Raw genomic sequence first — 134,127 nt, forward strand, 5'->3', positions numbered from 1 at the left:
ATTTATTTATTTTTTGAAAATGGAAATAACGTTTTTATTTTTTTTTAACTTTTTATTTTGTGCTGGAGTATGGCTGATTAGGGCTTCCAAAGTGGCACAGGTGGTAAAGAACACGCCTACCAAGCCAGGAGATGTAAGAGACTAAGGTTCCATCCCTGGGTCGGGAAGATCTCTAGAGGAGGGCATGGTAGCCCACTCCAGTATTCTTGCCTGGAGAATCCTATGGACCGAGGAGCCTGGCAGGCTACAGTCTGCAGCATAGCACAGAGTTGGACATGACTGAGGTGACTTAGCATACACACATAGCCAATTAACAATGATGCATTTTGTATTGGGGTATAACCAATTAACAATTTCGTGATAGTTTCAGGTGAACAGTGAAGGGACTCAGTCATACACATACATGTATCCATTCTCCCCCAAACTCCCCTCGCATCCAAGCTGCCACATAACATTGAGCAGAGTTCCCTGTGCTGTACAGTAGGTCCTTGTTGGTTATGCATTTTAAACATAGCAGTGTGTATGTATCCATCCCAAACTCCCTAACTCTCCCTTTCCCCCATCCTCCCCCCTTAGTTCAGTTCAGTTCAGTTGCTCAGTCATGTCCAACTCTTTGCGACCCCATGGACTGTAGCACAGCAGACTTCCCTGTCCATCACCAACTCCCGGAACTTGCTCACAGTCATGTTCATCCAGTCAGTGATGCCACCCAGCCGTCTCATCCTCTGTCATCCCCTTCTCCTCCTGGCTTCAATCTTTCCCAGCATCAGGGCCTTTTCCAATGAATTGGTTCTTTGCATCGGGTGGCCGAAGTATTGGAATTTCCGCTTCAGCATCAGTCCTTCCAATGAATATTCAGGACTGATTTCATTTAGGATGGACTAGTTGGATCTCCTTGCAGTCCAAGGGACTGTCAAGAGTCTTCTCCAACACCACAGTTCAAAAGCATCAAAAGCATCCTTCCCCCTAGGCAACCATAACTTCATTCAGAGTAATTTGAGACTCTAAAGCAGAGCATTTCTCCCTACTACCGAACAGTTTAATTTGGAATAATAACATTTTGATATCAGATCATTGGGCTGAAATTAGTCTGTGGGTGTAAAAACCACTTTATCCTTATTCAGTCTATTTGTTTGTTATAGAATATTTGCAATCTTGCTGATCTTTCTGGACATGGCCCTCATCATCAAAGACGTAATTTTCCTTAGTGGCACGACACAGATTTCTTTGGAATCTCGTTCAGTTTCTTTTGTTATTGCTTTTTTTTTTTTCATGGATGTTTCTCTTCGAGTGTTTATAGAAGGGTAAGTTTTATTCATTTTTTAAAAAACACATAAAACTATTTTGTGCTATAAGAGGCATCCCCAAGTAATTAGCAAGTCAATGCAACCAAATATGCCCCTCTTTGTCAAACTAAATCTCTCTGAAGCATTGAGAAACAAGAGAAACAATAGTCCAAATCCCAATTTCTACTATATTTTGCTTTAATATTATGGTTGCAACTGGCACTCTAGTCTCTAAACCATGTATTCTAGATGGTTCCTTTAACAGATAAAGCTAAAGGGTTTGAAGAACGGGGCCAAGCAGCTAGTATGTCTACATGGATATTATTAAGAGGAATATATATATGTGAAGCATAAATATTGGTAGTTTCATGAAGAGTTGAGTGTAAATAAAACCTGTCGTTGTTTAGTCGTGTCTGACTCTTTGGGACTCCATGGACTTCAGTACGCCACGCTTCCCTGTCTTTCACTATATCCCGGAATTTGCTCAGATTCATGGCCATCGAGGCAGTGATGCTATCTAATTCTCATCCCATGCCACCCCCTTCTCCTTTTAGCCTTCAATCTTTCCCAGCATCAGCTGACAGTGTATTAAATACCAGGTAATAGATCACGAATAGTTCCCTACCTCAGCTGAAATAGAAACTTGTGGGAAGGTCCCCAAAGAGCTGAGGGACACACATCCCAGTGCGGGGCGGCGCTCAGGAGAGAGGCAGCAACTAGCTTTCTTGGCCTCTGGCTTCCTGAGAAGGTGGGAATGCAGCCTCGGAGCCCCAGCCTCACTTCACCAGAACATTTGGAACACACTTGTCTCCTCTCTAGCTGAACCCTCTGCCCTCAAATCTCTGGTCTTAGGACAGTTGCCCACTCCCAGGTTACCCCAGCCTAAAAGAGGCTACCCCAGCATTGCAAGAGGCTTTCTCTGGAGCCTCATTGCCTGTGGCTGAAGGAGCCAGTGTTGGGGAGGAGGTGCAGACACCAGAAGATCCCCTCTGCACAGAGGAAGCCACACCAGCCCACTGGGACCCCACTGTGGGTACAAAGCCAGGGATGAGTCTGCTGGCCAAAGCAGTGGATGTGTCTTCCTCTCACAGGCTCCTCTTGTGCCCTCTTCACAGTCTGTTTTTCTAGGGCTGTGACATGGTCAGCTTTCATTGCCTGATATCTCAACCCACCATCTCATCTTTCTCTCCCACCTGTTGTGAAGATAGGGCTTGCCTCTTGTTCAGTGGTTTGGTTATACCTCTTACTGTACTTATGTTGCAATATGGATGCTTTTGTCATATGTAAATCTAAAATAATGAGTATGAATGTTTTTTCTCTTAGTCTGGTAAATGTACTTTCAGTCATTCATTAAAGCAGAATTAAGGCAGGGGGAATGAGTCAAATAAATTTATCCTCTTAAAATATCCTGATTTCTTTGGGGAAGCATCAGCTTGTATTTTTTGTTTGTTTGTTTTTATTATAGGATACGACCATATTTTTCTGATATATTTAACTCCTTAGATGCTGCCATTATTATTGTGACTCTACTGGTTGATATCACTTATCTTTTGTATGACTCTATACTTGCTAAAATTTTCCCCAGGTAAGAAACATATGCTTTGTCTCTCAAAGTTTTTCTTTTTAAAAAACTAGTATCTGTGACTTTCATTTTATGTAATCTTTTTTAAACTCTAAATGTGCTGATTCTGTTCTAAATATGCTGGCAAATGAAATGTTTAGATAAATTTCCACACACTTGTAAACAAAAGGATGGTGGTGTTTAGGGCCCAGCAAAAGGTGGTACCTTCCACTGAATGAAGAAGATGGTGCCTCCAAAAAAAGAAACTGGGGACTTGCCTCTTGTCTTAACTTGAACTTTCCACTAAGTTTCCACTTGTGCCTCAACCACAGATTTCTCACATGTGAAATTCCTGGGTTTTTCCTATAACCTAGAGAGGACTGGTTTGAGTTGATGCAAAATTTGAGTGACTTCTATGATGATTCTCTAAAAAGGAACAAGTGGAACAGAAAACCAGGTGACTTGGGTAGCAGCACAGACGTGGGATTTTTGCAGTATAGTCGACATGATGTGAACTTCCAGAAGTTCAAGCTGGTTTTAGAAAAGGCAGAGGAACCAGGGATCAAATTGCCAACATCCGCTGGATCATCGAAAAAGCAAGAGAGCTCCAGAAAAACATCTATTTCTGCTTTATTGACTATGCCAAAGCCTTTGACTGTGTGGATCACAATAAACTATGGAAAATTCTGAAAGAGATGGGCATACCAGACCACCTGACCTGCCTCTTGAGAAACCCATATGCAGGTCAGGAAGCAACAGTTAGAACTGGACATGAAACAACAGACTGGCTCCAGATAGGAAAAGGAGTACGTCAAGGCTGTATATTGTCACCCTGCTTATTTAACTTCTATGCAGAGTACATCATGAGAATCGCTGGGCTGGATGAAGCACAAGCTGGAATCAAGATTGCCGGGAGAAATATCAATAACCTCAGATATACAGAAGACACCACCCTTATGGCAGAAAGTGAAGAGGAACTAAAAAGCCTCTTGATGAAAGTCAAAGAGGAGAGTGAAAAAGTTGGCTTAAAGCTCAATATTCGGAAAACTAAGATCATGGCATCTGGTCCCATCACTTCATGGGAAATAGATGGGGAAACAATGGAAACAGTGTCAGACTTTATTTTTTGGGGCTCCAAAATCACTGCAGATGGTGATTACAGCCATGAAATTAAAAGACTCTTACTCCTTGGAAGGAAAGTTATGTCCAACCTAGATAGCATATTGAAAAGCAGAGACATTACTTTGCCAACAAAGGTCCGTCTAGTCAAGGCTATGGTTTTTCCAGTGGTCATGTAAGGATGTGAGAGTTGGACAGTGAAGAAAGCTGAGTGCCAAAGAATTGATGCTTTTGAACTGTGGTGTTGGAGAAGACTCTTGCAAGTCCCTTGGACTGCAAGGAGATCCAACCAGTCCATCCTAAAGGAGATCGGTCCTGGGTGTTCATTGGAAGAACTGATGCTGAAGCTGAAACTCCAATCCTTTGTCCACCTCATGCAAAGAGTTGACTCATTGGAAAAGACCCTGATGCTGGGAGGGGCAGGAGGAGAAGGGGACGACAGAGGATGAGATGGCTGGATGGCATCACCGACTCGATGCACATGAGTTTGAGTGAACTCTGGGAGTTGGTGATGGACAGGGAGGCCTGGCGTGCTGTGATTCATGGGGTCACAAAGAGTCAGACACGACTGAACTGAACTGAACTGACATGATGTAAGCTGAGGCGAAGTTAGAACTGTTAGAGATCAAACAAAAATGTGTGAGAGACCAATGGCTTTTTTCTTTTTCCTCCTCTTTCTACTGTGGCAGCGAGAAAAAGAATAAAAGTGTTCTGGGATGTGGCTGTTGGGTGATTCACTGGGCTTATTCCTGAGTCAAATAGTATACTGCTTTTTTTTGTACTCTGGCATCTAAGGACTTTCATTCAGGTCCCAACAAAATTTAATAAGCTTTTGGAGATTTTCTTAAAATAGCCAAAGCCAGTGTAGTCCTTAGACAGGCAATGTCAGGATCAGTGAAGAGTTTATCAGAAATACAAGAACAATACCACCTCAGGGCCCACTCTCGACCTACTGAATCAGTGTGCATGCTCAAGTTAGAGAAGCGCTAGCCCAAACCATTACTTCTCTGCCATCATGTTTTCTCCTGACGGTAGGAGACACACTTGGAAAGTAATCTGCTGCCTGTGTGATGTATGTTCACAGCTCTAGTGAGCCCCTGTTACTCATGGGAGTGACAGAGATGAACAGGAATTCTCTTTCAATGGGAAAAAGATGGAAAAATACTTGTCTTAAATCTACTGAAGTTAAACCTACACATTCTGAGAGTCTATCATGTGACTTTTTCTTTAAACCAGAGTTTCCTCAACCCAGCACTATTGATATTTTGAATTTTGAATTAAAAATTAAAAAAAAATTTTTTTTGACTGTGTAGGTTAGTTCTCTAACCAGAAGTTGAACCTAAGCTGCCCTGCAGTGAAAGCACAGTCTTAACCACTGAACTGCCAGGGAAGTCCCAGTATTGGGAGCTGTCCTGTGCATTGGTGCTGACCAGCATCCTTAGCCTCTACCCACTAGATGCAAGTAGCAACACCCCCCACCTCCCCACCCACAGGCTGTTGTGACAACTAGAAATGTCTCTGAACATTGCCGAATATGCCTTGGGTGGGCAGGAGGGAAGCTGGGATGGGGTGGAGGGCGTATGCAAAATTGCCCTTGGTTAAGAGCTGCTGCTCTAGACTTAGTCTATATTGACAAAATCCTCTGTTTCTAAAGCAAAACTGAATCTTTTAAATTTATTGTTAGGTTGAGAATTGTTTTACGACCTGTAAGACTTGTCATTCTGATAAGAGTTTTTCATCTGGCTTATCAAAAAAGACATCTTGAAATGCTAACCAGAAGGATGGTAAGTGGGCGAAATATGCTTACTTTTCAGAAAAAATGTTTGTATTTTGGGGACTACTGTCTAAGGTTTTAGATATCTATATATTGTTCTTTTTTTTAATGTTGGTTTATGTATTACAAGTGAATGACTGTTATAAACTCTTAGGTTTCAGGAAACAAACGGCGGTACAAGAAGGATGGATTTGACTTAGACCTCACTTATGTTACTGGTTTGTGAAGTTTATCTGTTGATTGCCTATATTAACACCACATTTTTCGTGTGTGTGAGTAATTATATGTTTAGTTTTTGCCCTAAGCCGTGTTCTTGCAAAGCATTCTTTGTCCATAAAGACTTCTGCCACTATGGTAGTGACATACTTGGAGTGTAACCCTGACAATGGAAAAATCTCAATTTTCATCTCAAATCAGGGCTACTTGGTTATAGTATGAAAGTTGCATGGGTTTTCAGCTGAAGTCATTTGTTTGGTTTAGAACTTATTAAGTTTTAGGAGTTATCCTTGGTCTTGAGGTTTTCAGAGAAACCTCTTCTCTTGCTGGAACCCTAGGATGAGGTCATTGCTTTTGGGTCTCAGGTTTCTGAGTCAAGGGAACACTGGAAAACATCCCAGGAGTTCCTAACGTTGTTGGAGCCCAGATCTCTCATTTTCCTTTGGTGTTTAAGAAACCAATTCCGACCACAGAGGGTGCTCCAGACTAAAGTTATTGCTTAATTCTTCAACCATTTGAACAGACAAATCTGTTGCTTAAGTCTTGAACCATTTGAGTCTTGGGAACATTAAGTGTAATGATCAAAATAGTGAATACTTTCATATGTTATGCTGATTATGCTGAGGGTTAGTTAGCTTTTTCTTTGGTCATTCTCAATCCTGAAAATTCTTTTCTATGGAGAAGGAGTCTGATTACATGTAAATTGAGTTCTCATGTGTTGCTTCACATCTATAAGATTTGTAATAGTGACTGTTTTGACTTCCAGAGCGTATTATTGCCATGTCATTCCCATCTTCTGGAAAGCAGTCTTTCTACAGGAATCCCATTAAGGTAAAGGTTTTTATCTAACAGAAGCTCACATTTCTCAGCAAACACAGACTCTGGAGTCATAAGATAACCTTGGCCCAGAGACAGCAGTACTCTCCTGAAAATGTACTCTTTCAGATAAAAAAAAAATTATCATGGGTTGTTATCTGTTAGCTTTTGCTGTGTTATGAATTGCCCCAAAACTTCAGTGACTTCCAATAGCAAACAGCTCGTGATAATGTGGTTGGTAAATGTGAGTTGGGCTTAACTGGCTGGCTCTGCCAATCAGGAATTGGCTTCACTAATCTTGGCAGAGCTAACTTACGCATCTGTGGGCAGCACCTGGGCATCTGAGGACTGGCTAGTCTAAGATGGCATGCCCGGAAGCTCCATGTGATTCTCATTCTCCAACAGGTTAGCTCAGGCTTGTTCGCATAAAGCAGTGGCAAGGACCTCGTTATTATCCAGCCAAAGAATGCTGAACCTCCAAAGGCCCAGGCACCAAACTAGTGTAATGTGGCTTCTACCTTATTCTATCAGACGAGCCAACTACAAACCCAGTTCAGATTCAGACAGACAACAGATACCATCTCTGTTGTATCTGTGGGGAATTGTGGCCATTTTTCATGGTCTGTCATAGAGGGAAAGATGGAGAATTCTTTAAAAATATCTGTTCTTAGGTTGAGATCCTAAATTACAGTGGATACATACTGCTTCAGGTTCTATAGGTTAAATAAGTTCAAACATCAAATGATGTTTACTATGAAATTCTAGTTAAAAGTAATTGTTTAAGAAGTTTTCATATGTGTGTGGATGTGTATGCGCGCATGCTCAGTTGCTTCAGTCGTGTCCAACTCTTTGCAACCCCATGGAGTATAGCCCATTGGGCTCCTCTGTCCTTGGGATTCTCCAGACAAGAATACTAGAGTGGGTTGCCATGCCTTCCTCCAGGGGATCTTCTTGACCCAGGGACTGAACCTGTGTCTCCTGTGCTGCAGGCAGATTCTTTACCCTCTGAGCCACCTGGGAAGCCCTGTGCATGTGTATACATTACTGTATATCCATTTGTTATATCTCAGTAAAATGTAATTATGTATGTAAATGTGTGTATGTCTATATATCAGTGTACCTATATACATGTGGGTATGTTATTATACTTTGAGGCAAACAAATACTGTAAATTGCACTTGCCTTAAATGTGTATCTTGATTAAAATTATATATAGGTATATATGCATGTAACCAACACCCCTATCAAAATGTGGAACACTTGTTGCTCTTTTTCAGTCAATACCCTGACATACTGGAGGTAATTACTGTTCTCACTTCTGTCACAACAGATTAGTTCTACTTTTTTTTTAAATTTCACATAAATGAAATCATATACTGTAGCTTTTTATGCTTACAATAAATTCTGTGAGATTTGTCCAGTATTATTGTGGGTACAGTAATATAATAGTTGTACATATAATTATATAAAGTACAGTTCTTTCTAAATAGCATAACATTAATATTTATTGCTTCTGGAATATTGATTGGAAGCCCAAGCATTCAGTTTACTTACAGAAATTATACAATTATACATTGCTTCACAAAAGCAGCCAACACATCACATTCTAAAAATTCAGAAAATTAAAAATTCTAAATACCAAGAGGTGCATCTGAAGAAGCAGCTATAAATTTGGCAGCCATTTGTACACATCTCATGACTTTAAATCTGTGAATATGATATTCAGTCATTTAGGTTGAGTCCATCATTAAAGTAATTTATTAATTTTTCCTGTATACCTGTGTTTCATACATCAATATTTGCATACTCTGGAATATGTTAGAAAGAAATGTATAATATTTACAAATGTGCAGAAAAGCAAGCAAAAACTAAACTGCCCAGTTCGTCTGAGACAATCTTGTGTCAGCTTCATAAGCATATTCCTTCTGCAAAACAGTAAGCTAATGTTTGAACACTATTTCTAAGGTAAAGCACATTTTCTTACAAATAATGAAGTCTTTTTCTCACCACAAAAGTGTGCAAAAAGAATTTTAGTTTGAATAGATCTCTCAGAATGTGTTTAACTTCATAATTTCAACAGGCTTAAGGTTTCCAAGCATTAACAAGGATCAGATTTTAAATTACTTAGAGGAGAATCTGTCTTGAAAAATGTGACTCCTTTGTTACCAACTAGAAAAAGTATCCAATTCATATCTTATCAGTTCAACTCAGTTGCTCAGTCATGTCTGACTCTTGTGACCCCATGGACGGCGGCACACTAGACCTCCCTGTCCATCACCAACTCCCGGAGCTTGCTCAAACTCATGTCCATTGAGTCGGTGATGCCATCCAACCATCTAGTTCTCTGTCATCCCCTTCTCCTCCTGCCTTCAATCTTTGCTAGCATCAGCGTCTTTTCCAACGAGTCAACTCTTTGCATCAGGTGGCGAAAGTATTGGAGTTTAAGCTTCAGCGTGGTATCTTATAGAAACAGAAAATACAGCATTTCCCCCTCAGAATAATGTGTGTAAATTATATATAATATATATTATATATACTGTATATAATAAATTAGATAATATACAGTTGTATATTTAATTATATACTGATATATTAAAATATTTATCTTAAAATAGTATCTATTTAAATAAAATATACATTATAGTATATATTCAGTTCAGTTTGGGTGCTCAGTCGTGTCCAACTCTTTGCAACCTCATGGACTGCAGCACGCCAGGCCTCCCTGTCCATCACCAACTCCCAGAGTTTACTCAAACTCATGTCCATTGAGTCAGTGAAGACATCCAAGCATCTCATCCTCTCTCATCCCCTTCTCCTCCCGCCTTCAGTCTTTCTCAAAATCAGGGTGTTTTCCAATGAGTGAGTTTTTTGCATCAGGTGGCCAAAGTATTGGAGTTTCAGCTTCAGCATCAGTCCTTCCAATGAACACTCAGGACTGATCTCCTTTAGGATGGACTGGTTGGATCTCCTAAATATATGTTAACATGATATATAAAATTAATATATTAAATATATATCATGTTATATAGTATATAATTATATATCATATATAAATGCATATCAGTTTTATGTAACATTAATATTCCATCTATAAATATTTACTACATATATAGTATACATTTCAACTCTTATAGAAACAGAAAAATATAACAGTTCCCCCTTTATTATAATATATGTATATTTACATATGATTTATTATGTATACTATATAATATAAAATTATAAAACATAATAGTTTTTATATTACATGACATAATTATGTCATTTATATAATATACAAATATACATATATTCTGAATATATTATATGTAATACTATCAGTATATACAAATTTATAATTTATATATTATATAATCACAAAATTATTAATAAAATAATTATACATATTATTTCTTTGCAATGTTCTGTTATATATTATATATATCATATTTATTTTATATAATATGCATGATCGTACATATATATATAACATATAATATGTTACACGTAAATATGGGCTTCCCTGGTGGTTCAAATGGTAAAGAATCTGCCTGCAATGCAGGAGACCTGGGTTTGATCCCCAGTTCAGGAAGATTCCCTGGAGAGAAGGGCATGACAATCCATTCCAGTATTCTTGCCTGGAGAATTCCATGGACAGAGGAGTCTGGCAGGCTGTAGTCCATGAGGTCCCAAAGAGTTGGACATGACTGAACAGCTAACACTTATACTTTTCCACACATAATATACATATATTATTCTAAGGGAGAAAATGTTTTATTTTTGTGTTTCTATAAGAGATGAACATATATGTAATTTATATTTATAGATAAAAACTGTATATAACTACCATGAAGCACTTTAACTCAAATGGTAACTGTGACTATATGGTAACTATGACCAAAATATAAAAACTGCCAGAGCTGTCAGAAGAAGACTGGAAGCTTTTTTGGATACGTATTATCTGAACACAATACTCTCCAAAAGAATTAAGGACTGTAATTATTACTTTCCAGTTAAACACTTTAATTCTAAACTTAAAAAAATCTAAAAATGAGTCGCTGATTTAACCAGATCCTTTCCCACCTTCCAAAAAGTATTTAGTAAACAGGACCCAGTAAAGCTGATATTCATAGTTTTCTACATGAATAACTCTTTCAGAATTTATCCCATGAAGTACTTTATGACCTCCTTTTCTTGTAAAACTAAAACTCCATTTGTTTACATAAAAATTTCAAAGACTGTAAAACTAGAACTCAGTGTGAACTACTGCAAGACTCTAAAGAGTCTTGTTCCTTCGGTTCATCAGTGACTTCTGTGACTTTACAATGATTTCCTGTGGATGATTCTGAGAGAACCTCTCCAGTTCTGCTGGTTTTGGATCCTCCTAGTTCTTCTATTTCATGACAGTTGGAATCCTACTTGCAGGGCCTCTATTTTCACTATCTGCAGAATCTAAGTCTTTCTCATCCTGAGACAGAGGAGATTCTTCTATTGATTATTTTCCACAGAAGTCTCTTCATTTATAGTTAGTTCAGTTCAGTTGCTCAGTCGTGTCCAACTCTTCGAGACCCCATGAATCGCAGCACGCCAGGCCTCCCTGTTCATCACCAACTCCTGGAGTTTACTCAAACTCATGTGCATCAAGTCGGTGATGCCATCCAGCCATCTCATCCTCTGTTGTCCCCTTCTCCTGCCCCCAATCCCTCCCAGCATCAGGGTCTTTTCTAATGAGTCAACTCTTTGCATGAGGTGGCCAAAGGATTGGAGTTTCAGCTTCAACATCAGTCCTTCCAATGAACACTCAGGACTGATCTCCTTCAGAATGGACTGGTTGGATCTCCTTGCAGTCCAAGGAACTCTCAAGAGTCTCCTGCAACACCACAGTTCAAAAGCATCAAGTCTTTGGCACTCAACTTTCTTCACAGTCCAACTCTCACATCCATACATGACCACTGGAAAAACCATAGCCTTCACTAGACGGACCTTTGTTGGCAAAGTAATGTCTCTGCTTTTGAATATGCTATCTAGGTTGGTCATAACTTTCCTTCCAAGGAGTAAGTGTCTTTCAATTTCATGGCTGCCATCACCATCTGCAGTGATTTTGGAGCCCCAAAAAATAAAGTCTGACACTGTTTCCACTGTTTCTCCATCTGTTTCCCATGGAGTGATGGGACCGGATGCCATAATCTTAGTTTTCTGACTGTTGAGCTTTAAGCCAACTTTTTCACTCCCCTCTTTCACTTTCATCAAGAGGCTTTTTAGTTCCTCTTCACTTTCTGCCATAAGGGTTGTGTCATCTTCATATCTGAGGTTATTGATATTTTTCCTGGCAATCTTGATTCCAGCTTGTGCTTCTTCCAGCCCAGTGTTTCTCATGATGTACTCTGCATAGAAGTTAAATAAGTAGGGTGACAATATACAGCCTTGACATACTCCTTTTCCTATTTGTAACCAGTGTCTTATTCCATATCCAGTTCTAACTGTTGCTTCCTGACCTGCATATAGGTTTCTCAAGAGGCAGGTCAGGTGGTCTGGTATGCCCATCTCTTTCAGAATTTTCCACAGTTTATTGTGATCCACACAGCCAAAGGCTTTGGCATAGTCAATAAAGCAGAAATAGATGTTTTTCTGGAACTCTCTTGCTTTTTCGATGATCCAGCGGATGTTGGCAATTTGATTTCTGGTTCCTCTGCCTTTTCTAAAACTAGCTTGAACATTTGAAAGTTCACTGTTCACGTATTGCTGAAGTCTGGCTTGGAGAATTTTGAGTATTACTAGCGTGTGAGATGAGTGCAATTATGTGGTAGTTTGAGCATTCTTTGGCATTGCCTTTCTTTGGCATCGGAATGAAAACTGACCTTTTCCAGTCCTCTTGGGTTTCTCTTACCTTGGACGTGGGTCATCTCTTCATGGCTGCTCCAGCAAAGCGCAGCTGCTGCTCCTTACCTTGGATGAGGGGTATCTCCTCACGGCCGCCCCTCCTGACCTTGAACGTGGAGTAGCTCCTCTCGGCCCTCCTGCGCCCGTGCAGCCGCCGCTCCTTGGACGTGGGGTTGCTCCTCTCGGGTGCCGCCCCTGACCTCAGGTGTGGGGTAGCTCCTCTTGGCCGCTGCCCCTGATGTCGGACATGAGGTAGCTCCTCTCGGCTGCGGCTGCGCGGTTACACCCCTGACCTTGGGCGAGGGGTAGCTCCTCTTGGCCACACTTCTGCACGGTCCATCACAGCCGGTGAGCTTCTGCGGGGTCTGACGCTCATTTATAGTTAAGGGATCATCAGATTCTTTTTCTTGATATTTTTTTTTTCTGTTGTTAAAGACTCTCTTCCTCTTCATCCTCTTTGTCTTTATTCTTAGATGAAGCTGGTTCTTCTGTTTCTTCTGCCATAACATGTCCCTAGAAGTTGCTTGGCCATCTCTGACATCGTTTTCTTTGTCATACTTGAGTATTTTTTTAACCTCATGCCCCTCAGCTTCCAGACCATCTTCATTTGGAAGTTTATTTTCTATACGGCTTACTGAGGAATCCTTTGATCCAGATGTCAATCACTGTGGTTTTTGTCTTCATCATGCTATAAGTTGGTCAAAACGTTTGCTGACTGTGCTCTCAGGCAAACCCTTACTACTTCCTCCCTCCCTCTGTTCCACTCCTATTCTTTCTCTTCTCTCTCTCTCTTTCTAATAAGTTTCAGGAGTACAACATTATAATTCAACATCTGTATACACTACAAAGTGATCACTGCCACAAGTCTAGTTGCTATCTATCGCCGTAACAGTTGACCCTCGTTACTTATTTCAGGCACACCCCAAACCCCTTCCCCTCTGGTAACCAGGTAATCTGTTCTCTGTATCTGTGCTTGGTTTCGTTCTCTTTTGTTTGTTCACTTTATTTTTTTAGATTTCACATATGAATGTAATCATACGCCGTTTGTCTTTCTCTGCCTGACAATTTCACTTAGCATAATGCTTGCAGGGCCCATCCATGTTGCAGCAAATGATGGACTTCATTTATGATTGAATAGGAGTGTGTGTGTGTGTGTGTGTGTGTGTGTGTACACATGTGCTTGTGTGTATCACATCTTTATTCATCCATCGATGGACATTTTTGTTGTTTCCATATCTTGGTTATTGTTAATAATGCTGCAGTGAATGGGGCATGTATCTTTTGGAATTAGTGTTTTTTGTGTTCTTTGGGTATATACCCATAAATAGAATAGCTGGGATCATACGGTAGTTCTAGTCTTAATTTTGGGGGGAATCTCTATGCTTTTTCCATAGAAGTTACTTCAGTTTACAGTCCTACCAATAGTGTTGAAGGATTCCCTTTTCTCTACATCCTCTCTTAACATTTTTTTATTTCTTATTTTTGATAATAGCTATTCTAACAGGTGTTAGGTTATATCTTGATGTGCATTTTCCTATGGATTAGTGATGTTGAACATTTTTTCATGTGCTTGATGGTCATCTGTATATCTTCTTTGGAAAACTGTTCAGATCCTCTACCCATTTTTTATTGTTTTATTTTTTTTTTCCTTTTATTTTTTTTTTCACTTAACTGACTTTATTTTTTTTTTTTTTTTACAGTGTTGTATTGGTTTTGCCATACCTTGACATGAATCTGCCACGGATGTACATGTGTTCCTCATCCTGAACCCCCCTCCCACCTCCCTCCCCATCCCATCCCTCTGGGTCATCCCAGTGCACCAGCCCCGAGCATCCTGTATCATGCATCGAACCTGGACTGGTGATTCATTTCACATATGATAATATACATGTTTCAATTCCATTCTCCCAAATCATCCCACCCTCGCTCTCTCCCACAGAGTCCAAAAGACTGTTCTACACACCTGTGCCTCTTTTGCTGTCGCGCATACAGGGTTATTGTTACCATCTTTCTAAATTCCATATATATGCGTTAGTATACTGCATTGGTGTTTTTCTTTCTGGCTTACTTCACCCTGTATAATCAGCTCCAGTTTCATCCACCTCATTAGAACTGATTCAAATGTATTCTTTTTAATGGCTGAGTAATACTCCATTCTGTATATGCACCACAGTTTTCTTATCCATTCATCTGCTGATGGACATCTAGGTTGCTTCCATGTCCTGGCTATTACAAACAGTGCTGCGATGAACATTGGGGTACACGTGTCTCTTTCCCTTCTGGTTTCCTCGGTGTGTATGCCCAGCAGTGGGATTGCTGGGTCATAAGGCAGTTCTATTTCCAGTTTTTTTAAGGAATCTCCATGCTGTTCTCCATAGTGGCTGTACTACTTTGCATTCCCACCAACAGTGTAAGAGGGTTCCTTTTTCTCCACACCCTCTCCAGCATGTATTGCTTATAGATTTTGTTTATTTTTAAATTGTATAGTTCTTAAATTTTGTATATTAACCCTTTACTGGGTATGTGAATTGCAGATGTCTTCACCCATTCAGTTAGGTCGCCTTTTTGTTTTGATAATAGTCTCCATCACTGCACAGGGGTTTTTTCGTTTGACGTAGCCCCATTTGTTTATATTGGCTCGTTTCCCTTGCCTTTGGGGTCAGATCCACAAAAACATTGCTAAGACCAATGTCAGTGAAGTTACCAGCCATGTGTTCTTCTAGGAATTTTATGTTTTCGCATCTTACATTCAAGTCTTTAATCCTTTTTGAGTTACTTTTTGTGTGTAATGTGAGATAATGGCTGCATGTGGCTGTCTAGTTTTCTCAGCACTGTATGTTAAAGAGACCATCCTCTCTGTATATTCTTTGCTCCTTTATCAAAAGTTAATCATCCATATGGGGCTTCCCAGGTGGTGCTAGTGGTAAAGAACCACCTGCCAATGCACGAGACTTAAGAGATGATGCCGGTTTGATCCCTGGTTCAGGAAGACCCCCTAGAGAAGATCCTCTACCCATTTTTAATTGGTTTTCTTTGTTTTTAAGTTGCATAGTTATCCATATATGTGTGGATTTATTTCTGGGCCCTCATCTGTTCCATTGATCTATTGTCTGTTTTTGTGCCAGTACCACACTGTTCTGATGACTACAACTTTGTATTAATAGTCTAAAATCGGGAAGCATGATAAAATCAGCGAGCAATAAAGCTCTCTAGCTTTGTTCTTCTTCCTGACAATTGGCTTTTTAGGATCTTTTGTGGTTCCGTACAAAGTTTAGGCGTACCTGGTGGCTCGGAGGTTAAAGCATCTGCCTGCAATGCAGGTTTGATCCCTGGGTCGGGAAGATCCTCTGGAGAAGGAAATGGCACCCCACTCTAGTACTCTTGCCTGGAGAATCCCATGGACGGAGGAGCCTGGTGGGCTACAGTCCACGGGGTTGCGAAGAGTCAGACACTACTGAGTGACTTCACTTACTTACAAAGTTTAGAACAAATTACAATTCCTTAAAGCTCATTAACCATCTAATGTCCTTATCTGGTAGCTTTAAACAATGTGTATTTATAGTAAAGGCTAATGTGAGTATAAAAGTACAACTTTGTGGGCTATTTGAAAACTCACAAAGGGTTTAGGTATAACTTGGAATGCATTTTATTCATTGAATCTTCCCTGAAAGGTGCTAAGTGAGGGACAAGTGAATAAAAGGTAATAATCACTCTAGGTTAGTGGTAGGGAAGGGTTTATGTTGGTGCACCATGGGCATATATAAGATGTGTGTCCATCTTTTTTAGGAAGTTGTGCGGTTCCTGGATACCAAGCACCCAAACCACTATCAAGTTTACAATCTCTGCAGTATGTACATGACTCCATGTTTTGCTCCTATGATAGAAAATAGGTCACTGCGTGCAAGATGATTTAGTTTTTACATTTCATTTAATCATAAGTATTTGGTGGTAGGAAGTGAATTTAAAAAATCTCCATCTTATGCTGGCCCTATTTGGTAGGAAAAGAAAGCTCAACAGCACAACGTACCCTGTGAGGGAGGCAGGAGACTGGAGGCAGGGACATTTTAGAAAGAGTCAGCTCTTGTGGTTTAGGAAAGTTTTTCTGTTTTTCCTGCCAGCTTGTGTTTGGAAGACAATTCAACAAATGCATGCTCTAACCCACTAGGGATGAGATATGAGGAGACCAGGGCCCTGCATGGAAAAAATAAATCCAAATTCTTGTAGAAAACATTATATCCCAGTTTCGCCTCTTCCTATATAGTAAATGGATATTTTTCAGGAGGCAAATGTTTATTCTGGTGGCCACATTTGCTTCTGCTCTGTGTAACCCTATGATAAAGTAATGAGTAGCCTGCTAGAAAATTACAAGTAAGAAGGACCTATATAGAACATGGAACTCTGCTCAACATTATACAGCAGCCTGGATAGAGGGGAGTTTGGGGGAGAATGGATACATGTGTATGTATGGCTGAGTCCCTTCCCTATTCACCTGAAACTATCAGAGGATTGTTAATTGGCTATACCACAATACAAAATAAAAAGGTGCTTTTAAAAAGAAAATTAAAAGTAAAGCAAACCAAATAATTTGGGCTTATGTTACTCAAGATGGAGAAAGCACTACTATACTTATGTTTCTGAGACCCTTTTGGAGCAGCAGGAGCCAGTCAGAAAGTTCTTTTTAAAAGTAGATAAGGAGTCTCTAAAAAGTATAACTTATTCACACCTTGCTCATTGCTATGGTAATTACAGTTAGTGATATGACTATGCATCATTTATTTCAGGTGAAAGAGCTTATGATCCTAAGTACTTCCATCATAGGGTCCATCGATACTTGATTGATGATCACAACGTCCCCTCTCTGAGGTATGTTTGACGCCAAATTGACTAACAGAAGAGGGTCAAATACATGGGGCTTGGTTTTCTTTGGAAGTATTTTAATTGAACCCAAAATATTTCGTTTGAAATCAGTGAGATGCTGGCGTTCTCCATGGAAGTGAAAGAGTGGATGGCTCAAGACAAGGACAATATCATAGTGGTTCACTGTAAGGGAGGCAAAGGTAAAAACGTTCTTCTTTTTATTTCTCTTTTTCTAAAGAAATTTGAAAATTTTAATAAGGGACATCAACAAGATATGTCCTGCTATGAACCAGTAATAATCACTGTTGACATTTTAAAAAACTAGCTTCAAGACTGAAGGAAGAATGTATAATTATGGCTGATTTGGGTTGTTGCACTACAGAAACCAGTACAACCCTGTAAAGCAATTTTCCTCCAATTAAAAAATACAGTAGATTAAAAAATAAAAAGGCTGCAGGAAGAGAAGGAAAGAGGAAGGAGAGGAAAGAAGGGAAGAGAGAGGAACGAAGTCAACTTACACAAATTCATCCAAAGACTTAAAAAAAGAGTAAGTGCAACTTAATTTTAGTTTATGAAGCCAAAGTTTGAAAACTAAAAGCTGTTCTTTCCCATGACATGGATAGAAAAATTCTTAAGAAAATATTAAGAAACCAGCAATTTATTAAAAAATACTACAGCACAACAAAATTGTGTCTATTCCAGGAATTCAAGGTTAGTTTACTATCAATCCATGTAATCAACCAGATTAATAAAGCTAAAAAATCATATTATTTTAAAGATACAGAAAAAGTTTCTGATAAAATTCAACATTCATTCATTATAAAAACTCTTAGCAGATTAAAGGAATGTCTTAATGTGATAAAAACCACATACCCGCTAAAGTAATTGGTGAGCTATTGAAAGCTTTTCCTTTGAGAGTAGGAGAACAAGGGTGCCTATGATCATCACTACTAATTCAACGCCACATCAAAGGTTCTGGCCAGTGCTAAGGAAAGAAAGGATTGAAAAGGAAAAAATATAGTTCCTTATTTTCATACAATATAATCTTGTGCAATAAAATGTGAAAGAATTTACAGATAAGTTAACAGAATTAATGAAAGATTTTAGTGAAGCTTCATCACACAAGTTTTTGTATGTGTTCATTATTATTTAGTTCAGAATATTTTCTAATTTCCATTGTGTTTATTTCTTAGCCTCATGGGTTATATAGAAATATACTATATTTTCAAACATGAGGATTTTGTAATTGTCTTCTAGTTACTGATTTCTGGTTGTATGTCATTGTGGTCAGAGAACATATGTATTCTTTTTCTTTGAAATTTGTTTCAGTTCAGTTCAGTTGCTCAGTCGTGTCTTACCCCATGAACCATAGCACGCCAGGCCTCCCTGTCCATCACCAACTCCCAGAGTCCACCCAAACCCATGTCCATTGAGTCGGTGATGCCTGTGTCAGTCATCCGGTGTCGTCCCCTTCTCCTCTGCCCTCAATCTTTCCCAGCATCAGGGTCTTTTCCAATGAGTCAACTCTTCGCATCAGGTGGCCAAAGTATTGGAGTTTCAGCTTCAACATCAGTCCTTCCAATGAACACTCAGGACTGATCTCCTTTAGGATGGACTAGTTGGATCTCCTTGCAGTCCAAGGAGTTCAAAAGTCCAACCTCAGTTCAAAAGCATCAATTCTTTGGTGTTCAGCCTTCTTCACAGTCCAACTCTCACATCCATACATGACCACTGGAAAAACCATAGCCTTGACTAGACGGACCTTTGTTGACAAAGTGATGTCTCTGCTTTTTAATATGCTGTCTAGGTTGGTCATAACTTTCCTTCCAAGGAGTAAGCATCTTTAATTTCATGGCTGCAATCACCATCTGCAGTGATTTGGAGCCCAGAAAAATAAAGTCTGACACTGTTTCCACTGTTTCCCCATCTATTTCCCATGAAGTGATGGGACCGGATGCCATGATCTTAGTTTTCTGAATGTTGAGCTTTAAGCCAACTTTTTCACTCTCTTCTTTCACTTTCAGCAAGAGGCTCTTTAGTTCCTCTTCACTTTCTGCCGTAAGGGTGGTGTCATCTTCATATCTGAGGTTTTTGATATTTCTCCTGGCAATCTTGATTCCAGCTTGTGCTTCTTCCAGCCCAGCATTTCTCATGATGTACTCTGCATATAAGTTAAATAAGCAGGGTGACAATATACAGCCTTGACATACTCCTTTTCCTATTTGGAACCAGTGTCTTATTCCATATCCAGTTCTAACTGTTGCTTCCTGACCTGCATACAGGTTTCTCAATAGGCAGGTCAGGTGGTCTGGTATTCCCATCTCTTTCAGAATTTTCTACAGTTTATTGTGATCCACACGGTCAAAGGCTTTGGCATAGTCAATAAAACAAATAGATGTTTTTCTGGAGCTCTCTTGCTTTTTCGATGATCCAGCGGATGTTGGCAATTTGATCTCTGGTTCCTCTGCCTTTTCTAAAACCTGCTTTATGGCCCAGAATTTGGTCAATTTTATCAAATGTTTTCTCTGCACTTGAAAAATAAGTGTATTATGCACTGTTCAGGGTTCTATATGTACCCATTAGGTTGTCTGTTCATTGTTTTATTCACATATTCTATATCTTTACTGATATTTTGATTGAATTTTTTGCTTCTTTCCACCCCCACCATTTGCTTGGAAGTCATTTTATATTCCTTAGTAATTACTCTAAAGATTTCAACCTACATCCTTTATTTAGCCATGAGTTTGTTGGGGGTTTTTGTTTGTTTGTTCTTTTAGCATTGACCTTGTATCTTCCTGAACTCTTGTCATCAGTTTTAGGAGTTAGCCTGTAGAGTTACCTGGATTTTTCTAGTCTTCAAATAGTTTGTTCCCTTTTTTTTTTTTTTTTTTTTATCCATATACAGTTTGTTTCTTTTTCTTACAACACTGGCTAAGCCGTGTAGTTCAGTGTTAAAGAGAAACAGCCAATAGTGGACATTTTGTTTAGTTCCTGGCTTTAGAAGGAATGTTATCATCATTTCATCATTAATATGATAAACCTGGTACATATTTTGGTAGATTCTTTTCATCATACTTAAAACTTTTATCCAATAGCAAAAGCTTAGTGAGTGAATATACACCTGTGTTTTAAGTTAAAATACTGAAAACAAATGTAAACCATTTTAATGATTCCTTGCATACCTGAGTTGACTGGATAAGAGGGCGGCTACTCTGTCTATGGCAGCGTGTGTGTGCTTATCCACAGCCACCGGGACATGCATCTACAAAAGTTGTTTTTTGTTTTTTTTTTTTCAAATGGGAATATATAAGGGCTGTGGAGACTCATAGATGTCCAACAAATGTGAAATGTTAACCTAGAGACAGCCAGGTTGTTAACGGTCAGTAGCCTTCTTTCGAAGTTATTGGCTTAGAGTAGTGTTTTTCAAACTATGGATTGAAAAATAAATTTAAACATTCATTTTTTTGAAGGACAGAATAGAAAATAAAGTCTATCTCAAGGTAAAAGGTTAAGTTTGGAATTACATAAAACAAGTTCAGCGTACGCTAGCTAAGACAAAGTCATAGGTCATTGTAGAAATAATAGAAGCAATGTACTTTTTAACTCACACTTTGTGTGCCTGGACAAAAATATAAATTAGGAAAAAAGCATGAGACTTTGAGCTTGAAATGACATGAAATCAAGTTTTCTTTAAAATGCTACAGGGGTGAAAGCATATATGTGGAATCTAGAAATGGTATAGATGAAGTTATTTGCAAAGCAAAAATAGAGGCACGGACCTAGAGAATAAATGTGTGGACACAAGGTGGGTAAGGGTGGGTAGAATTGGGAGGAATTGGGAGATTGGGATTGACATATACACAGTATTGATACTATGTGTAAAATAGACAACTGATGGGAACCTACTACATAGCACAAGCAACTCTCTCTAATGCTCTGTGATGACCTAAATGGGAGGGAAATCCAAAGGGGGGGGATATATGTGTACATTTCGCTGATTCACTTTGCTGGGCAGTAGAAGCTAACACTACATTGTAAAGCAACTATATGCCAATAAAAATTAATTAATAATAAAGTAAGATGCTACAGGAAGGGCATAGAAAGAAGGAGGGGGAGAAGGATGAGGGAAGAAAAGAAACAAGTAAAACAATCAATAGTTATGGAATCTGGGGCATGGGTGTATGCAGGCTTATTACGCTGTTCTTCCTATTTTAATGTATACTTTACAACACAATAACTAGATAAATAAATAGAAGGAATGGGTATTGCAAATGCTAGGTGGTGGTTTGTGTTCTGTCCATCTTTTTTTTTTTTATAGCTTCTTTTATTTACATTAGTAGAGAAACAGGGTGTATAATTAGCTCTTAATCGGTGAGCATCACTTTAGCTTTAGAGTCCTAGAGCAGAGCCTGTTACTGCAGTCCCCAGGGGGTCGTGATTCAAGAACAGCATACACGTACACATGTGTGCACACAGTTAACACAGAACTCTAGGCAGACCTTCAGAACAAGCAGTTGTACCGGCTTTGGCTATCTCTGAATTGAAATATTTTGAACCTGTACTTTTGGCATGAAAGAAAATCAATCCACAATGAGCTCTTTAAATACTTTGCAGAGTAGTTTTATATCAAGTGCCCTCAGGAACAACGGTTCATGGACTAACTTCTTTTCTAGGAAGAACTGGAACTATGGTCTGTGCCTACCTTCTTGCCAGTGAGATATTTGCCACTGCGGAGGTATGAAAGATGCTCCTATAAACTCTGTCGTAGGCTTATTGAGTTTGCTAGCTTTAATAGCTCATGGGTAGGATGTTAGGATGATTCCTTAAGTCATGGGTGTGTGTGTTGTTCAGTCGCTATGTTGTATATGACTCTTTGCAACCCCATGAACTGCATCACTCCAGTCTTCACTGTCCCTCACTATCTCCCGGAGTTTGCTCAAACTCATGTCCATTGAGTCATTGTTCATTGTATTTCATGGAATTATTGGAGAGGTGGTTTTAGAACACCTGGCTTGGATACTTTCTTGTTTAATTGGCACTGGTTGGTAACTGACCTCAGTGCCTCTTCCTCTGGCCTGGGATGAGGGTAAAGTTGCTGAGACGCTCACCCTGGGCACAAAATTTAAGGGAATGCCAAAAATCTCAGTAATTAGGATCAATAATCTTCTAATGCAATATTTTTCAAAAAATCAAAATTAATGCACCCACATTCATCATGAGTACAATGTTAATATTTTGATTAAAGACAGGACACAGTAGAAGAAGGGTTAATGTGAAGTGAGTAAGGTTGAGTTATGCAAGTACAAAAAACCTCAGCAATCCAGAAACTTGACTTGCCACCCCCAGACCCAGCCCTGCTCTGATAGAATCCCACCAACTCCTGGCTTTCTGCTTTCCTCACGAGAATAAGAAGATGGGTTAGGGAAATTTTCTAAAGGACCTTGAATATCCTTGGAAGTGCTCAGTAGGTAAAAGTCATCATTTTCCAACCCAGAACAAAAGCTCCCCTGGACATTACTATCTTTGCACAATCAATAGCTGTGGGGTCTGTGCCCTCTGGGAATTTCTGAGAAGACAGGATGGGCTGCTGCTGTGTCTTAAAGCAGGGTTCTCATTCTCTTTTCTGCCGTGATCTTACGGAGAAGGGCATGCTCCCAGCATCTCTGGGCCTCTGTTAGTCTGCTGCGCAGATAAGAGAAGCTGAGGGTTATGCGCTGGGTTCAGGGCTCTGATTCCACCCTCCTCTTTGCTTCTAATTTGAGATGCACAGGTTAGGATGATGGATGCTCTAGGACAGTGTTTTCCACACTGTGGGTCAGAGTTTATCAGTGAGTTGTGAAATCAACTCATTGGGTTGTGACTTGCAACCAAATCTACCTATAAGATGGGATAGATTAGAAAAGGTGAGTATTGTTTTGTGAAGCTTTTGTTTCAGTCGTGTGTTCATGAGAGAGAGTGTGTGTGCATCTCCCAGGCTTATGGATGTGGATTGTAGCTTTGAAAGTGAAAAGTCTGAGGACTTTCCTAATGGTCCAGTGGCTAAGATGCCACACTTCCAACACGGACAGCACAGGTTCAATCCCTGGTCAGGGAACTAAGATCCCACATGGTGCGCAGCCGAAAAAAGAAAAAAGAGTTTGAAAGCCATTGGTCTGAAGCCCTGGATAGAGCCAGAGGCCAGTGTTCAGGCCTGTGCTGTCTTTGACTGACCAGTTACATACATCTCCACGGCAGGTCACTTGATTTTCTTTTGGTCCTAGTCTTTTCGTTGTAAAATAGTAAGAAAGGAAGAAGGACCAGATTATCTCTGAAGTTTTCCAGCTCTAAAATTCCCTGTCTTTATGAATCTTTGAATGAGAGTAGGCCTTGATGTGTCTTTCTTAGTTCTGTTATTTTGGGTGGCCTCTGCCGGGAGACTGCTGACCTTAGGAAATCACATGTCCTTAGAAACTTTCTAATGCCTTCTACAGAAAAGGAAAGCGCAGATGACCCATGACTGGACTGTCCCCTCTTTTATAGGACAGCCTGTATTATTTTGGAGAACGGCGAACAGATAAATCCACTAGCAGTAAATTTCAGGGAATAGAGACTCCTTCTCAGGTAAGTGTTCTTTCTTTAAAAGGGGTCACTCTGGGTAATTAGATTAAGACTGGCACCTATTTCCTGGTTTTGTTTTCTTTAAATAATTTTTGGCTGTGTCAGGTCGTTGCTACGTGCAGACTTTCTCTAGCTGCATTGCATGGGCTTCTTACTGTGATGGTTTCTTTTATTGCAAAGCATAGGCTCTAGGCCCTTGGGGTTCAGTAGTTGTGGCTCTCAGGCGTGTGTGTGGCAGTAGTTCTCAGACACCATCCCCTCCTGGCCCTGCTTTGTGCGTCATTCCATGCACTACACACATTTCATCCGTCCCTGACTAAAGAGCTTGACTGGCCCTTTCCAAAGAAGAGCATGGTGGTTAATTTTACTAATATTTCCCAATGAGTGGGGAAGAGCCTGTGAACTTTTCAGTCCAGCTGACTCCATACAGAACTCTTCAACTTCTAGAAGAAAAGTTCAAGCAGAGCCCTTGTGAGCAACTTGCCATAGGAGGAGGACTAGGCTAAGAGAATCCACAGGGCTTTGCTGCAAAAATGGGATTGGGGAAATGGACAGTGGGGAACTGCTTGCTGACTGGGACTAGAGAAGAATGCGTATGTGCTGCTCGTCTGGGGGGGTCTCCCCCTGAGTTTTTACGTCTTCCCTTCTCTTATCCGAAGAGCTACTCCTTCTCCCTGCAAAGCACAAACCTTCCTTTAACTCAGCCACCACAAAGCTCCTACCCTCTACCGGTCTCTTACATTTGCGGTTAATTGCATCTTGCTGTGATGCTGTCATAGCTATTTTGTTGGTTCTGGTTAGTTGCTCTTGGTCCCAGCTGCCTCTCAGAACACTGGGCCCCTTTCTTGTTCCTTCCCCATTGCTTTTAGTTCAGTATTTTTCCCGCTAAGGTCGATGAGACAACAGTGCCTTATCTAATGGCCCACAGTCAATGTTTCCTTCATCCATTACTTTCCTTAAAAAAATCGGGGATACTGACTTTAGAATTTTCACCTGCATTGAAATTGAGACCTCTGTTGTTTTGCAGAATAGATTCGTTGGATATTTTGCAATGGTGAAAAATACCTACAATTTGACTCTTCCTCCAATAAAAAAACTCACGATCAAAAAAATCGTGATTTATTCAATTCATGGTAAGTGCTCTATGTATAATTGGAGAAATGGGCAGGAGGGCCAGTGTTCTTATTATTTGGGAGGGTTTTCTCACCGTTATATACACAGGCAGTCCCAACTGATAGCTGTTAGTGGAGCCTCAGGTACAGGTTCCTCCCCTTGGAATTGCCCGTTAGCCCTGTACTGTTATGGCCACCTTGTCGCTATCGTTCAGTTGCTGAGTCATGTCTGACTCTTTTGTGGCCCCATGGACTGTAGCCTGCCAGGCTCCTCTGTCCGTGGGATTTCCCAGGCAAGAATACTGGAGTGGGTTGCCATTTCCTTCTCCAGGGGATCTTCCTAACCCAGGGATCAAACTCATGTCTTCTGCATTGGCAGGAAGGTTCTTTACCCTTGAGCCACCTGGGAAGCCCTGTGGACACATTACCACCACTCAGATGTCCTCTCCTTTCTTTCCCAGCTTGAGGGGCTCCATCCACCCCCTTCCCTTTCTCCTATTCTCATTGCGGCTCTGGGCTCAGCCTAGGGTGTCCTTTTCAGAGTAGGACCTCTGAGATTAAAGGGATTATGGGCCCGTGAGGCTGGAGACCACTTCTTTCTCATACCTCATCTCTGGCTCAGGGTTTGTCTTGGCAGAGACATCCCCAGATCGTTCTCTCCTTTTCCGTTCAGAGATCCTTTTTTTTTCCCTCATCACCTGGTTTTCTTTGATTTTCTGCTTACCATCAAAAGTTTCTCCCTTTACCCACCCTCCTCTCCTATAGCCCTCTCTCCCCAGAAACTCCATCAAGGATGTCTTAAATACCTGAACAGCAGATGCATTTTGTTGCCACAATTCTTTTTTCACAAATAACTCCCAAGAACTACTTTGGGTCAGGCCCCTAGCTTGTGTTTCTCTGGAGCCCATGAGTGGTAAACAAAGGAGAGGAATGTACATGAATGGAGAGCTGACGGCAGTGTTGGAAAGTTTCCTGCGGGGACAGCACTTGGGTCTTCCTTCCCTGAACCTACGGGAACACAGAAAAGGGTTGGGACACACCTGGTCTCTGGGGGCCTGTCTCTCAGTACCCTAGCTCTTACCAGTTCTCACTGGGAGTAAAAATCCTTTTAAATTTCAAAAGAGCTGACTGTACCTGCTTCACAAATGTAAGGAGAAAGACAGGGACCTGCCATTGCCCTGGGAGACTGGTCGGATCATTCATCTCTGGGATTTGAAGGAGGGCGAGAGGAATAGAGGTCAAGCCCCGTGTTTTATTTCTCTCTCACCTGCCTGGCTTCCCTGCACTGCTCAGTCTCAGGGAGGCAGGAGACGGGGACCCCTCAGTGGAAGGGACGGGGCTCTCCCACTGCCAGAGGTGTGACAGGAGGGGACGTTTCTGGCTCTGATCCCCGAAAGCATCACCAGCTTGAGCACCCAGTGGTGCTAGACTCTTCCGGGTGGTGTGGGGCTAGGGTGCTAGTCTCCACTCAGACAGCCCAGTGTTTTTAGTCCTCTGAGGAGTCACACAAAATCCTCTCTGTTGTTGCTGTTCATTCTCTATGTCATGTCCAATTCTTTGCGACCCCATAGACTGCAGCACATTGGGCTCCCCTGTCCTTCACTATCTCCCAGAGTTCACTCAAATTCATGCCCATTGAGTTGATGATGCTATCCAACCATCTCATCCTCTGCCACACTCGTCTCCTTTTGCCTGCAATTTCCCCCAGTATCAGGGCTTCCTTGGATACTCAGATGGTAAAGTATCTGCCTGCAGTGCAGGAGACCCAGGTTTGATCCCTGGGTTGGGAAGATCCTCTGGAAGAGGAAATGGCAACCCACTCCAGTATTCTTGCCTGGGAAATCCCATGGAAAGAGGAGCCTGGTGGGCTATAGTCCATGGGGTCACAAAGAGTTGGACACGACCGAGCGACTAACACTTCACTAAAATACTCTCTAGACATTTTGTTAATGCTTCATCCAATTCTTCAGAAATAAGAGACTCCTTCAAAATATATGTAAAAATTGTATAGTTAAAAAAATTACAATTATTTAAATAGAAAAAGCTTTTTCTCAGATTATTTATATATTCCTCCCTCCCTACCCACACACCCCTGCGTCACCACCACCACCTCCTAATGGTGGTGAGGAGCTGTGAGGGCCAACCACAAGCAGGTCACGTGGGTTTCTGGCTTCTGGAAACAAACTTCAACCCAGCAGCAGGGGTTCTGTGGGCAATTTTGGTCTAGATTTCCAAACAAGCACTGCACAGGCAGACCTTGGAAACCCAGCCTGTTCCAGCACAAGCCTGCCTCTGTGTATAAAGGAGTAACTGTTTGTGAGGAGGCTCTGTGGGCTACAGAGTTCTTTACAGGTCCATTCTGACCATCTCATGTGTGTGTGATGAATGAGGGACAGGGTTGGAGTGGAGTCTCACTCGGAATGCCAGCTGTCCTCAGACCTCCCTGGGGTAAAGCCAGGCTTGCGGGCAGGAGGGGACAGGGGTGGCTCACTCCCCATCGTTCCCTGCAGAAAGAGCCACACTGCTGTCCTCTGCAGTGTGAGAGGCAACCCAGGGGCTGGTGGAGCAATTGCTTTCTCTCGGAATTTTAAACTCAGCCGTAAAACCAAGTTGGCGGCGTGAGAGCCTGGTTTGTACCTGCATGTCTCGTCTCCCTCAGGGCCCTCTTGGTTCATAATGAGAATCCGGGAAGACCTCATTTTATTGTGCTTTCCTTTATCACACTTCACAGATGTTGCCTTTTTTTTTTTACAAATTAAAGGTTTGTGACAATTCTGCATTGTCAGATGCTGGTTACCATTTTTTAGCAATTTGGCAATCAAGTCTTTTTTTAATGAATGTAGTTTTTTTTAGACATAAATAGACTACAGTACAGTGTAAATATACATTTTTATATACACTGGAAAACAGAAAAAAAAATTCACGTGATTTGCTTTATTGCAATATTCACTTTGTTGTAGTGGTCTGGAAACAAACCCACAGTATCCCTGAGGTATGCCTATAACAGTATCTATACACACCTCTGTGAGTATGAAGCTATTCCAAAGAGGCAAATAGGCGTTAGTCTGATGGAGTTTTGATGCATTGCTCGAACATGAACCAGAGAAGAGGAATCATTTCTCAAAATGCTAAGCTTGAAAATGGTTTTAATAAGTTCTAGCATTTCATAGATTGTCTCAGTCTGATATCATATCCTAAGACTGTGGACGGCTCTTAATATTTTGAGTTTTACTTAACCTCTGTGGAGATACTGTTAAAACTGTCAAGTGTAGATCTGGAACTAATGCAAACATATAAGCACTGCAGGGCAAAAACCGGTAGAGAGATTTATGGGTTTAGTTTCCTCATCTAGGGCTTCCCAGGTGGCTCAGTGGTAAAGAATCTGCATGCCATACAGAGACCTGGGTTCGATCCCTGGGTTGGGAAGATTCCCTGAAGAAGGGAAAAGCTACCCACTCCAGTGTTCTGGCCCGGAGAATTCCATGGCCTGTATGGTCCATGGGGTCACAAAGAGTTGGGCAAGACTAAGCGACTTTCACTTCACTTCTCAGGCTAACATAAAGTAGTGGATTTTAAAAGTCTACTTTGAGACCCCTCACAGAGGCTTCCAGACAGAAGCTTGTGCCCTTTACAGCTGTTCTTATAGTGTGGGACTTGGTTGGCAGTGCTGACTTAAGGCATGCCTGGCATGCTAAAATTCTTGCTGTGCCCACGTAAATAAGCAGGCCAAACCCGGGGACACCAGCCCTCGTTTGGAATAAGAATTCTTTCCTTTGAGGGAGATCAAGATGGCAGAGTAGGAGGGTGCTGAGTTTACCTGCCCCCACACCCCGCCAAGAACACGTCAAAAATACAACTCCTTGTGGAGCAACCGGGGTAGATAAGCTCTTCTACAGCCAAGTCTGTAAAGAAAACAATTCTGGAGTCTAGCAGGAAGGGAGGAGAAGCAATCTGATTGAGACCTGCACCCTTGGTGGGAGACCCAGAAGAGGAGGGGGCTGGTGTCATGGGCTTGGGAATTCTCCTGGAGGAGTGAGGGATTTGAGCTGCACCCCAGGTCATGGTCTGACACCAGGAAAATGGGTCCCCTTGGCTGGTTGGGATTTTTTTTTAATATTTTATTTTTATTAGTGGTTTTATTGATTTGCAATTTACCATTCTATGCAAAATTCAATACTAACTTAATTATCTTTAGTCATTACCTGGGAATCAGATTTTTAAAAAACTACTAAATCCTATTAAAGCAACGCTAATGACATTCTGTCAGCTTCAAATTGACTGACTCACCACATCATTCCACACAGTCATCCTGCATCTGTTTGTGGAATGGTATAGCTTGAAAATAACAGATCACTGTGGTCTCTGGAATTGAAAATGTTAGTACAGAGGTAACTCACATACCAGAACACAAATGATGCTGGAACGCTTAGATGCGTCTGATTCTATATTAGCTAAGTGTCAGTCACACTTTTGTATCCCCTTAGTAGGCCTGAAAGCCAGAGGGGCTGAGGGGAGGCTGTGAATGAAACACTGAGACCCCTGCTCTTAAAGAGCAAAGTGGTGGCTAATACACCATCCCAACCGAGGCAGCAGCCTGAAAACTCTGACCAGGGAGAAGGCAACCTTGGCCAGTACTCTGTTGATACCCACATTTAGGAGGAGCAAAGCTACTCCAGGGCAGTGACTGGCATTGCTGGTGAGAGGGAAACCAGCCCAGAAGTGAGGCACCAACCTCTCTAGCCCAACCCAGCCTCTCACCAGGGAAAAAAGGTGAAACCAGCGTAGAATTGTGGCCCCCAGCCCGTGGGGCACTAGTGGTAAAGAACTCCTCCAGTGCAGGAGACATGAGAGACATGGGTTTGATCCCTGGGTTGGGAAGATCCCCTGGAGAAGGGAAACAACCCACTCCCGTGTTCTGGCCTGGAGAATCCCATGGACAGAGGAGCCTGATGGACTACAGTCCATGGAGTCGCAAGGAGTTGGACACGACTGAAGAGACTTAGCATGCATGCACCCTTGAGCCCCTGATGTGTCCCAAACCAAGGCGAAGACTGCCATCTCACTCATTCACACACACACAGGGTCGTGCCTGGCTCTGGCTGTAGCCTCTCCATCTCCAGCCCCACCTCCCACCAAGGTGGTGACTCCCAGAGCATCTCAGGGGGAGATGGGACCTACACTTGCTTCAGGTCCAGCTATCCCACCAAAGCCACTGGGCACACCTAGACTGGGTAGGGATGCTTCCACACAAGGACATGCCTTCAAGACCAGGATAGGTAACTGATTCACCTGATTTCATAGAGACAGAGCAAGTTAAACACAATGAGGAGGTAGAGGAGTATCAAATGAAAGAACAAGGAAAAAAATCCTGTAAAAACTCTAAAGAATAATCTTCCTTTGAGATTATGATCATAACAGAGAGAGAGTGGGGAGATTGTCAGGAAAAAGTGACAGAGGGTATCTTCTCCAGGGTTGTGTCTTCTCAAGGTTGTCTTCACCGCTCATGGTCTTTAAGCTATTTTACAGCTCTAAGTCATAGAAAACTGATAATAATGCAAATTATTTTGGGAATAGAAATGCAAATTAGTTGTGTCTAGTAGAATGAAATTGCTTATTGACCTGTTTTGATTCTATTTGTAAATTAATTTCATCATTCCTTATCTGCCCATGAATGCAGTACATTGAACCAACTACAACATTTGACTGTTTTCTTTTTTTAATAAGTTAAATAAGATTTTTGATGTGTTAAAAAAGTGCAAGTACAGGACAGTGCTATGGTATGCAACAATTTCTGTAAAACAATATATATATATATTTATGTTTGTATGCATGATGCTTAGTTGCTCGGTCATGTCCAACTCATTGTGATACTTTGGACTGTAGCCCACCAGACTCCTCTAAGGGATTTTTCAGGCAAGAATCCTTGAGCGGGTTGCCCTTTTCCTCCTCTCAGGGATCTTCCCAACACAGGGATCAAATCCACATCTCCTGCGTCTCCTGCATTGGATTCTTTAACGCACTGAGCCATTGGGGAAGCCCTGTTTGTACGTATATACACGTAGAAAACATATAAAACTTGAAGAAAATATATTTGATTATACATAAAAATAGAAACTAATAGTTATCTATTGGAGCCAGCAAACTAAACAGGTGGGGGATAGGTGAAATGGAGACTCTTCATCTTCTTTATATTTTATTTTTAAATCATGTGATATACTTAAAGTATTTTTAAACTTTTTAATGTGTGGGAATTCAAGCTCATAAAACAATGCCCTTGTCGCTTGATAAATGTCTTAACGTTTAGCTCTGCATTTCCTGAATTCTAGTTAATATTAGTTGAAACAAATTCTGCAACTGGATATGACAGAGAGAACTGAGGCAAAGCCATGACTCCTAATGACAAATGAATATTTCAGTGTTAGAACAAAATTAAAGGAACATGAAACAATATGAGAAAATAATCAAGAATGATCGATAAATGACTTTGTTAGAATATTTGTTTTAGTTCTGTACCTTTGGTTCTGTGCTTCTTTAAGTGAAATATGCAGGATTGAAACAAAAGCAAGAAAAGTTCATTGGAGGCTTGAGAAACCAACTCTTTGAGGAAATACTAAAATAAGTGGGTCAATTAAATTGGAAAAAAAAACAAGAGTGGGGCAAAAAGCCATTTGTCTCTAAATATATAGTGAACACAGCAGGAATGTTTGGATACAGCTATCCTGTGTTTTGTATAAACTGGACTTAAATTAAGGCAAGAGGAATTTTAGTTTATTATTAAGAAACATCATGATTGGAAGTCTGAACAAAGCTACACATTGGTAAGAAAGGTTTCAAGTCCCATTCCCTATTTTTTTTTTTTTTTTTTGCTAGATAGGTGAGCAGTAAGATTCTAAGTCTTAGAAGCTGAACTGTGTCCTTTTTGTTTTTCGGGTTTTTTTCCCTCCAGCCTTATAAACTCTGCCTTAGGGGACAGAATTGGATTGAAGCTTTGTCTTTCAAAGACAAAATCCAGGCAAGATCCAAATGATTCAATATTAATGCATTGTTAGCTGGGTTCATTTTTTCTCTTTCTAATCCATATTGTTGATTTTTAGACATTCTGATCTTTGCTCTAACCGGTCTAAATTTTAATTTCATTCAGGTGTTGGAAAAGGCAATGGACGTGATCTAAAAGTACAAATAATAATGCAACGAAAGACTGTCTTTTTCTGTTCTGCTTCCAAAAACTGTAGGGTAAGAGAAAGCACGTGAACTGAAAAGTCTGGTGTTTGTTTTAAATCTCAAATCAGCACATCGACCTCCCCGAACCATTTATCACCACAGGAAAAGGCCATGTTGCTTTCTGGTTGCCATCCAACTTGGTGTCCCTGGGTTTGGATGTGAGTCAGGAGTTAAACTGATTGTTCAAAATTGTTTTCAGGGTGTTTTCCAGAACACACTTTTGGTTCAGAGTGGTGCTTTGCCCTTCACTTTTCCATAGATGCTAAGCATGTTCCTAGAAACCTATCAGAGTTTTAAATTCATGCCTCTGGTCACTTTTAGCCATGTCCTGTTCTTCTTGGTCATTGTATTACATGGCACTGATTCTGAAATTTCAATGCCCATAAAAATCACCTGTTTCCATATCTTGGCAATTGTAAATAATGCTGCTGTGAACATTGGGGTTGCGTGTATCTTTTTTAATTAATGGTTTTTTTTTTTTTTCCCAAGAAGTAGATTGCTGGGTCATAGTTTTTATATTTTTGGTTTTTTGAGAAACCTCCATACTGTTTGCACAGTGGCTGCATCAATTTACTTTTCCACCAACAGTGTTTGAAGGTTCACTTTTCCACGTCCTCACCAACATTTGTTATTTGTCATCTTGATGACAGCCATTCTGATGGGTTTGAGATGACAGCTTGTTGTGGTTTTAGTTTGTATTTATCTGGTAGTTAACAATGTTGAGCATCTTTTCATGTGCCTGTTGGTCATCTGGATGTCCCCTGGAAAAATGTCTATTCAGGTCTTCTGCCCACTTTTTAATTAGGTTGCTTGTTTTGGTTTTTTTGTTTTTGTTTAATGTTGCAGAAGCTGCTTATATAGTTTGCATATTAACCCTTTATCAGTCAAATCATTTGCAAATATTTCCTCCATTTTGGTTGTCTCCATATTCTCGATAGTGTGCTTTGCTGTGCAAGAGCATGTATGTTTGGAGAAGGCAATGGCACCCCACTCCAGTGCTCTTGCCTGGAAAATCCCACAGATGGAGGAGCCTGGTAGGCTGCAGTCCATGGGGGTCACGAAGAGTCGGACACGACTGAGCGACTTCACTTTCACTTTTCACTTTCATGCATTGGAGAAGGAAATGGCAACCCACTCCAGTGTTCTTGCCTGGAGAATCCCAGGGATGGGGGAGCCTGGTGGGCTGCCGTCTCTGGGGTCGCACAGAGTCGGACACGACTGAAACGACTTAGCAGCAGCACCAGCAGCAGCAGCAGCAGCAGCATGTATGTTTAATTAGGTCCCATTCATTTCTTTTTGCTTGTTTCCTTTCATTTAAGAGACAGATCCAAGGAATCCAAAGAATTATTGCCACAATTTACATCAAAGAGTGTTCAGCCTGTGTTTTCCTCTAGGAATTTTATAGTATCAGGTCTTACATTTAGATTTTAATCCATTTGAGTTTATTTTTGTACAGGGTGTTAGAAAATGTTCTTTTACACATAGCTGTTCTACTGCCTTTGTTTTGAAGTCTATTTTGTCTGATATAAGTATTGCTACTTCCAGTGATTGTATTTAGCTCTGATTGGCTCTTTTTAATATCCCTTTGTTGAAGTTCTTACTGCGTTCATTCTTATTCCAAGTCTGAGTTTCCTTACGGGCATGACTTTGAATACTTTATCAGGTTGACTCTTTATGTCCATTTTGTTGGTTCTTTTTCTGAGGTCTTGTCTTTTTCTCTCATTTGGGACATTCCCATCTCCTCATTTTCCCTGACTCTGAGTTTGTTTCTATGTGTTAGGTGGATCACCGACATCTGGTTTTGAAGAAATGGCCTTAGGTAGAAGGTTTCCTATGGGACCCAGAAGAGCAATCCCGGCTCGTCACCAGAGCCAGGGATGTTTTTAGTGGGCTGTATGTGCCCATCTGTTGTGTGGCGCCACTGTTGCTGCAGACACACGAGTGGATGGCGCTGGCCCCGAGGCCGGCTGCCTATGAGGCCTGGCCACGGCTGCTGCAGGTTCACTGGTGGGCAGGGCGGGCTCAGTGTGGCTGGCTTGGCTCCCAGCCACATCAGTTGCAGATATGGTCATGATGGGATGAGCGTGGTCCCTTAGGGTGGGAGGTGCTTTGGAGGACTGGCCACTGGGGTGAGCATGTGGGGCAGGGTGGGTCTGCAAGAGAACACTGGGGCGGGGCGCGTGGTGCTAGCCAGGTAGATGGCAGACGTTTGAAGTGGCACCCGCCATGCTGGGCCAGCTAGGCGGAGGGGGAATTTTTCACACGATGCCTGCCAGCACTTTGTTCTCCAGGGGAAGTTTCTGCCCCTGTGGCACTCACCCTGCAGCTTATACACGTACTTCACATTTGGCCAGGGCACCTTTCGAAGTACAGCCTCTGCACTGGGGCTCCTTGTGAGGGAGTTTGTGCTCATGGCCTTTGACATGTTATCGACTGGGGGATTTCTGCAGATAACTAATGCCTGTGGCCGGTGATTTATCGTGTAAGTGAATATTGAAACGTCTCTGATCAATAACATCTGGGTAGCAGAAGACTTATTAATATGTCTCTGGTCAGAAGAGCAGGAGTTTCACTTCCCACTGCCCTCCTGCTCTCCTGGATATAAGCCCTGCTGGTCTTTGGAACCAGATGCTCTGGGGGCTCATCTTCCCCAGAGCTGGGGTGCCTGATGAGAGGGGCTCGAACCCCTCCTTTCCACAGGGAGAACTTCCACGTTGGTGAGCCCCCTCCCGCTTGTGGGTAGTAGTCAAGCCGGGCGTACAGGTCTTCTAAGACCACCCATCTCTGCCGTCCTGTCTCAGAGTGGTTTTCTCTTCATATCCTCAGTTGTAGCAGAGTTGTCCTGCTAGTCTTCAGGCCATTCATAGAGTTGTCCCATAGGTAGTTGTAGTTTTGGTGTGTCTGTGGGGGCTGGTGAGCTGGGCACCCTCCTCCTCCATCATCTTGATCCTGCCTCGGTGCTCCTCTTCACCAACACACATCCTTCTGTGCCCAGCTCAGCGTCTGCCTCCTCAGGGAAGCGCTCTCATTCTTCACCTCGTGTTAACCTCCCTGAGCCCATAACGGCACCCTCAGTCTTTATCATCCAGCTTGACACGTGATTGCCTGCCATTCTGCTATTGTTCCTTGCATGCTTAACTCCCGGAAGCATCATCGGAGTCTGCACCTCCTTTTGTATTTTTTTTCACAGGACCAAGCACAGACCCTTCCCACTGTGGGTGCCACCCTCACCCAAGGGTGTATCAGGAACAAAGAAATAGTATAGCGTCCAAGTTGTTCATTCCAGAAACTTGGCCTATCCTTGGTCCTTCCATCCAGCTGTCTGCTACAGACAAGGCCAATAATCCCATCAGCAAATACATCTGTTGTAAAATGCGACCCATTAGGCATTGCTTTTTGAATGTGCATACTAGCTTTAAAATTGAACTTCTAATGTATTCTCAGTATTTGAAAATCAGATGATAGACATTCAGCAGTATTGTTAACATAGTTGAAGTCTAATGGGAAACTGGATACTTTACTTTTCAACAGTGCTACCCCGTAACCTTCAACCACATTGGCCTATTAAAAACGTAAACAATAGTATTGCAACTTTAAAGATTAATATTTATACATGTAGTCACTGAGCTGTGAGACCAAGAGTACTTGATTAAATATTAGAAGCTGCAATAAGCGAACATGAACTTCACTGTTGTCTCATTATCAGGTTGATAATTCTGAATTCTGTGTGTTCATCCAGATATTTCATGATGCTGAAACAGACAGAGTAATAATCTTGCTCTCTAAGTGCCCACCTCTGTATGATGAGGTAAAAGTGAAATTTTTCTCTTCTTCGGTGAGTAATCAAGAACAACCTATGCTGTTCATCTCATCTAGTCTTGTGAATGCTTCTGATTTGGGATCTCCTTGACTATAATTCCCAATAAGCGAGATGACAGGCAATGTCAACCCCAAGACGGGGAGGGGAAGAAAACAAGTCAGATTACTATAAAGAATTTTTTAAAATAAGAAAATATGTAAGGAAACCCTTTTTCGTTGTTTTCTAAATTCTATACAATTTGCATGTGTTCATTTTTGAGTAAGAAAAAAAAACAAAAACCAGGATGTTAAAAACAATGTATGTCTTACTACATAGCAGTGATCATATTTTTGCTTTGTATCTTTGAAACACATTTCTCCCCATAACTTATAAAATACTTTAAAGGGAGGGAGGTTTAACTTTCCTCGTAATTGATGTATAATTCATTTAAAATAGTATATTTAATCCAATATTTATGAAATACGTCTGCCGCTGTCAGTACATTATCATGAGGGTATAATTATGTTGACCAGTTAGCAAATGTCTGATTATTCTGTATATGGCAGTATTCTGTACATAGTAAACTTCTAAGCCTCAATTGCTAGTTCATTTTCCTATAACATCATCAACCAGAACTGCCAACACATAACTGTGTTGCTCAATTGAAAGCTTATTTCCTTCATCCCCCGCTTGCTCCCTGTTGGGGAGAACTTACTAAGTTTGAAGTGGTAAATGTGTTGAAGCAGGTGACCTGGAAAGTTCCCCTCGAGTAATGGAGCCAGTCTGAGTTCTCTTAATCAGTGGTCTCTAAGCAGAAGCGCTAATGTGGGGATGCTGGTTTTATCTGGCCTTTGTGATTTTCAGGCCCATGAGATGAAAGCCCTTTTGGAAATTTTAGCTATTTCTATCATCATTATCGATAGTGGTTAATTATCTAATGTAGCTGTTCTTTGTAAAAATGGATGATACACTGGGGCAGAAATCGGCATAGTCCTTAGTAGATTCTGTTTAGCGCTATCCAAACCTGATTAAAATACCAGTGTCTAAATTTATAAATATCTATCATAGAGAAAATACATTTCCTTGAAAATTTTGCTGGAAAAGGCAAGAGAAAGGAACGGTAATCTCTTAAAGTCTCCTCGTAGGTGACTTGAATATAATGTTGACTAGAAGTGCTGCATTTTAATAACTACAACTATTTGATGAACACACAAGTGAATAAAGGAAGGAATTTTAATCCCTCTGAAATGACTATTTTTCACAGTTACATGGATACCAAGAACTAATTGTTGTTTAAAACCATGTCTTTTTAGGCTCTTCCTAAATACTACGAAAACTGTGCATTCTTCTTCTGGTTCCATATGTCTTTTATACGAAATAACAGGTATGGCTGTGGCATAATCCAGTAGAAACAGCTTAGTCTCCAATGACTACGTAAGGGGTAATGACAAGCCTTTATTTTAAAGTTATTTTACTTGGCTGTGTTGGGTCTTAATTGTGGCACACAGGCTTAGTTGCCAACCTGTGGGACTGCTCCATGGCATGTGGGATCTTAGTTCCCTGACCAGAGATCGAACCTGCATTTTAAGGCAGGTTCTTAACCACTGGGCCACCAGGGAAGTCCCTGACAAGTCTTTTGCTAATTACCCAAACCCAATTTATAGATACCAACCAAAAATTCTTTTGAGTCCCTGTTTTCACTGCCTTATTTATTGTGATCTAGTTGTTTTAAAAATATGGCTATTCTTGAGATCCATTGTTGCATTATTCTCAAGACCCATGCCGTAGGACTGTCATAAAACATCCTGTAACCAGATCTTGACTGGTAACAAGTCCTTCCCGTGAAAGTTCAATATGAGTCTGTTTAGCACCTCAAATATGGCAGGTCCCCAGTACGTGCTGATTTACTGATGACCAACCGATACCATATTCTACACCACAGTAAGGCATCACCCAGGGAGCCTTCGGCTAGTTTAAAAGCTGGCTGACACACTTCTATTTTACACTTCTATATTTAGGGCAGAAGTTATAATCCACAGTAAGTACTGATGAAGACAGCTTAAAAAAATTATGAATAGTCTCCCATAAAAAATGTTCTAATAACTATAAATTGGATAATCTATTGATTTGAAGATTATGCCAAAGAACCTCTATCATATCTGAACCTCATTCCTACATCTAGAAGTCCCCCACTTCTCTTGTCCTGTGGTGCTGAAAGTTTGAGATTGATATCACCATCCCATCCCATCCAGGGAAAAACAATATACAAAAAATCGTACAGGAGTTTTGAAGAAGTGGTTGTGATTATATATGGCCTGAGTTGATAGTTCTCCTGACATACAATTCTAGCTTTTTCTTCAAATGTGGATGCCCTCTCGTCCCACCTCAAGTTCCAGGAAGGCAACAATATACCTACAACGCACACACACACTTGGTGGATTTCGATAGAATGAACTTTAGATGTGATGGAACTTTACCAGATTTTTTCCCCTTGGATGTGCTTGTGATCAGTTGTGTCTAACTTTTTGCAACCCCATGGACTGTGTAACCCACCAGGCTCCTCTGTCCATGGAATTCTCTAGGCACGAATACTGGAGTGGGTTGCCATTCCCTTCTCCAGGGAATCTTCCCAACCCAGGGATCGAAGTGCCTTTTAAATTATGAAGTGGGTATTTTGGATGAATTAAGTCTCAAATACAAACAGCTTCACCCAGTAGTAAGGAAATCTAAATGTTAAATTTCCTGGCTGGCCAAGTCTCCTGCACTGGCCAGCAGATTCTTTACTACTGAGCCACCAGGGAAGCCCCCCTGGATGTTTACAGATGGAAAACTTTGACTCATAACATGAGCAAAATCCCTCAGAATTGACATCTAGGTGGAACTTCATTTGGTGCTACTTCTGCAAAGCGGTTCTTGCTGAGGGAGTTTTTTCCTTTAAAACACCATAGCTGTATTAGAGAGGCAACAAGTTCCATCACTTTTTCTCCTCACTTTTATATAGTTCCTCAAGATTTAACATTTAGATTTCCATACTACTGGGTGAAGCTCTTTGTACTACAAGACTTAATTCATCCAAAACGCCCACTTCATAATTTAAAAAGACACTTGTTTATCCTGGGTTTTAATACACATCCAGTCTGATTTGTCACACAGCAATTTATTAAATATGGATGTTAATTCCAAAGGCAATATTAAAAGAATCAGTGGCATGTTGTTACTCAAGGTTATGATATTTTTCTCTCTTAATAGAGAGTTGAGCTTAGAAAGCTAACTAGATGCAGAGGAACTGAGACTGATGGTAGCCAGCGAGGCTTTAAAACAAGGGTGCCCCTCAGCATGGCTTTTCTGTTAGCCCTAAAATAAAATGTAAAAAAAATTTTTTTTTCTATTCTAGGCTTTATCTTTCAAGAAGTGAATTGGATAATCCCCATAAAATAAAAGCATGGAAAGCTTACAGTCCACAGTTTGCAGTCGAGGTATATTTTGATGACATTTAAGTTGTTCCTGGTATCTGATTAAGTATAGTTCCCCTTCTAGGCTAGAATCATGTTCTTCCCAATCCTTGCTACATATTTATATCTTTTAAACCTATGTCCTTGCTGATATGCTTATATTTACATACATGTACATATGTTATTGAGAAATCTATTAAATATATACAAGGGAGAATGTCAATGGCAGTATTTTTTTTTGGAAGGACTATACATCACACAGAGTTTTCGTATATATTAAGTTTGAAACAGTACACAGAACATTAGTTATCACTTTTAAGAACTTACAAATAAAACTTTCCTACCAAAATAAGATTTAAAGACTGCAGTTTTCCCTAATACTGTGGGTTTGTTTCATTTACTTATATATTTCTGGACAAGTATTTATTCCCTGCTTTATTTTACATCTAACTTCAGATGTTAGAAAGTAAGAATTATAAGTCAAATAGAGGAAAGAACTGAAGGTAATTTCTTTCCTCTATTTGACTTACAAACTATTAACAATGATCAGAATGGCAGTAAAAACAATTTTAAAACCCAGAGAAATGTTCACACCAGCAGCCTCCCACCCCCAACATGGGCTTTTTTTTTTTTTTTTTACTCCAAGCACCACACGGAGCTCATTAATTATACACAGGGCATCGGGGGAGGGTAAAAGAATCTTCAGTAACCTCTGCTTTTGTCCATCATTACAGAAGTCAAAGGGAACGTTTGCCTAGAGCAATCCAGATTTTAAAATCCACCACCCCTGCCCCCAACCAGCTTCACCCAAGCTTGGAGAACTTTGAAGTAAGGTCAAGTTTTCATTATAGACACAGGTTAACCCTGTGTCCACAGGGAATCACTGTTTTCTCTTTGGTTCAGTTCAGTTGCTCAGTCGTGTCCGACTCTTTGCAACGCCATGAACCACAGCACGCCAGGCCTCCCTGTTCATCACCAACTCCCGGAGTTCACTCAGACTCATGTCCATTGAGCCGGTGATGGCATCCAACCATCTCATCCTCTGTCGTCCCCTTCTCCTCCTGCCCCCAATCCCTCCCAGCATCAGAGTCTTTTCCAATGAGTCAACTCTTCGCATGAGGTGGCCAAAGTACTGGAGTTTCAGCTTCAGCATCATTCCTTCCAATGAACACCCAGGACTGATCTTTTTGCAACCCCTGCCAGATTCCTCTGTCCATGGGGATTCTTAGGCAGGAATACTGGAGTGGGTTGCCATGCCTTCCTCCAGGGGATCTTCCCGACCCAGGGTTGGAACCCAGGTCTCCCATGTTGCAGGCAGATTCTTTACCATCTGAGCCACAAATAAGGTTTGGGAGGCTGAGGCAGACCACTCCGATGAAGCAGTGCTAGAACAGCACACTGACCACTCAGGCTGGCAGCCCCAGTCAGTATTTGAGGGAGACTAGACCATCAGTTTACAGACGAGGGCTGGTGGGTGCCAACCAAGCAGAGAAGGGAGGAGACTCTCCGAGCTGCCACGTGGTGGCAGGGAAGGCCCTGCAGGTGCTTCTTTTCCCCAAAAAACAGCCCACAAAGGGTCCCAGCTGCCACTGCAGCTGCCCAGCCAGAAAAATGATCATCCTTCCCTCTCCCTCCCCCCAATGCCCTGCCCCCTTGGAGGAACCGATCTTGGAGGAAAAGGCTTTCAAATTCCTCCTACATTATGTCTCCACTATTCCCTGTAGTTTGGGTTACAGAAACGTGTCAGGACAGGTTATTTCCTTTGAAATTCCTGCAGCCGTCATCTGCGGAGGACCATCAGCTGGCAGGCTTAGGTGGATGAGGTAAAAAGTGAGGAGAGTAAGATCTAGCTTTAATACTGGCAAAAGTTGGGAAACCCCAATTTTTCAGAATCTTGAGTTTTGAAATAGAGGAGATTACAGTTGGGGGTTTTTCTTCCCTAATCCTCCAAAGTGCATCAAAATTTCTGGCAACTATGAGTGGTCACCTAATACTGCTTTTGCTCATAAAGAGAACTTGCTCACAGCCACCTGCAGGCCTGCTTTTCTAGAATCCAGTGCGAATAGTTAAACAACTTGAGAAATTTATAGAATATCAGAACGATATTGGTTTTCTTGAATAGGATTTACTGACCTGGAGGGACTTCCCTGGCAGTCCAGTGGTTTAGACTCCACGCTTCCAATGCAAGGGACGCATGTTCAATCCCTGGTCAGGGAACTAAAAGCCAACGAGCTGCGCAGTGTGGCCAAAAAGAATTTACTGACCTGGAATAGAACTACCCAAACTTGTATCGAGAAGTTTATTTTAAAAAATAGCATGGCATCCTGGCAAATCAATCACATCACATCCACAGCCTGGTGGAGGGAAAGTAACTTTTGTGGGCCAAGTTTCATCACTGCAGTGTACAGATAACATGGATTTTTATCAGTAGTTGTTTTACATCAGGAATTTTGTTGACAAAGAACAATGCTAATTGCAATAAAACCACCACCTTGAAATATCACCATACATGACTCCAGCATTCCTGACAGTTGGTTCTTTGAATGTATGCACTTAAATCATATAGTCACCTATTAGGCAAATAATTTAATGACAGAACTCAAGAATTTCTTTAAACACAGTATTTCAAGCTACTATATTTTTGTCTGGAGTACACACCTGAAATGGTACAAATTGTACCTAAATACTGAACCATGAGTTAAGCGAATAGAATGAAACAAACAATAACACAATTCTGACTTAAGTTCCCAATCCTTACTCCCATTCACTCTTAACTTGCCTCAGACGGTTTCTGTTGAAGAAATTCAGTTACATCTTTGCAGGACAACACAGGTAGTAGTACTGCCAGTGGGCTCTGGAGGAAGCCTCTTCCTGGGGGAACCAGTCCCGTTTGTTATTTTGGCTTCAGTCCGGCCTGTCTAGATGAAGCACTACTCGGTAGCTACTGACCATTTAAACATGGAGAAAAGGTAGGTAGAAAAATGCTTTTCAAGAAAAGGCAAATGCTTTTCAAGACCAGGCATAACACGAACCCATTGGGCACAACGCTGAGCATCCTGCCTTCCTGACCTCCTGGCTTCTGGCAGGTGGCTAGAGTCACCACGAGGCTTCAGGGAGAACAAAAAGCTTGCAGAAACTAGAGGTTTCGCCAGGGACAGACATACGGCTGAGGACTGTTACTAACAACACATCAGCCGCTGAGGCCGATTAAGACCTTTTTATCAGAGCCCTGGGTGGTCCTGGGACCGGGACGGTGCAACTCCCTTACACCAGAGGACAGAGAATAGCTGACCCTCCCACGTCTGTAGAAACCCAAAAAACTAGGGTTTGTGAGTAGTGCAGACAAACGGCATAGTTTAATAAAATGACTTGTTTCATTGATCAAGTCACACCCGAGACCACGTCGCTGAAATTCACGACGGCCAGAGGCCCAAGTCAAAAGGCTCTCATGCTGGAAAAGCCCGACCAGGAGTGAGGGATCCTGAGACAAAAATTCAGCCCAGCTCACCTAACACCCCTACGGAGAGGGCAAGTCCTAAGAATGGTTGAGAGGAGAGCGCTTCGCCCAGAAGCATCCTATTCCCAGATGCAGAGCCAGGGCCTCTCTGGGCTTCCGCAGTCGGCTCCCTGGAAGGGCTTCTGATTGGCGGAGGCAAAGGAGGGCGTGGCCCAAAACGGATAGAGAGTCCAATAAAATCCCTGGAACCCCACCCAGGCCAGGACCCAGAGACAGAAAGCAGCTCAGGGAAGCTGTCAGCCACCAGCTTTACCGAGCACCACGGCCGCCGCCGTCGTCCCCTCAGCCCCTTCCTCTAGCTCAAGCCCAGCAGAGGGGAGTCCCTTGCGAGAGAAGGGAAGAGAAGCCGGCCCTGGGCTGCTTCTCAAAGGCTCCAGGCCACACCTAGCCCTATGTCAGGGCGCAGAATGTGGTCCTACCTGGAAGATGATTGGCACTGTTTCCACAGAGGAGCATCCTAGGAGAATCCAGCATGCTTCCTCTGAAACGTCAGTCGACAACGTGAAAGCCACACCAGTATGCGGGTACTTTCTCCTTTTTAAAAATCTAGAAGGACACCTTAAGTTTTCAAGCACCACAGGAAAACGTTTTAAAAACTGTACCCACTTAGTATTGTGTACGTGCTACGCAGATTTTTTTTAAAAAAAGAGACCCTACATCTAGAATGGATTACGCATTTATAACCATCCTCATGAAACATGGTTACCTCAGGTTTTTTTTTTTTTCTGATGTGATCTGAGATAAAACATGGAACTACACTGTGCTTCACTCACAACTCATAACCATCTAAACTGCATGGACACATACAGGTTTATGCAAAAGCCCTTGATATAGTTCTACTCAGCCCTCCAGAATAGGTATATCTCAGACCAGCAGCCCACCTACCCTGCATGTCCCACCATGGACAAGAGCAGCAACTTTTCTATTTCAATACAATTATGGGCAGAAATTATACACTATAAAATAGAGGCTCTTCTATAAAGTTTAAGGTAGAAGAATGGAAGACAAAAAAAAAAAAAAAGTAATTTGCATGAAATCAAAATAACTCCACATTGGTCTTGTACTCTTTGAAACCCTGAGATGAACTGCAGTCCTCAAATGCCTGCACTTGGATCGAGGTTCACTGCAACACTTCAGTATGCTTCAAACTGGTTCATCATCAACTTCCTGCTGTATTCATAGGCCAAGAAGAGAGCCCCATTGGCAGGGAACGCGCGAATCAAGGTAGGTTTCAGTCCAGAATATAAGGCCGGTACTCCTAGAAGACAAAAGGGTGATCAAAGACTGAGATCCTTCCCCCGCTTCTTGCAGATATCCCACCAACCCGCACAGCATGGATATTTTTACACTTACAAATCCAGACAATAGAGCTAAAACCCAACAGTTATGGAGCAGGTTTCTCTGGGCTAATGGAACCAAACAGTCTAGTGGAAACAAGGGCAAGGGCAGGTCTCCCAGTAAAGCTGGCGAACATTCACCAATCCGGTGCCTGTTAACTCCTAGTAGATGGATGTGGCAAAGCGGGGCCACATGGGCCGACAGAAGGCAACCAGAGTCACAGATGGCAGCGGCTCTGCAGCTTCACGTGGGGGCGAGGACCATGAGGCAGTGGGCCAGGAGCAAGAACGTGGATGTGGTCAGAAATCTGACCAGTATCAGGTTTCTAGTATCAGTACTGCCCAAATCAGATAAAAGAGGTGTGAGTACTTTGTAAAACTATGAAGTGTAATGCAAATTGAAAAGGGGTTACTGGGGACTTTCCTGGTGGTCTAGTGGCTAAGACTCCTCGCTCCCATTAGCACGGGGCCCAGGTTTGATCCCTGGTCAGAGAACTAGATCCCACATGCCGCAACTAAAGATTCTGCATGTCGCAATGAAGATTGAGGATCTCACATGCTGCAACTGAGACCCGGTGCAGCCAAATAAAAAAACCAACGGGGTTACTATTAGTAATAGACGTCTTGTGCTCTATCTGGGGTTAAATCAGTTTCTGCATCTTTACCGTGCTCGCTCTCAAGAGACGTGCATGTGCCAAGTTTTAAGATGCACAGTGAATGCTAGAAGGACAGGTCTTTACTCACTAGTAGCATAAAATCGACTTTACACAACCGCTACTTTAAAAAGTCTTTATCCTCCTGTATAACCAAAACCTGATAGCAAATAACCTTCCGAAATGGCTTAGTGCCTTTCTCATTCCAGAAGTCTTAGCATTAAGGATGCACACTGTTTGAAATGTCTTAGCAATTCCATTAGAGCTCAGCTTCTGATAATATTGCTTAAAACAAGTGGTGCTAACTTCGAAACATCCGTCCTCTTAGACAAAAGTATATACTTTAAAAATTCCCTCCACGCTATTTAGAAAAAATATCCTGGCCTAGAGGTTAGAAGTCAGGAACTTTAAACATTCTTGAGAATAATGAAAGAACCTAAAGAAAGGGGTTTGAAAACAAATCCACAAGTGTGGGTTATATACACAGTTAGAAAAGGTTATGAGGTGGGGGAAATAGAGCCATTATCCGTGTGATCAACCTCAACAAGACTAGCGGCGAAATGACCGCTCTCTGTACACAGCACCTCTGGTTCGGCCAATGGCAGACTCACCTTCATTTTTCACGATGCTTATAAAGGTTCCGATAAATCCCGCCTGTTTCCCAGACATGGAAAGAACTTGAATCCTAGATTTGATACAATCCACTGGGTAAACAGCAAGCCACAGGCAGATTCCACCAAATCCACCACTTAACATCAAAGGGACAGGGCCTAGAGGAGAAAATGCGCAAATGGTATTTTGTCTAAAGCACAGGTGATGTGACATTTCCAGAGGTCAGTGCAGCAGTGACGGCAGGTGGGTGCAGTTACCAACACGGAAGCTGCGGAGCACAGTTCTCTGGGGCAACGATCTAAGGACACAGGGTCCTTGTGACAGCCTGGGGGCATCCCTCATGATGCCAGGACCAGGGGCAGCTCCAGTGAGGGTCAGATTTACGCTGGTCACTGTGGCCCTCCTGCCCTGTTCTCCAGAGGCCTGCCCCCACCCCCGCCAGAACCAGCAGGCATCAGCAGCATGGCAACACCCTGCCACGAGGAGTAAGAACAGAGGCCACGGAAACACAGGCTGCATCTTTTTTCAACTTTCTCTTAAGTATTTTAATATATTAATACCCTACAGCCCTGATTCTCCCTTTACTGTGAAAATCGAAAGTTATCTTATTAAACATGACAGTTGAGCCTGGGAGCACGACGATCCTCAGAACAGGTCCAAAACACTGAATGGAGGTGTTTAAGAAAAAAAATGTAATCACCCACGAGCCAAGCATTCGGTCAAGCCACTAATGAGGATAAACGAGAAGGAAGGACCCTTCTCATTGCTCTCAAAATATTATCTAGCAAGGGGACTTCCCTGGTGGTCTGGTGGTTAAGATTTCACCTCCCGTTGCAGAGGGGCGTGGCTTTGATCCCTGGTCAGAAAGATAAGATCCCACACGCTGCACAGCCAAAAAAACCCAAAACACAAAACAAGCAATGTTGTAACAAATTCAATACAGACTAAAAAAAAAAATGGTCCACATCCAAAAAAATCTTTGGGGGGGGGGAAACACTATCAAGATTTATTACTAAGTTTAAGCTTATTCAGAGATTCTTTACAGGTGATTTCCCCCAGGAAAAATGATGTCTGCAATCTTCCTTAAAATGGACCTGGAGATAATGCACAAATGGTATTCCAGTAAAATAAGTTTGGGAAGTCTTGCTCTAGTCCCTGCCTTGAGGAAATTACTTAGGTGGGAGGAAGGTGCTAGCTACCACCTGCCACCACGGTTACTCCCTGGCATCCAGAGGGGCCGAGGGCCAGGTGGACCCGCCACAAGGGGGCGCCGTGCACAGATTCCATAGCAACCACCACCACCCGGATACTTTGGCCACCTGATGTGAAGAGCTGACTCATTTGAAAAGACCCTGATGCTGGGAAAGATTGAGGGCAGGAGGAGACGGGGATGACAGAGGATGAGATGGTTGGATGGCATCACCGACTTGATGGACATGGGTTTGGGTGGACTCCGGGAGTTGGTGATGGACAGGGAGGCCTGGCGTGCTGTGGTTCATGGGGTCGCAAAGAGTCAGACACGACTAAGCGACTGAACTGAACTGAACCACCACCAGGAAGCCAACGCTTCAAACCCACCTGTGGTCCTCGCCAACAGGCTTACCTAATTCGTCTTTCGATCTCCCCGAGGCAAAAAATGACCGGCTTAGTTCATAGCCACCAAAAAAGAAGAAGTAGCCTGGTACTTCTCGAAGTAAAGTACTTGAGAGTCCATGGTAGAAGCCCAAGGGGCCGTCCTTCCTAAAGACAGTCTTCACGACAGACCAGACTGTGCTGGGTGGAGACACAGGGTGACAGACAGTTAGGACAACGTTCACACCCATCCCGTAGACCAGATGGGGCTCTGACCACACCCATCCCGTAGACCTGACGGAGCTCTGACCACCAAGCAGCTCGTTTTATCAACAGAGCTACCAGAATTCCAGCCCTAAAAGGCTTCTGTGGGAAGGAAATCTCTCAGATACAATTATTTTATAACAAGTTTATTTCATCGCTTGAGCTAGTCCATGTAAAGATAGTTTATTAAAATGAATGCATACATTTCTAGAAATCATTATCAAAAATCTAAGAGAGTCAATTACACCCATTTTTTCAATAGTGAGTAAGTGAAACTACAATGAGATTGTCCAAACTCAGTGAGAATAAAATGGCATTGTTCTTGCCCAGTCCCCTTACCGCCCTAGATTTCTATCTCCTCAGCCTTTCTTTTGAGATGATCTATTTTGAGTGAACTGATTGTTCAGGTGTTTGGGGTTTTGTTTTGCTTCCATCCAGGGAAGTGAGTAAGGAGCCTTACATGTTACTTAAAGGCAAGAACAAAAGAAATTCCAAGAGCTGAACTATGTCAGGCTAGACGCACCCAGGATTCAGTTCTTACAGAGGCAGGTGTGTAAGAATTTTTTACCTGAAGCAGATCAGAGCCTGAGGCAGCCAGAACATGGCACACTCTGTGCAGGCTCTTCTTCCTGATGGTGTCAGGGGTGGGGGTGGGCAGGCCTGTTCCCGATAGCACCAGAAACCAAGCCTGTCAGCTTGGCAGCCCCTCACTCCTCACTGTGTTCTCAATAGGTGACCTGGCTTGGACCAGAGAGGGATCAGGCCCCAGGTAACAAAGGCCACCTGCTTTTAATCGATGATCTGCCTTCCCAGGCATTATCCACTAGCCAGTCCCTGCTGCAGTGCCCTCTCCTTCTACATTGAAGAAGTAATGTAATCCAGGGTTTCCCTGATGGCTCAGCAGGTAAAGAACCCAGCTGCCAATGCAGGAAACACAGGAGATGCAGGTTCGATCCCTGGGTGGGGAAGATCCCCTGGAGAAGGGCGTGGCAGCCCATTCCAGTGTTCTTATCCGGAGAATCCCATGGACAGAGGAGCCTGGCAGGTTACAGTCCATAGGGTCGCAAGTGGTTAGACATGATTGAGTGACTGATGCATGCACGCACAAAGTAATGCAACTTAACAGTTAGCCTAGTTCCAATCCAGGTCTCAACCCTCAGCTACCATATTCCCGGCTTGGGCACTGCTGTACCTAAAACATGTTTTCTTTTGTACAGGGTGTCCATCTACCAGAGTCCTTTGGATCTAAAATTACTTTTTAAAAAATACTTTAAACTACTTTCAAGAGACAACTTTCTGGGTGCTGTCAATGCACTATTCATCTGGGCACCAGCTGACAAAAAGGTTCATTTGTGACTATTCGTGGAACTGCACACTTAAGATTTTCTATGATTTCTGGGTGTGTTTCTGTTACTGTGTGTATACTGTATTCCAATGAAAAAAAAGCATTAAAGACTTTTGAACTTCTAGGCTGTGAATAATAGATTCAAATAGGTTGTAATGAATCTCTTGGCTGCAAGAAATAGGGCGCTATTACAAACCCCATTTTCACTGGAAGGAAACTGACGACTCAGAAAATGGTCAGTTTATCTACTAGTTTTTCCCAGCAGTTTATTTATTGGCTTTTGAGTTAACCTGAGCAATATCCATGACCAAACCTTTAGTTAGTTCAATAAGAAAATTTTGGGATGAATAAGGATAATGAATTGCTTTTTAATTCAAATAATAAATAATAATGTATATGATTCATACATTCACGGGATAACTCAATCACTGAAGACTTGCTAAGCTTACAAGGCTTTGATGAACGTTTTGAGAATTTGGGCCCTTTGTAGGTATACTTAAAGGACTTCTTGTTGTTTAGTTACTAGGTCATGTCTGACTCTCTGTGACCCCATGGACTGTAGCCTGCCAGGCTCCTCTGTCTGTGGGATTCTCAAGGGAAGAATACTGGAGTGGGAAGCCATTCCCTTCTCCAAGGGCACCTGAAGGATTAGGGAAGGGGTAAAGGAAGTTACCACCAGGATCTGGCGTGATCAGCATGAGCACCGATGTGAAACTGGGGAGTGAGCAAATATTCATCCCAGAATCCAAATCGGCACCTAGGAAAGCTCAGCCTCAGTTCTAAAGCTGCTGCTGTGTGTTTCCAGGTATATATGGAGGTCATGCCTTAGGCTCTCCACGGGCCAAATGAGGTAGGAGCCCTGCTTCTCCACTTTTAGGATATGAAATATTAGCCTACAGGGACTTCCCTGGTGGTTCAGTGGTTAAGACTCCACACTTCCAATGCAGGGAGTGCCGCCGGTTCGATCCCTGATCGCAGCACTAAGATCCCACACACCTCATGGCACAGCCTTACCCCCACAAAAAAAAAATTTTTAATTAGGAATAATAATAAATCATTGTTAAAAAAAATCTTTTGCCTACATTCTGGGGTGGGTGGTGGGTCCAACCATCCCAGACTGTCCATTCAGAACATTATTCATGGATTGGTGGGCATGGGGTGGGTGGGGGGAGTGTTTCGAGTAGATAAACTGTTTTGCCTCTTAATTATAGCATAATGTAAAATTTAAAAATATTCATTACACCAAGGCAATGGAGACCCTACATTTGTACATGGGCAGCACCAGTGTTCTTGCCTGGAGAATCCCAGGGACGGCGGAGCCTGGTGGGCTGCCGTCTATGGGGGTGCACAGAATCGGACATGACTGAAGCGACTTAGCAGCAGCAGCAGCACTTACTTCTGGCTTTTGGCTATCTTTCCCGACGTCTCCATCTCGTACATGGTCTGCAGTCGGCACTTCACCAGCTCTGTGGGGCAGAGAACCAGAGCAGCAAAGGCAGAGGCGAAGGAGCCAGCAGCTGCGTTCTGCAGATCACTGGAAGGATATAAGCACAGGCGGCCAGTGACTCATTCACTCGGCACGGGGCACGCTCCAACATGGATGGTAAAGCAGAGCGAGCACAGCTGGAGAGGAATGCTCCTTCAGCGCCCACCAGGCACCCATCAGGCTTCCTCTGAGGAGCCCACCGCCCCGTGGGGCTGATAGTGGCACCCTGACTCCCGGGGACAATGATGATTAGGAGATGATGCCAATGTGCTCAGTCACACAGCTGCTAAATGGCGATGCTAGGTTTCAAACACACGTTTCCATGATGGCAAACCCATGCTTCTTTTATTAGTCACAGAGCTATGGCCTGGACCCCACCCCCAGATTCCAATGTTGAAGCATTCACACTCCATGTGATAGTATCTGGAGGAGTCTTTGGGGGAGGGTAATTAGTTTGAGATGGGGTCTTGATGTGATTCGTGGAAGAGACTGGAGAGCTGGCTGGTGTTCTCTCTACCATGTGACAGGACAGGCAGGCATCCCTCTGCAAACCAGGAGACGGCCCTCGCTGGACACCAAATCAGCCAGCACTTACCTCATTCCTAGACTTCCTAGCCTCCAGAACCGTGAGAAATAAATGCTTGTTTTTAAACCACCCAGTCCAGGGTATTTTATTTAGCAGTCAGAACTAAGACAAAAAGTGACACAGAGAAACCAAATATGGAAGAAAAAATTCCCCAAGGTCCCACCACCCCAAACACATACTCCACTAATACTTCAGTGTGTTTGCTGCTGAGCTTTAAATAAAACTAGTTTTCAAGGCCATCCCTATATGCCCTGCATCCAGCCCAGAGCAACCACAAGTGTAATGTAACTGCTACAGATGATACTAAGATCACGGCATCCAGTCCCATCACTTCATGGCAAATAGATGGGGAAACAGTGGAAACAGTGACAGACTTTATTTTTCTGGGCTCCAAAATCACTGCAGATGGTGATTACAGCCATGAAATTAAAAGACGCTTGCTCCTTGGAAGAAAAGTTATGACCAACCTAGACAGCTTATTAAAAAGCAGAGACATTATTTTGCCAACAAAGGTCCATCTAGTCAAGGCTATGGGTTTTCCAGTAGTCATGCATGGATGTGAGAGTTGGACTGTAATGAAAGCTGAGCACCAAAGAATTAATGCTTTTGAACTGTGGTGCTGGAGAAGACTCTTGAGAGTCCCTTGAAGGGACTAGATCTGATAGATAGAGTGCCTGATGAACTATGGACGGAGGTTCTTGACATTGTACAGGACACAGGGATCAAGACCATCCCCATAGCAAAGAAATGCAAAAAAGAAAAATGGCTGTCTGGGGAGGCCTTACAAATAGCTGTGAAAAGAAGAGACATGAAAAGCAAAGGAGAAAAGGAAAGATATACCCATTTGAATGCAGAGTTCCAAAGAATAGCAAGGTGCGATAAGAAAGCCTTCCTCAGCAATCAGTGCAAAGAAATAGAGGGAAACAATAGAATGGGAAAGACTAGAGATCTATTCAAGAAAACTAGAGATAGCAAGGGAACATTTCATGCAAAGATGGGCTCGATAAAGGACAGAAATGGTATGGAAGCAGAAGATATTAAGAAGAGGTGGCAAGAATACACAGAAGAACTGTACAAAAAAGATCTTCATGACCCAGATAATCACAATGGTGTGATCACTCACCTAGAGCCAGGCATCCTGGAATGTGAAGTCAAGTGGACCTTAGAAAGCATCATTACAAACAAAGCTAGTGGAGGTGATGGAATTCCAGTTGAGCTATTTCAAATCCTGAAAGATGATGCTGTGAAAGTGCTGCACTCAATATGTCAGCGAATTTGGAGAACTCAGCAGCGGCCACAGGACTGGAAAAGGTCAGTTTTCATTCCAATCCCAAAGAAAGGCAATGCCAAAGAATGCTCAAACTACCGCACAATTGCACTCATCTCACACACTAGTAAAGTAATGCTCAAAATTCTTCAAGCCAGGCTTCAGCAATACGTGAACCATGAACTTCCAGATATTCAAGCTGGTTTTAGAAAAGGCAGAGGAACCAGAGATCAAATTACCAACATCCTCTGGATCATCGAAAAAGCAAGAGAGTTCCAGAAAAACATCTATTTCTGCTTTATTGACTATGCCAAAGCCTTTGACTGTGTAGATCGCAGAAAATTCTGAAAGACATGGGAATACCAGACCACCTGACCGGCCTCTTGAGAAACCTGTATGCAGGTCAGGAAGCAACAGTTAGAACTGGACATGGAACAACAGACTGGTTCCAAATAGGGAATGGAGCACGTCAAGGCTGTATATTGTCACCCTGATTATTTAACTTTTATGCAGAGTACATCATGAAAAACACTAGGCTGGAGGAAGCACAGGCTGGAATCAAGATTTCCGGGAGAAATATCAATAACCTCAGATATGCAGATGACACCACCCTTATGGCAGAAAGTGAAGAAGAACTAAAGAGCCTCTTGATGAAAGTGAAAAAGTTGGCTTTAAGCTCAACACTCAGAAAACAAAGATCATGGCATCTGGTCCCATCACTTCATGGCAAGTAGATGGGGAAACAGTTGCTGACTTTATTTTGGGGGGCTTCAAAATCACTGCAGATGGTGATTTCAGCCATGAAATTAAAGACGCTTACTCCTTGGAAGGAAAGTTATGACCAACCTAGATAGCATATTCAAAAGCAGAGACATTACTTTGTCAACAAAGTTCCATCTAGTTAAGGCTATCGTTTTTCCAGTGGTCATGTATGGATGTGAGAGTTGGACTATAAAGAAAACTGAGCACAGAAGAATTGATACTTTTAAACTGTGGTGTTGGAGAAGATTCTTGAGAGTCCCTTGGACTGCAAGGAGATCCAACCAGTCCATCCTAAAGGAGATCAGTCCTAGGTATTCATTGGAAGGACTGATGCTGAGGCTGAAACTCCAATACTTTGGCCACTTCATGCGAAGAGCTGACTCATTGGAAAAGACCCTGATGCTGGGAGGGATTGGGGGCAGGAGGAGAAGGGGACGACAGAGGATGAGATGGTTGGATGGCATCACCGACTTAATGGACATGAGTTTGGGTGAACTCCGGGAGTTGGTGATGGAGAGGGAGGCCTGGTGTGCTGCAGTTCATGGGGTCGCAAAGAGTTGGACGTGACTAAGCAACTGAACTGAACTTGGACTGCAAGGAGATCCAACCAGTCCATCATAAAGGAAATCAGTCCTGAATTTTCATTGGAAGGACTGATGCTGAAGCTAAAACTCCAATACTTTGGCCACCTGATACAAAGAAAGAAAAAAAAAGTGAAGTCACTCAGTTGTGTCCGACTTTCTGCAACCCCATGGACTGTAGCCTACCAGATTCCACCATCCATGGGATTTTCCAGGCAAGAATACTGGAGTGGTTTGCCATTTCCTTCTCCAGGAGATCTTCCCGACCCGGGGATTGAACCTGGGTCTCCCACATTGTAGTCAGACATCTTACTGTCTGAGCCACCAGGGTATGTGAAGAGCTGACTCACTGGAAAAGACCCTGATGCTGGGAAAGATTGAAGGCGGGAGAAGGGGACGACAGAGGATGAGATGGTTGGATGGCATCACCGACTCAATGGACATGAGTTTGAGTAAACTCTAGGAGTTGGTGATGGACAGGGAGGCCTGGTGTGCTGCAGTCCATGGGGTCACAGAGTCAGACACGACTGAGTGACTAAACTGAACTGAACAGATGAAAACCCAGGATAAATTTTGAACCAAAAAGTTGCTCATCACAGAAAGATTTTCCAGCTCAGCTGATGACCTCCTGGAGCTCAGCCACAGAGGGGTATGGGTGTGGTATAGTGTTGCCATAGGAGGAGGGCAGCCAGTGTGAGTCAGCAAGCTCGATGCTTGTAGGGCAGATGGCAAAGCTGGAAATCTAATTGGAGGAATGAATGCACACAAATACAGAAAGAGAAGAATTCACTTCATCCTTCATCTCACATGGGTTTAGTACCACCAGCCTGAGGCACCAGCAAGGCTGTGAAGTTAGAACCCACTAAGAGTTCAAGAATATGGGGAAAAGTACCCAAAACAAATTGCCAGGAAGACTCCTGGGAGTTCATGGGCGTCAGCAAAGCAGACGGTCTCCAAGCCGCGGGGCCATGTTCTACTGGTGTGTGTGGGGACAGTGTTTAGTTGGGCTGAAGAACTGAGCTGCTCACAGCACCTGGCCCTGACCCTGACCTGTTAAATCCCAGCAACAGGCTGTCACTGACAACTGGAACAACTCACAGACCTCCAGAAGACCCCAAAGGTAACTCCCAGGGCAGCCTGCCAGGTAGAAAGGTCTCCTCATGATTTATGTCCCATCTGGAAGTAAATGCCTAACAGACCTACCACATTCAGTTGTCCTAAAGTTACAATAAACCAACCCACTTCCATCAGTGGACAGTCATCAGGACAGGAAATTAGTGAGGAAACACAGGTCTTAAATGACACGTAAGACCAAACAGACTTAACTCGCATTTATAGACAATTCCCTCAGAGAGCAGTGTACATTCTTCTCAAGAGCACATGGAACATTCTCCAGAATAGGTCACATGCTGGGCCACAAATCAAGCCTTGGTCAATTTAATAAAATTGAAGTCATATCAAACATCTTTTCCAGCCACAATGCTATGAGAATAGAAATCAATCGCAAGAAAACTGTAAAAAACAATAACAACAACAAAAAAAACACCAAATATGTGGAGACTAAACAATGTTACTAAGCAACCAATGGACCATTGAAGAAATCAAGGAGGCAATAAAAAATTACCTACATGAAAAGCAACTATACTTCAATCTTAAAAGTTAAAAAAAAAATTTCCGAGAGACAAATGACAATGAAAACAAAACAATCCAAAACCTATGGGACTCAGCAAAAGCAGTTCTATGAGGGAATTTTATAGCAATACAATCTTACATCAGGAAATAAGAAAAAATCTAAAAAAACCCCTTAATTTTACATCTAAAGCAACTAGAAAAAGAAGAGATAAAACTCAACATTAGTAAAAGGGAAAAAACCAAAGACCAGAGCAGAAATCAGTAAGAGATGAAGAAAATAATAGAAAAGATCGATGAAACTAAAAGCTTAGCCAGACTCATCAAGAAAAAAATGGGAGAGGGCTCAAATCAATAAACTTAGAAATAAAAAAAGGAGAGGTTACAATCAACACCACAGAAATACAAAGGATCATAAGAGACTACTGTGCTTAGTCACTCAGTCATGTCCGACTCTTTGTGACCCCAGGGACTGTACCTGCCAGGCTCCTCTGTCCATGGCGATTCTCCAGGCAAGAATACTGGAGTGGGTTGCCATGTCCTCCTCCAGGGGATCTTCCCCACCCAGGGATCGAACCAGGTCTCCTACACTGCAGGTGGATTCTTTTTACCGTCTGAGCCACCAGGGAAGCCCATGAGAGAGAGAGAGAGACTACTACAAGCAACCGTATGCCAACAAAATGGACAACCTGGAAGAAATGGACAAATTCTTAGAAAGGTACAACCTTCCAAGACTGAACCAGGAAGAAGTAGAAAATATGAACAGACCAGTCACAAGTACTGAAATTGCAAATGATTAAACAGCTTTTAACATGGGACTTCCCTGGTGGTCCAGTGGTTAAGAGCCCTCCTTGCAATGCAGGGGACATGAGTTTGATCCCTGGTCAGGGAACTAAGATCCCACATGCTGCAGGGCAACTGAGCCCTGGAGCTGCAACTACAGAGTCCTGTGCTCTGGAGCCTGCGTGTCACAACTAGAGTCTGTGAGTGGCAATGAAGATCCCGCATGCTGCAACTAAGTGAAAGTGAAAAGTGAAAGTGAAGTCGCTCAGCCGTGTCCGACTCTTAGGGACCCCATGGACTGCAGCCTACCAGGCTCCTCTGTTCATGGGATTCTCCAGTTAAGAATACTGGAGTGGGTTGCCATTTCCTTCTCCAGAGAATACTGGAGGGGTTGCCATTGCCTTCTCCGGCTACAAAGATACACTAATCAAACAAAAAAACTGGCAAAAAAAAAAAAAAAAAGAAACCAATATGAATTAACATAACAGGACAGAAAGTCCAGAGATAAACCTATACACCTGTGGTCATTAGTCTATGACAAAGGAGACAAAAACATACAATAGAGAAAAGAGAGTCTCTTCAATAAGTGGTGCTGGGGAAAATGGACAGCTACAGGTAAAAGAATGAAATGAGAACATTCTCTAACACCATACACAAAAATAAACTCAAAATGGATTAAAAATCTAAATGCAAGACCAGATACTATAAAACTCAGAGGAAAACAGGTAGAACACTGACAAACGGCAGCAATATCTTTTTGAATCTGCCTTCCAGAGTGATGAAAATAAAAACAAAAATAAACACATGGGACCTAATGAAACTTAAAAGCATTTGCACAGCACAGGAGACCATAAGAAAACAAAAAGACAACTCACAGAAATGGGAGAAAATATTTGCAAACAAAGGAACCAACAAGGGATTTATCTCCAAAAATATACAAACAGCTTATGCAACTCTAATAAAAAAAACCACCCAATCAAAAAATGGGCCGAAGATCCAGACATTTCTCCAAGGAAGATACACAGATGGCCAAAAAAGCACATGAAAGATGTTTCACATCACTAATTATTAGAGAAATGCAAATCAAAACTACAACGAGGTATCACCTCACACTGGTCAGAACAGCCATCATCAAAAAGCCTACAGACAAATGCTGGAGAGGGTATGGAGAAAAGGAAAGCCGCTTACACTGTTGGTGGGAATGTAAATTTGTACAACCACTGTGGAGAACAGTGTGAAGGTTCCTAAAAACCTAAAATTAGAAATAAACATAGAAAATGATCCAGCAATCCCACTTCTAGGCATATATCCAGAGAAAACCATACTTTGAAAAGATACGTGTACCCCAGTGTTCACTGAGGCACTGTTTACAACAGTCAAGACATGGAAGCAACCTAATTGTCCGCTGACAGAGGAATGGATAATGAAGATGTGGTACATATACATGGAATATTATTCAGCCATAAAAAAACAATGAAATAATGCCTTTTGCAGCATCAATGGGCCAAGAGACTATCATACTAAGTGAAGTAAATCAAAGACAAATATCATACAATATCATTTATATGTGGAATCTTAAAAAAAATTAAACAAATGAACTTATTTACAAAAACAAACTCACAGAATTCAAAAACAAACTTAAGGTTACCAAAGGGGAAACATGGGAATAAATTAGGAGTTTGGGATTAACATATACACACTACTATATATAATCAAGTCAGTTTAGTCGCTCAGTTGTGTCCGACTCTTTGCGACCTCATGGACTGCAGCACGCCAGGCTTCCCTGTCCATCACCAACTTCTGGAGCTTGCTCAAACTCATGTCCATCGAGTCACTGATACCATCCAGCCATCTCATCCTCTGTCATCCCCGTCTCTTCCTGCCTTCAATCTTTCCCAGCATCAGGGTCTTTTCCAGTGAGTCAGTTCTTTGCATCAAGTGGCCAAAGTACTGGAGTTTCAACTTCAGCATCAGTCCTTCCAATGAATACTCAGGACTGATTTCCTTTAGGATTGACTGGTTTGATCTCCTTGCAGTCAATCAACAAGGGCCTACTATGTAGCACAGGGAACGCTACTCAATATTCTACATTAATCTACATGGGAAAACAATCTTAAAAAGAATGGAGATAGTTATATAAATATATATATATATCTAATTATCACTTAGCTGTACACCTGAAACTAATAACATTGTAAATCAAATATACACCAATATAAAATAAAAATTAAATTTAAAAAATAGTGTTTTGGAAACCATATAAAAAAGTTACAATAAACTAATGGTTACAGAAACTGGAGTCAAACATTACTACAGGCAAAGCTTACTTTACTGTGCTTCACTTTACTGCACTTTGAAGATATTGCATTTTTTAAAATCGAAGGTTTGTGGCAACCCCAAGTTGTCACATGATGGCTAGTATTTTTTAGCAATGAAGTATTTTAAAATTGGGCTTCCTAGGTTTTACCTACATTCAGGAGACCTAGGTTCAAGCCCTGAGTTGGGAAGAATCCCTGAAGAAGGAAATGGCAATCCGCTCCAGTATTCTTTTTTGGGAAATCCCATGGACAGAGGAGCCTGGCGGGCTACAGTCTACAGGGTCACAAGACTCAGACATGACTTAGTGACTAAATCACCATTTTAAAATTAAAGTAGGTACATTGGATTTTGAGGTATAATACTATTGCACACTTAACAGACTGCCTTTCCCTCCTCCAGGGGATCTTTCCAATCCAGGAATCAAACCCAGGTCTCCCGCATTGCAGGTGGATTCTTTACCAGCTGAGCCACAAGGGAAGCCAACAGTATGGTGTAAACTTAACTTTATATGCACTGGGAAACCAATCTGGAACCAAACCCAGAATATTTGACGTGTGCCTGCATAAAGCCAAGGGCCGTCTGCCGTCTCCAATTTGATTTCCTACCTCTGGTGGCCTGGCATTGGTGCCTTAGGTGAATGTGAAGTGGGTGCCCAGGGCCAAGCCAGCCTGTTGCACACCCAGGCCTCAGAAGAGCTGGCTTGGAGCAGGCTTTCTTTCAGAAGGAAGACACTGGCCTTCCTTTTAGAGAATGACATGTCAGAGCATTACCAGAAGAGCCAGCTCCACAATTGCACTGGCACACAGCTTTCTAGGGGTGGGGACGGCCAGACACTGTCCCTTCCAGCCTTCCCCCTTCACTCCTGCTTGGCTTGTTTGTCAAAACCAAAGCTTAAATGGTTTGTCTCTTGGCTAGCCTGCAGATCTGTACTTGGCCTCCCTCTGGGGCTCTCTGTCAACCTGCTGACAGGCCGTAGTCAATTAGGGTCACTGACCAGGGTGGGCCAAGCTTGCTGGAACAAAGGTGGCATGATAAATGTAGCCGGCTACTCAATCTCAGAGGCGGTAACGCCTGAACGAGCCCGAGCATGCTGATACAGGGCAGCACAAGGCCAAGTCTGATCTGCGGTGGACTTCGGCTTTCTAATAAATACTTTTTGCACAGGTAAGGGACACGGGCCTCAGGCTGTGCCCGTAGTAGAAACGTTTAGACCTGGAGCTCAAGCGGCAGTCGGTGTGGATGGGACTGGTAAGAATCAACTGTTTTTGTCACCCACTCGACAAACATGTACCTGTATATTCCTGCTGTGTCAGACTCCTTCCAGCCACGGATGGAAAGAGAACACTACTCAGGGGCATGTTCAAGCTGAGAACAGACAAATATTTACAGCAGTCCTGCAGAAATTCACCAGGTGCCCACAAGCAGCTCTTGGCTTTTGCTGCATCTGCGTAATTATTAATCTTATCTCTGGACCTGACCTCCTACAAAGTACTCCAGAGCCTGCCAGTGGTCTGATGGGAAGAGTGCTGGTTGCAGGGTGCGGATGACATGGCTGGGGTCCTGGCTGCATCACGTATTAGCCCGTGTCAATGTCTGTGCCGGTTTCCCTGCCTATGAAACAGAGACCACTGCCTGCCTGGATGCTCTCACAGGACCACGGGGGTGAGGGCTAGGGAAGCATGGCATGCATGTCAGAGCTTCACAAGCTCTCAGGCAGTATATGCTCAATGGTAATCAGCAACACTGCTCTGCAGGATGAAAAAGGCAGCAGGTCCCTGTCCCCCAAGTTCCAAAAAAAAAGGCAAGCAGGGCTTCCCTAGGTGGTTCATTGGTGGAGAATTTGCCTGCCAAGGTAGGAGATGTGATCCCTGGTCTGGGAGGATCCCACTTGCCAAAGAGTAACCAAGCACAACTACTGAGCCTGTGCTCTAGAGCCCTGGAGCTGCAGCTACTGAGCCCAAATGTTGCAACTTTTGAAGTCCACGTGCCCTGGAGCCTGTGCTCCGCAACGAGAGAAGCCACCGCAATGAGAAGCCGCACACAGAGCGGCCCCTGCCCACCACAACTAGAGAAAAGCCCGCACAGCAGAGACAACCCGGCGTAGACACAAATAAATAAATGCATAATTTCTTTTTCTTGTTTTACAAAAAGGCAAAGGTGCTGGTTAAGCCAAGTGAAACAGGAAGACTTCTTCACTGCAGGATCTGCTCCGAATCTCCTGTGGTTACTCAGTCCTTCTCCAAGAATGCTATGCTATGTCACTTCAGTCATGTCTGACTCTTTGCAACCCCATGAACTGTAGCCCACCAGACTCCTATATCTATGGGATTCTCCAGGCAAGAATACTGGAGTAGGTTGCTATGCCCTCCTCCAGGGGATCTTCCTGACCCAGGGATTGAACCCACGTCTCATTATGTCTCCTGAATTGGCAGGCAGGTTCTTTACCACTAGCGGTACCAAGGATGCTAAAGGATTGGCTATAGTTACAGGTTTTTTTCAGCTAAAAAGTCTCTCCCTCGAGTGGAAAGAGCTCCAGTCACAGCTGTGTCCTTCCTGTCTGTCTCTACATGGGATACCACATTCTCCTGTTTGGGCTTCTGCTTATTTTTCTACTTCCTCTTTTTTCCTGACCCCCCCTTGCTGGATGATCCTACGATCCATGCTCAGTCCTACAAACATGTCTCCCTGGGTGATTTCATCCAATTCTGAGCCTTTAAAAAAAAAAAAAAAACAAGTTCCTTCCATCAAGATAAAATGGCTGTCTATAAACAGGCACCTCTCCAGGGAACTGCAGAGAAAACTTCTGTACAAGGGAATCCACTGTAGCCACATGGGACCGATGGTTGCAAAAGGACCTCAAATTCCCACCGAAAAACCCAGCCAAGACTGCCCTCTGCAACTGTGAAGCTAAGAAAACTTTTAAATGATACAGAGTAAATCAGGGCTTCCCTGGTGGTCCAGTGGTTAAGAGTCTGCCTTGCAATGCAAGGGACACTGGTTAGATCCCTGGTCTGGGAAGATCCGACATGCCACAGGGCAAGTTTGTGCTCCACAATGACCAAGCCTGCACTCTTTAGCCTGGGAGCTGCAATTACTGAAGTCCCCGTGCCAGAGAGCCCGTGTTCTGCAAGAAGAGCAGCCTCCTCAATGAGAAGCCCGTGCATTTCAACAAAGAGTAGTCCCTACACTAGAGAAAGCCTGTGTGCAGCAACAAGGACCCAACACAGCCAAAAAGAAATATTTAAAAAACAATAATAAAATAAAATAAATCAATGTTCAAAAGAGCAAAGGGTTAACATCCCAGTGCTTTCCAAATTCCTTTAATCTCTGTATAATAAATACCCAAGAGACGACCAAGCACACGCCAAAGTCTGATGTTTGGGGCACACGTGGCCAAGGAAACAGACCCTCACCTGCATCTTCTCAGACGCTCTGACCCTTCTTAAGATTCCAACTTCCTCCTCAAACCTCTTTGACTGCATTTTGCTGATGACGTGGAACCCAAAACTCAGATCACAAGTCGGATCTCTGGTTTAAGTTCTGTGCTTCCATCTCGAGAAGTGGCACCCATAAGCAGCACTTGAAAAGCGTGTTCCCCAAATATCACATGATATCACTTACAGGTGGAATCTAATTTTTAAAAATGGCACCAATGAACTTATTTACAAAACAGAAACAGACTCACAGATTGTAGAATCAAACTTCTAATTACTAACGGGAAACGGTGGCAGGAGGGATAAATTAGGAGATTGGGATGAACATACACACACTGCTATATATGAAATAGATAACCAACAAGGTCCTACTACAGAGCACAGGGAACTCTACTCGATATTTTGTAATAACCTATGTGAGAAAAGAGTCCGAAAAAGAATGGATATAACTGATTCACTTTGCTGTACATCTGAAACTAACAACATTGTAAATGAACTATATTCCAATCAAAAGGCAAAAACTGGACTTCCCTGGTGAATACAGTGGATAGGAATATGCCTGCCAAGGCAGGGGACATGGGTTCAATCCCTGGTCCGGGAAGATTTCACATGCCATGGAGCAACTGAGCCCATATGCTGCAACCACTGAGTGCACACGATCACCGATGCCCATGTGCCTAGAGCCTGTGTTCCATAATAAGAGAAGCCACTGCAATGAGAAGCCTGCGTACCGCAGTGAAGAGTAGCCCCTCACTCTCTGCAACAAGAGAAAGCCCATGCATAGCAAGGAAGACCCGGCTGAACCAAAAAAATAATAATAAAAGAAAAGAAAAATAATCCTTAAAAAAGAAAGAAGAGCATCTTCCTGAAGAGTGGGAGGAAGGTGAGGGTGGCTGGTTCTCCGTGGTGGATTGTGGGCAACTTTTTCATAACACATATGTATGTGCTTCCCAGTTTCCTATGACAGTGATGGATCACTTCAGAATCAAGAAAGTGGTTACTGTTAAAACAACAAAAAAGGAAATGTTCTTCCCAATAAGGTCTCTTAAAGCTCTTGACCAAATAAGTGCTGGTTTTCAAAGAGGGTCAGCGCCCTCAACTCACCTCAGCTTCGCCTGCCGGTCCAATCCAACCACTTTCCGCACCACCTGCTGGCAGAAGCCGTAGCACATGAAGAGGACGGAGTTCTCGGCGATGTTGGCGATGAGCGCGGGGCTGGTGCCCTTGTAGAAGCCCCGGAAGCCCACCTGGGAGTAGGTCTTGAGGCAGCAATCGGTGAGGCCCCGGTACAGGTCGGGGAATGTCTGCATCTTCACTTTCATGGTGTCGAAGGGCTGCCCGGTCAGGACACATGCTGTGCCCCCTGGAACCAGGACAGAGTCCTTGTCCGGCCCAAGTCCATGGCTGCGTGGCATGCTGCAGCCCCAGGACCCTTGGAGATGAGGGACAGGCAGCCCACCCCCGGGCTAACCTCTGCATCATCTCGTTTTGACTTCTTCTCCCCCTAAGACCTTCTAGCCCAGTTCAGTAAAACTTCTAGGGGGTTCCCTGTGTGCTGGGTCCCCTGCCCAGCCCTGAAGGAGCTCACACTCAGTAGGGGAGAAGGATGTGTTCAACAATCAGAGCCACTGATGTGAAGGTGGGACGTGTGTTCAGGAGCATTGGTCAGAGGCACCTGGGGTTGAAGCCTGACTCTGCTATGAAATCCAGGACAAGCGATGTGACTTCTGAGTCTCAGTTCCCTACTGGGATAGCATGAGGATTAGGATAAGGGTCTAACATTACGGTTGCTACAGAAGGGGTTAATTTATAGGGGTTAACTGTGTGTGCGTCCACATAAAAGGAAGGGGAGAGGAATGGTCTGGAAAGAGTTCATCACTCCTCTGTCTGTTGCCCAGTGGTCCTGATGACTATCAGAAAAATAACAGGAGACTAGGCCACAGAGAAAGAAAACAAAGAGCCTAATTAGTCCCCAAAGAGCTAAATGTTTGACCCTATGCGAAAACCTCTTATCTGGACTCTAATGACTTGTATTCAGACAGGAACTAGACTGAAACTTGCCTTGCTTCAGTTCAGTTTAGTCGCTCAGTCGTGTCTGACTCTTTGCGACCCCATGAACCGCAGCATGCCAGGCCTCCCTGTCCATCACCAACTCCTGGAGTTTACCCAAACTCACGTCCATTGACTTGGTGATGCCATCCAACCATCTCATCCTCTGTCATCCCCTTCTTCTCCTGCCTTCAATCTTTCCCAGCATCAGGGTCTTTTCAATGAGTCAGCTCTTTGCATCAGGTGGCCAGAGTACTGGAGTTTCAGCTTCAACATCAGTCCTTCCAATGAACATCCAGGACTGATCTCCTTTAGGATGGACTGCTTGATCTCCTTGCAGTCCAAGGGACTCTCAAGAGTCTTCTCCAACACCACAGTTCAAAAGCATCAATTCTTCAGCGCTCAGCTTTCTTTATAGCTTAGCACACATACTTATATGCTTTTATACTGTTAAGAGTATTAAATACAGCAAAATCTAAATTGCATTCAATTACAACTCTGATGTGAGGAAGTGAATGATTTATAAACCCTGCAACTCATTGGAAAAGACCCTTAACTTATGCTGGGAAAAGTGTGAGGGCAAGAGGAGAAGGGTACAACAAAGGATGAAATGGTTGAAATGCTTGGATGGCAGCACTGACTTAATAGACAGGAGTCTGAGAAAACTCCAGGAGATAGTGAAGGATAGGGAAGCCTGGTGTGCTGCAGTTCATGGGGTCACAAACAGGTGGACACAACTTAGCGACTGAACAACATACACCCTGTGGTATCCCCAGACCCTGGGCTGGGTCAGCGTTTGGGGAACTGTCCCTGGTGAACACTTCCACCTCCCCTTGGGCCAGGATGTCCTGTACTTGTGCCAGGACACACAACCACTGGATGAGGTTATTAAAGCCTCAGCAAAGCTGAAGAGAAGGCAAGCAACCTAGATGTCCATAGACAGATGAATGGATAAAGAAGATGTGGTACATATATACAATGGAATATTACTCAGCCATAAAAAGGAATGAAACTGAGTTGTTTGCAGCGACATGGATGAACCTAGAGAACGAAGCCAGAAAAACAAATAATGTGCATTAATGTATACATACAGACTCTAGAAAAATGGTACCGATGAACCTATTTGCAGGGCAGGAATAGAGACACAGATGTAGACCTGTGGACACAGGAGGGTGAGACAAATTGAGAGTGCGGCACCGATGTATACACACTGCCATATGTAAAAGAGATAGCTAGTGGGAAGCTGCTGATAGCTGGGAGCTCAGCTCGGCGCTCTGTGATGACCTAGAGGGGTGGGACAGAGACTCAAGAGGGAAGGGATATACAGCTGCTTCAGGATGTTGTACAGCAGAAACTAACAACACTGTAAAGCAATTAGCCTCCAATTTAAAAACAAAACAAAAAAGAACCAGAGAAAACTGACAAAGTATTTCAGAAATATAATTTCACAACTTTGACATAATAAGTTACTCCAACTACACTCTGGAAAGTAGAGATGGAGCGAGGGCTGTTAGGAATAACTCCCAATTATTGGTAGATGAACATTTACCCAAGAGTCTGAAAACTGAACTGTTAAGCACGCACAGGTATGGTCTCCATGATCCTATCGCCGTTGTTCCTCCCTTCTAGGAGAGCTATGACACGTTTCTGCTTTTGTCCTGCCACACTATCGCCAGTCCTGAATTAGTGGAATATAATTTAATAAGATGTTACCATAATTAGAGTCATTCTCTCTCAGGTACTGATGAGCTAGAATGAAATAAGATCCTACTCATGTCAAAAATAATCATTTCAAAAGAAGAGGTGACTGTCAGAATTTTTAAAGTGGGTTCATAATCTTGACAGCCTAGATGGGGATACATGGAAAAAAGCATTTAATTCAGAGCATTAAAATCCTATCTTAACCAGGAGTTTTCCATATTTTCACCCAACCATCCTGAACAGCGCAGACATCTGGGTAGCTACAGTACCCATCTGCTGCTTATCTATAACAGTTTCCATCTCCAACAGGGAGACAGTAGGAGGCTAACGTACTTCCAATGCTACCTACAATTCTCTCCCTTCATCCATGGATGCAAGCTAACTTCCTATGTAACTTGTGGCTCAGTCACTCAGTCACTCAGTCATGTCCACCTCTTTTGCAGCCCCGTGGACAGTAGTCTTCCAGGCTCCTCTATCCATGGGATTTTCCCAGCAAGAATACTGGAGTGGGTTGCCATTTCCGTCTCCAGGGGATCTTCCTGACCTCAGGGATCAAACTCTCATCTCTGCCTCTTCTGCACTGAAGGCGGATTCTGTACCACTGAGCCACCAGGGAAGCTCAGACAAATGACACCGTCATGGCACTCATCACGCCCTGCTCAAGGACGTGATAACTATTCTGAACACCAGCACTAACCCAAGACCAAGACGGTCCTCATACCTGTCGAGTCTACAAAGCTATGAATAATTTACAGGAATTATCTCTTTCCCTATTTGCCTAGAGTTCAGACCTCTGATCATCTTGCTCTCCGTAAGAAACAAGAGGGGGTTCCTCCAATCAAAAAAAATAATAATTTTTAAAAGTTCATTAAAAAAAAGAAACAAAAGGGGGACTTCACTGGCGGTCCAGTGGTTGAGATTCCAAGGCACAATTTGATCCCTAGTTGGGCAAGTAAGCCCATAGGTTACAACTAGAGAAGCCTGTGTGCTTCAACGAAGACCCAGCACAGCCCCCAAAAAAGAAAACAAAGAGACCCATTCTCTGCACTTTTGTGTAGGTGTCTCTGTGGCACTTTCCTCTGCAGGAGACGTGTTGCAACCTACATCTTCTCAAGGTTGCAGTTGTGGATTTTGGTCCCACACAGAGTAGAGCCAGCAGGTGAAAAACTGGTGAGGAAATCCACCAGGGCCGAGACAGTGACGGTGGTGATGGACAGCGCTCGGGGAGGCCCTGTGGGAATGGAGAGGCAGACCTTCACCCGGGAGGACCTGGCCATCCACGCAGAAAGGACAGCCTCCGACCCGCCAGAGGCAGGCAGTCAATGCTCCCCTTAGTGGTGCAGAAAGGCGTGCCATTTTCAAAATATGCCAACCAAAAAGTGCTTATGGTTTGTTGTTAATTTTGGCATTTGAAAGGATAAACCTCAATGATCTAAAAATGCCACATTTTGGGGACTTCCCTGGCGGTCCAGTTGTTAGGACTTCCTAACTCAGACAGTAAAGAATCTGCCGGCAATGCAGGAGACTGGGGTTTGATCCCTACGTAAGGAAGATCCCCTGGAAGAGGGCATGGCAACCCACTCCAGTATTCTTGCCTGGAGAATCCCATGGACAGAGGAGCCTGGGGCTACAGCCCATGGGGTCACAAAGAATCAGGCACTCAAGACTGAATGACTAATACCATTTACAACAGGTGGTGTGGCTTCCATCCCTGGCTGGGGAACTAGGATCCCACATGCCAAAAAATAAAATGCCACTTTCCCGACTACTTAAGCAAGGCACATTGCAACAGAGCAGTCGGGGGAAAGAATGCATCCTTTTACATTGATAGTTGTTAAACTACTAGACCTTCGAATGCCACTAAGGTTTCCCTGTAAGGGGATTTAACTTTTGTGATCCAAGCTGCCTCGTTTCAATAATTATCCAATTACCTAACCAACTGCCTTCAAATCTTCCCCAACCAGCTGCCTGGGCCTCTCGATCTTTTCCTGGCATCGCTCCTACAGCAGCTTCAGACACGGAAGCTGCGCCTTAGAGTAGACGAGCTGGACTGAAACACTGCTTGATGGAGGAGGTTTGTCTAGAAGACACACACACCAAAGAACACACGGATGCTACACTCACATCACCTGCAACCACGGCTGCCTCTGCTCTCACACACATCGCTTCCATGGGTGGTCCGTGTCTACAAAGCACTAAGGGTCCTCTGCTCCTGGCAACGGCCACAGAAAAATCCCAAAGCCCCCCAGTTTCCCCATCCAGAGAGCTGGGGCAGTGAAGCCCCCAAAGGAATCCCCACCTCTGGGAGACACTGTTGGCCATCATGTAGCATCAGAAAAAAGATCACAGAACGGGGCAAGGAACCAGGCAGCCAAGGTCCTTGCCCTGTCTTTATTTACACCATCTATTGACAGCTGTGCAGCCTTGAACAAATCCACTGTCCCTCTCTGGGCCCCTTTTCTACACATACAAGAGCAGTCGAGTCAAGGGTCTCTAAAGGCCCTTCTAGCTCCATCACTCACAGGCTGAAACCTCTCAAAAATGGGACGGCTGCTTCCCATTCTCAGGTCACCACGAGGGACCTCCTCTGCCTGGTGTCTCACAGGCTTAGCACCCAGGAAGCCTGCTGACCTCAGATGTCAAGACAACCAGGGTGGTATGACATCAGTGAGGGGCGACCCTGGGTTTGCAGTGCAAGAAGGAACACCTACCCACAGTTAGCAGAAAAAATAAATGCTAATGTGTATAAGGGCCTGATACATGTTAATACCACTGTAAAAGAGCAGGTGTACTGGCAAATGCCTTACACAGCCAGGTTCCTGACAATATTGTTGCAATTTATATCTTTAAATATTCCTATACGGGCCTTAAACACGTTTTTAAAAAAAAAAAGGCACGTGTACTGGCGAATGCCTTACACAGCCAGACTCCGGACAATACTGTTGCAATTTACATCTTTACAGATTACTATTATGAATGCAGATACAGTTATGAATGCAGTACTCAAATGCCTGTCCTTTCCAGGAAAAGCAAAAATGCTTTAATTCTATCACAACAGATCCTACACCTTTGACAGACTGAAAAGACACAGAATTCCAAAAGCTGAGCTTCCCCCATGGGGTGAAACCCACTCCTACTGCAGAGACACGAACTGAGCACAAGCGTTCACGGGAGGGTACGAGGCAGGCAGCTGGGCCCATGGTCGCCAAAGTCAGCGTCCTCTTCCAGCGAATGACAAGGGGCAGGGGTTAAAGGGATGGAGAGGGGACAGTGCGAGGGCCTGGGGCTCAATCCCACGGCACTCAGCATGCGAAAGGCATCAGGAGGGAACCCAGGCAGCCCTTAGTGCACCCCTCCCCCTCCACCACCCCACCCCGCTCCCGCTCCCGAGGCCTCTGACCTGGGAGTGCCCCTGCCTGCACTTCTTATCAGTGTCTTGCAGCATACCGTCTCCAGACTTCCTCAAGAGCCTACTGTGGTCAAGGTCTGGTTCATGGAAAAATACTTTGAACTTCCCTGAATCCCTGATTTCTTTTTGACAATTAAGATGACAGGATGAGAGCAGGCAGCCCTCTGATTGCCCTTCATCTGCTGACCCAGGAGGGCCCCCCCAGATAAGAGGACGGGGGGCGACCCACTCCCCTGGCCTCTCCGCTCCAGGGAGCCATGACAAGAATCGGTGAAGGAGGCGAGGAGCAGTCAGGGTTTCCACTGGGAAAGTGGTGGGCATTCCAGCGCTTCTCCGGCCGTAAAATCATCCAGGAATCCGAAGAACCAAGTCATCACTCAGGCACTTGGAATTCTGTCATCTGCCTCTCACTGAGTAAAGGCGGCCTTTCTGAAGAGTGGCCTGCGTGGCAGGCGTGGCCGAGAACTTGCCAGTGCCTGGGACGGGAGTTATTGGGGCACCAGGGGCGGAGGACAGAGTCTGCCTTGGCACTCACCCCATCCACCACTCCCCGGCCAGGCCTGGGGCCTCTCCTTTCCTTTCAGGGCTTTAAGACACAGTCAAAAGTCAGTCTTATTTACCGAAGATATTTCTAAGGGTTTCCGTTCTCTCCTCAGTGGTAGTAAGGACAGTCTCTGGGATTTCCCTGGAGAAATGGTACAGCATTACTTCTGCACACAAGGGCTCTCAAGAATGCCAGGCTAGGAGTAGAATCCTGTGTATCCCAGCCACGTGGCAATGGACATGTGGCTTCAGCTCTGAGCTGTGATCTCACAGTCTTCTAGCTGTGAACCAGGGACATTCCCACCCTTTACCCTGACTCCCAGTTGGCTTATTTTTTGTCTTTTTATTTTTGTCAATTAAAAAACTTTTTAAATTGGAGGATAAATGCTTTACAATATTGTGTTGGTTTCTGATATACATCAACATGAATCAGCCATAGGCATACATATGTCCTCTTGAAACCCTCTTCCACCCCTCTAGGTTGTCACAGAGCACGGGCCTGAGCTCCCTGCATCATACAGCCAATTCCCGCTGGCTATTTTACATACGATGATGCATGTTTCCAGGCTGTTCTCTCAATGTGTCCCCCCTTCTCCTTCCCCCACTGTGTCCAGAAGTCTATTCTCTGTCTGCTTCTCCACTGCTGCCCTGCAAATAGGTTGTTCACCAGTGCCATCCTTCTAGATTCCATATATATATATATATGCGTGCATTAATATATGATATTTTTCTCTTTCTGACTTACTTCACTCTGTATAATAGGCTCTAGTTTATCTACCTACTTAGGACTCACTCAAGTGTGTTCTTTTTTACGGCTGAGTAAGCGACTTCCCTTTCACTTTCATGCATTGGAGAAGGAAATGGCAACCTGCTCCAGTGTTCTTGCCTGGAGAATCCCAGGGACGGGGGAGCCTGGTGGGCTGCCGTCTATGGGGTCGCACAGAGTCGGACACGACTGAAGTGACTTAGCAGCCTCAGCAACAGCAAGCTGGTTTTAGGAAAGGCAGAGGAACCAGAGATCAAATTGCCAACATCCGATGGATCATTGATAAAGCAAGAGAGTTCCAGAAAAACATCTATTTCTGCTCTATTGACTATGCCAAAGCCTTTGACTGTGTGGATCACAATAAACTGTGGAAAATTCTTTAAGAGATGGGAATACCAGACCACCTGACCTGCCTCTTGAGAAATCTGTATGCAGGTCAGGAATCAACAGTTAGAACTGGACATGGAACAACAGACTGGTTCCAAATAGGAAAAGGAGTACGTTAAGGCTGTATATTGTCACCCTGCTTATTTAACTTCTATGCAGAGTACATCATGAGAGACGCTGGGCTGGAAGAAGCACAAGCTGGAATCAAGATTGCCAGGAGAAATATCAATAACCTCAGATATGCAGATGACACCACCCTTATGGCAGAAAGTGAAGAGGAACTAAAGAGCCTCTTCATGAGAGTGAAAGAGGAGAGTGAAAAAATTGGCTTAAAGCTCAACATTCAGAAAACGAAGATCATGGCGTCCGGTCCCATCACTTCATGGGAAATAGATGGGGAAACAGTGTCAGACTTTATCTTTTTGGGCTCCAAAATCACTGCAGATGGTGACTGTAGCCATGAAATTAAAAGATGCGTACTCCTTGGAAGGAAAGTTATGACCAACCTAGATAGCATATTCAAAAGCAGAGACATTACTTTGCCAACAAAGGTCCGTCTAGTCAAGGCTATGGTTTTTCCTGTGGTCGTGTATGGATGTGAGAGTTGGACTGTGAAGAAAACTGAGCGCCGAAGAATTGATTCTTTTGAACTGTGGTGTTGGAGAAGACTCTTGCGAGTCCCTTGGACTGCAAGGAGATCCAACCAGTCTATTCTGAAGGAGATCAGTCCTGGGTGTTCATTGGAAGGACTGATGCTGAGGCTGAAACCTCCAATACTTTGGCCACCTCATGCGAAGAGCTGACTCATTGGAAAAGACCCTGATGCTGGGAGGGATTGGGGGCAGGAGGAGAAGGGGATGACAGAGGATGAGATGGTTGAATGGCATCACTGACTCAATGGACATGAGTTTGGGTGAACTCCAGGAGTTGGTGATGGACAGGGAGGCCTGGCGTGCTGCGATTCATGGGGTTGCAAAGAGTCGGACACGACTGGGCGACTGAACTGAACATTCCACTGTATATACGTAACGCCTACCTTCTGCTGTACTTGCAACACAGTATTACATTCCCGTTAAGCGGATTCATTACAAGGTCCTGGAGTGACAGAGGCAATGTGCTCACTGGATCTCACTCCCAGAAGGTACTTGAGGATCCTTACCTGCGGCCCCAGCCGTGAGGTCAATGGCAGCTTGGATGGCAGGGTTGGATTTCATATTCTCCCGCTCCTCTGCTGGGCTCTGTGGAGGGTGACTCACTGGAGCTTATGACGGGCACCTCATATCCCTGGGAGGAAGCCAGAGCTCACCATCAGTCGGGCCTCTGCAGCCCCCCTTTCTCTAGGCTGCCCAGCTACTGGACTTGAACCTCACGGAACTGGGAAACTGGCTCTGAGTGGCTCCAGAGGAGGGGGCTAAGGGGGTCAGAGCAGCTCAGTCATCAGCCTCCCCTTCTCCCTACCCATCACCTCCCCATAAAAAACACAAGAGATTGAAAACCTTTTCTGAGTATCACTGCTCCATCAACAGGTGGGGGGACTTCAACCAACTTTTCTGAAACTCTCAGAAACAAAGGCCAACCAAGCCAAGCAGACACCACAAGTCCCATCAAACCAGTTTTTCAGAGGCCTAGGTTGAACTCTCAATCCACTAGGCTCTGTTCCAAATTCAGACAGCAGCCTGAGACCCTAAAAGAATGCCACAAAGCAGGAGGTCTGAAAAGGAATGAGTTAGGAGCTCTGCCAAGTGACACCTGCTTGGGTCTGAATGCCTACTCTGCCACCAGTAGGGGGGGGCCCCTGGGCCTGTAAAGCTGGAGGTCCCTGTCTATACAAGGTCTCTGTCTATACTATCATAATCTGAGAGCAATCAGAAATAGCCATATTGGATAAGTACAATGATAAACTGTGAATATGCACCAGGAGTTCTTAGAACTACAAAACATTAGCAGCAAACATTCCCGTCATCAGACTTCCCTCCAGAGCCTCTCAACATAAACGTGCGCACAGATCACCTGGGGACCTTATTAAAAGGCGGATTCTGATGTGATTGGCTTCAAGTGGGACCAGAAACGCTGCCTGCCTGACGTGCTCCTAGGTGAGGTTGATGATGCCTGGTGTTAACTGTATTTTGAGTAGCAACACCTGCTCCATTGCCCCCAAATTTGCTTGATAAGAATCAGCTGGGACACTTGTTAAATATTCAAATAACCAGGCCGCTCTCCTGGAGATCTTGCTTCAGTAGGTTTGAGCTGGAGTCTAGAAGTTTGGGAAAATCAGAGTCTACTTTTCTACCTTTAGACAAATAAAACAAAACAAAAAAATCAACCGTTGCCATGGAATTGACTTAAATAAATATTGACTAGAAAAGAAGAGGTAGTTCTTTAACAGAATATTCTTACGTGTGAGTAACAAGGAACGCTTTTTAACCGTCACACCGAAGATACCACACCCAGTCAGGCCACCTCTCAGAGGGGGTGGGTGGGCTGAATGATCCATGAATACCAAGCTCACCCTAATCACCAGCAGAAAATAATTTTAGCCACTAAGAAGTTTTTCAACCGCTTAAAATATGTTGTCAATGACCAGACACCAAGAATCTCCCTTTAAAAAAAGTGTTAAAACTAGCAACAAAAGTACAGCATTTTATAAAGCAACTAACTCAGACATAAAAACCACAGACTTTATGTTACCGATAGGCCTGGAGAGGCAGTGCCAATGACTAATGTTGATAAGACGGGGACCATCCAGTAGTGAGAGAAGGATATCAGGGTCCTAATCCAATCTCCTCCTTTTCCAAATGGAAAAACTGAGGCCAGAGGAAGCCAATGGCTCATCCAAGGTCATACAACAAGTCTGCGACAGACAGCATTCAATGCAAGTCTTAGCTTTTGGGTCTGTGCTTATCAACCAATACTTAATTCCAAAGTATCCCCACCTGATCAAAAGGAGAAAAAGCACTCAACCCTGCATTTTAGAGGGAAAAGGAGCCACAGATGGTGGCAATCCAAAGGGGTTCATTTGCGTGGCAGGCGGGGGGGGGGGGGGGGGGGGGCGGGGGGGGGCGGGGCGGGGGTACATTTCTCCCTTAGAAAGAAAGAGGCATAGCAGATGTTACTATGTCATCAACGCGAATTTAACCCTTTTAGGCAAGTCAGACATAAACACATCAACTCCTGCACATAACTACTTGTAGAATCATTAGGACTGTTAACAGTGATGGAAACTGACAGATTAACTCAGAAGATGTGAGCAACTGTTTCAAACTATGCATGGCTTTGGCTTGAGGAAGACATATGGTTTGAGGGCGTTAAGACTGACCAACCTGAGTTAGACTGATTTATGAGCCTTCAGTACCAATTGAAACAGAAAAACTGAACCTTGCGGAGTCCCTTTATCCTTCTTTCAAACTACAGGGGAGTCCCACTCCAGAAGACCATGTACATTTCCCATTCCTCGGGGAAATTCATTTCTTGTGCGGGAGAATCCGAGGACCCCCGCCTTCCCCCACCAGATCACAGTTTAGGGAAGATTCCAGCTTCAGGCCGAAGCTGGGGTGAGGGGAGGCCGCCCGCCATCAGAGCGCCCAGAGAGGGGCGCCCCACGGGCGCAAGGATGCAAACCAGTCTCGCCGCTTAGCAGCCGAGACCGGAGCTCCCGCTTCGGGGGCTCGGGATCCCGGTCCGCCCAAAGGGTTAGCTTACGGAGACGACTTCCAACTTCTTCCCGGCTCTAAACGTCCGCTGACTCTACCCAGCAACCTGCCCGAGTCTCCCATTCATACGCGCCTCCGCCCTGCGCGGCGCCGCGCGGACCCAGGAGGCTGGGTGACATGACTAGCGGGGCAAAGGAGGACAACCTTTCCCGGGCGGTGACCGCGGCGCGCAGGAGGCCGCGGGGCCCGAGGGTCTACGGGGAAGTCCAGGGCCGAGCGCGGGAAAGGGGCGCCCGCGGGATCCCCGGGCACGTGGGCGGCGCGTGTGGGCCCGGGGACTCCGGATCCCCGCCGCCCGGGAAGGTCACGCAGCCCGGGCGCCGAGGCCCGCCCGCTCCCCGCTCCCTCCCGGCAGGTTCCCCGCAGTCCGCGAGCGCCTGACCGGGCTGCGCTTACCACCGCGTCCTCCTCGCGCTCCGCCGCCTGCTCTCGGCTCTGGCTCGGCGGCGGGGGTGGCGGCTTAACACCCACGTCTGCCGCGGCCCTGCCCTCCAGCCCCGCCTCCCGTGCCCGACTGCCGCCGGCGGCGGCCCCCGGGCCTCCGGAGCGCCCCTGCGGCCGGGGCGGGCGGCGCGGGCCCGGGGCTGCAGCGCCTCCCGCCCGCCGGCCGGGGAAGCGGAAGTCGGCGCGGTGCGGCGGCGCGCTCGGGCTCGGGGACCGCCGGGGGCCGCGAGCGGGCGGGGCTGGCCGGGCTGGCGGGGCCGGAGGGCCGGCCGGGAGTCGGGGCCTCCACGTTGCTTTACTGCCCGCTCGGTTCCCGGAGGCCCGTGGTGAGCTCGACTCTAGCTCGACTTCAGAGCGGGCGCTGGGAGTGCCTGGAGTTAGACGAGTGACAAGTCTGCAGGGTGTTGACTTGGCTGGGACTCGGGGCTCAAGGCCTTCATTTTATGTTATAATTGAGCACCAAAGTACTGAAATGAAAAATACATTCGCTTATTGCCGGTAAAAACAAAACCCCAAAACATTTCCCATTCCACCTTCCGCGAGGAAATCTACACAGATGACATTTGGGAAAAGCACACCCATCAATGGAAACCGTAACTCTGTCTTTTATAAGAATAGTTTCCAACGGGTGTCTCAGACAATAAAGAATCCGCCTGCAATGCAGGGACCTGGGTTCCATCCCTAGGTTGGGAAGATCCCCTGAAGGAGGGCATGGCAACCCACTCCAATGTTCTTGCCAGGAGAATTCCATGGACAGAGGAGCCTGGTCAGGTACAGTCCATGGGGTCGCAAAGAGTCGGACACGACTGAGCGACTAAGCGCATGACCAAGCGCAATGAATTATAGACTAGTTCTGCACCTCTCTGGCATTTCATTAAAAAGCACAGTTCAAGGTTTCTGTTGTGCACTGGGAGTAGAGGAATTTTCTCTAGTGTCCCAGGCAAAGACTCACTCATTTGGGAGGGTGTTGATCTGTGACTCACAGCTGTTCCATTAACAGTCATGGTCTTGGTGCTTTGGTTCAGACATCATGAATTCATTTTCCTTTCCTACACCGTGTTTTCTTCTTTAAACTGTGTTATCATTTTTCTTTTACAACTTTCTGCCCTGTTTGAATGTGGTGTTGGCCTACTGCCAGTGTAACTAAAGTGATTTTTGGTGACTGCGTCCTAAGTGTTAAGTTGCTTCAGTCGTGTCTGACTCTTTGTGACCCTATGGACTGTAGCCAGCCAGGCTTCTCTGTCCATGAGATTCTCCAGGCAAGAATACTGGAGTGGGTTGCCATTTCCTTCTCCAGGGGATCTTCCCAACCCAGGGATTGAACCCATGTCTCTTATGGGTTCTCTTATGTCTCTTATGCCTGCATTGGCAGGCAGGTTCTTTACCACTAGCGCCACATGGGAAGCCTGTTTTGTTTTTTTTTTTTTGTGAAGGCCAGTGACAAATATTTGAGGTGGCTTGTGTTAGGGCTTCCCAGGTGACTCAGTGGGTAAAGAATCTGCTTGCAGCTCAAGAGACAGGTTTGATCCCTGCATCCGGAAGATCCCCTGCAGGAGGAAATGGCAACCCACTCCAGTGTTCTTGCCTGGAGAATCCCATGGACAGAGGAGACTGGTGAGCTACAGTCCATGGGTTCACAACGAATTGGATACAACTGAGAGACTGAGTACGTGTTAATGCTTAAACATGAATGCCCAGCTGAATAGACCTGAGCGGGGGATGGTGAGGAAGTGCTGTGAGGGTGTCAGACCTCCTGATACATGCATGGGAGCCCTTCTCAATGTGGCAGAAAACCATTGTCTTCTCACAGAATCAGCACTTTAGAACTCAAGCTTCTGGAGCATAATTTAATTACAGAAACAAGCCAGAGCATTTGAGCGACTTGCCCAGTGACATGTAGCATAACCAGTGAGAAGAAGAACCCTCAGTATAATGTCCTAGAGGATTGGCACTTTCCGTGGCACCTGGCCTGGTGGCTTTTGCAAACCAGAAACATGAGGCCCAAAGGAGCTAACTAGAGGTAGGCTTAGACCTCCTGTTACAGATTAGAAAAAGCCCTGGAATTGGAGCAAGGCCACCTGTGTTAAAATCTCCATGACCTTTAGTGAGTCATTTAGCCTTTCCAAACCTCAGCTATCACGTGACAGCGTCGTGGCCTCCTTTGAATCCCGCTGCTTGTGGGAGCCTGCAGTAGCAATACGGCTTGGGGAGGGTGGGGGGTGGCGTGCTGCTACTCCAGATCAGGGTCTCCTGACATTTTGTCCTGTCTTGCTTTAGCGCCTTAACTCTCATCACTCTCCCCAAGGCTTTTACATTTCTTCTCTCCCTCACCTCTCCTTCACAACCCTCAGCCTCAATTCTGTAAACTAAGAAGCAATCAAGAAACTTCCCTGCAAGTTTTTAACCCCTCATTTACGAAGTTGCCTTTTTGCACAAACTCTCACCTGTTTTCTTCTCCATTTGCTGTCTGGCTTACTACCCCCATGGCCGGGAAAATGACGCAGGTGAAGAAACTGAGGCCTAGAGGGGTCAAGGGACTTAACTGATGTTGTACAGTTACTGAAAGGAGAGGTGGGACTCAGAGTTCATATTGTTAACTGCTATGCTCTACAGTAATACCTCCCAGAAGGCCTCCTCTGAAAAGCAAGAGGGTTGCAGGAACCCTTTCTCCTGGAAAGAGCTCCATAATATCTCCCTTCATAATATTTTGTTAAAAATCACCTCTTACAATGGTGGCCCTGTATGCTATCTTTGCTTTAGGAATAGAGACATATGTAGATGTGAAAAGGTTTAACATCTCACAGGAGCTCAGAGGAGGATTGAAAAATCACCTGACTGCCATTAAATCATGAAAGTTTTCGTCCTAAGGGTTATTCCCCCGGGACCTGTTGGCCTCTTGAGAAGAAAATTTTAGAGTCATGCATCACTGCTCTCCGTAGAGGTTAGTCAACCCAATGATATTTCAAATCCAGGTTCAAAACAGCAAAGAAGTCAATGCACTGACCTCTTTGCTCCAGGCATCTGTGTGCAGCACTTGGGATTGCATAATCCAGGAACATCAGTGCAGCTGGCTCTGGGGTGAGAGGGAAGGTATGACGCAGGTCAGAGGTGAGGGGACAGACAGAGTGGCTGCATGAAAAGAGAGCTTCTGCTGTTTCAACAGAATTTCACAATGTGCTGGTTAATGATACTAAAAGAAGAAAGAATTTCACCACTTGAAGCCTTTGGGCCCTGATATCATGTGAGTGTGTTTTAACAAAGTGTTAACTGGAGCCGCAAATAATTCAGAAACATAAATTATCTCTCATTCAAGGATACCTTTTGTTAATGAGAAAGAAGAAACTGCTTTGATCACACAATTTTAACTCCCACTGAATATTTTTGGCTGCTGATGTAACTTTTATTGAAAACCCTCAAATTTGTTTTGAATCAGATAGAATCTGTATTTGAAATAAATATGTTTGGATTTCTATCAGTGTGATAAAGGAGGGTAATTTGTGTCCTGTGAAAGCATTGTTAGGGCAATGTTTTGAAGGGGGACAGTTTTTTTATTTATCTTTTCCTTGGCAGTTTTTTAATGGTACAAGCAAAAATAAGAAAATCAGCTAAGGTACATGTTTTAAGATCCTTAGGTTTGAATTGGTAAAATATGTTAAAAATGAAAGATAACTTATTATATGGAGAAGGAAATGGCAACCCACTCCAGTGTTCTTGCCTGGAGAATCCCAGGGATGGGGGAGCCTGGTGGGCTGCCGTCTCTGGGGTCTCACAGAGTCGGACACGACTGAAGTGACTTAGCAGCAGCAGCAGCAGCAGCCATGAGCACAGTGGGAGCTTGGTGTTCTGGAGGTGGAGCCGGGGGACAGAAACACTGGAGAAGGAGACTCGGACTCCAGCCAGTACCTATAGTCCAAGAACTTCTGCCTGAGGGGAGGCTCTTCTGACTTCTGTGGGTCTCATCCTTGTGGTTCAGTGGTAAAGAATCCACCTGCAGTGCAGAAGATGCAGTTTCGATCCCTGGGTCAGGAAGATCCCCTATAGGAGAAAATAGCAACCCACTCCAGTATTCTTGCCTGGGAAATCTCATGGACGGAGGAGCCTGGCAGGCTATAGTCCATGAGGTCAAAAAGAGTAGGACCTAACTGAGTACACACACATGCATGTATCCTTCAGAAAAAAAAATAAAACATGTATATATGTTTCAAAAAAAAAAAAAAAAAAAAAAGAAAGATAACTTATTATAGCAAAGAATTAGGAGAAATGCCTCTAAATGGTTAAACTTTAATGGGTTATCAATAAGAGGAAATAGTATGCCATAATATAAAAAAATCATATTCTCATATATGTTTTAGTACATATTTGGCTACAAGTAATAGACTGTCCAGCTGTCAGCATATTTACTTTGAATATAAAAATATTTCTAGAGATAGGAAGTTCTAGGATTGGTTAATTTAACAGCTCAAAGGCATCTGGATCCACTTCTATATTTGTCTTTTCTTTTCCTCATGATCACAAAATGGCTGCCACAGCTCTGCCTATCACATTTTCACACACAACATCCAAAGTCAGAAAGCATTCTCCCATACCAACTTTTTATCAGAGAAAAAAAAATTTTTTTTCCTAGAAGCCCTCTGTCAAACTTCTCCTTATATTTCATTGGCCTGAAACTGGGTGCCATGCTACGCCAAACATAAACATTGGGAAGAGAATGAAGTTACCATGACTGGTCTAAAACAGGTTTCAGTAAACTTCTGAAAAGGACCAGCTGATAAATATTGGGTCAGTCAAAGGAGTTCGGGTTTTCCAAATATTTAAAAAAGAAAGAGACAATGGCAAGCCTCAAAGAGCCCTCAGTCCAAGCAGAAGAGGAAAAAACAAATAATTATAATTCAGGGAAGGTGTGCGGCAAAAGGGTGTGAGTGGTGTGGCATCTCAGAGAAAGGCATGAATAAAAGATGGAAAAGAGAATCTCAGGGCAGGCCTCTAGGAGATTCCCCTATCGGGGTATGTTTTGAAAGGCAAAGTCGTCTTTTTTAAGAAGATGAACAAACGTGTGCTGATGTAGCACTCAGGGCTCTTCCAGTCGGCAGAAGCTAATTCTAGCTGACAGAGCAAAATAGCAGCCAGTTAAAAAGATTCTGGGTGATTCTCCTGATGGCTGAATGGGGAGATGATACTCCCTGAGGACTTGAAACAAGTCCTCAAACCCACTGCAGAGCGCGTCAGCCGTGGAAACCATGCTGCAGTCCCTTAAGAGCTCTAGACGTTATAGTTGGTCCCATTTTCCCATCTGATGGTATAGTTGTCCCTGTGATCCATCTATGTCAGGGCCTCAGCCTTCTTGCTACTGCTTTTCCAAAGTGAGCATCTTCTTTCCCAGCTTTGCCTGATAAGCCACTGCCACTCCCTGTCCTGCCAGGCCCTGTCCCTGTGGCCTCCTGTTTCTCATTTCCAAATGAGTTTCTCCTTTGGGTGCAGCTGATGGTTGGAGCCTGGGTCACGTGACTGAACCCTGATCTGTAAAAGGGGGCTGGGAACGTGGGGGTTTTCTGGCTTCTGTCTTAGAGAGGAAAGACCCACTTATTAGAAAATGCTTTGAATGTAGGCAGGGTTTTCAAACGGTTTCAAGCAGCCAGAAAACATGACACATGCCGGCTCTAGACGGGCTGAGCATTCCAGGGGTGAGGGGGAGCGGTATGGAGGAAGGCCACTTCTGAAGGTGCAGAGCTGCAAAGCAGAACAACAGGTCTGGGGAACTGGAGCAGTTTGGCTCTGCCAGAGTATAAAGCAGGGAATGCTGGGAGGCGGGGCCGGGAGGTAGGAGGAGCCACCTGCTAAATTCTCAGGTCTCTAATCTACTCTGCTGCTGCTACTGCTGCCAAGTCGCTTCAGTCCTGTCCGACTCTGTGCGACCCCATAGATGGCAGCCCACGAGGCTCCCCCGTCCCTGGGATTCTAATCTACTCAGTGATCTGCAACTGAAGCCCGGAAGTTGTGACTTGCGCCTTGCCTGGCCCAGGGCCAGGCCCATGGTGGGTTTTAGTCACTACCTGTTGAATCTTTGTAATCAATCTATTGGATTGCATCATTGTTGTAGAATTTGCCAGTAAGGGATTTGCTGGTGTACACAGTTTCTCTCTCTTTCTCTCGTGTGTGTGTGTGTGTGTGTGTGTGTGTGTGTGTGTGTGTGTGTGCATGCGCACACTTGTGTACACATGTGTCTTTTCCCACAACTGGGCCTATCTCCAATGGATACTTTTATAAAGACTATCTTGCCTTTTCTTTTTTTTGAGATATTTTGATGTGGGCCATTTTTTAAAGTCTTCATTGAATTTGTTACAATATTGCTTCTGTTTTATGTTTTGGATTTTTGGCCATGAGGCATTCCCCTGACTAAGGATCAAACCTGAACCCCCTACTTTGGAAGGTGAAGTCTTAACCACCGGACCACCAGGGTAGTCCTGGCTAATTTGTTTTAAATGTGAGAAGTATTCAATTATTAACTCATAGGGTCACATGCATACTCTTTGATGATGCTTTCAGTTAGATCTAAGATCAAAACCATTTTTTAAAATGATCATAAAATATGCCTTGAGAAATCAAATGAACAATAATATGTCTCATAGTAAGTGGAAAACATTACCAAACTTGCAAATCTTTTACACTTACCAAATTAATGATCCAAAGTAAGCATTGCAGATGTTTTATATATGTTTTTTAAATAAAATAACTGTAAAAGTGATTTCTTTTTACATTTAGATTTTCTATTTCAATCATTAAAAGCTGTAAAATATACTTATCATTGGTTCTATTACCTTTGAAATACAGACTGTCAGCAGTATCAGATGAACATATTTTCTCCTGCAGGTTGCTCCTGTCATTTCTCATCTTCACATCTACAACCATCCAGTACATACCTTCAGTTTTTCAGTCAACAAACATTAAATACAACTTGAACTGCCAAAGAAGTGCTGCCATCAGCTCAGAGACTTAATATATATTTTCATTATCAGATCTGGAAGAGCAGTTCCTAGTTTGGTCACCATGAACCAGAACAGGCTAAGTGACAGCAATGATGACAGATGGTTGCCTTAGCAACTGTCATGGTAGATTATCTCCAGCCCACAGCTCTTAAATCTTTCTTCTTCTCTCATGTATTTTGGTCATTGTGGTCAATGGGAGATTTGAAGTTTGTCTCTATTCTCCTGTTGAGAATCCCCTTCTAGGAACCAAACAAGACAACCAAAGAAAGAAGGCTTTATGTTGTATACCTGGGAGCTTGTGTATATAAATCATTTAATATGGGGTTAAAATTACATGTGTGATTTAATACCAAAAAGTATAACAGGGCGCTGAGTAGGATTTATCTTGTCCAATCGGATGCCAAGAGTCAGTACTTAGGGGAAGGGCATTTTTTTTTAATTTAATTTTATTTTTAAACTTTACAATATTGTATTGGTTCTGCCATATATTGAAATGAATCTGCCACAGGCATACACGTGTTCCCCATCCTGAACCCTCCTCCCTCCTCCCTCCCGTTACCATCCCTCTGGGTCATCCCAGTGCACCAGCCCCAAGCATCCAGTATCGTGCATCAAACCTGGAGTGGCGACTCGTTTCATATATGATATTATACATATTTCAATGCCATTCTCCCAAATCATCTCACCCTCTCCCTCTCCCACAGAATCCAAAAGACTGTTCTATACATCAGTGTCTCTTTTGCTGTCTCGTATACAGAGTTATTGGTACCATCTTTCTGAATTCCATATATATGCATTAGTATACTATATTGGTGTTTTTCTTTCTGGCTTACTTCACACTGTATAATAGGCTCCAGTTTCATCCACCTCATTAGAACTGATTCAAATGTATTCTTTTTAATGGCTGAGTAATACTCCATTGTCTATATGTACCACAGCTTTCTTATCCATTTATCTGCTGATGGACATCTAGGTTGCTTCCATGTCCTGGCTATTATAAACAGTGCTGCGATGAACATTGGGGTACACGTGTCTCTTTCACTTCTGGTTTCCTCAGTGTGTATGCCCAGCAGTGGGATTGCTGGATCATAAGGTAGTTCTATTTCCAGTTTTTTAAGGAATCTCCATACTGTTCTCCATAGTGGCTATACTAGTTTGCATTCCCACCAACAGTGGGTGGGGGTGGGAAGGGCATTTTAGAGTTACCAAAGTGGTTAATAACACCTCCCTGTAGGGTTAACCAAGAGGTTGCAGAACCTGCTGCTTCCTCATCCATCACTAGGCTTCACCATCCCAGCCTCCTTTTCCACCGAGAGAGGAATTGATTGAGGGCTGCGTGCTTCGTCGCTAGGTCAGGTCCGATTCTTTGCAACCCCACGGACTGTAGCCTGCCAGGTTTCTCTGTCCGTGGGATTTTCCAAGCAAGAATACTGGAGTGGGTTGCCATTTCCTAATCCTGGGGATCTTCCCAACCCCAGGGATTGAACCCACGTTGCCTGTGTCTCCTGCATTGCAGGTGGATTCTTTACCCGCTGAGCCATCAGGGAAGCCCCTAAGCAGGTGAAGGGAGAAGTATTTCATGGCCATGAAGTATTTCAGAGGCCAACTGGGGGAGAGGAGGCAGGGAGAGGGCAGGGCTTGTGTCAAGAAGCCTATTCCTCCTCTTCACAAAATCATTTTGGTCACCAAGACATTGAAGGGAATCCACTTGGCTCTCCCCTCAGTTGGCTACTGGCTGAGCTGCCAAGCTTGCACCCTCTGCGGTGCACTTACTGTCCCAGCCGAGCTAAGCACAACCTGCTCAGTGATGATCTTTAGAAGAGCTTGGGGTGTGTCTTGGGACAGTTGGAGTTCAAGGGTCTCATAAACATGAGGACTGGTGCCTATTTCTCAGAGATTCTGAACGTGGGGAGGCTTGGCCTGCTGGTTTGAAGGGACAGTGGCCTGGTGAAGGGGAACAGGTTTCCCAATGGTTCTCATGACTCCACATGAAGGAGAATGTGTTACAGAAAGGAGAGGAGCCCTGAGATTGCCTGGGAAGCCAAAGGAGGTGACACCCCACCAGAATAGGGTGCTTGGGGGCAGAGGAAAGAAAGATGCAGAGGAAAGAAGCACAGCTGCCCTTCTCTGAGGGGGTACTCCACCAAGGAGGGGGCTGGGGTGACCTGCACACCATCCCCCGAGGAGCTCTCACTCCAGCAAAGACCACCAGCATCAGACGAACTTAGAGCAGGACCAGTTCAAAAGGCAAACCTAACACTTTGAAACTAAATGTTGGGGGTTGGTGCATAGAGAGAGAGAAGCAAGCTGAGTAGTCAGGAAGGTTGGAAACCAGAAGTTTACACTGTGACTTTCATAAAGTCATTTTGATGTTCTTGAGTATATAATGTATTATATGTGTGCATGTGTATGCTCAGTCGTGTCTGACTCTCTGCGACCCCATGGACTGTAGCCCTCGGGGTTCCTCTGTCCACAGGCTTTCCCAAGCAAAAACACTGGAGTGGGTTGCCATTTCCTACTCCAATAATGTATTACATTTGTACGTAAAACATAGTAAGTCCCCTACACGCGAACCTTCAAATTGTGAGCTTTCAAAGATGCGAATGTGTCCCTGTATGCCAGCTGACGTACAGTACTACTGTACTTTTCAAGGTGTACTATAAGATGGAAAATACTTCCTTTATTTTCTGCTTGTTTTTTAGAATATTGTTTGTGTGAAACGTATTATAACCCTATTACAATTCATATATAGCTCATCTTGTTAGTTGGGTAAATAGGCTAACATTGTTGGACTTATGAACAAATTGGACTTATGAGTGCATTCTCAAGATGGAACTTGTAGGTAGGGATTTACTGTGTGGTAAACACAGAGGTTATAACATTAACTGTGTTAAGGTGTTATAACACTAAAGGAATAAAGTATTAGGTAATTTGCTTCATATATTCGGAGAAGGCAATGGCACCCCACTCCAGTACTCTTGCCTGGAAAATCCCATGGATGGAGGAGCCTAGTAGGCTTCAGTCCATGGGGGTCACTAAGAGTCGGACACGACTGAGCGACTTCACTTTCACTCTTCACTTTCATGCATTGGAGAAGGAAATGGCAACCCACTCCAGTGTTCTTGCCTGGAGAATCCCAGGGATGGGGGAGCCTGGTGGGCTTCTGTCTCTGGGGTCACACAGAGTCGGACACGACTGAAGCGACTTAGCAGCAGCAGCAGCAGTGGCTACCATGTTAGGTTTCTTGTTTGCCTCATTTTTATAGTAAATGAATTAACTTGATCTCAATGATGCTTTTGAACTGTGGTGTTGGAGAAGACTCTTGAGAGTCCCTTGGACTGCAAGGAGATCCAACCAGTCCATTCTGAAGGAGATCAGTCCTGGGTGTTCTTTGGAAGGAATGATGCTAAAGCTGAAACTCCAATACTTTGGCCACCTCATGCGAAGAGTGGACTCATTGGAAAAGACTCTGATGCTGGGAGGGATTGGGGGCAGGAGGAGAAGGGGACGACAGAGGATGAGATGGCTGGATGGCATCACAGACTCGATGGATGTGAGTCTGAGTGAACTCCAGGAGTTGGTGATGGACAGGGAGGCCTGGCGTGATGCGATTCATGGGGTCGCAAAGAGTCGGACACGACTGAGCGACTGAACTGAACTGATCTCAATGATAGGAATTTAAAATGTTAATTCTGCATACCCTAATAAAAAATAGGAACATTTGCTTATTCATTCAACAAATGCTGATTGGCCATCAATGGTGTACTAGGTAAAGCAGTGAAGAAGGCTGACCAAGGTCTCTGCTGTCATAGCCTAGCCAGGGAGGCTGACATAAATATGTAGACAGGTTTGGCGAGAGATCTGTAAGCTCCAAGGGGCCAGGAGCAGGTCTGTTCCTACCCTGAGGTAGCTCACATGCATAGCGCCCCCTGAAGGTGCTCAGTGAATGTGTTGCTGCTGCTGCTGCTGCTGCTGCGAAGTCGCTTCAATTGTGTCTCTGTGCAATCCCATAGACGGCAGCCCACCAGGCTCCTCTGTCCACAGGATTCTCTAGGCAAGAACACTGGAGTGGGTTGCCATTTCTCCAAGTGAGTGTTGAGTAAATGATAAATCATTTCAGGCAGTGATGGGGGTGGGCAGGTGGGCTTCACGAGATGTGAAAGTGACTGAAGAAGTGACTGTTGAGCTAAGTTAGGAAGATATGAAAGAGCCAATCATACAACAATCTTTGTGAAGGATATTCCAGGGACAAGAATGTGCTGTGCTTAGTTGCTCAGTCGTGTCTGGCTCTTTGCAACCCCATGGACTTTGTAACCTGCCAGACTCCTCTGTCCATGGGGATTCTCCAGGCAAGAATACTGGAGTGGGTGGCCATGCCCTCCTCCAGGGGATTGTCAAAGATAACAATCCAGCAAGGCTGTACAGAGAACAGGAAGAAAGTCTAGGTTACTGGAATGCCGTGAGCAAGGGGTGTGGAGAGGTAGGGAAGGCCGTCAGAGCAGTAGGCAAGGGCTGGTCATTTCCCACACTGATGCCTGTTTCCCAGACCTGCACAGACCCCACCCGGTAAGATTCTCTCTTCCTTATATTGGTGTCTGTGGAACAGACTCCTTCTTATATTGGCTTTTGTGTGATAGAAATATCTTTCTGTTGGTACTTTATCTGGGTAGTGTTTCTGGGCTGTGTTGGGTTAATTTTGTGAGGTTTGATACAGTGATAAAGTGAAATATTGCCCTCTGGGGGCAAAATTTCTAAGTGCAAAGGGGAAACTTCAAGATTTTAAATTGGTGAAAAAAATGACCTAAATTAAGTTACTAAGGATCACGTTGGTGGTTGAGTAGAAAAACATTGTGGGAGAGTGAGAATGAGGGGACAGAGATGGGGTAGGTAACTGCTGAAGCAGTCAAGGCCCAAGACAGTGAGAGCCTGGACGCGGCATCTGGACAGCGGGACAAGAGATGGCAGAACGCCCAGCAGTCTTTTGGTAGAAGTACGTGCATGTGCGTGAGCACTCTCTCTCATACACACTCCATACACAGCACACACACAGCATACTACACACAGCACACACACACACACCACACCACACACACACACCACACCACACACACCACACACACACACCACACCATACCATACACATCACACACACACACCACACACACACCACACCACACACACCAACCACACCACACACACACCACACACACCAACCACACCACACACACACACACACACCAGACCACACAAACCATACCACACCACACACACCACACCACACATACCACACACACACACACACCAACCACACCACACACACATCACACACACACACCACACACACAGCACACACACAGCACACACACCACACCACACACACCACACACACACACACCACACCACACACACACCAACCACACCACACCACACACACCACACACACACACACCACACACACCACACCATACCATACACACCATACGCACACCACACACACACACCATACACACACCACACCACACACACACCAACCACACCATACACACACACCACACCACACACACCAACCACATACACCACACACACCAACCATACCACATACACCAACCACACCACACACACACACACAGCACACACCACATACACACAACACACACCAACCACACCACACACACACTACCACAACACATACCACACACACCACACACACCACACCACACACACCAACCACACCACACACACAGCACACACACAGCACACACACCACACCACACACACCAACCACACCACACACACCAACCACACCACACACACAGCACACACACAGCACACACACACACACCACACCACACACACACCCACCAACCACACCACACACACACACCACACACACACACCAGTCCACACAAACCACACCATACCACACACACCACACACACACAGCACACACACACACACACACAGCACACACACAGCACACACACCAACCACACCACACACACCACACACACACACACCAGTCCACACAAACCACACCACACCACACACACCACACCACACCACACCACACACACACCACACACACCAACCATACCACACACCAACCACACCACACACCAACCACACCACACACACACACCACACCACACACACACACCACACATACACACACACCCTATACACACCACACATACACACACACACCACACTACACACACACACACACACACACACACCCTCACACCCCACACATAATATCACACATACCACATCCACAAACACCACACACCCTCTTCATATACACACACACCACACCACACCACACACCACACATACCACCCACCCCCCACACCAGAGACTGCACATACCCCTACGACACGTCATACCCTCCTTATGTACACACACACCCCCCACACCAGAGACCACACACACCCACTACACCCACCACACCTCACATCCTCCTCACACACACACACACACCCCACACTCATCCCCACATCAGAGACCACACACACTCACTACATCTCACACCCTCCTCATACACACACACACACATGACACACAGACACACACACACCCCACACCCTCTTCACACACACACAGACACACACCACACACATATCCTCCACATCAGAGACCGCACACACCCACTACACCCCCACACATCACACCCTCCTCATACATATACACACACACCCCACATACCAGAGACTGCACACACACACACACATCACACTACACACTGACACACACACACGCGCGCGCGCGCACACAGGTACTGTATCCATATTTTATATAATGTGAGATTATTCTTGCCTCCAGAGGGCACTTGAAGGTTACAAACGCCTCCAAGGGTCAGAGCAAATTAACTCAGAGAGAGAAGCCACTTCCCCTAGGTTGTAATTTGAGGGGCCAGGAAAGCAGAGAACACAATCTTAACTGAAGCTGCCGCCTTTGCTTTCCAGAACTTAAATCCTCTTCTTTTAAAAATTAAACTTTCTTGCAAAAGCTCATATAATAAGCTAGCAATTTGGGCTTTGAGACATGACTGTAGGTTAGTGAAATGATACAGCCGTCCTCCTGCTGGACAAACAGGAGAGAAGGAGTCTGAGCAGTGGAGGAGGGCAGGACGGTTTCCCTGCAGAGGAGCCTGACCAGCGGGCCAGGCCAGGCCCGGGGAGGCCGGGGAGGCCCAGGGAGGCCCCAGGCGGGGCTCCAGGAAGCCTGAGGGCAGCAGAGAGACTGGCGCCTGGAGAGAATGAGTGTGAGAAGGCGTGGGGTAGGGAGCCAGTGAACTTTCAGACCCTGCAGAACATGGCCCGGGAACAGTTCTGCCTGGAAACATCTCTGTCACCTCCAGAAATCTCTTGCTAAGCGCTGTCAGCATAATTCTCTGTCTTCTGCTGGGCAAACACACGTTAGAATGACACGATGCTGTTCTTTGATAAACTGAAAGTCCGAAGAAATTTACAGATAAATATACTGAGAATGGGAGAAGGGAATGGCAATCCACTCCAGTTTTCTTGCCTGGAAAATCCCATGGACAGAAGAGCCTGCTGGGCTATATAGTCCAAGGGGTCACAAAGAGTCAGACACCACTGAGCAACTAACACACGCACACGTACTGAGAATGAGTCATTTTACACAGAGAGGGAAAAGGCAAGCATCTAGACGGTCTAATTTGAAGGGCACAAAACCACTTCCTCTTCCATCTCATGTTGTGTACATGGTGTCTGCAGGTCTCACAGTCCCCTCCCCCCGCCCCCGTCCTTGGTTTTGGGCACTGAAAACCTTGTGAACAGACTCACGTCCTCTGAGAGGGTCCTCCACCTGGGTGCCCACAGGAGCTTGTGTGTGTGTCACTTTGCTCCATTGCTCTGTGCGTCTTGTCCTATTACCTTCTAACCTACTTGGGGGCCCCCCCAGATCGTTAGCCTCTTGAAGCAGGAATTAATTTTTAATCATTTTTGTATTCCAAGGGGACTAAAACCTTGTTTTTACATAATAAATGTTCCATGTTTATATTTATCCCATACATCTGTATTTATTTTTATATAAATTCACATATATATTTATCTGTTTTAGGCTGTGTTTGATACTCTAGTTTGCCCTGGCCTATAAATTTGATTGGGCTTCCCTGGTGGCTCAGTCGGTAAAGAATCTGCCTGCAGGGTTGCCATGGAGCGCCCCACTCCGTAGGGCCGCGAGCCGGCGCCAGGGGGGCCACGGGGTCGTATCGCGGCTTTGAGGTCCAGTCGGCCGCCGCCATGAGCGGCCGGAGTAAGGGGAGAAGGTCCTCCCGCGCCAAAGGCCGTGGCAAGAGCCGCGCCAAAGGCCGAGTCCGCGCCGCGCCTGACGACGCCCCACGCGACCCGGACCCTCCAGAGTGCCAGAGGCTCGGGGAGGAGACCAAGGCGGCACAGGTGAAGCTGGCGCGGTTTGGGGTGGCCCGGAAGGCGCTGCGCCGGCGCCGCCCCGCCGGCCCGGGGAAGAGGCTGCCTGCCGGCTGCCCCTAGATTGTGGCCTCGCGCTCCGGGCCCGGGCGGCGGGGACTCGCGGGCAGGCGGTGACCAGGCCCTGCCCGGTCAAGGCCACATCCCTCCCGGAGCGTCTGGTGAGCGACACCGTCTTCATGGGAACCATGGGCACCGTGGCGAGGCCGAGAAACGGGCCCCGCGTCGGAAGCCGGCGCGGCCCCGCCGCGAAGAAGGCCCCAGATACCTGTAGTGCGGTGGGAAGGGGGTCTGCGGCCTTGGCCGGTGGGAAGCCAAAGAAAGGGGCCGCGGCGGAGGCCGCCTCCGTCCCCGTGGGCGAGGAGAAGGTGGAGAACGTGCGGTCAGGGCCCCCGGCGACAGAGGGCAGCATGGATACGCTGGAGAACGTCCAGCGGAAGCTGGAGACCATGAACGCCCAGGCGGACCGGGCCTACCTGCGGCTCTCCCGCAAGTTTGGGCAGTTGCTGCTGCACCAGCCAGAGCGCAGGAACTTCCTTATCCAGAATATTCCAGGCTTCTGGGGGCAGGCCTTTCGGAACCACCCCCAGCTCTCGTCCTTCCTGAATAACCAGGATAAAGAGGTCCTCAGCTTCTTGAATAGCTTGGAGGTGGAAGAGCTTGGCCTGGTGAGACTGGGCTACAAAATCAAGTTCTACTTCGGGCGCAACCCCTATTTCCAAAATAAGGTGCTCATCAAGGAATACGGGTGCCGCCCTTCGGGTCAGGTGGTGTCTCGTTCCACTCCAATCCAGCAGCTCCCCGGGCACGACCTCCAGACCCTTAGCCAGGGGAACCCTGACAACAGCCGGAGCTTCTTTGGGTGGTTTTCAAACCACAGCTCCATCGAGTCTGACAAGACTGTGGAGATAATCAACGAGGAATTGTGGCCCAATCCCTTCCAGTACTACCTGATGAGTGAAGGGGCCCGTGCAGAGAAAGGAAAGGAGGACAGGCCGGGTCCTGCGAGGCCGCCAGGGGAGACCCCGGCACCTGGGGTAAACAAGTCCAACTGATCGTGCTCAAGTCTGCGTCCTGCGTCCTACCTCCTACTGGCCCCCGTGCCCTACTGGCCCCCGTGCCCGGCTGGCCTTGGGTGTTTGGCTGTCTGCCTTCTCTTCGTTTTGGCCTCTGCACACTATTCCTGTTGGACTTCGGTTACAAGAATATGGTATTTATGATCATGTTCTTTTGCCTTCTGTGACGTTCTTGCTTTCTCTACATTAGTATCATAGGTTATGTGATCTCGCCCCTCCTGTTCATATGTTAAACTCACTTGATTCCAGCGTGTGTTGCCTCTCTCTACATTGCTTGGACCCTGTTCTTGGCTCTGGCACTTCCCACCTGGCTTTCACATGGACACTCATGAGTCAATCAGCAGGAGGACCAGCGCATCCTCAAGTTCTGCTACTTCAGGACTGGTGACTTACTGGGCTTTGAGTTCATGCCAGCCATGTATGCCATCTGTGGCAAGCTTTTTGGTGGCCACTGCAGAATGAAGCTAGTGCATGTGGCATTGGCCACCAGCCAAAACTGATTGTCTCTTGGCTCTGGGGTCACCAGCCAAGGTGCCACCTGCAGGATCTCTGGCTTTGGCCAGGTACCCATGCTGCCCTCCTAGACAACGGGTTGAGGTTCAGGGTGAGAAGCAGTTTGCTGTGGCTTTTGTACTGTTCTGCATCTCTTCCTGCCTCTGGGCCTTTCTTCCTGGTAAACCTTTGTCAAGGTCTGCACCACACCTCATCACTGTCAGGCCATTGAGTTTTGTCTAGGTTGCCAGTCAGCCCCAATTGGCTTCCTGGGCAACAAGGACCTCGAGAACTACCTGTGGACACAGGCCCTCTCCTGGTGCATGAGACACACACCTACCCTCTCAAGCTTTCCAGGAACCCTGCTGGCTGCTGGACTGATGGGCAGGCTGGTACGTGTGGACATGTGCTCACTGTCGTCAAGCTGTGGCTCCAGGTGTGGCCCTGTGTTTTGTAGAAGATTATGTGCTACTTATTTTGTCTCTGAGTAAATCTTATCATTTTCCCCATTTTTTGCCTAATGGGAAAATAGAGCTGTACAGGTTGGCTTTTTTTCTTAAAAAAAAAAAAAAGCTTTTTCCTGTATTATGGACATTTTCAGACATGCACAGAAATGGAGAGACCCCATGTGCCGTCACCTAGCTACATCATTTATCAGTTATGGTCAACCCAGTTTCATCTGCGTCTCCATCTCCCCGCCTGTATTGTTGATTGAAAGTCCAAGACACTGTGCCGATTCAACTGGGACCACTTTGGGAGACTGACACACTCTGCTGGTGGTGATCGTGGTGGGCTACACTCTCACTACCGTATCAGATCTGCTTTTTGCTTTTCATGTTAACTAATGACGTTCCAGAGATGGACCTTAGAAAGTCTTCAGAGTTGACAAGAAGTCTTAGAAAGTGATGAAGCTGCCTTTTCCCTGTGTCCACAAGAGGAAAGAGAGACTGCTCTGTTGTAAACTCTTTCAAAGACTTATCCATCAGTCTTTGATAAGGTGCTTACTTGAGACCTTTCACTAGAATAACAGTCTTTTTTTCCCCTCTAAGATGGAGACTTTGTGTGACTATTACAATTATCAGCGTGTCCTGGTCTCATGATATAACTCTGAACTTGAAAGTAAAGTATAATTTGGAAATTGTTTCTGTGTTCTGTGAAAATAACCTCCCCAAAGTAATCAGTAACCGGTTGTCTTACTTGGTAATTTGGCACTCTGGTAATAATGCAATTATCTCTCTGTTCTGAAACAGTATAAACAGTTGTAAGCTTGCATGTATGATGGAAACAATAAAAGCTTGTATCTCTAAAAAAAAAAAAAAAAAAGAATCTGTCTGCAATGCAGGAGACATGGGTTCGATCCCTGGGTTGGGAAGATCCCCTGGAGGAGGGCATGGCAACCCACTCCAGTATTCTTGCCTGGAGAATCCCCATGGACAGAGGGGACCAGTGGGCTCCAGTCCGTGGGGTGGCAAGGAGTTGGATACGACTGAGCGACTAACCACACAGCACAGCAGATTAGCAGGAAATATATGTACATACAGGGAGAAAGATAAAAATTTCCCACTGTGGAAGGTGTGGAGACCAAACTGCTCTTCCTCTACCTCTGAAAGAAGAAGACAAATATTACACCTCTGCCATGCACACAGCCATGCCCCACCCATTCCGAGAAAGAAACCTCAGGACAAGCTTTGCCTCGGGTGAGCAGTGAGCGGTCCTGCCTCACTCTCCTCTTCCTTCTGTGCCTTTAGCTTGTACATTGCCTTTGAAAGATGCCCATACTGATTTAACACTTTTGCTAGGGGGCTCGCAAGTAAACTGAAGCGGTTAGCTAAAACCACTAGATAAGCGAGTTTATTCTTCAGGCTTATTTCACAAAGAGCAAACTCCAGTGCAGCTGTGCCTCTGGAGACTTGGCTTAGTTGGATTTCCAAATATTGACTGTCCTTGTTCCATGTTCCATGGTGTCATGATCTGCTGTGACACATAATTATCCTGCATTGAATCATCCTGACGTCATTCAGAAAATTGAGAGACATCGAGAGCAGACATGTGATCTGCAAGGGGGAGGAGGGGTGGTGGAGGGATGCATTGGGAGTTTGGGATTAGTGGGTGCAAACTATAATATATAGGATGGATAAACTACAAGGTCCTAATGTACAGCACTATATTCAATATCCTGTGATAAACCATAATGGGAAAGAATACGAAAAAGAATATATATATATATATATATATATATATATATATATATATAGATGTATAACCAAATCAATTTACAGCAGAAATTAACACAACATTGTAAATCAACTGCAGTTCAATAAAATACATTAAAAAAATAAAACAGATAACAGATATAAATTGTTCAGTGCTTAATATGGCAGTTAATGTTGTTATTATCAGTAATTACTACACTGGAGATATATATGGCACCTCCCGATTTTGTGGGAAAAATTTTACTTTTCTGTACTCTTATGCAAAGAAACATTGAAAGTTGATTTAGAGGTGATTTTAGGAAAAAGGATTATTTTGCACATCAAATTAAGTACACTGATTCTATGAAATGGAAATACGAAATCATCAATCCTGGGTATTCAACAAAGTCGACCGATACATAAAATAAACTACAAAATCCTACTTTATTTAATTATTTATTTTTGACCATAACACATGGCTTACAGGATCTTAGTTCTCTGACCAGGGATCAAATCCAGGGCCCCAGCATTGAGAGAGCCGAGTCCTAACCACTGGACTGTCAGGGAATTCCCAACAAAGTCCTAATTTGTCCAAGAAACTAGATTCAATATCTTATGATAAACCATAATGGAAAAAAATTATGTCCACTGACCATGAAAATAAAATAGAAAATTGTATAGCTAAAATAAATATATTGGTATCAATGAAAACTAGTATATAATAGACAACAAAGCAACATATTTTTTGGCAAATGAAGTCACATATATAGGCGATGCTAGTGCCTGAAAAGCAATTCATAATCTAGATTATATTTGGTTTCCTATGAAGTATATGCAGGCAGAGCAAGTCTGATGTAAAGTGGAGTAAAACAAGCAGCAAACTTTTCAATGAATGTGTCAGCAAGTAGCCACAGTACCTGTAAAACAGCTGTGCTGTGACATTTGTGTCCCACCCTCCTGCGACTGGGGAGAAGTGGCTTTTCTATCTGTCCTATTGTGCACTAGCAGGAACAGGTCGGCAGCAAATGTTAGGTTAACATAATATCTCTAACTTCTCCTGAACTGGAAGGTTCAGGAACTATACCTTCAAAGAGGTGTATTACTCATTTAGATCTTTCCCAGATCTATCATTTACTCAGATCTAAGGTGTGTCATCGGAGAAGGCAATGGCACCCCACTCCAGTACTCTTGCCTGGAGAATCCCATGGACAGAGGAGCCTGGTGGGCTGCAGTCCATGGGGTCGCTAAGAGTTGGACACGACTGAGCGACTTCACTTTCACTTTTCACTTTCATGCATTGGAGAAGGAAATGGCAACCCACTCCAGTGTTCTGGCCTGGAGAATCCCAGGGACGGGGGAGCCTGGTGGGCTGCTGTCTATGGGGTCGCACAGAGTCGGACACGACTGAATTGACTTAGCAGCAGTAGCAGCAGCAGGGTGTGTCATAAAATTAGCATAATAATTTTTGTTTAAAACTTATTTTTTGACCGTGCTGCACAGCTTGAGGGATCTAGTTCCCTAACCAGGTGTTGAACTCCAGCTCCAAGCAGTGGAAGCATGGAGTCCTAATGACCACTAGAGAAGTTCCTATGCTCAGTGGTTGCAGTCATATCCAGCTTTTTGTGACCATATGGACTGTGGCCCGCCAGGCTCCTCTATCCATGAGATTTTCCAGACAAGAATATTGGAGTGGGTAGCCATGACCTTCTCCAGGGGGATCTTCCTGACCCAGGGATCAATCCCATGTCTCCTGTGTCTCCTGCATTGCAGGCAGATTCTTTACCATTGAGCCACCAGGGAAGTCCCTAGCATAGCAATTAAATAACGCAGGAAATGAATCTGGGATAGATAGATATTATGGGAAGGAAGTTCACGAACATGAACTGAAATGGCAAGTACCATTAAGCTAAGCTGCTGCTGCTGCTGCTAAGTCGCTTCAGTCGTGTCCGACTCTGTGCGACCCCATAGATGGCATTAAGCTAAGCTACTATTTAAATATTTTGTGTTGCTCTTTGGTAATACTGTATAATTTATCCTGTTTCACTATTTTTATGTAATTTTTAATACTATGCGTAACAGTTTTTCAGCTTAGTGAATCACCAGTTATCGAATCCCACTTCGAGCTCATTAGCTAACACTTTTCAAATGATTGTTTATTCAGGGAGTGCCTTGGAATTAGGGTAGTATACATAATTTGGGTGGAGTGTGTGTGCGTGGGTGTGTTTTACATGGAAATATATATAACTCATATTGGACTCTAAGCAGCTATCAACACAAACTTCAAATGCTGGGTTCTGGCAGTCAGCCCTGCCCTTTCCTTCTGTAACCGGTGACACTCGAGGGCAGTTCTAATTCTCAAAGCTGGTCCTTCCTGCCTGCCCATCCTGCTACAGAGAGCCAAGAATGCCTATCTGTGTGTCAGGATATGACCCCTGCTAAACTCTTAGGCTGGCCTCTCCCAAGGATGTGCCATAATCAGAACATTTGAAAAACTCTTCTCAACATCAAATGCTAAGTATTCGTACGGCTTCACATGACACTGGAATGCAATATCAATCTTCCTTTTACTTAGATTTCCACCTTTGAATTATAGATTCCAGAGGTCTGCAGCACCGCGAATTGACCGGGATCAATATTCTCCTGATTAAAAAAAAATACTTTCATTTCATCTTCTTTAGCACCTGCATGTAAAAATATATTATAGTTCTTTTTAAAAAACAACAATATATTCTCTCTAAAATATCTGATAAGGGTTGACTGATGAAAGTTCAGTCTTAGGTCCTGAAGTACTAATTACTGAAAAAAGTTGACTTTGGTATTCTCCAGGAGTGCCACATTTGACATTATAAGATATCCTTCTAAAGGACATTGTTTAATAGCCTTCTAGATAATTTAACATTCTCACCCAAAATTGTTTTCTGCAGTTCTGGAGCTAGCAATGCAAAATTTTTGTACCCAAAAGGCTGCAAAATTCTATATAGATTGAAATATGAAGTCTTTAAAAGACCATCAGGATGGTTGGAAATGGGGGGAAAAAACCCAGCAGAATATACTGGTAAGGTGAATGAACTTAATTAAAAGTGTGCTTGGATGTGGTAGCAAGTCTTCAAAGATGGTCCTGCCTCCTGGAATAAGCCATGAATCCTGGAATTTGAAGGGAAATGTAATTTCCTCTAGTAGTCCAGTGGTAAAGCACTCACCTGTCAGTGCAGGAGACAAAGGTTTGATCCCTAGGTCAAGAAGATCCCCTGGAGGAGGACATGGCAACGTACTCCAGTATTCTTGCCTGGATAATCCCATGGAGAAAGGAGCCTGGCAGGCTACAGTCTAAAGGGTCGCAGAGAGTCGGACATGAGTGAAGCAATTTAGCACACACGTGCATAGTTCTGTCCCTTAGAACATGGGTTGGCCCTGCAACTGATTTTTTTTTTTTTACCAATAGAATATCATAGAAGTGATGCTGCTGCTGCTGCTAAGTCACTTCAGTCATGTCCGACTCTGTGTGACCCCCACAGACAGCAGCCCACCAGGCTCCCCCGTCCCTGGGATTCTCCAGGCAAGAACACTGGAGTGGGGTGCCATTTCCTTCTCCAATGCATGAAAGTGAAAAGTGAAAGTGAAGTCGCTCAGTCGTGTCTGACTCTTAGCGACCCCATGGACTGCAGCCTACCAGGCTCCTCCATCCATGGGATTTTCCAGGCAAGAGTACTGGAGTGGGGTGCCATTGCCTTCTCCGAGAAGTGATGCTAGGTGACTTCTAATGCTAGGTCATAAAAGCTGTGCAACTTTAGCCCACATCTGTGGAATCCTCATTGCAAGGCAAGCCAGCTTCCATGTAAGAAATTCAAATGCCCTAAGGTGCCATGCTGTGAGGAAGCCCAAGCTAGCCAAGTAGAGAGGTATAGGGAAGGAAAAGGATCTGTTTTCCATCTACCCATCATCGCTTCATTGGCTGGGCCTCTATAAATTAAACTAACAAAACACGGGTTAACAAGAGAAAAACAAATTTATTAACACATGCATCATGCATATATATGGGAGCACTCAGAGATGAGTAACTCAAAAGAGTGGTTATAATTCTGGGTTATAGAGCATTGTAACAAAAAGCAATACATTTTTAGAGATGGGACAAAACCATAGCAAATGATTTGAGTTTCTAGGGCAGCATATTGTAAGAAGGTAAACATATATGGGAACTAATGAAAGATAGAGGTTAGTGAGTAAAGTTGGTCATGTGGATTCCTTTTGAGCCATCTCTGGGCCAACAATAGTCTAGAGTTGTCTTCAGTGAATAATTTTTGTCCTTCCTGGTAGAGGAGGGAGGGGACACCTTTGCAAATTTATATCCTGCTTTGAGCAGACATAGGGAGGGCAGAGAGATTGGGGGGTGTGTGTTTGTTTCTTCTTAAATGCTTACAGCTCAAAATAATCTTTACACCAAAGGGGCATATTTTGGGCTGGCATATTCTGCTATATCTCAGAGGCCATGTGGACAGAGAGTGGGGTGGGGGAGAATTGCCCAGTCAGCCTGTATCTTCCAGTCATTCCATCTAAGCCATCAAATATATGAATGAAAAAACTGTTTTGGACATCCAGTTCAGACTAACTGCTATCTGACTGCGACCACATGAGAGACCTCAAGCAGGAACCACCCAACTCAGCCCAGTCAACCACAGAACCATGAAAGATAATAAATTGTTGTTTTAAGCCAGTAAGTTAAATTTTGGGGTAGTGTGTTATGTAGCAATCAATAACTGGAATATAGAATGATTTTGTTTTTCATTTTCATGGCAGACTTGTCAAGTCAATTAGTGTAGAATTTCATGACATATTTAGGACAAAGTCACTGATGTATATCTGGACCTCTTTCAGTTGATTTACTGCCTCTTGCCAAAGGCATTCAGAGAAGGCAATGGCACACCATTCCAGTACTCTTGCCTGGAAAATCCCATGGACGGAGGAGCCTGGTAGGCTGCAGTCCATGGGGTCGCTAAGAGTTGGACACGACTGAGCAACTTCACTTTCACTTTTCACACATTGGAGAAGGAAATGGCAACCCACTCCAGTGTTCTTGCCTGGAGAATCCCAGGGACAGGGGAGCCTGGTGGGCTGCCGTCTATGGGGTCTCAGAGTCAGACACGACTGAAGCAACTTAGCAGCAGCAGCAGCAGCCAAAGGCGTTCGGCTCTAGAAAGTGCATTTCAAGGGGGTAGGGAAGAAAATGACCAGTGAGTGAATCGACACCAGAAAAAAAGGAGGAGGAAAACATTTTCTTCTAGGTCATGCTTTTGTTCCTTTCATAAATGATTGCTCTGAACAGTTGCACAAGTCACCGTTTTTCAAAGGACAGGTCTATTTTATTTTTCTTAGAATTGTACTGAATTTCTCTTACAGTTTAATTTGTGGCCAGTTAGAACTACTCTATTAATTATCTTTATTGTGGTAATCATTTCATAATGTATGTGAGTCAAATCATTATACTGCACACCTTAAACTTAATGCTGAGTGTCAATTATATCTCAACACGAAGAAAAACAAACAACCTCACAGCCAAGCAATACAGTGTATTTCTTGTAGGCAGAGGAAAAAAAAAAAACAAAAACGAAAGCATCCCTGAGTGTACTATATTTAGCATTGTCATAAGGGTTCTGCCAGGGTTAGTGGATCTTAGTAAGATCCGCTCAACGTTTACAGCATCACAAAAAAAATCCCCTAGCAATCTTGATTCTTTTTTGAAGTGGCAGGGAAAATGTTGACGTTAATATTCAACGGAGGGCTTCCCAGGTGGCGCTAGTGGTAAACCGCCTTGCCAATGCAGGAGACATCAGAGACTGGGGCGGGGCGGTGGGGTGGTGGTAATCCCTGGGTTGGGAAGATCCCCTGGAGGAGGGTATGGCTACCCACTACAGTATTCTTGCTTGGAGAATCCCATGAACAGAGGAGCCTGGCGGACTCATAGGGTCGCAAAGAGTCGAACACGACTGAAGCGACTTGGCACACACACACACGCTATTCAACCGACACTATGGGATTCTAAGCTAAAGGTTTCCATGTGACCTAAAAGCCGGCATTTTTTTTCCCCCCACGACTCATGGCCTTCCAGATTGTGGAACCCCTCATCTCTTCTGGGTCACTGTTCATTGCCTTCATAAGGGGCAGAAAAAGCCACGTCTCTCTCTTGCATCTTTTTTTTTTTTTTCCCCAATCTCTCAGGCCATTTGGATAAATGAAACATACATGGTTTATGTTTTGACTCTCCGTCAAAAACAGAGACTGAAAAGAATGACTAATTTATCGGACCGCATGCCCACGGTAACTTGGCTTTTTAACCTCCTTGGCGGCCATGGATCATTCTGAGAATACTATGATGAACGCTGCGACCGTTCATCACCGAGAGTCGAGCTCTTGTCCCCAAGACTCCGCACCCTGGGGTCAGTTCTGCGCTTCATCGGCACCATCTGCACTTCCTCCACTCTCAGCTGGGATAGCTTCCTCCACTCTCAGCTGGGAGATCAGGGTCCCCCCACCCTCTGCGCCACACCCTCGCTGACCTCAGTTGACTCCACCTCTAGGACCAAAATCTCTGGGGTGTGGAGTCGCCTGGGGGCAGCGGCTAGGCTCCGGGCGAATCCGGAACAAATTACTCGCCCCTTGTTGTCCGCCGGAACGCTAAGGGAGAGGAGCGCGCCGGGCCGGGGAACGGAAGCGGGAGTCGGGGGGGCGTGTTTAGTAGAGAACGCTTCATCCGCCGTTGTTCCTAGTGTTGTTCGTTTCTCGGAGATGTTCCCGAGGGTCTCGGCGGTCCTCCCTTTTCGCCCCCTTTCCCGGCTCCCTCTGTGCTCCGCAGGCCCGGAGGCATCGGCGGCCACCGTTGTGCCCCTCGCTTCTCCGCATGGAACTGTCAGGTACCGCGTTTCCGCGCTGGTGGGCCCGCAGGTCTCCAGGCACCCCCTGTCCCGGCTCCGGCACATTCAAGTTTAATTTTTCTCCGGCGTCCTGGGGTCCGTGTTATGACCCGCGAGAGCTTAGAAGCTGCCGCTCTAACTCTGAGCAAGGGAAAATCCCAGAAAGATAAGGTGACTTGCCCAAGGTCATAGCGTGCGTGGGGAACAGCTCCGGTCACAGGCCTGGGCCGCTGCCCTGTGCTCTGCCTACCACCTACCGCCCCTCATCTCTCTTCCCGCTTCTCCCCTCATTTTATCCAGGTTCCAGAAAGCTAAATTCTTTTGTTTTATGTGCTTTTTTTAAAACCTCCCAAGACTGTGATGGTCTTATTCTTACCTTCATTATTGAAAGCGCTGATCTTTATGTCAGCACTGGGGTTATGCCCCGAATACACAGTCCTGCCATCGCAAAGCTTAGAGTTCCACCAAGTAGGCAGTTAAAGTATAGTGGAATAACCGCTGAGATAATGTGAGTTGCGCAGAATACGGCAGAATTCGTCGAACAGGTAATAACTGGATGAGCAGAGACGCCTGACCGTTGTAGGAGAGGTTCAGGGTGTCCTTTCTGCAAAGAAGTCTGGTAAAATCTGAAGGGGTCCCAAGGGTTTGAGTTAGCCAGGAAAAAAAAGATTTGCAGCATCAATTCAGTTTAGTCGCTCAGTCATGACCGACTCTTTGCGACCCCATGAACCGCAGCACGCCAGGCCTCCCTGTCCATCACCAACTCCCGGAGTCCACCCAAACTCATGTCCATCGAGTTGGTGATGCCATCCAACCATCTCATCCTGTGTCTCCTCCTGCCTTCAGTCTTTCCCAGCATCAGGGTCTTTTCCAATGAGTCAGTTCTTTGCATCAGGTGGCCCAAAATACTGGAGTTTCAGCTTCAGCATCAGTCCTTCCTATAAATATTCAGGACTGACTTCCTTTAGGATGGATTGGTTTCATCTCCTTGCAATCCAAAGGACTCTGAACAGCCTTCACCAGCACCACAGTTCAAAAGCATCAATTCTTTGGTGCTCAACTTTCTTTTATAGTCCAACTCTCACATCCATACATGACTACAAGAAAGTTAGGTCGGGCTAGAGTTTTATTATTTTAGTGTTATGCAATTACTATTAAAATACTAGTTATTGTTTGTTTAGTGTTATACATACATGATTTTCCTGGAATAATATAGATTACTTTCAGTAGGGCTAGAGCAGTGTTGGAAGAAAACATTGAAGCACAGGTTATATGTCAGATTCAGTCTCCTGATTGTCACCTTTCTGTTATGATACCTTTAGTGTTAATTTGACTTTCACATGTGAAATCGTAATTAGCGTTTTCCTGAATTCATTGGTACCACATGTTGAGTATTGCGGCTCTTGTCTACTGATTATAAGGATACTGATTATGCAGTTGGTTTTCATTCTGATTTTTAAGTATTTTGATGTGTTACCCTCTGACAATTTTATGAACAGATCAAAGAGTTTCTTTCAGCATTTTTGGAAAAAGCCATTTTCTCTTTCATTAAAGGATTTCATAAAAGTTTCATTAAAGGGTTTCATAAAGGGCTTTCCCGATGGCTCAGCAGTAAGAAATTCGCCTGCAGTGCAGAAGACACAAGAGAATTGGGTTCAATCCCTGGGTTGGGAAGATCTTCTGGAGGAGGGTTTGGCAACCCACTCCAGTATTCTTGCCTGGAAAATCGCAGAGTTGAACACGACTGAAGTGACTGAGCAGGCACACAGTAAGCTACCACTTACTAGCTGTGAGAACTTGAGATACTGTTTAACCCATTGTCTTATGCTGTGTCTTGAGATCAATGGCACCAAGTCTTGATTAAATGCAGATCCTTGGGCCTGATTCCAGACTTACCAACTGAGAATGTCAGGAATCCATGTTTTAAATAAGTTCCCTTTTTGATTCATATAACCTCTAGAGGTTAAGAACCACTCATTTAACCTATTTGGGCAGCAGTTTCTTCTATAAGGTGGAAGAATATAATAATACACCCTGTCCTGTAAGATTGTAAGGATTAAATGACGTAGTAACATGGCTACTCGGATGTGGTCCTGACAGGCAGCATCAGCCTTACTTGGGAACCTGTTAGAAATGCAGACTGCAAGTCCCTCCCCAAATCTGCTGAATCAGAATCGCTGGTAGAACCAAAGAATCTGTGTTTCAGTAAGTCCTCTAGGTAGTTATTAAAGTTTGTGAAAGTGTTCTAGCCTGTTAGCTTCATGAAAGTAGGGACCTTGAGATTCTTATTTACTAATGTATCATCAGTGCCTAAAATAGTGCCCAGCACAGAGTAGATAGTCACTATATTTAATCATGACTTTCATAGGTTATACCCTGTTACCAAGACGAGCACATTCACTAGTTTTTAAGGTGCTTCAATATTAACTATATTAAAAGGTTCTTAATGCCACAAAATATAAAACTAGACATTTGGGTTCCTTAGACATTTGGGAAATCTTTTTCTGCATGAGTTTGAAATAGATGGGATCGTTTGTGGTGTTCTTTTTCATAAATGAGTCTATAAAGAAGAAAGCAGAATGGCAATTCTAGCCAGTAAATATTCTTTTTTTTCTGTCCCATTTTAGTTTACAAAGAGTGAGTGATTGGTTAAATGACATTGGTAGCTCAAGTGAGAAAGTCGAAAAGATTAGAATCACAGCCAGGACTTGTTTTTTTTTTTTTTAAGAAAGTAACCTTTGTTATTGATAGAAGTTTCTTTATTTCATATTGTTTAATTGTGAGATACTCTTATGTCATGTTAAGAACAAGAACTAGGCAGTCTGTTAGTTTTGGGGTTAAGAATAATACATAGAAGTTTATTAACCGTGTCAGTGTTTTGCAAAGTTTTTAGTGTTGTGGAACACATAGACAGTGATATTGTATTAATACCAAACCTTGAGGTAAGTGGAAGGAGGCAACAGACAGGCACTCCAGGAGCTGCTGGCCCCGAACAGCCTTTGCTGGGCTCAGGTGGGCAGCATCTCAGCACACCTGTAACTTATTTTTGCTCACCAGTGTGTCTTAGGCCTTAGTGAGCTCTGAGCTACATGGCCCTGGGTAAGTTACATCTCTGGTTTCCAGTTTCCTTATCTGCAAAATGGGGATAATACCTACCTTATGGAGTTGATGTGGGTGTGAGAAAATATACATAAAATGTTGCACAAAACTAGGCACACAGTATGTGTTCAAGAAATGTTAAGTGCTGTTCTTACGGTTGCTAACAACAGGAATAAGCAAAAGGGAAGGGTTTGAACTGAAAGAAGTTTAAATCCATTGAAGCAATGTTTTGAGCCCTGGCTCTGTTATTTTGCATTATATTTCCATTTTTTTTTCTTTAATCTTTTCAGGACAAAATGTAATATCCAAAGATATTTTGGCACTAACAGCGTGATCTATAGCAAGAAAGATGATAAGTCTGTTCCAGCCTGTGAAATTTCCAAAGAAACGGAGAACCAAGGGAGTACAAAGGAGAATAAGAAAAAAGACTTGGTAAATATTATTAAGGGCATGAAAGTTGAATTAAGCACAGTAAATGTACAAACAACAAAGCCACCCAATAGAGGACAACTTAAAAGTTTGGAAGCTGCAATTCGCAGACTTCAAAAATCTCCGGAAGATGCCCCCCAAAAGAGGTAAATTGAATTGCAATTTGAATTTTTTTTTAAGTAATTTTGGAAACTCCAGTAAACTTTTTCTTTCAGAAAAAAAAAAATTTTTTTAATTAGAGTACATTGGAGGTATGGAATTAATGAAGACTAAAAATTAGTTTGTAAACACAGAGACTAATAATTAAATGAGTAATACTGTTATTCTTCTATATTTAAGTGGATATCTGTATAGAGTCTAGAGAGAGGAAAAGAATAGTGATCTAATTGAGAATTCCACATTCTTTTACATATTTATCAGTTGTTAACCACATTTAATTGCTTTAAGCTGTTTATTAACAAATTATTTACATCCTGATTTGAAGGTAGCTTTGTATCTCTGAAAGACTTCTTTATTTGAAATTTCATTAAAAAATTCCACCTAGTGTAAAATTTTGGCATGTTAATTACACCTGTTTTATATGACTTCCTTTGACCAGTAATTCCAGGGCTCTCAGCTTATGTGGTTTCTTAAAAGTATTATTAATTCCTTGTGCTTGTTAAAAGAGTATAATTTACTGAATCTGAGTACAATCATGATATTTTAGCATTTTGTTGTAGTTTCTATGTCAAGATTTTGGTTTAGTTATATATAAGTATATAAATAATGATTGTACCAACGACATCATCAGTAATAAGAAATGTGGCTTTAAGATCCCTGTCACTTAGCAGAATAAACAGATAATACAGATTTCTGTACTCAGTGACTTAACACTTTTTAATTAATTTTTATTACAGTTGCTTTTCAATGTTGTATTAGTTTCTGCTGTACAGGAAGATAAATCAGCCATACATACACCTATATCCCCTCCCTTTTGGACTTCCTTCCCATTCAGTTTAATTCATTAAAACGTAACATTTTAATGGAATTGTTTGATTTCTATATTGTATCAAAACTACCACTGGAAGGCATAACTAGGTAGAGAGTAAGCTAATATTGATAATATTCAAACACACATTTTAAAATATTTATGAAGAATGAGGTTTTTTCCCCAGTTTCCAGACCTGTTTATGATCCCTTTTGCTTTTTTATTATAATTTAGTTAACTGTTAATGAAGTGGTTCAGATGTGTTGATTGCTTTGCAGAGATTCAGTAAGTGAAAAGTGAAAGTGAAGGTCTCTCAGTCGTGTCCGACTCTTTGCGACCCCACGGGCCATACAGTCCCTGGAATTCTCCACGCCAGAATACTGGAGTGGGTAGCCTTTGCCTTCATCCAGGGGATCTTCCCGACCCAGGGATCTAACCCAGGTCTCCCGCATTGCAGGCTAATTCTTTACCAGCTGAGCCACAAGGGAAGCCCAAGAATACTGGCGTGGGTAGCCTATCCCTTCTCCAGCGGATCTTCCCGACCCAGGAATCAAACTGGGGTCTCCTACATTGCAGGCGGATTCTTTACCAACTGAGCTAAGAGGGAAGAGATTCAGTAAAGGTAATTTTTAAAATTGCTTTCCAATTAGGTATGAATGAGACAAGCATTAAAGCCTAGGAGAATTCTGTACTCAGACTGCTTTGTGTTGTAAGGAATTCCAGATGCACAGATCCACTGGTTTGTCTGGTGGCTCAGAATCTGCCTGCCAGTGCAGGAGACTCAGGTTTGATCCCTGGATCAGGAAGGATCCCCTGGAGGAGGAAATGGCAACCCACTCCAGTTACCTTGCCTGGAAAATCCCATGGATAGAGGAGCCTGGCGGGCTACAGTCCACGGGGTTGCAAAGAGTCGGACACGACTGAGCAAGTAACATAGACAGATGCACAGAAGTAGGTTAATCATTGACTGATTCATGATGCACTGTCATTGCTTCGTGCATGGCCTGCTTTTAGTTTTTTATTTGTATTACGTATTGAAACCTATGCACATTTATATAGATACCATGGATGTGTAACTATTGCCCCCAAAGTTAGCAGCATAAAACAACCAGTTTTTAATGCTCATGAATTCTGTGGGTCAGCAGTGTGGATGGAGCACAATAAAGAAGGTTAATCTCCACCCCACAATGTCTGGCCTCAGCTGGAAGACTCGGAAGTTCAGGAGCTGGAACCGTCTGTGGGTTTGCTCACTCTGGTCTGGCAGTTGATACTGGCTGTTAGCCGATACCTTAGCCAGAACTGTTACAGAAACACCTGTGTGTGGCCTGGGCTCCCTCATTGCAGGGTGGCTGGACCCCATCTTCACCTTCCCATCAGTAACCTTCTGTCCTGAGGCAGCCGCTGTTGTGATTTTTTTTTTTTCCACCTTAATTTGGGGAGTGTCCGGAGAGAAAACGAGCCCCTAGGAATTGTGTAGTTTTTATGACCTAGCCTTCGACACTCACTCTCATTCCTGTTCCATACTGATTTTTGAAGGCTTCGTGCTTTCTATCACAGCAGCTGCTGGAGAACCATCTTCACAAAGATATGGTGACATAGAAAGGAATATATGTTAAAGCTGTGAACTACCTTGACTTAGTAGTTCACAGTCGCTGACAGACATGGCTGATATTTCCCTGAGGTACTCTGGGGTGCCTTAGGGCACAGTTTGGGAACCAAGGTCCAGGTCTGTATTGAGCTCCCTGTGAGAGGCCCTGGAACCACATCTTTTAAGTTTCTTAGAATTCCTGTTGTCTGAAAGGTACTCGAAGGCACTGTCTAAAATCTTTCTAACATCTTAGGTTTTTACAGTCATGTCCACAGCTTTGGATCCAAATATATCATGAAACCTAATAAGACCCCTGGTGGGCACAGTGGTAACCAAAATTTCTAGCTCCTACTTTAATTAATATCCTCTTTACCAACCACCTGCTCCGATTTCAGCTACCTATTCTTTAAGGTCCCCTTTCTTTCAGTTTCTGGTAACATTGATTTACATACAACTCTCACTCACAGCTTCCTTGAGGGTCTCTTTGAGGCCAAGCTTCAGGGATTTGGGAACTTCAGTTTTCATGTTACGCATCATTTCCTGAGATAGAAAGCCAAGTAAAGTAAAACAGTAATTTGGATCCCACTAATTGAGATGGTCCTATGATGAAGTTTTGATAATTACCATATCTTGCCGTTCTTGTGTTATCTATACCTTCACTCGCTTTCCATCTCCCACTTGATGATTTATGATCCCCTCTCCCTGGGTAAAATTTACGTACATTAAAGTATACAGATTTTAGCGGCAGGATACTGACAAATTGATGCGTGTGTGGAACCCCCACACTTTCCAAGATGCAGAGCATTCTCCAGCTTCACCTTCCCCATTGGTAACCTTCTGTCCTGAGGCAGCTGCTGTTCTGATTTTTTTTTTCCCACCTTAATTTGGCCTCTTGATATAAGTAGAATCATGCAAGATACACTTTTCTTTAATCCAGCTTCTTCCATTCATTTTCATACATGTGACGTGAGCTGAGTACTGTTCGTTGCATGGATATGTATCACAGTTTATCTGTTCTGGTGATAGTGCTTTGGGTTGTTTCCAGTTTGGGGAGATTTTGATTAAAGCTCATATAAACAGGTTTCACAGCTTTTATATTTGCTTGCAGTCTGTATTGTTTTTAAATAAAATGGCATCTAATTTAAAAATCCACAAATTTATCCTTTTTGAGGCTGATCCCTCATCCCTCCACCTCCATATATTATTCTGAGTTAGTATTGTGCTGCATTAAGGATCCATTAACTTGAACTTTCAGCATTGTAACACTTATTATAAAACTGATACCTCATATTTAAGAATTCTTTTTTTTTTAAGTTTATTGAAGTGTAGTTGATTTACAATATTGTATTAAGAATCCTTGATTTTGTTAGGAATTGAATGGTGCTTTTCGAATGACAAGAAGTGTTTTACCCAGGAAATCAAATTTGACTTTCCACTGAAGTCATGCCTCTGTCTCTCATTTGTTTTCCATGTTCTCTTTCTGAAGCAAGTCCCTGAGCCCGGAGTTGGTGGCGGCTGCGACTGCAGTTGCTGACTCTCTCCCTTTTGACAAGCAGACCACCAAGTCGGAGCTGCTCAGGCAGCTCCGGCAGCACGAGGAAGACTCAAAGGCTCAGAAGGATGGAGAGAAACCCAAAATTAGGTTAGTGAGTCAGATAGCCATGCCAGTGGCGCAGATACCTCCAAGAGGCTGGCTTCACTCAGTGCATGCCGAGCAGTATACGTAATATATCCATTCGTATATAAAGTATGCCTCGTAAATATTAGCAGTTTGATGTCTGTTATAACTCAAATGTTAATAAGGAAGATCACAGTTTTATAAGACCAGTGGAATGGTTAAAACTTCTTTTGAGACGTTACATAATTCTTGTCTCTGAAAAAGAAGTGGTACGTTCAGTAATGTTATTAAAAATAATAAGTAACAGAATAAGAATTTCTCTGAGAAGATTTTTTTTGTTAAATAATGTGCTGATTTTAGGCACAATATGATCACTCATTTTATTTGTATTTGAACAAACGTAATGCAGCAAATAAAAATGGCTACATTTCAACTTTAACGCAGCTTTTTAATTTAGGTGATAGGGATACAGATACTGATTGTATTTCCCCTTCTCTGGATGTGTGACAGTTTCTCATGAGTGACACCTTTAATCATGTTTTGAATGAACTTTTTTGAATAGCACTTTTAAAAGAGCAGCAGCGATCTTAGTGGTCTGTGGTATTGATAGACAACATGTAGTCTTTTATTTAGACGTAACTTTTCTGTTCATTATTAGTATATAGAAGTGAAATAAAAATTATATGAATCTCATGTTTCAGAAAGTTCATTACTCTTCCATAGCCCTTTCTCTTTTCTCAGTTTCAGTAACATCATATCAGATATGAAAGTTGCCAGATCCTCCACAGCGAGAGCTAGCACACGACCCGTGCACCAGATTCAGTTTGACGAAGGGGCCGATGATTTTGTTGACCGAGAGGAGACCGCTGATCTGAGAAAACGGTACTCAGGCTCTGCACTGTATTTGATTTGATTTGTTGAACTGTCGATTGACTCTGTTGCCGTGTATATTCTTGCTGTTGGGTATCTGAGCGTCACAGATACATTTACATCTGTCTCCATAGTCTCTGCTTCCCATCTCCTAGAAAGGAAAAGGTGTACTGGCTTTAGCAGCCTTCCATTTTCTATCTTGTAAGTCGAAATGGGCCCCGCCTCACATTTGCCCTGGTTAGCGGTCTCCCGATTTAGAGTAAGTGGAGCTGACCAAACTCTGAACACACGAATGTTTTGTGAGAAGCATTATTTTTCATTCTGATGTTGCATGTTCATGTAGCCTTTACCTTTCTCTAGAATCATCTTTCTTCACACCTCAGAGGAAGGACCCACCATCAAAAAAAGGAAGACCCATTATAATACCTTTAAGTGGTAGCTTATCTGTGGCAATCTCAATTTGGTAATTTGTAGTTCTTAAAGATGCTAAGCCATGTCTTACATAGTTATTTTATAGTAGAAAGCTGCCTGTGTTTACGCAAAGTTTGTGCTTTTTCTCCTTGAAGCCTATGAAGTGATAGTTGGGGAGAGAAAGCCGAATATTTAGCATGGTCTGACAAACACTAACTGAACTTTATAGCAGCATGTGCTTAAAATTGGAGGGTTTTCTGTGTGTTGCTTATTCCATGGATTTTGTTCTACGTATAATCTCAGGAACCTGAGTTAGTGCCTTCTGGGTATTAAATTATTAATTTATACAAGAGGATTGGAAAAGATGGTCAGCAGTTAATAAAGGAAGTTCAGAGGTTATAGTGACTTTGGAAGGTTATTTGAATTAAAGTAATTTGTATATCTATGACATTGAACAAAGTAGAATGTGTCACTTGGAATTTAACTTAAGATTCCCCCAATAATGACCTATATGGGGATAAAATCTGAAAAAGAGTGGCTGTATTTATTTGTATAACTGACTGAGTTTGCTGTACACCAAAAACTAACACAGCATTGTAAATCAACTATACTCGAGTAAAAAAAAAATTCCACAAAACACCCTAGAAAAGTTCACAAAGAGCTTCTCCCAAAATATTTAACTGTAGTCATCTTTAAATCAGTCTTCGAGTCAGTCTTCTCTGAAATGATTCCATGCAACTACATCAGAATGCTATATCATAGGTTGATTTTTAATGATTTGAGCTGTCATCAAAAATTAGAAGGCAACAAGGCAGAAGCTAAAAAAGTAGGTTTATGTAGGAAGGGGTTTATGTGTTTATGATGCCTGCATTAAAAAGCTGCTTACAGGACTCTAGAATAAGGGGAAGCAATGATGAGATACCAGATTGTTCACCTGGTCTGACTTGGAGCAACCTGAGACCACCCAGGCCCAACTGATTCCTTCCATTAGAGGTGGAGAAGTGTGAATCCCAAGTGCTGGCTTTGAAGCCACGCTGGCCTGCACTGTGCATCTGACTAATTCTGGGACTGGCCATCTTTCATGGTCCTGTTGGTCTGTTTGCCTACCTGTGACATGCTGAATGTGAAGCCCTAGGGCATGGCTCAAATGGTAAAGAATCTGCCTGCAAGGCAGGAGACTCAGGTTAGATCCCTGGGTCCGGAAGATCTCCTGGAGGAGGGAATGGCTACCCAGCCCAGTATTCTTGCCTGGAGAAACCCATGGACAGAGGACCCTGGCGGGCTACATACAGTCCATGGAGTCCCAAACAGTCGGACACGACTGAGCTACTAACACTTTCACTTATTTAATTTTAACATGATATTTTAAATTTTTTCAGTTAGTTTAATTTAGTAGAAAAAAGTAATTTGATCCAGAGAAGAATTCAGTTATTTTAAAAGCTAACCTTCCAGTTCATAACTTAGTGTTTAATCTGCCAGGAAATTTTTTCAGGTAAGTATGTGAATTGATGCATAAAGCAGTTGATTAAAACGTACAAAGAAAAGTTACCTATTAACTCTGTGACATTAATTTTGAGTTAATTAAATAGTGTTGTAAATAAAGTTAATCATAATTTTAAAATTACAGAACGATCACTTTGCGAGTGTCGATGTTTTGATTTTTCTATACAGTCTTTTATAATTATAATTTGTAATTAAGCAGCATGCAGTGTTTTCTACCCTTAAAGGAAAACAAATGTGGACTTTAACAATTTCTAACTTAGCATATTTTGATGTCTTTCCACAACATCAGATTTTCTAAAACCTTAATATGCAATGGATCAAATAAAAATTGTAGCAAATTAAGCTGATCTTTGCAATTAAGTATTTTGAAAGTTAAATTGTTGTAACTGCTTTGCTGTATTGTGATGCAAAAATTCAGGTGAATTTGTTCCTATTTTTAATTGTCAGTCCTAAAGACATGTGCTATGCTATGCTAAGTCACTTCAGTCGTGTCCGACTCTGTGTGACCCCATAGACGGCAGCCCACCAGGCTTCCCTGTTCCTGGGATTCTCCAGGCAAGAACACTGGAGTGGGTTGCCATTTCCTTCTCCAATGCATGAAAGTAAAAAGAGAAAGTGAAGTTGCTCAGTAGTGTCCGACTCTTAGCGACCCCATGGACTACACCCTACCAGGCTCTTCTGTCCATGGGATTTTCCAGGCAAGAGTACTGGAGTGGGGTGCCATTGCCTTCAAATGTCTGGTGTGGGTCAGTGGAATTAATTTTAATTTTTTTTTTACTTTCAATTTTTATATTGACTTTCATATAAAAGTTTCCTCTCAAACAATTTTTGTTGACCATGTATAAAAATATTCATTAAAATATTTTTTTTCTTTTTCAGTTTTAGGAAAAATATATTCAAGGGGAAGAGACTTAATATTTTTGAGCTTAAGCCAGTTACTGAAGAGGCACCTGAAACAGGTTTGTTAAGAAAATAAGACTGTTCTCCTGCATCGAAAGTGATTGTGGGCTGCCTGTGCCCTGGTCATTGATACTGGAGGGAGAGGAGTTGCTGAAAGATCTTTCCCAATGTTTGAAGAGCCTAGCCATCCATTCCAAACCCTGGAGTTTTCACACACTAGCAAAAAAAGTAACACTATTTCTCAGGCATGGAAACCTTCTATCTTTGAAAAATGTCCTACTTTGATTGCATAATAATCAAGTATTTTGATATTCTGTCCTGTCATTGACCATTCATACTCATGTTCAGTATTGTCTGACTCTTTGTGACTCCATGGACTGTAGCCCTGCCAGGTTCTTCTGATCATGGGATTTTTCAGGCAAGAATATTGGAGTAGGTTGCCATTTCCTCCTCCAGAGGATTGTCCCAACCCAGGGATCATACCCCCATGTCCTGCATTGCAGTGGCTTCTGTACTCACTGAGCCATCAGGGAAGCCCTGTCTACCTGGATCTTGCTTGTTCATGTAGTTGTTAACATGCTTGTGTTGGTCAGGTTTCCCCTTTGAAATGTTGCAGCCCCATGGGACACAGGAGGTAAGTACTGTCCGCTTCAGGGATCCAGATCTATAGAGTGGCTGCTAACCTGGGTTAAAATGTTAATGGTCAACTATTACACTATTTGCAACACACCTCTGTGTTGTTAGATAAAGAAAAATTGTAATGTCTGCCTTCTTACTATCTAGAAGAGGAGATGTCATTTATAGATGCTAACTTGTAGAAATGCTTTAGAGATTATTTAGGAGATGGGAAGGAGAGCATTCAGGAAATGTATTTGGTGGACTTGTAGTGTTTTTTCTTAACACACTTAGTCGGTTAGTTTTTGTTCTCTTTCCTCTTTCAGCAAGAAGTCCAATTACTTAGTCACCATTTTAATCCTAAGTAAAAAAAAAACTAAGAGTGTCCTCTTGCTTGACATTAAATTTGTTTTACTGATAAAGTGAAGGAACTCCGTACAAATGATCTATTCTTATAAGTGACTTTCATTTCTAAACATTGTAAGTTAGCTTTTTGAACCTTGGTAGAAATAATTTTAGTTCTGATATTTAAGTTCCTAGGCCATCTTCCAGTGGCTCTATCAGTTATAAAAACATCTGATTTTCCCACTATTCAGTAAATCTCTTGACATTAGTGGCTAGGTCTCATTGATTTTTGTATACTGAATAGCCCCTAGCCAAGTGGCTTACAAATAATAGCAATCTGTTATCTTAAATCTTTTAACAAATTAAGCTATAAATAAATACCATGGAGAAAAGGCATTAATTCAGTCACTGTTTGTTCATTTAAACTGAAAATGAAACTAGGTGACCAACTCCCTTCTTGTATTGTGACAGCTGCATTCTGTCGCAGATGATTGATGAAAAGGAAGTGCAAAAGCACAGACATGGAGAATGGATCACCTCTCCCCTGTTGAGGTGGCAACTCTTTTTTTGGCTACACTGCACTAGCAGGATCTTAGTTCCCCAACTAGACTAGGGATTGAACCGGGTCTCCCAAGGTGAATCTTAACCGCCGGACCTCCAGAGAATAACAAAGTGGCAACTCTTAAGCTTGCCTCCTAAAGGGAATTTGTTGACAGGGTAGCTACTATTGTCTGCCTAATGAACAACCAGAAGAAGCACATGGATTCTTGAAGGAGCCAGCTTGCTTTTTTAAATCACGTGTCTTATTCCTAAAATTTAAGATGAGCTGGCCCAGAGGTACTGAAAATATATGTATTTTCTAAAATAATATTAAGTGATTATGCTCTATAAAGGAAAGTAATGCACAGATTTATATAAATGTACTCTATTGAAGGCATTTTAATAAGCTCTGCTTGCATGAATCTGAAGCAAGTCTTTTGTTCCCAATTAAGTTCAAGCATAGCAACAATGTGCACACTTACATTTAGTGTTTTTCCACTGCTGTTTCCCTACCATGTGTTGATAAAAATAATGCCTGACATGTTGTTGGCATTCATTAATTATTTTTTGACTGACTGAATGAGTTCTTCCATCCCATGGTTCCCAGGTTTCGCTCCCTGCTAAGTTCTTACCACTGCTGCAAAGGGTGGTGTCTTAGACCCAACTGCTTATCCTGGAGTAACCTAGAGCTGAGAGGCAATTTAGCCTCATGGAAAGAGTTTTGGTGTTGTGTAGATCTTGATTATTAAAATTAAGATTCTGCCTTACTAACCTCTCGGAGTCTCCCTTTTCCCACTTATGAAATGTGGGTAATACATACATCTCAAGGATTAAATGAGATAATATAATTAAAATGTCAAGTATGTTTGGATGGACTTCCTACGTGGCTCAGTGGTAAAGAATCCACCTGCCGATGCAGGAGACTCAGGAGACACAGGTTCAATCCCTGGATCAGGAAAATCCCCTGGAGAAGGAAATGACAACCCACTCCAGTATTCCTGCCTGGGAAATCCCATGGACAGAGGAGCCTGGTGGGCTACCGTCCAGAGGGTCACAAAAGAGTCGGACACTACTTAGCGGCTAAACAAGAGTGCCTGGAACACAGTGGACGTTCAATAAATAGTTTCGACTCTTAATGATGATTATGGAAAAAACATAAGTTGATCAGTGTCCACTGAACAAATTTAAAAGTAACCATGATAATTAAATTATTTTCTGTTATGATTACTCTAACTGTGGCTAATTAGCCTAGCTGCTGGAGTCTTCTCCTTATCAGATGTACAAGACCAACATACTTCATATTAGTGGTCAGTGTGGGGTCAGGCATAGTCATACATGAACTTCCATGTACAGATCTATGTATGGATCCTTTTGAGTAAATAGGAGTAAAATAATGGTGTGATAGGTGTATTCTTAACTTCTTAAGAAACTGCCAAACTCTTTTACAAAGAGGTTGTACCATTTTACATTTCCACCAGCAACAATTGGTGAGAGTATGACTCATTCTTCAAAGATGTCTTGAATTTCCAAAGGAAATAAATGATTGAAATGTGATATGGTGATCATAATAAGCTAACATTATATTACCTTACTCAGAGTTGGTTGTGAGGATTAAATGGACTAATATATAAAAAGCATTTAGCACAGAGTAAATGCCCAGTATACATTAATGGTATTATCATTGCCATTGTTATTGTAGTTTAGTTTATATTACCTTAATTTAGTTTACTTATCTTGACAGACTAAAAATAAACAGTCTAGAGTTTAAAGATCAAAATCACATGTTGTATAAAAGTTTTCACATTCGTCAAAAGGATCCTTGAACAAATGGACGTTTCTTTTCTCCTTTTCAGTAGAGGGGACTGTGAGACTAGGGGTTAATTACCTAGCATTGTAGTAAAAACAAAAGTTGAGGCTTGCAGTCATTGTGGTTGTAGTCTTTATATATAGTTTTTGTTTCCATTTTAGCTATCAGTGACCTTTCGTTATATACTGTTTAATTATGAGTTTCAAGATCTGAAAATATATTGCCAGTTTAGAGGTGATGATAACATTTTTTAAAGAAAGATAATTACATAGAATAGTGCATATTTCAAACGTCTTTATTCTACAGAGGCAGCACCTTCTCTTTGGGATGTAGAATTTGCTAAGCAGTTAGCTGCAGTCACTGAACAGCCCTTTCAGAATGGTTTTGAAGAGATGATCCAGTGGACAAAAGAAGGGAAATTGTGGGAGTTCCCAATTAACAATGAAGCAGGTAAGTCTTAACATCAGAGGTTTATAAAACTCTGATTGAGATTAATCTGATAGATGTTCAGTTGTAAGTTCTGGATATTTACCTGAATTTCAAAACTTAGTGTAGACATCTTTGTGATGTCCTAAAAGAAATCTGATGGTGTTTTTAAGAATACTAAGATTTCACTTAATTCTGATTGTTCGATAAGAAGGTAAAGTTATATGGCAGAAATGACATCATTAATTTCTATGACATCCCGGTGTTGAAAACTGCAAATGACAGTTTTGTGCTTGCTAAACAGGAGATAACCTGGTAAATCTTCTAATACATTAAATACTGGGTAAGGTCATCCTTCAGTTTGGGGCAACGTTACAACTCTTTAAGTCATACACTAGTATCTTTTATTTGAAACCGTTGCTTTAACGAGGCACATGTTTCTTGTATTCAAAACCTCTCAAAGCAAGTATGTTTGGAGACTTTGAACTTCCTGGGAACTCTGGCTGCATACCTAGATACTTGGAGCTGGTAATAAACTATTATCTACTTTCCTGGAGATCTCTCTGGAGGTGTTACCTCTTCCTCAGTCAAAAGGAAAACAGTATTAACTATGCTATTTATTTTTTATGGCACCCATGATAATCATCAGCCAAACATGCCATTGAATATTTATAGGTGTATTTTCAGTTAGAAGAGATTCATTTACTTTTATGGTAAGATTAGCTAGAAATTGCAAACACCTCAGGAAGACTTAAGAAAAAGTAGTCCATATTTTAACCTTTGTAATATTCTGCACTGTAATATTTTAATTTTTGATAACCTTTCATTTGTTTGGATAAGTGGAGTGGAGTTTAAATAGTCTTATATTTACATATAGTAGTATTTTATATAGGAAAACTTTAGGAACTTACACATCCTTTAGCAAATTCTTAATATTTTAAATATTTGTATGATATATTCAATAATATAGAAATCTGTGTTTCATCTATTACATAATGTACATTCTGGAAGGTATCAGGGTAAGGTGAAAAAACAAAACCCAAATCCACAGACTTGTTTGTATAAACCTGAATACAGATTCCAACTCTGTCAGTTATTAGCCATTTGCCTCTGAGGTAATAATTTAACCTCCTGAGCTTTAGTTTCCTCATCTGTAAATTAAAGAAACCTCATTGGAAGAATGTATGAATTAAATCAGATAAGTTAGTGAGTTGCTCACTACAGTTCTTGGCATATAATACTTAGAAATAAATGTTAGTTCCTTTCCCCTCTTGTATGTGATCATAGAATTTTAAAGTAGCAAAAAAAAAAAAAAACCCCAAAACTAAGAAATACAATCTATGATGTTAAGGGAAGACTTTGTTCCATATTTGTTGAAGCTTGGATGTTCCAGGTCCTCATGGTGACAGACATGTTTTAAAACCCATTATTGAGGTAGAATATGCGACTTGACTTAAGAGAAACAGCGAACCGTGGTGGTTAGAGTTCAAGTGCCTGAGTGAGGCTTAATCTCTCCCAGCCTCAGGTCCTCCATCTTATAAAATGATAGAAATAGTAATAGGACTCATTTTATGGGATTCTTCTGAAAAACAAGTGAGTTTATACAAGTCACCATCATCATCCCTGTTTGTACAACAATGATATTGTGAGGGGATTTGCTATTATAAGTATTTTCTCTTCTATAACATTTTTAAATCTCAAAATATTCACAAGGATATTGTGTATTTTCTAGGTCCCACCAAATAGGATCGTAGGAAAGCATGACTTGGTGGTACATTGTCATCAGCAGTGAAACATTTCAGTTCATCAAAATCTTGTGTGTTCAGATGCTAAAGAATTTATCTTAGATTTGGCCTGGTTTTCAAGAAAGTGTGATTTCTGCAAAAGGGGAAAAAAAACCCAAGCATGTTTTCTGGTCAGGTTGGGGAGATAAATGTGACAAGTGTCCATATACACTGTACACATTATTGATGTTTTGGGGTCAGAAAGGGAGGTATCTCATTTCCAGCTCCTGAAGGCAATTGTTATCTGAGTGAAAAACAGGAAGGGGACTGTGGAAACTTTCTCACTTTGATCACCCGCCTCAGCACATACTTAGGATCTTCTCAGTACGTTAATAAGAGGACTGGCCTTAGAACCTGGAGTCTTAGCCCTTTAGAAACGTTCTTTCATGTTTCTTATACTTCGGATTTAAGAGTAATGAAATATCATGCTCTCTCTCCTAATAATTACTTTCATGAAGATTTACTTCGATACTTTTGGAAAAAGATTCCCTCCGCCCCCAAAGAAAAAACAGGCTTACCATGTCAGGTTGGGAACACAATGCTGAAAGCATCTTAAAGGCACGTCCTGTGTTTACAATTTACTTCCCAGTGTTGTGTCTTTCTGTTACATTAAAAAAAAAAAAAATTCTGTTGTTTGTTTTGCCACTTAAAATGTAAAAATTGACTTTCCAATTTGATGGGTTTTTTTTTTTTTTTTGGCCAGTTAAGACCTGGCTTGTCCCTTCTGATGTGCTTTTCCAGTCCAGAGATGTATAAGAACCATTGCTGCTGCTGCCAAGTCGCTTCAGTCGTGTCCGACTCTGTGTGACCCCATAGACGGCAGCCCACCAGGCTCCCCCGTCCCTGGGAGTCTCCAGGCAAGAACACTGGAGTGGGTTGCCATTTCCTTCTCCAGTGCATGAAAGTGAAAGGTGAAAGTGAAGTCGATCAGTCACATCCATCTCTTAGCGACCCCATGGACTGCAGCCTACCAGGCTCCTCTGTCCATGGGATTTAACAGGCAAGAGTACTGGAGTGGGGTGCCATTGCCTTCTCTGTATAAGAACGGTTAGGTGGAATTATTCCCAGTAGATTTTGCAATAAGATCACTTTTATTTTAGCTTTGGCTTTATCTAAATTTAATCCCATTTTTATCATTATCCAGTTAACAAGAGTCGTGCTCTTGAATATTCATCAGCCATGTATATACCACCAAATTACAAGTGTCTTTGAAATGCCCTCCAAGAGTAATTCTCAATTTGGAGGCTTCAGTGGGCAAAAAAGCTCAGTCATGGATGTCAGTCATGCTTTTATTTTTCAGTTGGTTTAAATTTGTTCACTTACAGCATGCCATCCTTTGCCAGGGTATCTGGAATGAATGCTATGACATGAGCTAGCAAGAATAGTTTAAAAAGCTCAGAATTACCATAAAACTCAGTGGTTGTTATGTGGGAGGGTATAGTGTGGAGAAAATTGGGGCAAATATAAAGATGATTAGGTCTGTGTTGTCTGAAACAATCTGCTGGTTGTTTCAGATGGTGGCCAGTGAACAAGAGCTGCAGAGTACTGCCAGGAAAAGAAATAAGTTTTGACAAAATAGAAGTGAAAACAAGTCAAAGTGAAAGTGAATTTGCTTCAGTGCTGTAATATACTCTTTGTCAAATTGGTCGTTGCTATTAGCTGGATTTTACCTTTTATTTGCTGTACTGTATTTTTAGCTGTAGTCAGTAATATTAACACATTATTGACCAGGGGATTTTTGCAGAAACTAACGCCTGTGGCGTTAATACGTCTCCAGTCAATAATGTGTTAAATGGCGTTCACTAATATTTAAAGCAGAATTAGACACAGATTTAACCTATGTTGCTTTAGTTGATTGTACACCACTGGGGTTTCCTTCTTGTCTTTAATTTTCCACTCTTATTTTTTCCTTACTATATTTTGTTTCTTTTGCTTATTAAAAAGTATTTTAAGCTATAGAAATGAATGTATGAAAGTTTACTCACAAAAACGTAATACAGAAGAATAAAGAATAAACTTTACCCCTCAGTTCTCTTCCCTTTTCCTGAAGCAACCATTGCCAGTAGTTTGATGTATGTCCCCACATCCACCTTAAATGATAGTCTCACATTTATCTGTTGTTCTGGTCTAAATGGGGCCGTATGATATATATAGTGTCCTGTAGCTTTTAAATTTTATTTATTTTTATTTAGCAGTCTGTCTTAAGCATTTCCTTGTCAGTACATAGAGATCAACTTTGTTTTAATAGTTCTATAAAATGGGAACTATTTATGTATTTTGTACTATGCCATTGTATGAATGACTGAAATTTATTTTTACCATTTTCCTATTGATGAATAGAGCTTTAGTGAATCCTGTTATACATATCCTTCTGTCCATGTCTGAGTACGTTAATTCAAGGGTCAAACAATAGGCATATTTTAAATTGCAATAAATATGAACACATTCTCTTCTAATAAGATAGCCAATCGATCCTCCAGCTGGTGAGGATGACTCCACCGTTGGTGGGAGTGGGGAGGAATGATTCACTAATCAGCATACAGACTTTCACTTAATTCCCCTGCTTATCAATTAAATGATTCATTCCTCTTTTTGTTTTAGTTTCTCCAAAAAATAAAACTGCCCATCTTCTTTGGGAGATGGATGGTGTAGTTATCTAGAGGTACAGGTAGAAGATGGATCATGGGAGATCTAATTATCCCCTAAACCAGTTTTAATTAGTCTTCTGTTTTTTGTCCCTCATCCCCATTCCTAATTTCAGTGGTATATGATGTCACTAATTTCCAAAGCCTTTGATGTCTGTTTGCTTCTTAATTTGGTTTTAGCTTTTTTCAACTCAGCTGAGTCAGTTACTACTTATCTGTCCACTTTCCTTCTAACATTTTGGTGGTAACTCCTGTTACAGTTTCATTTTCTGTTCTGTTTATCTTTGAACTTTTTAACTTTTTATTCCTTTTACTGCCATTTAGTAGGTGTTAAAAGGGAGCAGAGATTTTAAAAATCATGGTTCAATCTACATTTTAACTAGAAGTCCTTGTTGCTTATCTTTTAACTGTTCAGAGTGCCTTTAACCAACAAAGATTTTAATTTGGATGTAGATCTGTTAGCTTTTTCCCGTTTAATCTATCTGGAACTTAGTTTTGTATATAGTATCCCTTCTTTATCGCTTTCTCTCTTTTTTTTCTTTGTTTTATACTTCCCAGTACTACTTGGCTTTCTTCACTCATTGACTCATTCAGGAAGGATCTGTTCATTATACCTTCTAAGTTAAAAAGATGATTGATTTATCATCTAGAGAAAGAGTAATAAGATAAGATCACCTATGCCCTTAGATGCTTTTCCCCCTAATAGAGCATGTCATAATTTCTGTACTTGTCTAACTCATTATGACTTTATGTCAGAGACAGTTGGTCTGTTAATGATTTAATAAATTAATTATTGATCTTATATTAGCACAGCTATTTTAAAAATAGTTTCTCTTGCACAATTTTCTGTCTTAAGTCTTATATCTTAAGTACATCTAAGGAGACTAATAACCATAAACATTCAATCCAGGAGTCACCCTCAGATTTTTGAGAACAATTATTACCTCGATTTATTATGTTTCCAATGCTACAGACCTTATTTTTTAGCCCTAACATACTCTGTTCCAAATGTTATTGAATATTGAAACCTGCCTTGTTTTTCATATTACATTAGCCATATTGGTATTTTTTTCTTTAAAAGAATATTGTCATGTGGAACTGGAAGCAGTACTTGATAATATGGAAAAGATCTTTAGCACAGTGAGACTTTTTTTCATTTTTACCTCATATTGCATTTTCCCTATTCCTATCCCCAGGTGTATATGCCTTAAAAACAAAACAAAAGTAAAGATGGAACAACATGATTGCCTGGTGAAGTAAACTATTGATAACCATAGAGAATTCTCAATGGGATTCAAGGAAAGATTTTTTTAAAACAATAATTTGTCTGTAAAAATACACATGAATTTAGGAAAAGGGCTAGAAGGATATACGCCATGAAAGTGATTAGTCTTGGAAGTAATTGGCCTTGAAAAATGTGAATAGGAACTTTGGAGGGTTATGGGATAGAGAACAACTTCGGTTTAAAATATCCCTGCATGTCTCTTTTCCTGTATTTCATCGAATACAACATACTTTTGTTTTTCAAAGTTTTAAATATCTCTGAAGCTGATGTATCTTACTATGCTAGTCGGGCTGCAGTGAAGAGATAGCTGTCACTGCCTGTGGATATGCGTCTAAATGTGCACTGGGAGCATCAGAAGAGGCCATAGTGGAGCCCTTAAGAAATGCTGCATCACACATGTTCTTAAAGGGAGGTTGGAAAGCATGGCCACTGACAACCCAGAGTTGAAAAGCCAATTCAGAAGAGTTGGATTCTGAATGTGAAGAAGTCTTGTGTGTTAGTTACTCAGTCACATCCAATTCTTTGCAACCTGTTAAGACTGTAGCCCACTGGCGTCCTCTGTCCATGGAATTCTCCAGGCAAAAATACTGGAGTGGGTTGCCATTCCCTTCTCCAGGGGATCTTCCTGAACCAGGGGTTGAACCCATGTCTCCTGCATTGCAGGCAGATTCTTTACTGTCTGAGCCACCAGGGGAGCCTGAAGAAGTCTTAGGAAAACCTTAACCAATTCTGTTTTTGCTACATAACAAACCACTCCAAACTTAGTAAAACAACAGCTAAGTAATAACTGCTCATGAGCTTATGGGTTTTCTGGTTGGCTTGGGTAGGTGCCTGGGGTTGGATCAGTCTAGATTGGTTTCTCTCACATGTCTAGCTGAGGTTGGCTGTTGTCAGGGGAGGCAATAAGGGGGTTTTATGTCACTCATCATTCATGGGCTAGGCTGGGCTTGTTCACCTAGCTGTAGAGAGTTCCTAAAACAATAGTAAAGGCTTTTCAGGCCTTTGCATTGACTGTGGTAATGTCCCATTGACCAGGCAGGTCACCTGGCCAACCTCGAATTTAAGGGTTGGAGCAACAGGCTGTATCTACCTCTTTATGGAAAGAAGGGCAAAGGCACATTGCAAAGGGTTATATATACAAGCATAGTAGTAGTGTGTGGCCATTTAGCAATCTAAGCCTTGATTTGTTTATTGTGTGTTTTAGTTTTTATAAAAGTGATGACTAGATCTTTAAATGTTCAAATAAAATTCTAAAAATCTCTTTCAATAAGTGGAAGATAATTCTAACTGATGAGATAGCATTTTTAAACTGTTTTGAGATAATTATGGGTTCATATGCAGTTGTAAGAAATGGTAAATATTCCGTATACTCTGTGCCCATTTTCCCCTAGTAGTTATGTCACGTACAAGCACAGGACGGCATACAGCCAGGCAGGCAGCATCCATAGTGTTCCAGCCATGTTCACATGTCACCATTTCACATGTACTCTATTGGCGCGTGTGTTTGTGTGTTCTGTGTAGTTGTACCGTATATGTAAGTTCATGTGACCATCACCACAGTCAGGATGCAGACCAGTTCTGTCACCTCCAGGATCTCTCTTAGGCCGTTTTATAGCCACATTTCACTCACCTCCCACTGCCTCCCCTTCTTAGTCTCTGATCCCTGGCAATCACCAAATCCATTTTCCATTTCTCTAATTTTTTCCATACAAATGGAATCACATAGTGTGTAACCTTTTTTCCGGGTGCCCCCTCCCCCTCTTAGGATAATTCATTCTCTGGAGATTTATCCAAGTTGTTACATGTGTCAGTAGGGGTTTTTTTGCTATTGTTTTTATTGCTGAGTAATATTCCGTGGTTCGAATGTACCTTATTGTTTAACCATTCAACTGATAAGAGACATCTGGGTTGTTTCCAGTTTTTGCCTGTTAACAATAAAGGTGCTATAAATATTCATGTACAGGTTTCTGTATGAATACAAATTTCCATTTTCCTGGGATAACTACCGAGGGGTGCAATTGCTGGGTTGTATGGTAGTTAAATATTACTTTTTAAAGAACCTTTCAAGTTCTTTTCCGAGTGGCTATGGCATATTATATATATAGTTTAGACCATTATCCGTTCTTTGTTAATTTGAAGTGTGAAGCTTTGATTCTTTTTCTTTCTGGTCAGTGATACCCAGTTCTCCTGGCACCATTCATCGAAAAGACTATCCTTTCTCCATGGAATCATCTATGCATCTTAAAGTTGGCATATTCGTGTGGATCCATGTTAGTCTGTTACGGCTTCCATAACAAAATATCACAGACCGGGTACCTTAAACAGCAGAGTAGACTTTCGCATAGTCTGCAGGCTGGAAGTCTAAGACCCAGGTGTTGGCTGTGTTAGTTTCTCTAGAGGGCTCTCTCCTTGGCTAGCACATGGCCACCTTTTCATTCAGTTGTGTTTTTTTTATCACACATTATTTATATTAATTTCCAACTGTTTGAAGATTTTCCTGCTGTTTTCCTGTTACTGATTTCTGTGTTGATTCCTTTATTATCAGAGAAGATACTGTGTATTATTTCAGTTATTTTAAACGTGTTGACGTTTGTTTTGCGACCCAGGCTATGGTTAAACTAGGTGAGCGTTCCATGGTTGCTTGAAAAGAATTTGTGTTCTGCAGTAGTTTGGAGTGTTCTGTAGATGTCAGTGTAATCCTGTTGGTTAATATTTGGTTCTTCTGTGTCTTTTCTAATTTTCTACTTGGCTGTTTTATCAGTTGCTGACAGTGGGATAGTAAAACTGTAATTGTGGATTTTTCTAATTCTATGTTTCTATCAGTTTTTCTTTCATGTATTTAGAAACTTTTGTTTGGTGAATGCATAATTCAGGTTGCTATCTTCTTAGTGGGCTAATCCCTTTATTATGTAATATTCCTCTTTCTCATATTTGCTCTGGAGTCTGCTTTATCTGATGTTCATGTAGCCACTCATGCATTCCTTTTTAAAAATTAATGTTAGCAAGATATGTCCTCCTTCATACTTTGAACACCTGTGTTACAGGTGTTTGAAGTGAGTTTCTTGTCTACAGCATGTAGTTGGATCATGTTTTTCTTTTGATTGGTATAGGCCATTTACATTTAAGTAGTTATTGATTTGTTAGGATTTAAGTCTCATTTTGTTATTTGTTTTTGTTTTTGTTTTTCATTTTTCTGTTTCTCACTCCTCTGTTTTTTCTTGGCTTTCTGTGAGTTGCCTGAATATATCTTAAGAGTCCATTTTATTTTATGTGTTTTTTAGTGTAGTTTGTATAGTTTTCTTAGTGGTTTCTTTAGATATTAAAATATCCATTAGTAATAATTACTGCTCCATTTTGAATATTTGTAAAATGCTAAGCAGTGTAAAAGAGTTTTACAAGCTTTCTGTCTATTTAATCTTTAATCTTTACAAAAACCCCATGAAGAAGGTGCTGTTCTAATAATACTCATTTTGTGCCTGAGGAAACTCATGTTCAGAGAAGTTAATTTGCCCAGTCACATAGTTGTTAAATTGGTGAGCAAACCTCTGTCTGACTCTAATGTTCATGCCTTTAACTGTAATACTACCTCATTAATGTTAGTTTTATAGTATAGTGGGGGTTTTTGGATTAATTTATTTATTTTAATTGGAGGCTAATTACTTTACAATATTGTGGTTTTTGCCATACATTGACATGAATCAGCCATGGGTGCACATGTGTCCCCCTGTCCAAAACCACCCCCCTCCCACCCCACCCCCACCCCATCCCTCTGGGTGGTCCCAGGGCACCAGCTTTGAGTGCCCTGTTTGATGCATCGAACTTGGACTGGTCATCTGTTTCACATACGATAATATACATGTTTCAATGCTATTCTCTCAAATCATCCCACCCTCACCTTCTCTCGCACAGTCCATAAGTCTGTTCTTTGTGTCTCTTTTGCTGTCTCGCATATGGGGTCATCATTACCATCTTTCTAAATCCCATATGTATGTGTTAATATACTGTATTGGTGTAGGTTTTACATTCAAAATTGTAATGTATTTTGTCTCATTTCCTAGGTTTTGATGATGATGGTTCAGAATTTCATGAACATATATTTCTGGATAAATATCTGGAGGGTTTTCCAAAACAAGGACCAATTCGCCACTTCATGGAGCTGGTGACCTGTGGCCTTTCCAAAAATCCATATCTGAGTGTTAAACAGAAGGTTGAACATATAGAGTGGTTTAGAAATTATTTTAATGAAAAACAGGACATTCTAAAAGAAAGTGGCATAAACTTTAGTTGAAGACCATGGAAATTTTTCTTTCAAGCTGTTGGAGATTCATATTATAACTAAATAAAATAATTTTACTAGAAGTTTTAATATACTGTGTTCATTATTGTATCTGATTTGAATGATAGAAATACTAAATAATTTAAAAGTATATATGGTAGTAACTGAAAAATATTCCTGCATGGAAAAAAAAATCACCAGCTTTTATGGATTCAACTAGTAATTCTAAACAAAAAGAATATCTTAGAATTAGTAATAAGACAACTTTCTCTAACCTTTTTCTTTTCATGCAGTAAGCATACTTCTTTGAAATATAATTACCATATATCTGATGTCATCAGAGGGCTATAACAGTTGAGAGGATTTACAAACTTACATGCATGGATTATATATAAACATGCAGTTTCTATATTTGCGTATTTGTGCTCAGTTGTGTCTGATTCTTTGCAACCCCACAGACTGTAGCTCACCAAATTCCTCTCTCCATAGAATTTTTCAGGCAAGAATACTGGAGCAGGTTGCCATTTCCTGCTCCAGGGGATCTTTCCAACCCAGGGATTGAACCTGCGTCTCTTGCATCTCCTGCATTGGCAGGCAGATTTGTTACCCTTGAGCCATAGGGGAAGCCCAATATTTGTACATACACATATTTTTTTTACCTAAGTCTGAATCACTGTAGTGAAGTAACCTTGCAGAAACAAAGGACTTATACTAATTGCTTCTAGTATTTTGGGTCATCATACCAATATTAGAACTAATTTCTATTATGGTACATAGCAGTGCGATTCAAGTTCATACAAGTGACAGGATTGAGGATTCTTTAAAAAAAAAAAAAAAAACCCTCAAAATAAGAACTTAGTTGACAGTGGAATGGTCTCAGACTAGTGGTGTTTCAGGCCCTTGCACAAGCATACAAAAATTGAATGTGAAGGAACTCACCATAAACCCATTCTTCAAATGACAAAATACATAAGAAAGCACCATGAATTTGTACCAACATAAACAACAGAATCAGACTCATAAAGCCTTCAAATATTGGGCTTATATTCAGAATCTAAAATATGTCTAACTTAGAATGAAGTATAGAGCAGGAGACTATAAAAGTGACTAAACATATTTGAGAGTTTAGTGAAGGGTTTTAACAATAAACCCTGGAAAATAGATCTAAAGAAATTTGCTACATGCAGCAGAGAGAAAAATATGAAAGAGATAAAGACAAATATAAGATAGTAACACTTGTACAATCAGATGTTAAGGAGAGAAAAGAAGGAATGGGCCAGTTTTCTTTGGATAAAGAGAAATGATAATAACTATAGAAGAAATAGGATCTCTATTTTTAAAATCTTCCCAGAAAGAAAACTATAAGCTCAGACCATTTCAAGAGTTAAAAATATTCAGAAGGCAAATAACCCTAACCTTATACATACAAATTATCCCAAAGCATATAAAAAAAGGGAATAAATTCCAACTCAATTTCAGGAGATTAGAATAACAGACATGAATCTCAATCATGAATACGTTTGAAAAATCCAAAATAGCAAGCAAAATCCAGCAATGAATAGGAAAGAAAAGTTGACAATCTAGTTTATTCCAGGAATGCAAGGGTGGTTTGACAATGGAGGAAAAAAATACATACCTCAAATAGTGTAGAAAAAAGTTTGATAAAATTCAACAGTCATTTATCATTAAAACTAGAAAACTTCAAGTAGAATTTCTTTAACTTGGTAAATGGCACTTACAAAAAACCTACAGCAAACATCTTAATGGTGAATCATTAAACCACTTCCTTGAAGATGATGAGACCACAATTTATTGTCTGCAATATACTGGAAGCTTAGACTGTACTGTAGCAAGAAAAAGCAACTGGGACTGCAAATTCAAATTACCTTATTACCCAAAGATAATCTCCAATGAATCACATCCTCTCTTTGAGAATAGACAGAACCTAAGACTTGCTTCTCGGAGAAGGCAATGGCACCCCACTCCAGTACTCTTGCCTGGAGAATCCCATAGATGGAGGAGCCTGGTGGGCCGAAGTCCATGGGGTTGTGAAGTGTTGGACATGACTGAGCGACTTCACTTTCACTTTTCACTTTCACGCATTGGAGAAAGAAATGGCAACCCACTCCAGTGTTCTTGCCTGGAGAATCCCAGGGACAGAGGAGCCTGGTGGGCTGCCGTCTATGGGGTCGCACAGAGTTGGACATGACTGAAGCGACTTAGCAGCAGCAGCAGCAAGACTTGCTTCTAGCAAATAGAATATGGCAAAGATGATGGGTATAGTCACTCCCTTGACTGGGTTATGGTGTGATCCCTGCGTGCTCAGTCGTGTCTGACTCTGTAGACTAGCCCGCCAGGATCCTCTGTGGGATTCTCCAGGCAAGAATACTGGAGTGGGTTGCAATTTCCTCTTCCAGGAGATCTTCCCGACCCAGGGATTGAATCAGCACTTCTGTGGCTCCTGGATTGGCAGGCAGATTCTTTATCACTGAGCCACCTGGTAAGACTGGATGGGAGAGTTCCACTCCCTTTGAAGAAGTAAACTGCCATGTAAGAAGGCCTATGAATGGGCAACATAGCAAGGAACTGAGGGAGTCACTAGGAACTGACAACAACAAAATGGGGACCTCAGTTCTACAGCCTCAAATAACTGAATTCTGCCAGCAATCCTGTCATCTTGGAAGAGAGGTCTAAGCTCTAAAAAGGACTGCAGCTTAACTGACATTAATTGTAGCCTTGTGAGACTGAGCAGGGGACCCAGCTAAGTGACCACAAAAACATGGAGATAATAAGTGTATGTTCTCTTAAGTCACTAAGTTTGATGTACTTTCTTATGCACCAATAGATATTATAAAAAGGAAGAAACAAACTGTCATTATTAAGAGCCTGTGTTTGTATAGAAAACAAGTCTATAAATTAAAAGAATAGGCTAGTTTAGCAAGATCGTAGTTGCATGCCTACATACCAGCAACAGATTACATAAAATTTATAAGATACCATTTATAGTAGTATAAAAATCACGAATGAACAGGATATTTATAAAGAAAACTTTTTAAAACTTTAATGACATGTAAGTAATAAAAATTGAAAAATAGGTAAGCAGATGGATAAAAAAGTTCATGGGTAAGCACACTTAGTATCATAAAGATATTCTTCCCAAATTTATAGCTTTAATGAAATTTTATTAAAATTTCTGACAAGGTTTTTTATAGAACTTCACAATTTATGTTAAAATTATAGAGAAAAGCAAAAAACTAAGAGTCCAAACACTCTTGAACACAGATAAGGAATTTGCCTTAATTTTTAAGCTATCAATACTTAGTATAAAGCTATGATGATTAGACAGCAGGATATTACACACAGATAATTAAATAAACTGATAGAAGAGCATAGAGAACACAGAAACAGGCCCATTAGTACATGGAAACTTAATATATGATAAAATTGGCATTGCAAATCAATGGGAAGAGTGCATATTCAATGAATGGTGTTAGGCCAATTGGCTATCCAACTGAAGGAAAGAGTAGATTCTCAACTTCACAGAATACAAAAAAATCCAATTCAATTGAATTTGAAACTTAAATGAGAAAGATAAAATTATAAACATTTAAAAGAAAACTTAAAAAAAAGTACGACTTCAGTGTTGCTGCTGCTGCTGCCAAGTTGCTTCAGTCGTGTCCGACTCTGTGCGACCCCATAGACAGCAGCCCACCAGGCTCCCCCGTCCCTGGGATTCTCCAGGCCAGAACACTGGAGTGGGTTGCCATTTCCTTCTCCGATGACTACAGTGTAGACAAGGATTTAAGATACCAAAAGCAGAGACTTCCAGTGGTTAAGAATCTGCCGTGTGACATAGGGGCACAGGTTCGATCCCTGGTGGAGGAGCTAAGATCCAAAGTCCTGCAGAGCAACTAAGCCCGCGTACCACAACTAAAGGAGCCTGCGCTCCACAGTGAAGACCCCGTGTGCTACAACTAAGACCAGATGCAGTCAAACACACAAATATTATTTTTTTTAAAAAGATAACCAAAAGCACAATCTCGAAGAATAATATTAATACATTTGGCTATGTTAAAATTTAGAACTTTAAATCAAAAAAGACACCACCAAGAGTGAAAAGACAAGTGTACAACATGAAGATAAATGCTTCACATATAATCACCAAATGAGTAGTATGTAGAGTTTACAAAGAACTTCTAAAAATCAACTGGAAGAAAACAAATGATTGCAAAGAATATGGTCAAAACATAAAAAGGCATTTCATAGAAGAAAAAATATAAATGGCTAATAAGTATATGGAAAATGTGAGGGAAATGCAAATGAAAACCATATTGAGAAAACAGTAATTCAAAAAGATAGATGCACCCCAATACTTCACAGCAGCATTATTTATAATTGCCAAGTTATGGAAGCAACCTAAGTGTCCATCAACAGATGAATGGATAAAGATGTATCTATACACAATGGAATCCTCAGTTCAGTTCAGTTCAGTCGCTCAGTTGTGTCCCACTCTTTTCGACCCCGTGAATCGCAGCACGCCAGGCCTCCCTGTCCATCACCAACTCCCGGAGTTCACCCAGACTCACATCCATCGAGTCAGTGATGCCATCCAGCCATCTCATCCTCTGTTGTCCCCTTCTCTTCCTGCCCCCAATCCCTCCCAGCATCAGAGTCTTTTCCAATGAGTCAACTCTTCACATGAGGTGGCCAAAGTACTGGAGTTTCAGCTTTAGCATCATTCCTTCCAAAGAAATCCCAGGGCTGATCTCCTTTAGAATGGACTGGTTGGATCTCCTTGCAGTCCAAGGGACTCTCAAGAGTCTTCTCCAACACCACAGTTCAAAAGCATCAATTCTTCGGCACTCAGCCTTCTTCACAGTCCAACTCTCACATCCATACATGACCACTGGAAAAACCATAGCCTTGACTAGACGGACCTTTGTTGGCAAAGTAATGTCTCTGCTTTTCAATATGCTATCCAGGTTGGTCATAATGGAATCCTACTCAGCCATAAAAAAGAATACGTTTTTGCCATTTGCAGCAACGTGGATGTTGCTGAAATAAGTCAGAAAAAGACAAATGGTATCACTCATATATCACTTATATTTGGACTCTAAAAAATACAACAAACTAGTGAATAAAACAAAAAAGAAGCAGACTCATAGATATAGACAACAAACCAGTGGTTACCAGTGGGGAGAGGGAAGGCAGGAGGGAGCCTATTATGTGATTATTTAAAATCAATCAGAGTGTAAAACTTCTGAAAAGTTTAAAGCACTCTAGAATTTAAAGAATTTTTCAATTAAAAAATTATTGTAAAAACCATATTTACCCTGCTTGGGAAAACCATCTAAGGGATGGAATCTGCGATTAGACTAGCTGCTCGCGTTTACTGATCCTGGACTTCATTACTGACTCCCTCAGTTTTGTCTTAAGTCAAAGATTTTGTCAGCAACCAAGAACTTCTGTTCAGTCAATGGTGGGTTTTACTTCCAATTCCAGGGCTTGTCCTAATGCTGAATACGTACGTAGTCAACACCACCTTCGAGGTTGTCTATGTAATCTGCAGTGTTCAATACATTGCTCCATTAAAAGCTCTCCCTATTATAATTTTATTTCAATAATTATTTGCTTGAACTCTTGGTTTGAATGTTAATAAAACAGTATACCTATAAAAAAAATAAAAACCATATTTATTAAGATAACATTTTTGTACTCTTTAAATGGGTAAAAAATTAGAAGTTAGATAATATCACACATATGTTGATGTTGGTAGGAGTGTAAATTGGCAAACACTCTTGGAATTACATAATTATAATCTATAATATATATATTATATACAGATATATAATTATATTACAATTATACATGAAACATTTAATTATATATTTGAATATTTATACATAAATATATAAACATCCATCATCATATGTATACATATTTATATAATCTTTGAACAATCAGTTCTGCTCCTCGTGTATATACCTGAAGAAACACTTGTAGGTATGCGCTGGGAGGCACATAAAAAAATGTTCAAAGTAGGGCTTCTCTGGTGGCTCAGTGGTAAATAATCGACCCAACAATGCAGAAAACACGGGTTCCATCCCAGAACTGGGAGGATCCCACATGCTGAGAAGCAACTAAGCCTGAGTGCCACAAGTACTGAGCCTGTGCTCTAGAGCCTGGGAGCTGCAACTGTTGAGCCCACAGAGTGGCAATTACTGACGCCTGTGTGCCCCAGAGCCTGTGCTTTGCAACGAGAAGCCACAGCACCGAGAAGCCTGCCACACTGCAACAAGAGTGGCCCCCCACCTGCGCAGCTAGAGAAAAGCCTGCTCAGCAATGAAGACCCAGCACAGCCAAAAATAAATACAGAAAAATTTAAAGATAAAAATAAAGGCTAAAAGAAAATAATGTCACCTATTAAAAAAAATGTTCAAAGTAGTGAAAATCAGGGGAGAAAAGTGCCTGTTGCCTGGAGAGCTAATAAATAAACTGTGGTTTATTCATGCCACGGGACTCTATACAAGCAAAAATGGTGAAAATAGAGCTATACACATCAATACAAATGAATTCAGACATTGAGTGAAAAATAAGTTGCAGAAGAATGTATGTCATATCCTCTTTACAATTCTGAATACATTGCAGAGTGTTAAATATGATTGTAACAAAGATCATGAGAATGATAAGCACAGCACTGTTAACTCACAGAGTCAGGAGAGAGAGGCTATGGCACGGGGGAGGGTCGCCCAGGGAGCCTACACACTGCTAATGTTCCATTTCCAAAGTTGGGGGGTAGGGTCACATGTGCTCATTTTCCTCTCACGCTTTAAAAGTTATGTTACAGGTCTGCCTTTAGATGTAGTAACATTTCATGATATTTAAAAGAATGAATATAAATGGATATATAACTGGAAGATATGCAGAGTTTGGCCATTGGTTTGAAGGATATATCCCCACAGTTGAGACCATGACATTAACGATGTTTTAAAAATATATTTATTTATTTACTTATTTGGCTGCACAGGTCTTAGCTGCAGTTTGTGAACTCTTAGTTGAGGCATGTGGAATCTAGTTCCCGGACCAGGGATCAAACTCGGGGCCCCCTGCATCGCGAGCCAGAGGGTCTTAGTCAGTGGACCACCAGGGAAATCCCAAGAGACCATGACATTGAAAGCACCCTTTCTTTGTCTACTTTCACACTTGATTCTAAACAATGTACTGTCCTGAGAATCTTGGTCCTAAAGAATATATTATACTCAGATTCTTACCTTGTTCCTATTCTTAAAAGTGCTCTGAAACTTGCTTGAGTAATCAGTTTTAAAGTATGCAAATAAAGACAACAAAACTATCTTAATCCTAAAGTTGCTTTTTTAAAAAAAACCTATGCATTTATACCTGTATGCAAATTGCTATTAAATTAGGAAGATTTCATTCTAAGTAACCAGGTTTTAAGAGGCTGAAGCAAACCTTCCTGAAATATGTTAACTCTAGGACTAAGCTCTTTCTGAACATGGTATGATTTACAAGGTATCTTAATATCTCCTTGAACTGGAATATTAGTGATGGTGGTGGCGGTGGGGTGGGTAAGTGGCTCTTACTAGGGAAAGCAAACAGTTGCTGGAATACGCTCGTGACTTATAGCCTCTCTCTTTTTTTTTTTTAAATTGTGTAAACTGCAAAAGAAAGGAAGGACTAATGTTTTCCAAGGTTTCAGTAGCAGTTTTATGAAGAAAGAATGTAGTATAGAATGTTAGAAAACACTATGGTTTCTGGAATGAGTACCCCCCTGTGTGTGTGCTCAGTCATGTCCGACTCTTCGTGACCCCATGGATTGTAGCACTTCAGGCTTCCCTGTCCATCATCAACTGCTGGAGCTTGCTCAAACTCATGTCCATTGAGTCGGTGATGCCATCCAACCATCTCATCCTCTCTCGTCCCCTTTTCCTCCTGCCTTCAAGCCTTCGCAGCATCAGGGGCTTTCCCAATGAGTTGGTTCTTTTAATCAGGTGGCCAAAGTATTGGAGTTTCAGCTTCAGCATCAGTCCTTCCAATGGATATTCAGGATGATTTTCTTTAGGATGGACTGGTTG

At 42.8% G+C, this 134,127-nt stretch overlaps 4 protein-coding genes, 1 long non-coding RNA gene and 1 other non-coding gene across 7 annotated transcripts; 5 read left to right on the forward strand and 1 right to left on the reverse strand.

Moving 5' to 3' along the window:
• The first annotated feature begins 17,346 nt into the window (after nt 1-17,346).
• Nucleotides 17,347-40,635, forward strand: LOC113902277 (phosphatidylinositol 3,4,5-trisphosphate 3-phosphatase TPTE2-like). Its single transcript, XM_027557341.1, has 9 exons — nt 17,347-17,494; nt 17,600-17,688; nt 22,162-22,223; nt 24,008-24,088; nt 25,113-25,218; nt 32,339-32,430; nt 36,158-36,253; nt 37,531-37,601; nt 39,612-40,635. Exons 2-9 carry the CDS (start codon nt 17,604-17,606, stop codon nt 39,712-39,714), a joined length of 696 nt encoding a protein of 231 aa, XP_027413142.1. The 5' UTR covers nt 17,347-17,494; nt 17,600-17,603; the 3' UTR covers nt 39,715-40,635.
• Nucleotides 40,636-41,939: 1,304 nt separating this feature from the next.
• Nucleotides 41,940-74,922, reverse strand: SLC25A15 (solute carrier family 25 member 15). 2 transcript variants are annotated; one of them, XM_027557342.1, is made up of 7 exons: nt 74,778-74,922; nt 71,831-71,955; nt 62,921-63,179; nt 50,366-50,503; nt 47,392-47,561; nt 45,788-45,946; nt 41,940-44,444 (listed from the first exon to the last, which is right to left on the reverse strand). In XM_027557342.1, the coding sequence occupies exons 2-7, from the start codon at nt 71,883-71,885 to the stop codon at nt 44,320-44,322; spliced, it is 906 nt and encodes a 301-aa protein (XP_027413143.1). In that variant the 5' UTR covers nt 71,886-71,955; nt 74,778-74,922; the 3' UTR covers nt 41,940-44,319. The 2 variants fall into 2 exon arrangements, with proteins under 2 accessions (XP_027413143.1, XP_027413144.1); XM_027557343.1 differs by lacking the exon at nt 74,778-74,922 and adding an exon at nt 74,371-74,392.
• Nucleotides 74,923-80,712: 5,790 nt separating this feature from the next.
• LOC113902133 lies at nt 80,713-82,079 on the forward strand. The gene is made up of 2 exons (XR_003513672.1): nt 80,713-80,857; nt 81,693-82,079. It is a non-coding gene; the product is annotated as an uncharacterized LOC113902133 (long non-coding RNA).
• A 6,484-nt stretch (nt 82,080-88,563) lies between these two features.
• On the forward strand, nt 88,564-93,002 carry LOC113902280 (testis-specific Y-encoded-like protein 5). Its single transcript, XM_027557344.1, is given in 2 exon segments — nt 88,564-90,232; nt 90,235-93,002. Coding segments are annotated over 2 exon segments (1,239 nt in total). The 5' UTR covers nt 88,564-90,075; the 3' UTR covers nt 91,317-93,002.
• Nucleotides 93,003-100,707: 7,705 nt separating this feature from the next.
• Nucleotides 100,708-126,124, forward strand: MRPS31 (mitochondrial ribosomal protein S31). The gene is made up of 7 exons (XM_027557345.1): nt 100,708-100,926; nt 104,316-104,600; nt 108,496-108,651; nt 109,369-109,509; nt 112,291-112,370; nt 115,925-116,068; nt 125,817-126,124. Exons 1-7 carry the CDS (start codon nt 100,802-100,804, stop codon nt 126,044-126,046), a joined length of 1,161 nt encoding a protein of 386 aa, XP_027413146.1. The 5' UTR covers nt 100,708-100,801; the 3' UTR covers nt 126,047-126,124.
• LOC113902627 lies at nt 112,396-112,527 on the forward strand. The gene has a single exon (XR_003513888.1). It is a non-coding gene; the product is annotated as a small nucleolar RNA SNORA71 (small nucleolar RNA).
• Nucleotides 126,125-134,127: the final 8,003 nt, after the last annotated feature.

This window comes from Bos indicus x Bos taurus, chromosome 12 (assembly GCF_003369695.1).
Source record: "Bos indicus x Bos taurus breed Angus x Brahman F1 hybrid chromosome 12, Bos_hybrid_MaternalHap_v2.0, whole genome shotgun sequence".
Lineage (NCBI taxonomy): Eukaryota > Metazoa > Chordata > Mammalia > Artiodactyla > Bovidae > Bos > Bos indicus x Bos taurus.

Coding starts and splice junctions, on each gene's coding strand:
- LOC113902277 (XM_027557341.1), top strand. CDS start 17,604: ATGCTGGCGTTCTCCATGGAAGTGAAAGAGTGGATGGCTCAAGACAAG. Junction 22,224..24,007: donor AGATATTTGCCACTGCGGAG/GTATGAAAGATG, acceptor CCTCTTTTATAG/GACAGCCTGTATTATTTTGG. Junction 25,219..32,338: donor CGTGATTTATTCAATTCATG/GTAAGTGCTCTA, acceptor AATTTCATTCAG/GTGTTGGAAAAGGCAATGGA.
- SLC25A15 (XM_027557342.1), bottom strand. CDS start 71,885: ATGAAATCCAACCCTGCCATCCAAGCTGCCATTGACCTCACGGCTGGG. Junction 45,947..47,391: donor GAGATCGAAAGACGAATTAG/GTAAGCCTGTTG, acceptor TTTCTCCTCTAG/GCCCTGTCCCTTTGATGTTA. Junction 44,445..45,787: donor AAGCATCGTGAAAAATGAAG/GTGAGTCTGCCA, acceptor TTTGTCTTCTAG/GAGTACCGGCCTTATATTCT.
- MRPS31 (XM_027557345.1), top strand. CDS start 100,802: ATGTTCCCGAGGGTCTCGGCGGTCCTCCCTTTTCGCCCCCTTTCCCGG. Junction 100,927..104,315: donor TCTCCGCATGGAACTGTCAG/GTACCGCGTTTC, acceptor TAATCTTTTCAG/GACAAAATGTAATATCCAAA. Junction 112,371..115,924: donor TGAAGAGGCACCTGAAACAG/GTTTGTTAAGAA, acceptor TTTATTCTACAG/AGGCAGCACCTTCTCTTTGG.